Raw genomic sequence first — 144,179 nt, 5'->3', positions numbered from 1 at the left:
GAGCAATCCCTGGTCAGTGGGGGATAAAGAATGTGGCTTGATCAATGACAGCTGTGGGTTGAGAATCATGAAAATGGGAAAGGTCTAACGGGGTGAATGTATGGTAAACATCCAGGAATGAGTTGAAGTAGGTTATCATAATCCCAAGGGATTCAATCTCTGGAGACTTACTCCCAGAGCATCCATCTGTGTAGTTGAAAAGAGGGGGAATAATTTTCCCTCTGAGGCACTGCACTGCAAATTAAATAAGTGGCTCCAACCCCTTGTCAGTTGAACTTGCATATCCACATTGGTTTGACCTCACAACTGTCAATCTTCTCCCTTTCTGGACATATCTTCTGTTTATTCCCAATTGTATCCTAGCATTCAAGTAAGAAGAATTGGTAAAGATTCAAACCACCATCTATTTTAAAGCTTTGTCACAAACATAGATACATTTAAAGCATTGTCAGATACATAGAAATAAAATTTCAATCATACTATTTACAAGGATGGTAGCCTTCTTTAAAGCATTTATTTTTTTTAATCCCCCCATCACCAGAATTTTTCCCAGTATTCCTCTTCCACACCCTCAGAGAGCCATTCCACATAATAATATTTATTGTGGAGGGGCAAAAATGGGAAAAGGAAAAAAAAAACTCAGCAAAACTAATCAATACATCAAAAAAAACCCTGTAAATATGTGCAGTGTCCCACTTCCACTGCCCTCCCACCTCTGCAACCAAGTTAGGTTCAGGTGTCTTCTCAAATCTCTTCTTCAGATCCATTCAAAATGAATCCAAAAAGCCTTGTTTATATGAAATTGGCAGTGGTGCCCTGAAGAATTCCTCCTCTACAAAGAGAACTGAGTGATGAGAGGGGCCAGGCAAGAGATGCTGCTTCAGGTGGCTCCAGACTTGATGGAAAGGAAGATCTGGAGCCAGGTTTTTCACAATCCTCTGCTGGATGTGTGAATATGTCAGAGGCCTGGTTGGCTGCTGAGCTGGTCATGGAGGAAGTTGTTCAGTCTTAGGAGGGCAGCACCTAGGCACCTGTAAAGCAGACAGGAAACCTGGCAGTGGGTGGGCAGTTGATGCTGCTCTAAGTGCTGGTACAAGTCTGTCATTTCTACAGGTATCAAGGATGTACTTTCCTGAGTGAGTTTCATGGTGTTGGTGGTGAAGCAGTAGAGGGTGTTGCTGAGTTGCCCTAAGATCCAGGCAGTGACCAGCAACAGGAGAGCCAAGTGAAGAAACTGGCAGAGGTGGTGGCAACTTCTGGGGAGAGGTTCTGGAAGTGGGGACTTGGTGACCACAAGGTAGAGGAGCTGTTGGCCACTTCCAAAGGAGAAAGTCACAGACCACTCATCTTCCATTTCAGGCCTTGAGTGTATCAATTGAAATGAGCTGGTTTAGGCTTATCTTGTACAAGTCCCCCAAGTAAAGTGCCTGGTCCTGGTGCAATGATCTCTTCCTGTACTGTTTGCTGGTACAGAGAGAAGGGTAGTTTAAAGTGACTTTGACTGGCTGAAATGGCAATTGGCCTAGGAAGTTGCTGTTGGCCTTTCTTTCCTTGCATATCAGGGACTTCCCCTTTATCTGGTGGCTAGATTGCTCACCACTCCTTCAGCCCTTGATTCCAATCACTTAAGGGGGGAGGGGGAATCACTTTGTTCTACAGATTTTCTGTTGGTCAGTTCAAACCTAGCTTCCAGGTTGAAGCTGTGGTGTCTTGAAAAGTTCTAGGAAGAGTACTGAAGGGATGAGAGCACTGAGACTTCAGTCAAGAATAGCTACTGCTGGCTTCTCCACTGGGATGTTTACAAGTTACTGGATAAGTTTTTCAGGGGTCTGGTCAGCCTCTGTGCTGGTCATGCCATGGTTGGTACTGGAAGATGGGTACCCCATGTACCATGAAGAAGGCAGGAAACATGGCATTAGGCTAGGTACCTTGGAGTTGCTCTAACTGCTGGTGTTATCGGTAGTAAGAGTAGGTCCAGGGGCCAGAGATCATTCCTTATTAAGCCACAGTTTGGAAAGGCACCAGGGATATAAATTTCATGATCAAGTTTCCTGATGTTGGTGGGTGAGCATTAGATTAAGTCAAGGTGCCAAGGGATCCAGATGATGACCACTAATAGCAATAACTTGAGAAGTTGATGGAAGGAAGCCCAATGTTGAGAAAGGGGTTCTGAAGGTTGTGTGACCTCAGGGATATAAAGTGGTCACATGCAGGGTGCAAAGTTGGTGCTTGTAAATTATTCATTTCAGGCCTTGAGTATCCACTGAGATGAACTAGGTTTGTGTTCTTCTTGAACCAGTCTGCAAAGTGATTTGCTAGTTCTGGCCCAATGATTTCTATTCCACAAATGCGCCTGGAGAGGGAAAGGTTAGTGTCCAAGTCACTTTGAGTGGCTGAAATGGCAATATGAACCTGGGCAGGGGCTATTGAACTTTCTTTGCCTGAAATATAAAGGGGTCCCAGCTAAGGACTTCTCCATTAACTGGTGGCCAGACTGCTCTCCCCCCTTCTATCCCTTGATCCCTGAGCACTGAGAAGGGGATAATTTCATTATACAGCTCTTCTGCAGGGCAGCTCAAACCTAGCTTCTTGGTTGAGAAAGCGAAGGTGACCACTGTAGGTTCTTTTTTCTAGGATTTGGACTATGAAAAGGAAGAAATTGATAATCATTTGAGGAGAGGGTAGAGCCAAGTGGTTTCAAAATTTAAATAAAATTTTGTGGAAAACATCATAGTAAAAAGGAATTATCATCACGTTTGGTCCAATTAATATACTCTTGGATCCATGCAATTGAAGGAAGGAGACTTATTTTAGACATTTAAAAATGTAATTCTGAAAATAGGTCCATAGCTTTCACCAGATAGACAAAGGGGTCCATGATACAAAAAAAGGAATATTATTACACCATTCAATCTAATCAGCTCCTCATGAGTTCAGTTCAGTTATCATCTCTATAGAAATGATTCTCAGATCACACACATGGCTTAACCTCTCTGCTAAGCTTCCCTTTGGCATCAACAAGTACCCTTTGGACAATTCAAACTGGATGTCCCATAGGCATCTGAAACCCAACATATCTAAACAAAAACCATTATCATTCCTTCCAACCCTTTGCTCTTTAAAATTCCCTATTACTGTCAGGGCACCACCATCCTCATAATTAACCAGATTCATAACCTTAACATCCCTCCTATCTCCCCACTTGTACTCACCCCAGATATCCAAACTGTTACCAAGTCTTCTCATTTCTACCTTCAAAACAACCATCTCTCATGCATGCTTAATTCTCTGCACAAGCAAAACCACCACATTTGGGTAAGCACTTACAACCTCATACTTGGACAATTGCAGGAACTTTCTCTTTCATCTTTCTTTCCATCTTGAGACTTCCCCACTCCAATCCATTTTTTATTCAATTTTCAAAGTCATCTTCCCAATCTACAATTCTGACTCCTCTAATTACATGGGTTCCTTATTACTTCCAAGATTAGATATGAAATCCCCTTTCTTCCCACTCTTCACCTTCTTCCCTCCAAGATTCCCTGTCATTCACACTCTCTCTACATATATTCTATATAAACAGGGCTGCTCACATAGTCTCCTCTTTAGAATATGAACTTTTTGATGGTGGGGATCATGTTTGGTTTTTTTTTTTTGCCTTTCTTTGTATCCCCAGCATTTAGCTCACTGCCTGGTATATAGTAATTGTTTAATAAATGCTTGTTGACTGACTGGCTGCCAGGTGAGTACATAGGTAGGGCCTGCCAAGGAAAGCAATTGGACCTGGATTACTCAAGTGCTTTTGTATGATGGTTAAGCACCTCCCCAAGAATTCATCTACAACAATCTACAATCATGTATCACTGCATCAGAATCAAGATACTGCCCTTCTGGGTGGACCTGATCTACGTAGCATCTAGTTAACCTCAAAACCTGGGGCCAGTCTTCGTGTATTATCCCATTTGCTACTGACAGTCCGCCTGAATTAGGGTATTAAAATCCCTCTTTCACAGATGAGCAAACTGAGGTTTAGGCAGAGTAAGTTGTTTTTCAGTCTTTTCAGTCCTGTCCCACTCTCAGTGACCCTATTTGCTCTCTCTGTTCTCCTCTGAGGGGTATGACTTCTCAGTCTAGTTCACTGGTTCTTTGTCAAAGTACCCTACACTTAGCACTGTGCCTGGCACAAAGTAAATGCAAAATAAATTTTATTGGATGACAGCCTGCCTACAGAGTGCATAGCTAGGTCCTAGTAAGGAAAGCAATCAGTGATGAGTATATCCAGTGTCTTTTGCTTTCTAGTTCAAGGTCACTCCAAGAACTGAGCTACACCCATTCTCCCTAGCCAAGATAGTCCAGACCAATGTAACATGGATCAGAAATAAGATACTGCTTTCCTTCTGAGTGGGCCTGACATAACTGTCATTAAACTAATATCACAACCTGCCCACAGCAGTTCTCTGGATATGTGATATTAAGAGCTTGTGTGAGTAAAGCTATTGCAAAAATTAACATCCCTGTTTTACAGATAATGAAACTGAGATTTAGGTAGCATAAGAAACTTGACCATGGTCTTGGAAATATGACCTTGTCACATGCACTGATGCAAACCCTAAATCTCTACTGATTCCCACTCTTTTCAAAAAGCCAGCTTTCAGTTTTGCCAGATCTATCAGCAAAAGGGCATTTCCCCAGGAAAACACCTACCTGGGACGTCCTGCTAGGCTTCTCAGTCAGGAACACAGCTACAACTGGAATCTAGTTGCTGAACAGAGACTTCTCAAAACTGAGCCAGTATTGCCCTTTTGTATTCCTTTTCCTCCCAAGGTTCTCCTGCCATGGCTTTTCCATTTTCATAAAGTAGGTGTGAATTCCTACCTGTCATGAGTGGTCAAGTAGAAAAATTCCTTTGTTCAATCTCACCAATCACAACCCTTCAGTTTTAGTTACCCTCTCAGCAATCTACTTAGCACCTCATTTAATTAACATTTAACTCTGAAACTCTTTTGAGTGTATCACTCCTCAGAAACAAGGAAGAGTGAGTTTATCCACTTAATTAATGAATTAATCACACCAGTCTCCTAAGTGTGAGGTACTTAGAAAAAGGAAGATTCCAATCTTCTTGCAGTGAACAGAGCTTTTTGGAATGATCATACTGAAGGGCTGAGGAAAAGATACCAGTGTGTGAGTAAGCAAACCAAAGCCTAAGCTCCACTTCTTCTGATCTTTAGACTAGACAACAATTATCTACTATGAGGGAGTCAAAGCCTTCTCTGGAGCCTCAGGCCCTTGGACAGGGAAGTCATGTGTGCCATGCAGAGCAGCTATAGAATCAAGAACCAACTGGCTGTTGAGGGGACCATCAGATGGACTAAACAATAGATAGCAATAAACATTACTTTAGAAAAGACTACTACCCTTGTAAATATTGTTGATTATAGCTTATCATGCTGAGAGGTCCATAGTTGTTATACAACACATGTATTTTCAGTTCATTGATACATTTTCCAATGCATCAATAAACTTAAATGACTTTTTTTCTCTAAAAATATTATTTGTCATAGAAGATGGCTCTCTGGGAGAGAGATGACAGTGTTATATAATATAATTACTATAAACCCTTTTTATTTTAATAAAAACAATGGTACTCAGGGCCTCAGACACTTTGAAGGGATAGACCATTGGTGTGGTATGTTTCAGATTTTTGCAGATTTTTCCAATATATTGATCAGTTGTGTTGGAATTTTTTCCTTTCTGTTTTTTCCCCTGTAATAAATACTATTTGTTAAATGAAATGGCTGTCTTGGAGAGAATGGGGGAGGAGTACTGTCAGAAATTCTGGTAATGAAAAAAACAAAAGGTATCAATACAATTTTATTTTTGAAAAAGAAAACCATCCTTGTATATATTTTAAAATATGGATGATCATGTAAATCTCTGCCAACTCTACTTACTTCAATACAAGGATAAGATTGAGAATACAGGGAAGATATGTCTAGAAGGGGAGAGGATTTTAAGTTGTGAAGTTCATAAGCCCCGTTTGGGTCTGCTAGTGCAACTGCCTGGGGTTGATCAGTTTGGAATTGCAGGGACCCCAAAATACTGAGGTTCAGGGTGCAGTTGTCTAGAAAGAATTTGCAGACTCAAACAGTCTTCTAGTCAAGTGGCCAAAAAAAAAAAGTTTTATTATAAGACTAATAAAGGAGGGCAGAGCTCCTTAAGGAGCTTGTAATCTAACAGGAGGGATGCTAAAGTTTATATAGGAAAGGTACAGAGAATGTGTGTCAAGTGTGCTAATTAGGTGGTAATGTATAGTTTCTGTGCCTTGGGCACAGGCATCATTCACTACTGGCATGGCCTGGGGGTTGGGGCTTCTAAGGGGTCTGTATATCTATATTTATGGGTCTGTAACAAGGAGTTGACATCCATAGCTTGACCTCTAGATTGTATACAGTAACTGTGGGAATCAGTATGTGAGTTTTGCTGGTACAAGACAGCCCTGCTCATATAAGGGAAATTCTACAGAGGTCAGCTTGTTATTGTAACAGGGAAATATAGTTTGCCTCACTGGTCCCACTCACAAGTTTTTACCAGAGATATTGTCTTTGGGCTGGGGAGAGATATGATCCTAGGGCTGGGGTCCCAGCATAACCACCACATCAGGGTAATAGTCATATATTTAATTTAGAGCACAGTACTTCAGAGGGGAGAAAGAGAATACTATTCAGGGCCTCAGACATCTACTAGCTATGTGACCCTGGATAAGTCACCTAACTTTTCTCTGCCTCAGTTCCATCAATTGTAAAATGGGGATAATAGTCACCTCCATCACCTACCTCCTGGAGTGGTTGTGAATATCAAATGATATAATATATGTAAAGGACTTAGCACTGTGCCAAGTACATAGTAGGTCTTTAATAAATACTTCAATCTTTCCTTCCTCTTTCCTGAGATGCCAGTGGATAAGAAGCCCTACCTTATTTTCAAACACTTGGCCGTAGCCATTTTTGCAGGGAAGCAGTTAAAACAAAATGCTTCCCTTGAGGAGAGAATGAATTGAAAGAAAGCCAAGTCTCCACTAACTAGTTTTTTTAACTTGATAATTATATTTAAAAATATTTAATTTCATTTGTAAACCTATGTATTTCAAAGTCTTTTCTGAGAATCCTTTGGTTTCACCAGAATGTCAGAGGGGTCCATACGAAAATGGTTAAGAATCTCTTTATTATTAATAGGGGGTACAATCCTCTCCTTGACTATGCTAAGTCCTTTCAGCTGGAACACAGGGATCTAACCCAATATTCCTAGTGCTAGCCTTGGTCAGAGGTGAAATCTCTCTTACTGAGACAGGGGGTTCAGTCCCATGGTCCTTGGGCTCTTTGGAGAAGGCAGGAGGTCTTGCTGTAGAAGGTGTTCTTGCTGAGGATCCTAGTCCTAGACCTAATCAGCTATTCAGCCATATGACAGGAAAGAATTGCTTACATTTCAGATGGCCATCTTAGAAGGTCTGAGCTCTTTTGTCCTTTCATGGTCATATGTGGAAGAAGAGGATGTCATCAGGAGGGAGCCAGGTCTGAGAGAGTATAAGACGATAAAAGGAGAGAGTAGAAAAAAGCGTTTAAGATGAAAGCTAGTTTGTTATGTATGGAAGAGACATTTCAGAGAGGGAAGGGATGGATAGCTTTAAAATGGAATATTGGAATGGCTTAGGTTGAAGTGGATATTAGTAAGAGAGCTTTCCCTGCTCAGTGGAGGATATAGGATGTGTTTTGATCAGTTATACCCAAGGTTTTGGAATTGTTGGCAGCAAAAGGATATGCCACGCTAAAAGGATGGTTATTGTTGAGTGATGAGTTGAGGTTAGGTTTTCATGTATCTTAGTCCCTAGGGCTTTGGCCTCTAAGGAGTCCTCCAAGAGCACTAAACATCAGAGTCTAGCTGGAAAGAGAATGGGGGATGGGAAGAAGAGAGAGCAGGCAAGAGGTCTAGGACAAGGCAATAAGTGTGGAGTGCTAAAAGTTTGCTGGGAGAGGAGACCAACAAGTTTTGCTGGCCCTAAGAAGCTAGGTCACTCCCTTCCTTCCTCTGCAGGCCCCAGAGAGGCAACAAAAGTTCCGTGGAATGGCTAACTTCCTTCAGAGCAAAGTTTAGGTGATTTTCATCGTTATTAAATAGGAAGGTTCAAACGAAATCACGTGTTAAGGACCTTTAGCAAACTTGAAATTCCTTATAAATGTCTTCTTTCATTATAGTTAGGAAACTCTTCAGGGAAGACATGGAGACAGTGAGCCACTACTGAATTTTTATCCATGAAATGGTTATGGCACTTACTAGAAGGTATACTGTCCAGTCATGCTCATTCTTGCTACTGCCTTAGGTGCCTAGATGTCGGGAGTTTCATTTCCTTAATTTGTAGCCAAGCCCAGAAGCCCAGTGAGCTATATTAGCCACTAGTGAAGGACATTTCCTGAACCTGGGAAGGCTACTCTTTCTGTGGGATCATTTGGTAAAAAGCTCTCTTTGCTGAAGAGAAGACTTAAGCCTCCCTTAGTCAAAGCACTCTATACTTAGTAAATAATTACAAAACTACTTTAATTAACTTATCAAGGGGGTAGACTCCCTCTTCATTGTTTCTGATAAGTGAACACTTAGATAACTCAGAAAGTGTCCCAGAGTTCAATGTAACTAAATGTACTGAGCTGGGAATATAACTAACCACTAAGGGCTAGTCCTGAATGAGGGGAAAACAAAGGAATTTTTCTATTGTGTTACTCATTGTGAGGACAGCAGTTCACACACCTTCTTCATGTGAATGGGAAAGGGCTGGAGATATCTGGGAAGAGCATATAAAAGCCTAGTACTGGCTGCCATTGAGAAATTCCTGGTCTGACACCAGAGTGTACCCCAGCTGCAGCTGTGATCCTGACTAAGAAGCCTCCTAGAAGGATTCCAAAGGTAGGTTTCCTCTTGGGAAAATGCCCCTTTTTCCTGCAGATCTGTGAAAATTTGACAGCTGGCCTGTTGAAGGGACTAGGAGTCACTAAGGAGAGACATGGGGCTTGTATGAGTGTCTGGTTCATGGATCCATGATTACAGTCAAGTTTCTTACTCTGCTTAAACTTTAGTGTCCTCATCTGTAAAATTTGGGAGCTTACTGTCTCCTTAACTCAGGCAGACTGTCAGGATCAAATGGGATAATACATGGAGCCTGGCAGTAGGTCTTAAGGCTAGCCAGATATTATTTAGGTCAGGATCACTTAAAAAGAGAGAAGTGTCACGATTTTAACACAGTGATGATATTATTCTGGACTGTCCTGGTTGGGGAGATTAGGTATAGCTAAATTCTTAGAGAGCTCCCTAGGTAGAATCCAAATGCTCTGGAGTAGTCCAACACCAGTTGTTTTCCTTGGCAGGACCTATCTATGCACTTAGTGCAGTCAGACAACAAGCATTTACTGATCACTTACTATATACCAGGCAGTGAGCTAAGTGCTGGGGACATAAAGAAAGGCAAGAACATGATCCCTGCCATCAAAGAGCTCACATTCTAATGGGGAGACCGTATAGAAACATCTTCATGAATACACAACATATGTATAGTGTAAGTGACAGGGAATCTTTAGAGGGAATAGGGGAAGGGTGAGGGGCCAAGGGATTTGATATTTTATCCTGGGAGTAATAGGCTTGGCAATAGTTTGGATACCTGGCATGAGTGCAAGTGTCATTATCATCTGATGATTATGTTATTATCAGATGATGATAACACTGAAATTATGAGCCTGGGTGATTATGAGGATAGTGGTGCCCTTGACAGTAACAGAGAATTTTAAAGACCAAAGGGTACATAAGGAATGATAATGTCTTTGTTTTAGACATGTTGGGTTTGAGATACCTATGGGGCATCTAGTTTGAGTTGTCCAAAAGGCAATGGGTAAAGCTCAGGAGAAAAGTTCTAGGGGTGGGGAACCTTCAGGCTTAAGGCCACGTGTGGACCCTATTTGAGGATTTCTTGGCAAAGACATTAGAAGGGTCTGCCCATTTCCTTCTCCAGCTCATTTTTCCTGAGAGGAACTGAGGCAAACAGGGTGAAGTGACTTGCCCAGGGTCACACAGCTGGTAAGCATCCAAGACCAGATTTGAACTCAGGAAGATGAGTCTGCCCACTGCTTATCCTAACTGCCCTTAACAGATTTAAAGCAATTCAGAAGTAATGATAATTATATTTTGTTCCTTTTTGCTATGACATTTTCCACATCATTTTGTTAAAATCTTGAGACCACTTGTCTCTACCCTCTCCTCATTTGATCCATCCTTGATTTCTTCCCTCTCATATTGTATCTCCTACAATGAGGAATGTGGTTGCCTTCACTTTCTAAAACTACAAACTATGTTTGAGGTAACCCACAGAAAAGTTATATAATGAAATGATCCTCCTCTCAGTGGTTAGGCATCAAGGGGTGGAAGAGGGGAGAACTCTCTGATTATCAGATAAAGGGGAAGTTATTAGTTAATTCTCTCTGATAGTACAGGCAAAGAAAGCCAAAAGCCACTGCCCAGGCCCATATTGCTATTTCAACCCAGTAACTTTGATACTAACCCTTCCCTCTGTAGGTACCAGTGGTGAAATAGAAATCGTCAAGATTCAGCTTAGAGCTGGAGCTGGCAAGGTAGCATCTTGATACTTCCCTTGCTCCCTGGGCATTGCCTCCTCTTCTTCTTTCTTCTAGTTATCTTCTTTCTCTCCTGTCCTTTTCTCTCTTCCTCCTCTCCTTTCTTCTTCTTCATTTCTCCTTCACCTCCTTCTTCTCCTCCCCTCTCCTCTTGCTAAAGCCCAGCTGGCCCAGCCCCACTTCCATACCATCATGGATAACATCAGCCCCAGCATCGTGATTGAAGATGATGAACCAGGCTACAACCTGGACTTATTTTGCATTCCTAAACATTATGTTGAAGATCTGGAAAAAGTGCTCATTCCTCACGGGCTAATTCTGGACAGGACCGAACGTTTGGCACGAGATGTGACAAAGGAGATGGGAGGCCACCACATGGCTGCCCTATGTGTCCTCAAAGGTGGCTATAAATTCTTTGCTGATCTGCTGGATTATATCAAGGCACTGAACAGGCATAGTGATCAATCAGTTCCTATGACAATAGATTTTATCAGATTGAAGAACTACTGTAACGACCAGTCACAGGGGACATAAAAGTAATAGGGGGAGATGATCTGTCAACCTTAACTGGGAAGAATGTCCTGATTGTTGAAGATATAATTGACACAGGGAAAACAATGCAGACTTTGCTTTCTCTGATCAAGCAGTATAATCCAAAGATGGTGAAAGTAGCCAGCTTGCTGGTGAAAAGGACCCCACGAAGTGTGGGATACAGACCAGATTTTATTGGATTTGAAATTCCAGATAAATTTGTTGTTGGCCATGCCCTGGATTACAACGAATACTTCAGAGACTTAAGCCATGTCTGTGTCATTAGTGAGACTGGCAAAGACAAGTACAAAGCATGAGATCAACTTGGCATGCATAGAAGGTTTGAAACACTTGTGGGAAGCCCATCAACGTCACCTCTGGACCCCCAGCTCAATTTGTCCATTGTTTCAGCCCTGTGACCATCTTACTAGAGCTTTTTGAACAGACTGTATCTTGTCTGTTTTACATTGGAGGAATGTCAAAGGTTGCTCAAGTTCTGATTGCTGTTTCATTTGCCCTACAAAACTTAGAAACTATCACTTCCCTTGGGTGGGTTGTATTGCTTAAATTGCTGTTTGACTTATGAATGGGAAATTACTTAAACTACTGAAATGAAATAGTTCAAGTATTGTGCATGTAAGAGATGTTTAAAGAAGGATAGATGGATTTTTAAATGGGTAATTTAATTATGGATGTTAATGAAAATGCAGAGAACTGATTGAATATTGTTAATTAACACCTTTTCCTTTTCAAAAGGAAACAGTTTCAATATCTGTTCAGTTCTGTTCAGAATAAGAGGTTTGATTATTTTCTGACATCCTTATCTTTCTCTAAGAATTACATTATGATTTCAAGATTTTTGGCTATTGTTGCTAATACCAAATTAAGATGGAAGCGAAGAGTTCATTTTATTGACATGAGTAATAGAAAAGCCAAAAACTAAAGTTCACTGAGCTGTCTGTGCCCCACTCTTATAAATTATTCTCTTTTTTTTTTGTGCTTACCAGTCAAAAGTAATTTTCTGAAACCTATGACATTTGATTTTTGAAATCTGTAATGCAAAATGCTTAAAATAAAAGATGTCTCTTTAAAAAAAAATAATTGCTCTATGATGGGGTCATCACTTTGGAGGCTTGCACAAGAAGAACCCAATCCCAACACATTTCAGTGGATACCCTCAAGCCCTGAAGTGGAAGTCTTGTCTGTGGTAACTTTGCCCTGTGAAGCTGACCCAAACACCTAATTCTCTATCTACCACACCGCCTAGCTGCCTAATGAGGGCCTTATCCCTAGGCAAGAGGTAATCCCTTATGCTGGGAGGTTTAGTGCTTGAAACATCTGTTCATGCTGTATTTAGAGGGAGGAATTCAAATACTGGGGCATAACTGGCATCTGGGGCTGGGAGGAGTTGGAGAGCATGTACACAGGGAGAAGATTTTGAGTCAAGTGGGGAGGAAAAAAAGGAGTAAAATAGAAATTGAAAGTATCCATTTATCATCTCCTGAAAAAGATCCCAAAATAAAAACTTCAAGGAATATTGTAGCCAAATTCCAGAGTTCCCAGGTCAAAGAGAAAATACTGCAAGCAGCCAGAAAGAAACAATTTAAATATCATGGAGTCATAGTTAGGATTACACAGGTCTTAGCAGCTTCTACATTCAAGGATCAGAGGGCTTGGAATACGATATTCTGGAAGGCAAAGGAGCTTTGATTACAACCAAAAATCAACTACCCAGTCAAATTGAGCATAATCTTTCAGGGGAAAAGATTGAAATTCCCCAATTTCATTGAATGTCTATCAATCCCGATGATAAAACCAGAGTTGAACAGGAAATTCAATCTTCAAATATAAGACTTAAGAGAAGTATAAAAAGGTAAACAGGAAAGAAAAAAATTGTTATTTAATAAGGTTAGACTGTTCACATCCTTACATGGGAAAATGATACTTGTGATTCTTGAGAACTGCATCTTTATTAGGGCAGTTAGAAGAGGTATACATAAACAGAGGGTGTGGGTATGTTGACTAATATAAAAAATTAAGGCATAAAAAAAGGATTTTGCTGGGAGAAGAAGAAAGGAGAGGCAGAACAGAGGAAATTACATCATGTGAAGAGGCATAAGAGACCTATTACAGAAGAGGGAAAGGAGAGAAGAGGTTGAACATTTTTTGAGCCTTACTTTCCTCGGATTTAACTCAAAGAGAGAATAACATACATATTCAGTTGGGTATAGAAATCTAGCTTAGTCTATGGGGAAGTAGGAGGGGAAAGGGGGAAAAAAGGGAGGCAGTGGATCGAAGGGAGGGCAAAATGGATTGCAGAAGTAGTAGGGGAAAGGAGAAAGAAAAGAGAAGGGGGCTGATAATAGGGAAGGCAGATTGAGGGAGACAGTGGTCAGAAGCAAAATACTGGTGAGGAGGGAAAGGGTGAAAGGAGAAAGAGAAGTATAAAAAGGTGGAGGGAGGAAATATGATGGAGAGAAAGACACGGTTAGTATTCATAAATGTGAATGTGAATAGAATGAATGCTCCAATAAAATGAAAGCAGAGAGCACATTGGATTAAAAACCAGAATCCTACAATGTTGTTTACAAGAAACACATTTGAAGCAGAGAGATATACACAGAGTAAAGGTAAAAGGCTGGAGTAGAATATATTATGCTTCTGCTGAAGAAAAAAAAAGCAGGGGTGGCAATCCTAATCTGAGGCAAAGCAAAAGCAAAAATAGACATAATTAAAACAGAGAAGGAAAAAAAACTACATCCTGCTAAAAGGTATCATAAAAAATGAAGTGATAACTAAACATATATGTATCAAGTGGTATAGCATCCAAATTCTTAGAGAAGTGAATACAGGAAAAAATAGAGAGAAAAACTATGCTGGTGAGGTATCTCAACCCCACCTCTCTCAGAACTATATAAATCTACCACAAAATAAAAAATAAAGAATTTAAGGAGGTGAACAGAATTTTACAAAAGTTAGATATGATAGACCTCTGGAGAAAACTGAGGGATAGAGAGGAACATATCTTTTTCTCAGTAGTACATGGCATCTGCACAAAAAGTGACCACAAACACCTCAAAATCCAATGCAGAAAGGCAGAAATATTAAATGCATACTTTTCAGGTCATGATGCAATGAAAATTAGATGTAAATAAAGGGTCATGCAAAGATAGAGGGCCATGGAAAGATAGAGGAAACAACCTTAAATAACCTGATTTCAGGGGCAGCGAGGTGGTGCAGTGGAAAGGATCTGAGTTCAAATCTGGCCTCAGATACAGAATACTCACTAGCTACATGACCCTGGGCAAATCACTTAACCTCAATTGCCTCGCAACAACAACAAAAATAAAATAACCTGATTTCAGAAAAAGAAATTGTATAAAACATCAGTGAACTCCATAAGAAAAAATCTTCAGGGCCAGATGAATTTCAATAAATTCTACTAAATATTTAAAGAAAATCAATTCTAAATACTATATACACTATTTGAAAAAATAGGCAAAGAAAAAGTTCTATCAAGTTCTTTTTATGATACAAATGTGGTACTGATACCTAAACCAGCAAGAGCCAAAACAGAGAAAGAAAATTATAGAACAATTTCTCTAACAAATATTGATGCAAAAATTTAAATAAAATATTATCAAAGATATTACACCAATGTATCATGTGGATAATACACTATGATCAGATAGGATTTATACCAGGAATGTAGGGTTGGTTCAATATTAGGAAAACTATCAGCATAATTGACCACATCAATAACAAAATCATCAGAAATCATATGGTTATCTCAATAGATACAGAAAAAGCTTTTGACAAAATACAACACCCATTCTGATTAAAAACACTAGAGAACATAGGAATAAATCAAGTTTTCCTTAAAATGATAAGTAGCATCTAGCTAAAACCCTCAGCAAGCATTATGTGTAATGGGGACAGGCTAGAAGCATTTCCAATAAGATTGGGGATGGAACAAGGATGTCCATTATCACCACTGTTATTGAATATTGTACTGGAAATGCTAGCTTTAGCAAGAGAAGAAAAAGAAGTTGAAGGTATTAGAATAGGCAAAGAAGAAACAAAACTATCACTCTTTGCAGATGACACGATGATATACTTAGAGAATCCTAGAGAATCAAGTAAAAAACTATTTGAAATAATAAACAACTTTAGCAAAGTTGCAGGCTATAAAATAAACCCACATAAATTGTCAGCATTTCTATATATTACCAACAAAGCCCAACAGCAAGAGACAGAGAAAATCCATTTAAACTTAGTGTAGACATTATAAAATATTTAGGAGTCTACCTACCGAAACAAACCCAGGAACTCTATGAACACAATTACAAAACACTTTTCACACAACTAAAATCAGATCTAAATAATTGGAAAAACATCAGTTGCTCATGTGTAGGCTGAGCTAATATAATAAAAATTACAATTCTACTTAAATTAATTTATTTATTCAGTGCCTTACCAATCAAAATATCAAACATTATTTCATAGAGTTAGAAAAAATAATAACAAAATTCATTTGGAAGAACAAAAGGTCAAGAATATCAAGGGAATAGATAACAAAAAAAATGTTAAGGAAAGTAGCCTAGCTGAACCAGATCTAAAATTATATTATAAAGCAGAAATCATCAAAACTGTTTGGTACTGGCTAAGAAACAGAGCAGTGGATCAGTGGAATACATTAGGTACACAAGACACAGTAGTCAATGACTACAGTAATCTACTGTTTGATAAACTGAAAGATCTAGTTTCTGGGATAAGAACTTATTATTTGACAAAAACTGCTGGGAAAATTGAAAATAACAGCAGAAACTAGGCATAGACCAGCTTCTTCTTCTTCCTTTTTTTTTTTTTTGGCTGGGCAACAGGGTTAAGTAACTTGCTTAAGGTCACACAGCTAGTAAGTGTTATGTGTTTGAAGTCAGATTTGAACTCAGGTCCCCCTGAATCCAGGGCTGGCACTCTATCCACTGTGCCACCTAGCTGCCCCCATAGACCAGCTTCTTAAACCGTATACCAAGATAAGGTCATAATGGGTACATAATTTAGACATAAAGGGCAATACCATAAGCAAATTAAGAGAGCAAAGAATAGTTTATCTGTCAGATCCATGGAGAAGAATTTGTGACCAAACAAGAGATAGAGAACACTGTGAAATGCAAAACTGATAATTTTGACTACATTAAATTAAAAAGGTTTTGTATAAAGCCAATATAACCAAGATTAGAAGGTAGAAAGGTGGCAAACAATTTTGTATAGCCAGTGTCTCTGATAGAGACCTAATTTCTAAAATAAATAGAGAACTGAGTCAAATTTATAAGGATACAAGTCATTCCACCATTGATAAATGGTCAAAGGATATGAACAGGCAATTTTCAGATGAAGAAATTAAAGCTATATATAGTCTTATGAAAAAAATGATCTAAATCACTATTGATTAGAGAAATGTAAATCAAAATGACCCTGAGGTACCACATCACATGTATCAGATTGGCTAATGTGACAAAAAAAAAAAGAAAGAAAATGATAAATGTTGGCAAAGATATGGGAAAATTGGAACACTAATGCATTGTTGGAATTGTGAACTGATCCAACCATTCTGGAGAACAATTTGTAACTATGCCCAAAGAGCTATAAAACTGTACATACCCTCTGATCCACCAATACCACTAATGAGTCTGTATGCCAGAGATCATAAAAAAGGGAAAATGACCCATAAGTACAAAAATATTTATAGCAGCTCTTTTTTGTGGTGGCAAAGAATTAGAAATTGAGGGAATGCCCATCAATTGGGGAATGGCTGAACAAGTGGTGATATATGAATGCAATGGAATACTATTGTAGTATAAGAAATGATGAGCAGGCAGATTTCAGAAAAACCTGGAAAGACTTACATGAAGTGATACTGAGTGAAGTGAGCAGAACCAGGAGAACATTGTACACAGTAACAGCAACACTGTGTGATCATCTTTGATAGACTCAGCTCTTCTCAGCAATACAATGATATCCAGTTCCGAAAGCCTCATGATGGAAAATGCTATCAACATCCATAGAAAGTGCTATGGAGTCTGAATGCAGATTGAAGCATACTATTTTTTCTTTCTTTCTTTCTTTCTTTTTTCTTTCTTTCTTTCTTTCTTTCTTTCTTTCTTTCTTTCTTTCTCTTTCTCATTGTTTTCCCCTTTGGTTCTGATTCTTCTTTTACAACATGACTAATGTGGAAATGTTTACTATGATTGTACATGTATAACCTATATCAGATTGCCTTCCATCTTGGGGAGGGGTAAGAAAAGGAAGGGATGGGAAAAATTGGCAGTCAAAATCTTGTAAAAGGGAATGTTGAAAGCAAAACAAAAAAAAGTAGACAGAATCAGGCTGGCTGGCTTCCCTAGTTTATCTGATTTCCCTTCCATCCAGCTCTCCCTTAGATAAAGGGAAAAACAAGAGAGAAATGGATGTGAATCTCAGCTCCTACCACCCACCCTCAAAGCACCAGAGATTAGCCTCCAAAGGGATCACACCATCAACCCTTTTACAGCAAAAGGTAACTTGCAGGCTAGAGGGTATCTGTCCATAGCTCCCTGGGACTTACTTCAGTCTTTAGGAAGTGACGACAGACGTCCTTCAGTTCAACTCACATTGGTAAAGTCTGGGCTTGCCAACTGGAGAGCAATCTGTGGGCCCCCTGGGATGAGAGTGAGACATATATAGCCCCAGGGGAAGGAGGCTCACAGTGGCCAAGTCAGGGGACCTGGTCATTAGTGTTGCTGGTCAAAAGGTGCTAACATCAGTCTGCTCTGGTTGAGGTGGCTTCTGGCCAGGTAGAGGTTAACTAAGTAGACACTATTCATGGCTACAGTCTCTGGGCCGGTGACTAATCATGCCTCCTATTGTTCCTATCAGGTATTGAATGATAAGCTAGCAAAGGCAGTTTGAGTCATGTGGTTGACAAGTGTTTTACAGGTATGGAAAGCTCTCATTTCTGCTATCAGTATTGGTATGACAGGTGACACGAAGAGGTATGGAGTAGTTTAGAGCCATAGGAGCTATGGTGGTGGTACTAGACAGGGATAAGATGCAGGAGTCATTCCTTTTGCTTTTCCCCTGTTCTGTGTATTTGTTTGGGGTGGGATGAGGAGGTGAGGCTACCTACCACCACTGTAGTTCCTGACACTGGCGTATTTCCTATTTATACAAAATTAATCATAATGCCATTAGTTCAAACTTAAAACTTTTATTTAATGATAAGGGAAAAAAACAGAATAATTATAGCACCACAACATACACAAGATAAGGGAAATACAATAATGATCAATACATCACAGTCCACTAACCCAGGTAACGTTCTTCTACAATAGCAGTCGGGGAGATGGATCATACACAGAGAAATCTAGGAAGGAATCAGATAAATGAGAACAGCTCATGCATATGGGACCATTTACAACTCTGGGACTGTAGGTATTGATGTGTTCACTTTCTTCATGAATATTCTGTGCCACAAAAAAAGCTGCTTTTCTGCTCATAAGTGTTTTTATGGTTCCACTCCACTACCCTTCGCGACTGCTTTACTGCCAGGCAAATCAACATTTCTTCTGCTCTCAAATTAATAATACAGTGGCAATTTCTTTTAAACTGACAATCACCCTTAAACCAGTGCTCAGTGTTACATTATTAAGTGACAAGAATATCCCCTAAATCAGACGACTGCCAAGTTCCTCAGGATAGATCTCATGGGCAATACAGACAAGCCCAGCCATCTCCTCTCTCAGTTGGATTCTCCCTCATCCAATCAGACCTCATCATCTTATTATTGAAAAAAATCAATTAAAAAATAGAGAGTTGGCTGGGTTGCTGTATCTAACCCATCACCTTGAATCCACTCCCTCAATTAATTTTTCCCAGTTTTATTTAACAACTTTCACTTGATACAACATACCTAAAAGGAAATTCCAATCTAATGAAAGATTTAAATCAATGCCTCACAATTTAATATAAACACCAAGACCAAAGCCCTAGAACATCCATATTGTTTCTGAATATCGTCCTCATTGGCTTAAAAAGAAACAAATCTTAAATGTGCCTTATAGGATGGTAAAGGAAATAAACTAGAACATATCATATGTTTCCCTTTTGAATCACACAATTCTTTGTTGTTTTTTTAATTCATGTCAAATGTTGGAGGGTATATGGAAAAAAATGGGACTAATGGATTGTTAGTGGAGTTGAGAACTGATCCAAACATTCTAGAGAAAAAACTAAAATTGCACCCAAATGGCTATAAAACTGCATATCCTTTGACCTAGCAACACCACTACTAGGTCTCTATCCCAAAGAGATCAAAGAAAAAGGAAAAGAATCTATTCGTCCACAAATGTTTATACCATAATTTTTTATGGTGGCAAAGAAGTAGGAAATCAGAGGATAACCATTAATTGGGGAATGGCTGAACAAGTTATGGTATATGATTTTGATGGAATACTATTGTGTTGTAAGAAATGATGAGCAGGATGGTTTTATAAAGTCCTGAGAAGACTTATATGAAGTGATACACAGTGAAGTGAGCAGAACTAGGGAAACAGTATACATAGTAACAGCAATATTGTGTGATGACCTGAGACTGATTTAGCTATTCTCAGCAATACAATGATCCAAGACAGTTCTGAAGGACTTGTGATGAAAATTGCTATCCACCTGCAGAGAATGAACTGATGGAGTCTGAATGCAGATCAGAGCATGCTTTTTAAACTTTATTTTTCTTGCGTGTTTTTTGGTCTGTTTTCTTTTGTTGTTGCTGAGTCATTCAGTCATGTCTGACTCTTCATGACCTAAGGTTTTCTTTTACAATGTGACTGTTATGGAAATGTTTTGCATGACTGTAGATGCATAATCGATAGAAAATTAGTGTCCTCAATGGGGGGGGAAGGGAAGGATGGAGAGAATTGAGAACTCAAACTTTTAAAAATCTAATGTTAAAAATTGTTTTTACATTTAATTGAGAAAATAAATATATTTTTAAAAGACCATGTCTATCAAAATGCATTTTTACATTCCTGATAATCTGGCATAAAAGGTACATTTAACAGAACTGAGATTGCTTTAACCTCAATACTTAAGAGCACTCATGCAACATAACTACCTTGAGAAATACTGAAATATTTTTAACAATTATGATCTTTATTCAGCTTGCTTATCATGAAAGATTATTTTCCTGTGTTCTAAAAATATCTAACTTGGAACTTTAAAAAACAATTCTGATTTCAATAACAGTAAGTGTAAGCCATAAACTTGAATTGCAAACCATCATCTTTGTTTGATTTTCTTTAGAAAAGTTGACTAAGGGTCAATTATCAGGATACACTACTGATTCAGTTCCCATACTGGACATGCCTGATATTTCTTCCATTCTATTCATTCCCATAGATGCAAAGCTCTCCAAGTTGTTGTAGCTGCTGTTCACTTCTTCTTGGTTCTCTATGCAACGAGTGGTTGAAAAGTTGCTGAAGTTTTCCTCTAAAACTTGGTCACGTTTGCTCATGCTGATCTGACCATTGTAGGTGCCTCCATAAGCTTCATTCAAATCCTGGCTGGACAGACTGCCATAACTAAACTGGTTTGACAAGCCCATGCCTTCCATCATCTGGGGATCATAAGCCCCACTGTCTGCTCTGCTATAGAACACAAGAAGAGTTCTATGTACCTGTGTTGCATATTTGCTTTGTCTTTTGACATAGCTGCCACAGCATCTTCATGAGTAGCAAATTCAACATCTGCTTCTCCAGTCACTCTGCCATCATATCCAATTTCAATGTGTGCTCCCACAGGTTTGAGTGGTGAGAAAAAATCATAGATATCATTTTCAGTAACTTTGTAAGGCAGTCCTCTCATGTGCACGAAATGGCCTGATAGACTCTGGAAGGTAGACCAGCGGTCTCCATAGCTATGACCAGACATTCCTAAATAGTAATTGAGGTCTCTTCTAAAGTAATATTCAGTACTATATCCATTGTAGTCATCATAACCTGTATACCCACTTTCATAGGCACCACACCTCATTCCTTCCAACCCAGCTCCTCTACTAAGACTGTCATAGCATCTGCCAGCCTGAGGTCTATCATAAGGACCTGGACGTTGCCTAGTCATTAGCTTTTGAGGAGGATCATAATGAGTACTAACTTCTGCCTGGCTACTCTTGAAGATTTCAATGTACCTGTGCCCTATTCTTTCCTTGTGTTTCTTTAGAGCCTTTTCAGCTATTTCCTGGGAGGCAAACTGCACAAAAGCTTCCCCACTATTCCTCCCTCGAAAGTCTACTGGCAACATTATCCCATTTGGCATGATTTCCAACCCTGAAAAAAACTGAATAATGTCTTCCTTGTTGCAGCTAAATGGGAGTCCTCTAAGGCGTACATAGCCATCACTGGTGGTGTCAAGGCAATTTAAAGCAGTATGGTTCAATACCCAATCCATTTCAACCTTGTTTGACTTGAATACTTGAACATATCTGTGTGCCATAGTCTCTCTATCTTTTTTCAGTGCCAGTTTGACGTCATCTTCAGATTCGAGTTCAATGAAAGCTTCACCACTTGGTCTCCCATCTCTGGTATAGATGAAATGGATGCCTGATGCCCCATTTTGAATTTTGCATTCTGAGAAGAAGTGTTGGACATCACTGGCTGAGCATGACCAAGGCAAGCCCCGGACCTTCACCACAAAGCCTTCTTCTCCTTTGGTGCTCAGCATCATTTTGTCTAGTCAGTAGCAGCAGCTTGACATGGGACTGTCTCCAGACTTGACTTCAGCGTGTCTGTAAAGAAAATCTCAATTCATTTTTTTTAGTTGACTCTCTAGAGTTCTCTAAGTAAACCGTAATGTTTATATACATAGATATTGTGAAGAGTTCTCTCAATAAAATTTCATATCATCCTCTTTAACTATTTATTTTCTCAACTTCCTTTTCTTTTGTTATTGATTTATCTAGAATTTCTAGCACCATAATGTAGTAGTGGTGGTAATAGACAAGTTTGCTTTTCCCTTGATCTTATGGTAAAAACCTCTAGTTTGTTCCTTTTACATATAATCTGGCTCTTGATTTTAGTAATTATCACATAAAGGAAAGATCCACTTATTCCTATTTGTGTGTGTGGTATGTGTGTGTGATGCTGCAGGTCTGACATTTCTGAAATTGATGTGAGTCCAAGGAGAAATGGGAATTGATCCTCTTCTATCATCTATTACTAAAAACCTGACCTATTCTTTTTTTCTACCCATCTTCAGCCTCATTGTGATCACTTGTGTGTTACCTTTACCTTCTTAGACTAGGTTCTTTGGCAAAACTGGCAATTGTTTGAACCTGCCTCAGAATACTATAACTTTGCTACCATGGAGGGTTTTTTCTTTTTTTTTTTGTGGAAAGATTTTTTACTTTCAAAGTAATGAACGTTCAGGTAACCTAACGACACTCTATGATTGTTGAAAGGACTCACCATTCCACAAAAACTACAAAGAGAATTTTGGAAAGCATTCTGGCAGACATTAGGTTTAAACCATCATTCACAACATAAACCACAATAAGCTTTATATGGATAGTTGTAGATAAAATCACATCCTAAATAAATTTGAAGTCCAAAAGTGGAGATTCCTCTCAGAGGTGTGGAGAGAGGAAGACATTATGAACAAATGAGATACAATCATAGTAGATAAAATGGACAGTTTTTATTACATGAAATGGAAGTTTTGGCACAATAATAGCTAGAATTTATGTAGCACTTTAAGGTTTGCAAAGCACTTGACAAATATGATCTCATTCTTATACTCACAACAACACTGGGAAGTAGGTCCTATCATTATCCCAATTTTACAGTTAAGAAAACTGAGGCAGACAGAAGTTAAGTGACTTACCTGGGGTGATATCACTAGTAGGTGTCTGAGGCCAGATATGAACTCAGTTTTTCTTGTCTCCAAGTACAGTGTTCTTTCCACTGTACCACCAAGCTGCATAAACAAAAATCAATGCAGTTAAATTTGGAAGGGAATCAATTACCTGGACACCCCCCCTCCATGCCCGCCCCTTGCAGGACTTTTGCAGGAATTTTTTCTGATGAAGGTTTGAAATCTAAGATGCATATAGAATTGATTCAAATATATAAGAAATATCAATTGGAGAACTGATATTCCAATTGATAAATGATTAAGGGATATGTATAGTAATTCTCAAAGGTAGAGATACAAGTAATTAGCAGTGATTTTAAAAAGTTCTACATCGCTAATAGAGAAATTCAAATTAACATTCTAAGGTTCCACCTTAGAGTCATCTGATTAGCAAAGATGACAATAAAAGACATTGTCAATGATGGGAGAGGTTGCAGGAAAATAGGTAAATTAATGCACTACTGGTTGAGTTATGAACTGGTCTAGACATTCTGGAAAGCGATTTGAACCTATAAAATCACCAAAGTCACCAAACTATATACCCTTCCGTTCAGTTGTTATCAGTAATTGGCATATAACCCAAAGAGAAAAAAAGAATGATGGAAAAGATCTAGAGACACAGAGACACAGAGACACAGAGATATAGAGACATAGAGTACGCCTTTTTGCTTTAGCAAACCCTGGAAAGAAAGTCAAAGCTCATGAATTGAGGAATGGCTGAAACAATTATTCCATACTAAGTGGAATGGAATATTATTATAGTGTGAGAAATGATAAAAAGAGTGAATTCAGGAAAACCTGGAAAGACATGTTATATGAACTGATATGGGGCAAAATGAGCAGCACCAGGACAATAATTTAATAACTACAACATCATTACAAAAACCTGGCAGATTTAAGAAGTCTGATCAATGCAATGAGCAGTCATGACTCAAGGCTACCAAGGATGAAGCAGGCAACCCATTACCTGAGAGGTGAAGGACCTGAAGGGCAGATGTAGTTTTGGACACCGCCAATGTGAATTTGTTTTGCTTAACTTTGCTTATTTGGTTCTATGGGGAAAATTACTAGAAAGAAGAAGACTAGAGCCAATGATGGGAAACTGGAAAAGAAGGAAAGAAAAAAAAGAAAAAGGAAAGAAAGAAGAGAAAAGAAAAAAGAAAAATAAAAGAAATTAAAGAAAGCCCTTGTAGTATCTCACACAAAATGGATAGGAGAAAATAAAAGTTTCAAGAGACACAAGCAGTACAGCTTTGAAACTCATCTGCACAATTTATTATATACGTTTGAAAAGAAAAACAAACTGAATTAAATGCAGATTTTTGGTTTCATATATATTCCTCTTTCACTCTTCTCTATATATAGACATGTTTGTGTTTATCAATGTTTGTAAAATTCAGAGTAACAAAGGTCAAAGTTAAAGTCTAGATCTTCCAGGTCAAAGGAAAAATAGTGCAAGTGGCTGGAGAGAAAGTGCAAGTACCAAAGACCCCCAAGCAGGATCATGGAAGACTACACTGCAACTGATTGGTTATGGGGAGTGGACAAGTGGACAATAATCTGCAATCAATGAGAGAAATGCCACAAGCTGCTCAGAAAGAATGTGATACAGGTGGGAAGTCTTCAGGAAAAGCTGAGCAGACAATTTTAGCCTCAGTCTAAGTCCTCCTGGCTCAATTTCCCCTTTATATTTCTTTGAAAGTGAATGTTACCCACCTGGCTATTCCTCAGTCTGGCTAGGAGGTGGATTTGATACTGCATGGTTGGAAAACTGTGATGCTTTTGGGATGGGTAGGGGATGAGATTCATATCCATTTCTCTCTTGCTTTTCCCTTTTCCTAGGACAGAGCTTGATAGAAGGGAAATCAGCTATACTAGGTGATGGGGATGGGATCTGAACCTCTAAAAGGAAAATCCCGGGACTTTCCCAAATTCCTGGCATTTGCCTGAGGCTGTAATCCACTTAACTGACCTTTCATTGTGGCTACACCCAAATCTCCCAATTGGCCCACCCTTAATCCTATCAGACTCCATTCTCCCTCTGTCAGTCCTGGGTGGTCCGGATCCCAGGTGATTCTGTTCATTCAAGTTTTCTGGCCACTCCCATCCAGATTCTCCTTAGGCCCGTCCTACAGTCACCCCAAATTACTTGGCCAATCCTAGATCCTTCCAGTCTTTCCGTATATAAGGTCCATCTTGTCTCCATCAAAGTACTCAGATTTGGGGCAGCCAGATGGCACAGTGAATAGAACACTGGCCCTGGAGTCAGGAAGACCTGAGTTTAAGTCAGGCCTCAGACACATAACACTAACTAGCTGTGTGACTCTGAGCAAGTCACTTAACCCCATTGCCTAGCCAAAAAATAAATAAAGTGCTCGGATTCTTAAAATATGGCCTTCTTGTATTAGCATACAAATGCTTAGATTACTTAAGAGTCTGGCCAGTATGGCAGATCTTTAATAAACCTTGTCTTTGGCTAAAAGAAAAAAAATCAACAAATAAATGTATACATGCTTGTTGACTGACTGCCTACTGTATGCACAGCATGCCTGCAGCATGATGTGCTGAATCCCGTCTCAGATCCTCCCCAAGAATTCAGGTGTAGCCAACCTCACTGGCCAAGAGGTCCAAATCATTATAGCCATGGATCAGAGTCAACACATTGCTCCTCTTGTGAGTGAGCAGCCTAATGTGAATATCAGGCTAACCATATGACAAACAACCAGTCTCTGTATTATCCCATTTGATACTTACAGCTTTGTGAGTTCAGATATTACAAGTATTAAAATCCCTGTTTAACAGATGACAAATCTGAGGGTTAGGTAGAGTAAGTAATTTGACTACGGTCATGAAGATATAACCACGTCACAGGCACTGATTCAAACCCTATATTTCTGACTACAAGTATAAACAGGCCATCTTTCAATTTTCACAGATTTGATAGAAAAAAGATATTTCCCAGGAGGAATCTTACCTTTGCTTTCCTGTTAGGAGGCTTCCTGGTCAGGAACACAGCTTCAGCTGGAGTCTAGACTCTGAGCAGAGATCTCTCAAACTGAGCCAACCAACTAAGCCAGTCTTTTTTATACTTTCCTCAAGTGTCTCCTCCCCTTTCCTATTCAAATTAAGAAGGTGTAAATTGCCCACCTCATAGTGGGACAATAGAAAAATCCCTTTATCTCCCTTAACAAAGGACCACTCCTCAGTGCTTGGCTATCTTACCTTCTTTATGCTCCAACCTCATTTAGTTACATTTAACACATTTGCCACTTTTTGAGTACGACATGGTGTTACACACCTCAGAAACAATGAAGGGGAAATTTATTCCCTTGACCACTTGATCACATCAGTCTCCTAAGCACTTTCTAAGTGTAAAGAGAGAGGGAGATGTCAGTCTTTATTGCAGCGAAAAGATATTTTTCCTGAATGTTCACATATTTCTGGAAGGCCTGACAATAGGTTTTCACATCTAAGTAAACTATCCATTTTTTTCTGATCCCTGCAATAGCGGAATACAATCTACTAGGAAAGAGTCAAATCATCCTCATTAGCTGCAGTTCTGGGAGCAGGGAAGTCACATGAGTCATTCAACGCAGTCATGACCTCTAGAAATAAGGTACTAAAGAGACAAACAGAAAGAGGGTGGCTTCTCCAGCCTCCTGTCCAGCATATAGATACTAAAGCAGAACACTGAATTTCTGGGTTAGTCTGCAGAATTTAATCTAGAGAAAGGAAGCACCCTGAAGTATAAGTATCTAGGGAAATACCAAGAAATAATGTGAATGGGTATGAAGGTGTACTTTCGAATAAGTCAATGACCATTTCGTGCCTGAATACAAGGCTCACAATTACCCCATGTTTTTCCCAGACACACTTAAAAGTATAATAATCACATTTACATGTCACTTTAAAGTTTACTAAAGGCCCATTACATTTATGATTTTATTTGCACCTAAGAAACTTGTGAGGTAGGTACAATTTTACCCATTCTAAGGCAGGGGAAATAAGCTGAAGAGGGTTAATTAACTTAAGTACCTCAGCCTGGTTTTCACAAGTCGTAACTGTCTGAGGCAGAAATGGAAATCAGGTGTTCCTGAGAACATCCCTATACAGCCACCTAGATGCCCCAAATCTTCTATTTCTTTTTTTTTAAATTAAATTGTTTTCATACATTTTTCATTTAAAAAATTCATTGTTGATTTATTTTTAACATTCTTCTCTTTAAATTTTGAGTTCCAAATTATCTCCTTCCTACTTAGTCAGAAAGCAAGCAATATGATGTCAATTATACATGTGCAAAACACATATTAGCCATAATTTTTTTTAAAAAGCAAGAAAAATATAGGAAGTGAGAAAATTATACTTGTTTACACTCATAGTTTATCAGTTCTCTTCCTGAAGGTAGAAAGCATTATTTTATCACTAGTCCTTTGGAATTATATTGGATCATTGTATTGATTAGAGTTGCCAAATCTTCAACAGTTGATCATCATTACAGCATTGCTATTACTGTATACCATGTTCTCTTGTTTCTGCTCACTTCACTTTGCATCAGTTCATATAAGCCTTCCCAGGTTTTTCTGAAATCATCCTGCTTGTCATTTCTTATAACACAATAGTACTCCATCAAATTATATGCCACAATTGGTTCAGTCATGCCATAATTGATGAGTATCCCCTTGATTTCCAATTCTTTGCCACCACAAAAAGAGCTATTATAAATGTTTGTATATATAGGTCTTTTTTCCTTTTTTTTTCTTTATCTCTTTAGCATATAGAACTATAGTGGTCTATTGGTATTGCTGAGTCAAAGGTTATGAACAGTTTTATAGCCCTTTGGGCACACTTCCAAAATGTTTTCCAGAATGGTTAGACCAGTTTACAAATCTACCAACAACTCATTAGTATACTTCTTTTTCCCTTATCCCCTCTAGTATTTGTCATTTCTGATGGTGTGAGGTGGCACCTCAGAGTTGTTTTAATTTGTATTTCTCTAATGGTGATTTAGATCATTTTTTCATATAAATATAGGTAGCTTTGTTTTTTTCTTCTGAAAACTCCCTGTTCACATCCTTTGACCATTTATAAATTGGGGAATGGCTCTTATTTTTTATAAATTTGACTCAATTCTATACTCAGTGTATATTTGAGAAATGAGGGCTTTACCAGAGAAACTTTCCATAAAAAGTTTTAATATTATTTCATTGTTTATGGTACCTTTTGGCAAAATATTGTTTCCATGATTACCTCTTTTAATTAGGTCTATTTTTGCTTTTATGTTTTCTGAGATCATGATTGCTATCCCTGACTTTTTTGTAGTTTTTTTTAAAACTTTAATGTTTTCCCTCTACAAGCAAAAACAATTTTAGCACTCTTTTTTTTTTCAAATTTTGATTTCCAAATCCTTTCCCTTCCCTCCTTCTCCCCTTCCCCCCACCCCAGAAGACAAGCAATTTGACATAGGTTGTACATGTACAGTTATGCAAAATATATTTCCATGTAAGTTATGCTGTGTAAGAAAACACAATGCACCCCCTCAAAAAAAAAAAATAAAGAAAAAGCATCTTTATTCTGCATTCGTATTCCATGAGTTCTTTTTCTATAGATGGACAATACTTTTCATTCTAAGTCCTTCAGAATTGTCTTGGATCACTATATTGCTGAGAATAGTAAGTCATTTAGCAGATCATCATATAACAGTTTTGTGACTGTGTACAGTGTTCTCCTGGTTCTGTTCACTTTATTTTACACCAGTTTGTGCAAATCTTTGCAGGTTTTTCTAAAAGCATCCTTCTGGTCATTTCTTATAGCACAGAAATATGATTCCAACACAATAATATACAACAACTTGTTCAGCCATTTCCCAATTGATGGACATCCCTTCAATTTCCAATTTCTTTTAAGTATTAAACAAGCTGCTACAATTATTTTTGTACCTATTTTTGTTTTATCTCTTTTGGATACAGTCCTAGTAGTGGTATTCTTGGGTCAAAGGGTATGCATGGTTTTATAGCCCTTTGGGCATAGTTCCAAATCGGTCTCCAGAATGACAGAATCGGTGTACAACTTCACCAACAGTGCATTAGTGTTTTAATTTTCTCACATCTCCATCATTTATCTTTTGCCTTTTCTGTCATAGTGGCCAATCTGAAAGGTATGTGGTGGTAACTCAAAGTTGTTTTAATTTGCATTTCTCTAATCAATAATGATTTAGAGCATTTTTTTTCACATAATTATAGATAGCTTTGACTACTTTGAAAACTTCCTTTGCATACCCCCTGACTATTTATCAATTGAGTAATGGTTCTTATTTCTATAAATTTGATTCAGTTTTCTTTATATTTGAGAAATGAAGTCTTTATCAGAGAAATTTACTGCAAATTTTTTTACACTAATGATTACTATTTATTTCCCTACATCCTATTTTCCCCATTCATCATACTTTCTCTCCTCTTTCACCCTGTGCGTTCTCAAAACTGTTTTGCTTCTGACTTTTACCTCCCCCAATCTGCCCTCCCTTTTATCAGTTCCAAAACCCCTCTCTTATCCCCTCCCCCTCCTACTTTCCAGTGTGGTAAGACAGATTTCTACACCCAACTGAGTGTGTATATTTTTCCCTTTTTGAGCCCTTGTAATTTAGTTGAAACATATTAGATTCTGCTCCAGCCCTTTATTTTACATCTCTGTCTGTCTTTCTGTTTCAAATTTATCTCTTGTAAACAACATATTGCTGGATTCTGGTTTCTAATCCATTCTGCTCTCTGCTTCTGTTCTATAGGTCAACTCATCCCATTCACATTCACAGTTATGATTACTAACAGTGTATTTTCCTCCATCCCATTTTCTTCGGTTTCTTCTCTCTCTCTTTTATCCTGTTCCTCCTCAAAAGTCTATTTTGCTTCTAACCTCTGCCTCCTTTAATCCTCTCTCTTCTTTATCACCCTCCCTTTTTCTTATTCCCTTCTCCTCCTATTTACCTATTGGTTAAGTCATATTTTTATGCACAACTGAGTGTGTGTGTGTGTGTGTGTGTGTGTGTGTGTGTGTGTGTGTAACTGTGTATGGGGAATAGAGTTGCCGGTCAGCACCATCTGTGCCAAGTGCCAGCAAAAGGTCCTCTGTAATCTCTTTTTGACCAGTTGTCCAATCTCGTTACCATCTCTGGACTGAGAGCTCCCAAAGCTGCTCCTGATGCTGCTGCTACCCCCAGTGTTGCCACTGCCCTATGTGTGGACTCTGCACAGAACTCCACCAAACCTCCACCCCAGGCTTACAGACTTCTCCTTCCAGCCTTGTAAATCTTCTTAGGTTGGAAAAGCGTCTCACTCTGACTTTTTGTTTGCTCTGCTACTCCAAAATTTGATTTGAGGCATTATTTTAAAGTGATTGGGAGGGGAATACTGGGAGAGTTCACCTGGGTGGTTGCACCTAATTCACCATCTTTGCTCCACATGCACAACTTTCTTGTAAGACTGTCCTAAATCTTCCTCCCATGACCTGAGCCTGCCTCCAATGTTTCTCCATTCTTTTCATTCTGTTCCACTTCTATTGGTGTGCACCAGCAGCTGCTTGGGTCTTCACCAACAATCTTTGACAGTTAATTATTCTTATTCCATTAAGTCAAGTCATAAACTTTTGTAGACTATTATATTTCAAGTATATGCTAAGCACTGGATTAAGTGTGAATTATTCAACAAACACCAGCCTTGGATGTTTCCTCTCACTGCCTTGAAAAAAATGAACTAACAACGGGGAAATCTCTCCAACCATTTAATGGCCTAATGTTAGAAAGTCCCCCAAATGAAAGGATGATTTCATCTGCTGTTGTAACAACTATCAATCAATCAATTAATATTTATTAAGCTGACTTCTCTGTACCAGGCACTATCCCAAACACTGGGGACACAAAAAGAGGCGAAAGATAGTTCTACCCTCAAGGACCTTACAATCTATTGGGCGGGGGACGACAGCATGCAAATAAATGTATACAAGCAAGTGTCAAAATATTAGGAGACACTCTCCTGAGCTAAGGCCCAGTAAGCAAATGGTGCCCTGAGCTTGGCATAACGACGATCCTTTGCGCTTACCCTCTGGATGATCTCAGTGACAGCAAAATCCCAGAATTGTTTCATATCATACTGTATTGCTTTGAACAGCACAAGGTGTTCTCTGAGCTTGGCCAAACAACTGCTGTATCCATGTTCTGCCCATGAAACCCTGCTATGAATCAAACTTGTCATATTGTTGCTGTTACCTCTCATTGTCGGGGCTACAGGTCACTTCACAGACATTGATATAAGTACTGAGATTTGGCCGCACCAAAGCCAGGCCCCTGACCAGGAGCAGTGCTCTGGCATATGTGTCCTCATTTGCAAGTCAGTTTGATTTCTGACTCCCCTGTTTCTAACCTGTTCTGTTTGGCTCTGTCCACCCACAGCTCAGACGCCAGTTCTGTATGGTTGCCACAAGCCATATATAGGATAAATAGGAAATAACTAACAAAGGAAAGGCACTAGACAGGGGTGGGGAATCTGTGGCCTCAAGGCCATATGTGTCCTTCTAGGTCCTTGGGTACGGCCTTTTGACTTAGTCCAAGTTTTACAAAACAAATTTTTTATTAAGGGAATTTGCTCAGTGAAGTTTGGATTCAGTCCAAGGACCACAGTTGAGGAGCTACAGGCCCACATGTGGCCTCAAGGCCGAAGGTTCCCCACCCCTGCACTGGAATAAGGGGGGTTGGGAAAAGCTTGCTGTAAAAGATGGAGTCTCAGTTGGAATTTAAAGGAAGCTAGGGAAATCAGGAGGCAGATTTGAGAAAGGAGAGCATTTCAGGCATGGGAAATAGCCAGAGAAAAGGCCTGGAGCTAAGAGATGGAGCATCTCAGTTGTGGAACAGCCAGGAGGCCAGCGTCACTGGACCAAAGAGTATATGGTGAGGACTAAAGTGTTAGAAGACTGGAAAGGTGGTGGTGGGGTAGGTTATGAAGGACTTTGAATGCCAAACCGAGGATTTTGTATTTGATCCTGGAGATGATAATGTGCTGTTGGAGTTTATTGAGTTGAGGGGTGACATGGTTAGATTTGCACTTTAGGAAAATCACTTTGTTGGCTGAATGGAGAATGGATTGGAGTGGGGAGAGACTTGAGGCAGGTAGACCCACCAGCATACAATTGCAATCTTCCAGGTGTGAGGTGATTAGGACCTGTGCCAGCAGTGTCAGAGGGGAGAAGGAAGTATATTTGGGAGATGTTGTAAATGTAAAATCCACAGGCCTAGGCAACAACTTAGATATGGGAGCGGGGAGATGTGAGAGATAATGATGATGGGGTGGTGGCACTGGGACCCCCAAAAGTCCTAAGATCATGTCTCTGGAAGCCTCCCAATTTCTCAGCAGACCCTTATCCTGTGAGAAAATGTTCTTTTTGTTGCAGAATACAATCTCTTATCAGAACAGACAGAGGGGTGCCTTTGTTTTTAGGCAACTGGGGTTAAGTGACTTGCCTAGGGTCACACAGCTAGTAAGTGCCAAGTGTTTGGTCCGAGACTGGATTTGAACTCAGGTCCTCCTGACTTCAGGGCTAGTGCTCTATCCACTGAGCCACCTAGCTGCCCCCTGGCCAAAGGATTTTGTCCCTGACTTGCCCAAGGACTCTTCCTCCTGGCAGATCCTGAAAGGTACGTGCCTGGGACAATTCCCTCAATGTCTAGTATACTCCCTACACTTTCCCATCCATAGCTCCCAAACACACTTGGAACCTTAAATTACCTAATTAGTATCCTGACATTCCTTTCCTATGCCCCTTTGCTATATAAATTCTAGATTCACCCCTCTTAGGGTTCAAGTTCCCCAAAGGGACTTTGCCTGCTTCTATTGGAGTTATAATAAACTGTCTCTTGACTGAAAGATGGCTTGAGGAATTTGTTCCAGGAGACCCTGCCTTCGCATTCTCGGGGTCCTAGCACCCCAAAATTCTACCCCCAAAACCTCTTCATGTTGGTGGCTCATATGGGGAAGTACTTAACTCTCAAGCCCTCCTCCAGCCAATACCAGAAGGTGTGGAAGTCTCCTCTCTATCCCTTTTTTGACCTGCAGTTGGGGTGTGCTCTCCAAACAAATAGGAAGGCTTGGAAGTGCTTTTTCAAGCCTAATGCTCTCAAGCTCTCTGGCCAATGGTTTGAGGCCCTGGACACGGCACCCTGGACATCCCATTGAATTGGGGATGCCCTATCTGGAAGTGTATGCCTGCTTCTCTCATTCCTCTGGGACACTAGAGAACTTGAGTGGCTGCAGGTGCTTTTTGGTTTCCTGAGGCTTACAGGCAAAAAAGCCTTCTGTTGCTGCTGTGCTGGATCCTTCCCACCCAGCCCAGTAACCAGACTCAGTAGGGCTTCCTGAGTATCGCCCCTAGGTTACAGAACTGAAAAAAACTCGGTCTCCAAGACCTTGAAAAGGAAAGCTTTCTGTCTGGCCTCAGTACTATCTCGAGGTCTGAGAAAAAGTGTCTTATTTGTGCAGGGATTTTTTTTTTAAGTGAGGCAATTGGAGTTAAGTGGCTTGCCCAGAGTCACACAGCTAGAAAGTGTGAAGGGAATTTTTGACAAGTCTCTCTGAGCTTTTGGATTTTCCCTGCCAGGCTGCGTTTGTCATGTTAATTTGTTCTCTGTTCTATATTTGTCTCTGTGTGGTGTGAGTGAGTGTCAGTGTCTGTGTGATCTGACACCCTGTAAGGTTTGACATGCCGCCAAGCCAGCAAGAGGAGCCTCTAAGGGCTTCTGCTGGACTGGGAATGCCTCTCTCTCTTTTTCTCTCCCCCTCTCCCTCCCTCCCTGGTTGCAGCAGCCTCAGAGGAATGGGTAGATAGGAGAAAGAAAGATAAAATACTTTTTTTAGATCATATGATTGATAAAGGCAAGAAAGTTTAGGCAAATAGGAGCAGGAGTAGAAAGAAAGGCTTGAACAGCGTGAACAGGGGATTTGAGAGTAAACCGTTTGAAAACTCCTTAATGATCAATCTCAAAACCTCCAGAATCTGCTAAGATGTTTTTAGTTCTCCTAACTTTTCACTTCTACATTTACCTCTTAAAAACTCAGAGTGGGGCATTGAACTTTGCAGACTGGAGAGTCGGGACCCTGGAAAAAAAGCTCAAGCTGGCCCCTAGTCCCTTCTCTTCAGTAAAAGAGAGTTCACGGTGTCTTGTTAAGATCTTGTGAGCCAAATTTGTTCCCATTTTGTAGGAGACTGCCTAGTGCGAGTCTTGTTACACAAAAACTTTTCTCTTTAGGTGAGGCAGGAAATGGTTAAGTGCTAGGCAACCTGCCCCTCTTTGATCTGAGGTAGAAAAGGTTTCCCTTTTTCTTTTTCCCTTATCTATCTCTACATTCAAATGGTTGGGAATGTGTCACCTCTCCCAACCCCTGCCGTATAATTCACCCTCCCCCATCTGGCAAAGGCGAGGAGAGAGGAGGGGCAGCAGCTATAGCAGGGGACCCCACTGGGAAAAGGCCCTGGGCCAGGCAACCTGTAGCCCACCCGGACAGCCTGGGAGTATCATCCAGGTTTAGCCTGCCCTCCCCAGCAGCTGCCTCAGCCTCAGCAGCGTCTGCAGCCATGGGGACAGAGGGGAGGCGGAAGGGTCAAGGCAGTATGAGGTAAGAAACCAGCCAGCCTCTGCACTTGGTAAGCCCAACCTATTATATATGATCTGGAAATGTAATTGATGTCGAATGAAGTTTATTGTTTGTATTACAGCTAAAACAGTTTGGCTATCGCTTATGAAAATTGTAAGATTGTTGGTTATTGTTTCAATGCTAAAACCTAAAACTGGTAATTAATTATAGGATGTGTATGGAAAGGAGGGGATGAGGTGAAAGCCTCATCTACATTGGTTCTGCCCATTCAGAGCAGGCTAATCAAAAAGCACAGCCCACAACAGCTCTATGGATAGATGGGGTGGATAGGCAGCTCCTTATCTGGGGTCCCTGTCAATTCCACTTATTTTGTAAACTTGCCAAGGTTCCTAGATATCATCTGTGTGGGCAAGGTCATTAACCCTGGGAAAAGGAGCTTCTTTGAGTTATAGAGTTCCTAAACAATGAACTTGGCTTGTTTGGGGTTTGCAAGTATATAGAAATGATCTCTAAAGATTGACTTTTGTACCAGGACAAATTTAAATTTAAGATGTGAGTCCTGGTAAATTTTTCCCCAAGCTGTGATTGATGAAACTTGCAATCTGAGGTAAAAACTGTTGGGACTATAATGGATTGTGTTTTGAGTTGTCTAATGGATCATAATAATCTATCAATCATCAATAGTCAATAATCCACCATCTGAGAGAAATGCCACAAGCTACTTAGAGGGAATGTGATACAGGTGGAGGTCTGCATCTAGGAAAACTGGCAGGACAATGTAGACTGGGATCCTTCTAGCTCAGTTTCCCCATTGTGTTCCTATAAAAAGAAATGTTCCCCACCCGACTATTCCTGAGTCTGGCAATGAAGTGGAATTGATACTGCATGGTTGGAAAACTGTTGACTCTAAATTCAAACATAGCTAAGGATGTTTTATCCTGTCATACATGAAATAATCATTTTCTTGCTTTTTACTCTCGTAGCAAATTTCTACTATCAGAGCAAGTGAGATGAGAGTCAATGAGAGATAGGAACACAATGCAAGTATGTGAGATCTTGCTGTTTTTAGTCTGAATGTGTAGTCATTCAATATTCCAAACAACTGGGTAAATTAGTACTTGGGCTTATCATCTGCCTGGCTTCATAGTCATGTGAATTATTAGCCCACAGTAAAGTCAGCCTCTTATAAAGCAAATTCATTTGTATAACTATTGAACCAAGGGTAGAAAATTACTACCTACAAGAATATTGTTATTTATATTTTCGCGTCTCCCATTCTGACATCACTTTTAATTCTCCTTATACTTGGGCCCTGCATATCGAACTTGCTTGTCAGATTTGTGTCTTCCAGGCTACAGACCATTCAGCCCCTGTCCACCCATCTTCCCCTGGATGTAGCCTATGTTTGGTTCCAGTCAACCTCCTCCCCAGGACCTAGCCCAGTGAGGCAGGAGCAGCTTTATGCCCCTTGTCAGCAGGAAGCAGTTTCAGAAACCAAGAACTTCATCTTTTGCCCCAAAAGATTTTGGGTACTATTTGAGGGGGAATGATGGGGTGGTGGGACCTGGACCCTCTAAAGTCCTAAGATCCTGTCTCTGGAATCCTACCAATTTCTCAGTAGACCCCTGTTCTGTGAGAAAATGTTCTCTAGTTGCAGAACACAATTTCTTATCGGAACAGACAGAAGGGCACCCAGCCCAAGGATTTTTGTCCCTGGCTGGCCCAAGGACCCTTCCTCCTGCTGGATCCCCAACAGACAACCTCCTCAATATCTAGTATACTCCTTACTCTTTCTCATCCATAGTTCCCAAAGAAACCTGGACCCTTATTTTACCTAATTAATATCCTGGCATTCCTTTCCTGTACCCATATAAGTTCTAGCTTCACTTCCATTAGGGTTCAAGTTCCCCAAAGGGACTTTGCCCACTTCTATGGGCATTATAATGCCACTTGACTGAAAGACAGCTTGAATGTGTGAATTCATTCCGAGCAATCCTGCCTTGGCATTCTTGCGGTCCCAGCACCCCAAACTTCTACCCCAAAAAACTCTTCAGTGAGAAGTTAAAAATGACTCCTAGATTGCGAGCCTGGGGGACTGAAAGGATAATGTTGTCCTCTACAGTAATAGGAAAGGCAATAGGACAGTTTAGGTGGCAAGTTAATGAGTTATGTTTTAGACATATTGAGTTTGAGACATCTTAAACGCAGTTGGAAATGCAAAATTGAAGGTCAGCAAAAAGGTTAGGCAGCTTTGTGAATTGTCAGCCTACAGATAATTAAATCTGATGAGATATCCAAGTGAGGCAGCATAGATGCAAAAGAGATGAAGGCCAAAAACAACAATGTCCTGAGGGGCAGCTCTGAGGTGGCACAGAGGGCATGTGTGTTCTGGAGGAGGATAATACATCCAGCAGGCAGCTAGTGCATAGAGTGCTGACTCTGGAGTTAGGACGACTCATCTTCTTGAGTTCAAGTCTGGCCTCAGACACTTACCGGCTGGGGGACCCTGGGCAAGTCACTTAAACCCTTTTTGTTTCACTTTCCCTATCTATAAAGAGGGTCGGAGAAGGAAATGACAAACCTCTCCAGTATCTTTGCCAAGAAAAGCAAAGAGTTGGACACGACTGAACAGTAGCAATATGTCCTGTCACTTGCATTTTTTCTCCTTTGCTGAACCCCTCCCCCCTCCTATGAAATGCTTTTACTTTTCTTTCCTAAATTGCTATAAAATGAGGATTTATTAGCAGAGTTAAGATAACATTCCCTGTTCAAACTTAGGAGACAATGGGAAGAAACCAAACACTTTTATAATTGATTTAGAAAAAACTGCAGGTTCTCTTATTCAAGACAGCCTGGTTTTTCTCCTACCTGTCTGACTGCTTCTCAGTCTCCTTTGCTGGATCCTCATCTAGCTCTGTCTCAGTATCATTGGCTGACAACTCTTAGGAAGACTTCCTTCAATTCCCCACTGTTTCTTTCCCAGACAAGTAAAATTCCTTAGGAAAGCATTTAAAGGTGAAATGTCATAGGATTCATGAGCCTCTTAGCCCTTCCTTAGCATTCTGTTTACTGTCAGAACTGTCTTCATCCCTTTTAAAAGCCAAGTCTAAGAGTTCAGTTCTGCATGTGACTCAAATATTCCTAAATGCCATGATTTCACCAATCATATTTTTTCTTCTTTTGGAGACAATCAGGGTGAAGTGACTTCCCTAGGATTACACAGCCAGTAAATGCCTGAGGTGAGATTTGAATTCAGGTCCTCTTGACTCCAGGGGGTGTTCTATCCACTGCACCACCTAGCCACCCTATCAATCATCCTTAATAGGCCAATAAGTTTTCCAAACACTGATGCCACCTCTAGTCGCCCTGATGTGTATCTGGCTATTGGACCCAGATGGCTCTGGAGGAAAGAGTGAGGCTGGTGACTTTGCACATCCTTCCCTCACTTAAATCCAATTCACTTGCATTGCATGGCATCACCTCCATGATGCCATGATCCTTTTCGAGAACAAAGGCCAAACAATAACACTTAATCAGGACTATAATGTTCTTCATATTCCATCAAGGAGAGATAACTAAAGTCTCAAAGAAGTTGTAAATGGGGAGTGTTTACACCTTTCATTTGAACTATCTTTAAAGTCAGCTTGTTAGTTTGACCAGCCTAAACTCAGAAGTCATTCTTGTTCACACTCCAGAGTTTCCCAATGTTATTTGGTCTACTGCTCCCTTTAAAAAAAATAATTAGTCAGTGACCCCCTGGAAATATACTTTCTTTAACCCTTCAATGTTTTTTTTTAATTTGCAACATTTAAAAATATATAAAATATATCTTTTTTAAAATGACACATCTGAAATTAAATAATTTGTTGTAAATTTGTGGTCTTTTTTCCTTCATTGAAATTTTGATGATGCAATATTGTATCATGTAATCATACAGTATCATATCATAAATAAGTCATTACACACACATTTTCCTGCCTATGCATGCTGGACTTTCTGATAATGTGTGACACACTCACTGCCAACAGCTGCTTGTTAAGATCTGTCAGTGGACTTGACCACTGATTGGTTATAACTTGGATTTTGTGTGTTTATTTGGAAAACAATGCAAACACTACAACTGTAACTCTGTTATACAAGTGAAATGTGTACTAGCAGTTTTTCAAAATTTCCTTCTCTTCTTTCCTTATGCTTCCACCATCCCCTTATTTTTATTCAATGACCCCCAATTGTATCTGAGGCTACTACTGCCCCCCCCCAACATTCCAGTGCCCCCTAGGGTCAGTGTCACTCACTTTGCACACCTATGCTTTTAGACCTAGGCTATTGACTTTGGTTCTTGTTAGGTTCAGAGCTAAATTGCTCACCCTAGTGAATAGTTTCCTCTGTGTTGTGTAGGCTGCAACAGATGTAGCTAAGCTCCTTGCAAAATCAGAAGCAAAGGTTCTACTTCTTTTCTAATGGTCCCTTCCTCTGGTGGATATTACTAATCATATCTTTCAACTCTATCCCTTTTTGCCTATGACTCCTTCCTGAATTTTCCTTTCCTAAGCCCACTGGTAACTTTGGATGATAGAGTTTAAATGTAGTAGTTATATTGTCGTATTGCCTCTAGGAGCCAATATCAATTGCTTTCTTTGGCATTTAAAACTCTTTACAACCTGGCTCCAACCTACCTTTCTAGAACTGTTATGTTTACTTTCTTCACATATCTGTGGTCCAGCTTGCTGTTCCTAACACATGCTATCCCATCTCCCACCTTTGTTTTCACACAGACTGTCCCCTATGCTTTGAATACTCTTCTTTCTCACCTCTACCTATTAGAATTCCTAGCTGCCTTTAAAACTCAGATCAAGGACTACTTTCTCCATGAGACCTTCCCCAAACTCTACAGCTGCTACTGCCTCCACCTATCTACCTCCTCATTGCCTTGTATTTACTTTATAGATATTTTGCATATGTATGTATATATATATAATATACATATACACACATATATATACATATATACACATATATACACACATATGTATGTGTATTATATATGTAGATATATGTACATATATCAATATATAGATATAGATAGATATAGATATAGTTATAGATATAGATATAGATATATAGATATAAGTTGTCTCTTCTAGCAGAAGACATCTATTACATCCCCCATCAATCTTTTGTTCTTTAGGCTAAACATCCCCAGTTCTTTCAACTGATCCTGCATGACATGATCTCAAGGCTCTTCACCATCTTGGTTGTCCCCTTTTGTGTATTTTCAAATTGACCAATGTTGATCCTAAACTGTGGTGGACAAATTTGACCAGGGTAGAATAAAGTAGTTCACTCACCTCTTGTTCACAGAAGCCACGCCTCCTTTAATGCACTCCAAGCTTGAATGAGTTTTTTTGGCTACCATGTCACACTGCTGACTCTTGTTGAGTTTGTAGTCCACCAAAGACTCCAAAATATTTTGTAGAGAACTGATTTCTAACCATACCTTTACCATTTGGTATTTGTGACATTGATTTTTTGAAGCCCAGAATAAAATTTTACCGTTTTCCATTGGATTCAGCCCAGTGCAAGATCCTTTCAAAATTAAAAACAAAACAAGACATTTTTAGTGAAGTTTTCTGTTTCTTACATCAACATCAAATAACATGTGGCCCCCTACTTTCTCCTCTCCGAAAGCCATCCCATATGACAAATAGTATATTTTTAGAGATGGCAGTTCAGAGCCTGCTTTAGAGCCCACTTTTGCTTCCATTGGCAAAGGCTATTTTGTCCAGCTAGGTTTCAGCCCCTGGCAGGCTCTTGTTACTGAAGGGCTATAACCAAGCTGGTTGCGTGGCCCAAGAAAACTTCCATAGCCAAGAGCCAAGGGAGGGGGCTCTGAAAAGAATGAGGGGAAACTGAGGTGCAGGGGTGGATTTTGATGTAAGTTTGTGTCATGTCCTTGGGTCTGCTAGTGCAGCCTCACTGCTGATAGAGTGGAAGGTGGGGGAGGTGAGTGAGTAAGCTCTGAATGAACCTAGGGTTAGTGAGCATCAGTTCCTAGGGCTTTTCAACTTTTTTTTTGGATTCTGAGTGTTCTAGACCATGAAAACAGCAAAAGTTGCATTTCTTTGGTGCCTAATTTCTGTTTTGGAGACATCTGAGAAGTCATGGAGCTTAGAGAAAATGTCTATTCTGACATTTGGTTACTTATATGACCTGAAAGTCTGTCACAAGATCTTTTTGGATCTGGCCCTAGTCATCCAGTGTGGTAGTTTTCCCTTCTAACTTTGTGTCATTTGCCAATTTGATAAGCATGCTAACTACGACTTTATCCAAGTCATTGAGAAAAATGTTAAACAGCACAGGGCAAACACAGATGCTTGGGAGCATGCACTGGACACCTCCTTGCAATGTGAGATACAATTGTTAATGACAATTGTTTGAATCTGGACGTTCAACCAGCTTCAAATGCAACTATTTGAAACTATTGTTCAACATAGTGTGTGAGACTTTATCAAAGTGATAAAACTTATTCTGCTTGACCCCAGAGGACAGAATTAGAAGCACTGGGTACAACTGTGAAGAGGAAGATTTAGTCTTAGTTTTAGAGAAAATTTCCAACAATTATGCTGTGTTCGCTTCCTGTTCAATAGATGTCCTTAAGCATACACTGAATGATAACTTGCCAGGGATGCTGTAGAAGGGATTCTTGTTCGAGTGTGGGTTGGATTAGATAGACTAGGTGGAGCAGTGGGTAGAGTATAAGAAAGACCTGAGTTTGAATCTTACCTCAGACCTTTGCTACCCTTCTGACCCCAGAAAAGTCACTTAACTGCTTTGTGCCTCAGTTTCCTCATCTGTAAAATGTAATAATAGCATCTACCACAAAGGATTATTGAGAAAATCAAATGAGCTAACATATGTAGAGTTCTCTGCAAACCTTAGAGCACGTATATAAATGCTAATTATTATTATGATTTCTGAAGTGGTTTCCAGCTCTGAGATTCAGGGTGTCCTATTAAGCCTCATATCTCTAGTCACTTACTTAGAACCACAGAGGTTAAAATATGACCCTCTTTCCAGTACACTGTTTCAACCCAGAGAGAGAGAGAGAGAGAGAGAGAGAGAAAGAGAGAGAGTCCCTCGTATCTGAAGTCATGAAGAAGTGGTTTTCTTTTTAGAAAATCCCAAGTTTAGCTAGGAGGACTAGACTTTTTCTAGACAAATTCAGGGAACCCCTAGAGCTCATCAATATTCTAAATGTTTCCCCTTCAGCTTTCCCTTCTGGGTCCTTGCTGGATTCCCATATGCCAACAGGGATGGCTGAGCATAGACCTGGGAGTAAAGGAAGCCAAACTGCTCAGGTTATGTCCCTATTGCAGAGGACAGTGTTCTGGCCCCTCCTCCTACTAACTAATCCCCCTCTGGATTAGCCACAATCCTTCAGGGCTTTCCTTGGACCAATTTAGGCTACAACTGCCTCCTACTGGGACATACTGGTTATTTTCTACACCAGGAGGAAGGAGGGATCTGGCTTCCCCCAAGGTTGACACATAAATTCCTGATTTGGGCAGTTTCTGTAAAATCCTGGACCTCAGCTTCTGGCCTGAGTATGTCTTAGTGAGGGTATGGGGGGAAAGTGGCACCATCCAAGGAAGCCTCCTACCTCCAGGCAGGACTTTAGCTGCATTTCTACTCTTTTCCAAGACAGCATCTCAGAGGATTTAGGGAGTGACCCAGGAAGGTGCTTACTGACCACTAGGAGTCCTGGCCAGATTCTCAGGAAAAAAAAGGTCAAGGAAGTCCCCCAGAAAGTCAAGGGATATCTAGATGCGTGTGAAGTCTGGGAGGTGGGCAGAAGCCCATTTAGAGTTTGTGACCCTGAGTACCTTTCCAGCTGAGACACCAACATGAAGAGAAGGTATGAGAGAAAGAGGATTAGATATTTGGGGGGGTGGGGAGTTGGTGGCTTACGGTCTTAGTGAATTGGGTGAAACAGGTGTGGCTATATCTGATTCAGATTTGGGATAATTCTTGGTTTCTCCACAAAGATGTGGTGCCCTGTTAGTGCTGAGTTAGAGGGAGAAGAAAATACAATGGCAGAAGGGGATACTTTAGCAGAAGAGAGGAATAATAATTCCCATTCCTAGAGCCCTTTAAGACTTATAAAATTGCTTTCTTCACAAATAACCTATAAGGAAGGATATGCAAGGATTATGTTTTCCTATTCATAGATGAGGAAACTGAAGAGCAGTGACCTGCCTAAATTGAGATAGCTTAGTAAGGATTAGAGTCAGGAGAGACCTGCCTATACTATATCAAGCTGTCTTTCTGTTGTGATATCTCCTGTGTCCTGATTACTTTCTCCACATCCAGTTACATCTGGTCTAGGTAACCACTTCGGGTGGGGATGGCCCTTCTCTGAATTTAGGGGGATTGTGCCCATCAGATTATGGAATCTTTGTGTCTCAGGATATAGACCTGAAAGCACAATCCAGAACCCTCGGTGCTGGTTTACATGTGCCTGTAAGAACAAGTGATAAAGGGGGATAGTTATTAGTGAGCTGTATGAGTTCCCTTATGGAATCAAATAAGATCATATTTGTACAGTTCTTAGTACAGTGCCTGGCACATAGTAGGTGCTTAATAAATGCTTGTTTCCTTCCCCTTTTATTCCAGATATTTCTAGTTCCAGAGGCACTTTTAGTGTAGTGGAAAGGATATTTAATTTGGAGTTGAAAGACCTAGGTTTGATGTCTGGTTCTAGAACTAGTTGGGTAACACTGGGCAAATGATTTAACATTGTAGAGCCTCACTTTTCTCGCGTGTAAAATGAGGATAATCCCAAACTATCTACCTCATAGAACTGCTTAAACAAACTCAAATGAAATTATAACAGCTTACATTTATATGGTGCTTTGCAGTTTACAAGGTGCTTTGCATGATTAAAATTAATTATAATATTGTTACTATTAGTATTATCCATAGGCTTCTGTGTGCTTAGCATCACTTTTTGCCTTAAAATAGCAGGAGGGTGGGCATGAGTGCAGTCCATAAATAAAAAGCGTTTCTATTACCTTAAGCAAACCCCCAAATCATTACCTCTAGGTCTTCTCCAAGTAAGATTAGAGAGTCCTAGAAGTTCAGGACCTTGCATCACAGTGTTAGGTATGGTCATAACTCTCTTCTCCTCCTGCACCCTCCTAACAGACATAGCAGATATAGGAGGAGGCTGACCCTGCATAGTATCTGGAGGAGAGGGAGACATGGATGGGTGGAATGGACTCGGAGGATCCAGGCAAGGAAACTCCTTCTTGGCAGACATTACCAAGGTTTAGATTGGTTTGCCCAAGGGGATTGTTGTCTTGAGCCTTATAAGCCTTCAAGGCTCAAAAAAAGGGCAATTCTTACCGGTAGTTCTGATTTCTTATTTGTAGTTTTCCCAAACATGTTGATTGTAGTAGACCACAGCCTATCTATGCAACATTGTCTCAGTTCCTTGAGGTCAAGAACTCTCTGTTAAGGTGACTAAAAATACTGTGGTGGGAACATCTGGACATAGTATACAGACTTACAGAATGTCAGAGTTAGAAGGGACCTATAAGATTATATATAAAATGGAAGAGGGGAATGAGAAACATAGAGACAATGAACAAATTGAGGGAACAGGCCTAGAGAGGAGAATAGGTAATGAGTTGCATAACTAAGATTTGAACCTAGGACCTTATCTCCCAAGGCTAGTGCTTGAACTGTCCATCCCACAGATTTTATATGAAAGGCCCTGCTCAAAGGCCACCATCCCCTACATGAAGTTTTCACCAGTTTTTTAACCCTTTATTCCTCCACTTCCACATGCCTCCAGTGTTTGTTGGGGTTGGAGTTTGGGAGCAATTCTAAATATAGGGAAAAGTGAGTAAGAGCATACAGGGTAGTAAGGCATGTTTAGACTACTCAGTGATTCCTTACTGCCTATAGATTAGGCTATATTCCCTGTACCCTCATCTTTCAAGCCTTTTCAGCCTGGCATTTGCCTATCTATAGGGGCGGAGCAGGCGATGAGTGTGGCTGCTATGTAAAGGCCTCCTACAATAAGGCCCCACCCTAAAGCTTATGGACAGGGCAGTGGTGTTACCCTGTTAATATGGCCAGAATGGATTGGATAGGGAGATATCAGAAGTATGAGAGCTGTTAGGAGAGTATGGCAGTAGTCCAAAGAAGAAGTGAACATGGAGAGAAGGAGATGGTTGGGAGACCCAATCCTTCAAGAGGATAAGGGAGAAGGAATACCCTGGCAGTTATCAAGCCCTACTGACTCTGCCTCTTTACTGTTCTTTCAACTCTTAACATCTCTTTCAAAGCTTTTTCTGCTCCATCTGCCTGCCAAGACACATTTAGTTTTGAATATAAGGGAAACATCTGAATATGGCCTTCCTTTGCCTCAAGATATAAAAATGTAAAATGACTTGCCCACAATCACCCAGCCAGTTCTCTAACTCCTAATTCTGGGCCTTATCCCCCAAGTAGCTATTTGAACTACCTGTTTTATATAAAAGTGAGCTATTATAAGAATAAAAACATATGCATTGTGACATGACCACGAGCTGATTTCTGGCTTGGTATTGCCTACAACCCTTCAGGTAGACTTTTTTGATATCGAGGAATTCCACAGAAGTAATATTAAACTACAAACCCAGCATGATGAATGCAAGCACGTGTCATATTGGAATTAGCAATCTTATATCTAACTCATTTTGATGTCAACCCACATGTATAAAGGCAGATAGGAATTCTAATCTCAGGACCCAAGCAACACAGTAGTCAATCCACTGTATCTGTCCCTACCAGTAAAACATAAGAAACACTAGAGATCTTGCATGTGTTCTCATGAAACCTCAAACCCTGTGGAACAAAGTTCTTTGAGAGATAAATTGGGAATAATAGGAGCTTTGCTAAAAGACATTAGTTCCAAGATAAACCTTCAAGGGTTTCCCGGCTGTTCTAATCCAGAGTGTATCCCTACAATAGACAACAATTAAATAACTCTTTTTTATGTCTTCTCATGGCCCTAGATCAACTTTAAGCATTCCATCCTGCCATGTTTTAAAAGTAGATAGAGGCTTTAGTTACGATCACCTGGTGTGCTTCCCCTAAGCTTATAAAATATCTTAAAGGGTGGGTAGGTTTAAATGGACAGAGTAAGGAGAGAACATAGCTCATACCCTACTAACAAGTAGTGGTGGGGTAAACAAGGAAAGCATAAAGGTGCATGGAATGTTGTTCTTGAGGCCAGCTGTTAACCACAACCAAGCAGGTCTCAAAAGCTTGTCCTGTGCTTCTTTCTATTCTAAACCATCATTATGACCCCATCCTGTGAAGCCTGCCTTGCCTTACTGCATCATGCCTCTGCCCAAGAATCTATGTCCAGAGTCATAGGAAGCCCAATGGAGGTGTAACAAGGTGAATGAGGGCAAAAGAAATTGGTCTGCCCTATTCCCAACTGACCTGCAGAGCATCATTCTGTTAACAGAGGCACAATTTGGAAGCTGTGACATCTGTCTCTATGGCCACCACCCTAGCTGAAGTTTTCATCTCAAGACCAGATTATTACAGGAGATTGAGCCCCTGAGATTTATCAAGATTAAAAAAAAAAGACATCCATTGTCAATGATTCAGAACAATCAAGTGGTCTAGTGGAAAAGGCATTGACTTTAATGCAAGCTTCTTGAGGGCAGGGATTGTTTTCATGATTCCACTGCCTAGTACGTCATCTTACACACAGTAGGTACTTCACACACACCTGCTGAATTGGATTCACCTTCTGAGTTCCGAGTTCTTTCTCATACACTTACAAGCTAGTTACCTTGGATAAGCCACTTCTTATCTTGCAGTGAGGCCCAGAGAGGTGAATGAGATTTGTACTAACTACCTCATGAAGCTGTTAGGAGGAAAGTGCTAAAAATACAAGTAGTAGTAGTAGTTGTTGTTGTTACTATTGCTGTCATTGTCTCCTACAAATATTGTTCCCAGTGGTAACTGATGATTAACTTGGGTGATTATAGGTGAGCTACTAAGTCACTGCTTCCTCCTCACTACTATCCTTTTGTGATAAAGAAGGAAAAAGGCTAAGCAGGGGAAAAAATCAGTAAAGTAATAAGAATTGCTAGCACTTATACAGCACTTTAAGGTTTGCAGAGTACTTTGCAAATATCTCATTTTATCCTCATAACAGCCCTGGGAGGTAGGTGCTATTATTACTCTCATTTTACAAATAACAAAACTGAGGCAGACAGAAGTTAAGTGACTTGCTCGAGTCACATAACTGGTAAGAGTCTGACATCACATTTGAGCTCAGATCTTTCTCACTCCAAGTCCAGTTCTCTATTCACTTTATCACCCAGCTGCCTCTTATTTATATCTTCATAAATAAACCATCCCTACAACATAAAGCTAAAGCTGTAAACCTAAAATCGTATCTCTTTGAAAGGAAAAAATATATACAGTCACACAATGAAAAATAACTGTCTCCCCAGTGCCTTGTGTAGTGCCTTCCTTATATTAGGAGCCTGATACATGCTTATTGAATGGAACAGACAAGACAACAGTGAAATAGTACCTACCCACATTGTATTTGGGGAAAATACTATGCGTACAAATAAGTAAATGAAAAATAAAATAAAATACGTATAGAGTAACTTGGGGGGAAGGGGGAGGAAGCACTAAAAACTTTAAGAACTCTCAAACATCTCCTGTAAGAGGCAGCAGCTCAGCTGAGCCTTGAAGTACCTAAGTATTCAAAGAGGCAAGTGTGAGGAAGAAGAGCATCAAGTTTTATAGAAACCAGATCGACAAAAGAGGTGGGTCTTTTAGTTGGAAAAGGAAGAACCAGTTGATGTAATTACCATATGCATCCAAATTGAAGAAATATGTTTTTTGAATGAACATTTAATCATCCTCCTCTTGATCATAGATTCTGCCAGCCTCCTCTATATGGAAGGGAGACAACAATCTTTAGTTTCCAGAAGGGAAAACTCCACTGGGGTGGGGTACACATGTGAGTGGGTCCCATCACACCCGCCATGTTCCCCTCTCAAAATGCCTGCTCCACCCCCACCTCTTTCCTGCTGACTGGCATCCCTGGGCTGGAGCCCTTGCACATCTGGCTATCCATCCCCTTTGGCTCCATGTATCTGGTAGCTGTGGTGGGGAACATGACCATCCTGGCAGTGGTGAAAGTGGAACGCAGCCTGCACCAACCCATGTACCTCTTCCTGTGCATGTTGGCTGTCATTGACCTGATCCTGTCCACCTCCACCATGCCCAAGCTGCTGGGTATCTTCTGGTTTGACGCCCGTGACATTGGACTGGATGCTTGCCTGACCCAGATGTTTGTCATTCATTGCTTTGCCACTGTTGAGTCAGGCATCTTCCTGGCCATGGCTTTTGACCGCTATGTGGCCATCTGTGATCCACTGCGCCACACCACTGTGCTCACCCACGGCATGGTGGGCCGCATGGGACTGGCTGCCCTTTTGCGGGGGGTGCTCTACATTAGCCCCTTGCCTCTAATGATCCGTCTGAGACTCCCTCATTACCGAGCCCAGATTATTGCCCATTCCTATTGTGAGCATATGGCAGTGGTGACCCTGGCATGTGGTGACACAAAAGTCAACAATCTCTATGGCATGGGCATTGGCTTCCTTGTTCTGATCCTGGACTCACTGGCCATTGCAGCTTCCTATGTGATGATCTTCCGGGCTGTGCTAGGACTGTCCACCCCAGAGGCCAGGCTCAAGACCCTGGGGACATGTGGGTCCCATATCTGTGCCATTTTGATCTTCTATATCCCTATTGCTGTCTCCTCCCTCACCCACCGCTTTGGACACCAGGTGCCTCCTCACATCCACATCCTGTTGGCTAATTTTTATATGCTTATCCCACCCATCCTCAATCCTGTTGTCTATGCTGTCCGAACCAAGCAGATCAGAGAGAGGCTTCTCCGAATGCTGAAGGCAGGAGTTCAGCTCAGGTGACCACCCTAATGGTGGTGTCCAAGGAAATCAGGCTGTTTATAAACAGCAAGGACCTTCCGCTCTCCATAGTTCCCTTAGGACAAAAAACACCTTTACAGTTATGGACGTTTAGGACTTTCTGATTTTGAAAATCAGCTAAGCCAAGTGTTACATTCCTTTCACCGTAGCGTTGATGGAAAAAATCACTATTAACTCTTCTACATCTGTTTCTTCATCTGAAAAATGACTCTTTGTGTGAGCTTGGGCATGCCAACTTAAACTCAGAGGCCCAGTCTGGACACAGATCCAGAAGACCTGAGTCCAGGACCCTTACCCCAGACTCTCTAAATGTTCTCACATTTTTCTTTTCTCAACACTCAATATAATATGAACTTGACTAATCTGGAGGGGAATTGTCCTTCAAAGTGGAAATTCCAAATTTTGTATTGTTAGAAAGAATGATTGATTTCCTCTGCAGTCATAAGGCAGGGGAAGTTATATTTTGGAGGCTTCAGAGTAGTAAACTAGAGTATCTATGAGTCTGGGTGTGTTCTGTGCTGGAAGGATTGTCACCTATCCACCCACCCTTACAACCTTTGGACAACTATTAACAATTATATCTGTATCTTCCCCCTCTTAAGAAGGCGTTGGGGAGAGGAGCCAAAGTCTTAAAAATCTTTGGCTAAAACCACTTTCCACCTTGCACAGACAAACAGGAGTGAGGCAGAGGAGAGGGCTGGAGGCAGACAGGCCACACATTAGCCAGATGGGAAGTCCATCAGATAATACACATTTATTAATCACTGTGTTCTAAGTGTGCTAAGCCCTAGAGATACAAAGAAGAGCAAAAACAATTCTTACCCTCAAAGATCTCACATTTTAATGAAGGAAACAACATGCAAACAACTATGTGCATTCAAGATATCAACAGTGAATATGGAAGGTAATCCCAGAAGGAAGCCATTAGCATTAAAGGGGACCAGAAAAGCCTTCTTGTAAAAGGTAGGATTTGAGCTGAGACTTGAAGGAAGAGGGAAAACACTTTCTCTCACACCAATCCCTTATGGATTTGAAGGCACTCATAGTGCGACTTTATTCCTTTTTTGATAATATAATAATTTCCTTTGATCACCAGCACTCCATAGCTTTCTTTTAGATGTTAAGTCATTAGACAGGGGCCACTATATGACCAAAGAATAAAATGAACATAGGGAAGGGAAATCCCCCATATTGATTCTGAAACTCAAATCCCAAAGGAGTCTTTAAACTCTGCTTTCCACACCCCCTCCACATTTTCCTTCTCTACAGAAGGATTTAGAATCATCCTGGTTATAACATTTTCTTTCTTCCTAGAATTATGCCCCTTGTTTACTTAGTTGTGGAGTTGGGACTATGAACTGTGTCAACTTGGGTGGTCCTAGAACCTGGGGCAGGGTGGGGGAAGGCTAGCTAGGTCAATGGTATCAAATTCAAATAGAAACAGAGCCCGTTAAACCCTACATAAGGATCTCTGATGGTCACATATTGACTTTAAAAAAACTTATATTAATGTTGTCTATGTTCTATTTTATTTTTATTTTGCTGAATAGTTCCCAATTACATTTTAATCTGGTTCAGCACTGGACCTGTGGTGGCCATGTGTTTGATACCTATGATCTGTTTCATCCTGTACCTGAACTGGACTCCTCTCTACATTATTCCTGATAATTGATCATTTAGCTGTCACTTGAAGCTCTCTAATAATGGTGACTGCTTTTCAAGGAGTGCTAGTTCTTCTGAGTCCAAGCCCAGTGCTTAACCCACCACACCCCCACTATCTCCTTTGTGGTGTTTATTAAGAGCTCTAGACTCTCACAAGGTTGACAAAAGTTGCTTGTTAGTATAACAGACAAGTAATAATAAAAGTGCTTATTATATACCAAGCTAAGTACTGGAGATACAAATACAAACAAAAAGAAAGGTAGACCCTACCCTGAACCATAAGGTTCCATGCCATCCCTCTAGTCTATCACTTCCCTTCTTCAACCTGGTCCCTTTTCTCTTCATCACTGGCATTTATTAGGGTATTGAAAGGCTCCTGTGTCTTTCCTTGGAATTATGGGAGTAAGGCTTCGACGTTCATGCCTCAACCATAGGCTCTGGAGTCAAGTGCCAAAGCACCCTCATCATATATGGGTGGGTGGGTATGATTTATGCTAGTGCCAAACAGAGGTGGTGCCCATAGGCTCCCTGTATCCTGGTTGGATGGAGGGGCTAGACTAAATACAATGCATGGGAAGACCACTAACCTTATGCTGTTGCTGTTCAGTCATTTCAGTTGTGTCCAACTCTTCATGACCCCATTTGGGGTTTTCTTGACAAAGAGATTGGCATAGTTTGCCATTTCTTTTTCCAGCCATAACTTTATAGTAAGCCCTTAATTCTCATGGGTTACAACTTTTCCTCATCACCTTCTCTTCGTAGAGCTACATCTCAAGCATAAAAGAAGTCTTAATCTTTAAAAATAAGGTATCCAGGAGATACCTTATTAGAAGTTTCCCCCCTCAGTCTTAGATGATCCCACGTGTGGGGGTTCACATTGTTCATAGTCTTTTTATTCCATTGCTGCCAGCCTCATTACCTTGGAAACTAATCTTTAGAGAGGGCTTTGCTTTAGTAGCTCCTACCCCCAAAATGACCTCTGAAACATCTACTTAATCCTCCCCATGCCCTTGTCACTATTAAGCGTGTAGTGTTCGCCACTGAGGAGCTTGAGAAGCCAATTGCGTAAAAGTTTCTTTATGGGTACAGATATGACTCTGCTCCAGATGATATATGGTACCAACCATGTATGCATAAAGACAGTACTGGGTTGTGTCCACAGTGGATGTAACCTGGTTTCTGGGAGTTTCTGGTCCATGGAACTTTGGGCAAGGAGCTATGTGTGTTCAATATGGCTCCTGTCCTTGGGGCTAGAGTTGGGCCTCCAGTACTGATGGCACCTAAATAGACTAAACTCAGTCTTGGGCAGGGTCACACCCCACTGCCCCTTCTCCTCTTATCCCACCTGTGGGAATGGACTTTGCATTAAATCTAAATGTACTCATTGTGACTACTCTGACTCAGCTGTTTGGTTTTGTGTCCCCAGTGCCTTGTTGAGTTATTTAAGCTCATATTAAGGTGAAATAGACCCTATCCTCAGGGAGCTTGCAGTCTATAGGGTGGATATAAAAGATACAGAAATATCAAATTATCACTTGTATCACACTTAAAGGCCAAGAATAGATCTAGACAAGAAATTTACAGGGGGTAGAAATCACTTTCAACTGTATTTCAAGGATGGGAAAACAAAGAAGACTTCATGGATGAGGTGGTTCCTGATTTGAACTTGAATAATAATACAATAATGATGATAACAAGAACAACAAAGGTTTATAAAGTGCTATGGAGATTTGCAAAGCACTTCACATATATTTTCATTTGATCCTCAAAACAATCCTGGAAGATTATTGCTGTTATTACCCCCATTTTATAGATAAGGCACAGAAGTAATTTGGGCAGCACCACATTGCTAGTAAGTGTCTAAGGCAGGATTTGAACCCAAGTCTAACTAACTCCAAGTCCACTCTAACTCCTTTTACTGCACCACAGAAAAGTTTCTAACAAGAGGAGATGGAGAGGAGCCATAGTTCATGTTTCAGATATAGTATGGGTGGACTGGCAACGGGGACCATTGTAACTCAGGGATGTGTACTGTGTGGTAACACAGTTCTCTAATTGGCTGCTGAAACCAGAACTGCTGACTCAAGGGTTTTGGAAAGAAGCTAGAAGGAGATTTGCTGCAAGCTTCCATGTAATCACCTGGACTGAAACCAGGAAGTGAATAACTGCTCATGTCCGACATAGGCAAGAGGATAGCCTATGCAAATACATAGAAGTAGGAAGAGCTAGTGTGATACCAACTAGTAATCTAGCATGGCTAGACAGATAGATTAAAGTGATTTTTGGTGGGCCTTGATGTCAGTCTAAAGAGTTTTAATTTCCTCAGCAATAGAGAACCTCAAAGATTTTGAGCAGGGGAGTGAGATGTTCAGAACTGTAGCTTTTGAGGATTGGTATTCACAGCTGTTTGGAGAACAAATTGGACAAGGGAGAGATTGGAGGCAGGTAGAGTATTTAGGAAGCTATATTTCATTAGTCTGGGCAAGAGGAGATGAGGACCTGAATTAGGGTGATTAGAATGGAGAGATAGAGATGTGAGAGAAACTTTGGAAGTAGAATTGACAAAACTCACCAACTGATTGATACAACCAAAACTAAGCCTGTAGTGCCCTCAGCCTTCCAGCCTGGGTGACTTTCTGGAGGTCAGGCTAAAGTCAGTTTCTCACTTGGCTGTCTTCTCAAACAGAAGCCTTGACCACAGAGGCTGGTTCACTTGGTAAAATTTGAAGGAGGGAACTTATGTTCCTGATTCCCCCTCCTCCAGAGATCACTGAATGCAGAAAGCATGAATTCATTCCGCACACATTTATGACATTCTTACTTTGTGCAGTGCCCTGTTCTGGTGGGGTGAAGGGTCAGGGCATACAAAGTTTAGATAAGACAGGGTTCCTGTTCCCATAAAGCTCATAGCGTAATATGGGGATAAACCCAAACAAAAACTGTTTTGCACACCTCTATTTCTTTGCCAAGCTGTCTCCACTTGCACCATCATTTTGTTTCCTCTTCCTCCACCTTGAACCCTGTACCTAAGTTGTCTGGCTCTGATAGCCAGCCACCTCCTCAACATGGAGATGGTGGCTGCCTATACTTGAGCATTATCCTTTTCCTCTCTCACCTTTTCCCTGACCCCAACATATACACACACTCCCTGTAACCTTTTAATTCTGTTCCCCAGTTCAGATATGTTGCTGATTTAATTTTTTTTTCCTTTAAAAATTCTTTGTCATATGGGAGACCTCTCTGGGAGGCTGAAGGGGAAGAGAAATGGAGAAATTTAGACACTGTGAAAACAAAAGATATTAATAAAAACTTGATTTATCAAAGAAGTGAGTGAGAAAATAAGTGGAGGCACTAAATATAGATGGCTTCTTAAAAAGTTTGTCTTAGAGAGGAAGTATAGGATTGTGAGAGACAGGGCAGAGCTAACAGTTAAGTTTTAAGTGTGAGCAATTGTACTTGGAAAATTAGTAAATGCTGTAAATCAGGGCTTGACATTTCATTTTGTTTATTGTCTAAACTTAAGAAAATGATGAAGAAAATATTAATAATTCAAATTAAACTTTAAAATGTCTTAGCTATATTATTTCCTTTGAGAGAATCATTTATCAGCACATATCCCTACTAGGAAATAGTTAACAGGGTTATCAGAATTCTAAGGTTTGTTAAGGTTGGAAGGGGCTTGGGTGTGTTTGTAGGTGGCAGGGAAGAACTAGAAAATTGGGAGAAATTTAAAGAGAGAAAGAGAGACAGACAATCAGACAGACAGAGACAGACAGAGACAGAGACAGAGAGACAGACAGAAGCAGAGATGGTTACATTGGGGACAATCTGAGAGGATATGAGATCAAAAGTAAAAGTGTTGGCCTTGGCCTTGAGAAGTTCCACCTTTTCATCAGAGACTGGAGCAAGGGAAATAGTGAGGGATAATGTCAAGGTTTGTAAGATGGGAAGACGGTGAGAAGAGACAACTTGCAGTGAATTGCCTTATTTACTTTAATGATATGAGGCAAGTTCCTTAGTGGAGATAGTGGATTGTGGTAGGCTTCACACAAAGAAATTCAGAAAAAAAGAGAATCAAGTAGGGAGGATTAGTTGGACTGCCTTGCTGCAATGAGGTTGAGATTAGAAATCATCTGGGAATTTTCACAAGGAGGAGGTATTCAGCCTGAGAAAAAGAAAAAAGCTGTTGCGTAAGAAAATTATCTGGATAGATTTTAAACTACTTAAGGGCTTTTCTATCTGGCTGACTGGGTACCCCTGGCTGGGATCTGCATAACAATGGCCTTTGTGCTATAACAAGCCAGTAGGAATGGCCTCCTGTGGGGAAAATACCTCATAGCTTCTGAAATGTAAAAGAGAGAAGCCAAAACTTGGCAGAGGATTCCAGCTAAGTGGATGAGATGTCTCTTCACACGACCTCACCACTAGATTCTGCAGGACAGGAGGGAAGATTTGACCCAGACACATGTGCGACCCAGTCATGCACATTTACTACATTCTTTGGTTGCACTTGTTCCTTGCATGTATTCTACCACAATAATGGTGACACGATCTGTAAGTGTCTACACCCTGTGCGTATGAAGAAGGATCTTTCTCAGTACTTATTTTAGTATGCCATGAAATTAAATGATATTTTTTTTTTACTTTTAAATGATATGGTTACTTGTTGGCCTAATAAAAATAAACACATTGGCAGGAGCTCATAAGCATTTTAAAAGCTTATGAAATCATCATTTCAAATAAATACTGACCCAAAAGGAACCTCCAAATTAGATTGCTTTCTGGGGAGCCCATGCATTGGGGGGACCTCAGAGGCTGCATATATACTTGCCAGTTGTTGTTGTTTGTGTCACTATCCTAGAAGAATGTCTAGTGCAGAATCCAAATGGAGAAACAATTACATATGCATGGTGAACCTCCAAAATGCTTCTATTTACATATGACATTGTGCTGATTACATCAACTCTGAAATGATGCATAGTCTCCTAAATGAGACTGTGCTGTTCTGTCCTAAATATCCACTCAGAAGATAAAAACAAACAAAAAACAGATAGATTAAAAATGCCTGTTGTCCATAATGACATGCAGATGGATGAACAACTCTACAATGAGATAGAGAAATCAAGCGAAGAGGAGTAAGATTGCCTTACTGCAATTAGTGTCATTTGGAGGGCAGATAATATAAATTTGTAGTGTACTAGTCTACCAAGACTTAAGACTGAGGGAATTATGCCAATGAATTCTCTTATATTTCCTAGTACTGAAGATTTTCAGAGTTAGAAGGGCTATTAGAAGCTAATACAGCTTTAGATTTCAGCTGTGCACAAATGAATTTATTCTGCTTGACCTTCAAGGGCAGGGTTAGGACCAATGAGTAGAAGTTACAGTGATATAGCACATCTAATCCCTATTCTCCATAATCATTCTCTTCTGAAATTTGGAGATCTGTTATATTCCATGCTCTCATTCCCACCTCAGCCCCGCACCAATTTTCTCTCTTCATAGGCTCTTCATTTTATCCATGATGTGGTTTTGAGTCTCTTTCCTATCCTGATTATTCTTTTCTGGCCATGCTTTGGTTTGTAATTGTTTCCCCAGAAGTATACCCTCCAGAATTGAAAATAGAATTCCAGCTGTGATCTGACAAGGGCAAAGGAGAGCAGAATACTCAGCTCTCCTTGACGTAGACACTAGGCTTCTACTAATACAGTCTTAGAGTATGTTAGTTTTCTTGGCTGCCACTGGAATCAACAGTGTGAAAAGGTTTATTCTTTTGGTTTATTTTCTGACAGCTGATATTCCAACTTTTCTTTGACTTAAGAGAAAATTAAAAAGTGTGAACATTTTCTAAAAACACCAAAAGCCAAGCCTTAGTTATGGGAGGCAAGATGCTTTATGAAATAAGCAATGGATTGGAAATCAGAAGTAGAAAAAGACTTGAACCCTGAATCAGGGTCATATGGTAAAAGGTGAAAGTAGTTTGGAACTCAGTTTCCTTATCTGTCAAATGAGGGGAAGTGGACTAGATAATCTCTAAGGTCCTTTAAGATGCTAACATTTTATATTCTAAGGTCATTTCCAGATCAGCTATTCTACAATTTGCAATTAGTTAAGCTCATGAGATTGCTCTGTATATTCTTGGAAACAACCAGTGTTCTAAATATATTTTACCTTTAGTAAAATATTGTGTCTTGGCTCTCTCCCAAGCTTTCTTGGTGCCAAAAGGATATAGACAGAGATCTGGGTCCTGAAGGAGCCTTAGTTAAGAGAGATGGGTGGGGGAGAGATAAGGCCTTTGGGACTGAAAAAAGAATATTGGTGCTCACACCAGAATGACTGTTTAGTCATATTTTCCAGGGACAATTGTGTATCAATTTAGATGAGCCAGCTCCCTGGGGACCAAACATTCTATTTTCTACAGGGGAGGAGGAAGGACTTGGCTTTGCCCTGGCCCTTCCCCACCTTGGTCCCCTGATCCAAATGCCTATAAGCTGCTGGCCTAGGAAGCATCTACAGAGCACTACAGATTCATTTTTTCAGAGGCTGCCACCACTTCCCATGCCTCCATGTAGGTAAGTGTGCCCTGGCCTGGAGCGGGATGGGAGGAGCAGGAGCCATCCAGAGGGAGGTTCGGGGCATCTGTGTCAGCATTGGAAGGGACTTCACAGATCATCTGCCCCAGGCCCTTCTACAACCCTGAGGAGGGTTCACTCAACCTCTCGTTGGATCTCTAGTGATGGGGAACCTATTATTATCACAAGGCAGCCCAATCTCCTTGGGGAAGTTCTATTTAAAAACTGCCAGTGATGTAGATTTTAGGCTCACTGGAAAGAAAATCTTGCTTTTGTTTGCTCCTCATTCGGCACTTAGGAACAAGCAAAACTCACTGAACTCCTCTATTCTATGACAACTTTTCAGATAATCAAAGACAATCATGATGCTTCCTGCTGAATCCTATCATCTCTGAGCATTTATTCAATAAGCATTTATTAAATGATTACTCTATGCCAGGCACTGTGCTAAGTCCTGAGTATACAAAGAAAGGCAAAAGATAATCTATTTCTCAAGGAGCTAATGGTCTAATGGGTGAGACATGTAAACAACTGCATACAAAGAAGATATATACAGTATAAATCAGGGATGATAACTGAGGAAAAGTGCTAGCATTAAGGAGGATTGGGAAAGGCTTCTAAGAAAACCAGGTAGGCAGAGCCAGCTGTGGCACAACCCAACTAGAGCAAAGATTGTTAATATGGGGTCCAAAGAGCCCTTTGGGGCCCATGGATAGATTTTAGGGGTTCTGTGAGTAGGAATAGAAAAAAATTACATCTTTACTTTCACAAACTTTTGAGTTCCTTGGTAATCCCATATATTTTATTTTGTGCAATTTAAAACTCCATTCCAAAAAAGGTTAATAGACTTTTCCAGAGGAGACTAAAAGGGTCCATGACATAGAAAAGGGCAAGAACCTTATTCTAGAGGCTCTTCACCTGGGGAGTTTTCCAGTCAAGAGGCTGAAGGAACAGAAGTGGCAAGTAGGTATGGCAGGAAAAGAAACGAGGGCAGGTCTGAGCTGGCTCAGGGCCTGAGTGCACTGTGGAAGACAGGTAGCTGTGGCTGGACCAGGCCTGACTCCCCTGGAGTCAGGCAGTAATCAGTAGAGACTCAAAACAGCCTCACCACTCTATGGACTATGTAATCAGAAGATGGTACCCAACAGAGTGATATCGTAGAGAGAGAACAAGAGGAGGCATAAAGGCACTGCCTTTGGGGGAGAGAGACAAAAGAGAGACAGAGAGAGAGAGACAGAGACAGAGACAAAGAGAGAGACAGAGAGAAAGAGAGACACAGAGAGATTTCTTTTCTGTCTAGACTTGGGGATGTTATTGGAGCAGTTTTGGTCTGTTAGAATGATAGTACACTCTATGCCTGAAAACTAGAGACTTTGCTTCTGGTGAAAAAACTCTCTGAACTTCTCAGCTAGATTGGTCCTTGGACAGAAGGCAGACAGTCTACTCCAGGTCCAGCGCTTACAGCTTTTGCAGTTTTCTAGGGCTAGTCCGAGGTGACTTTCTATTGGCATAGAACTAAAGAACCTAAGGCCACTTCCACAGTACAATGGGCATTGAAAGAGTACTTCGGGGAGGCTCCATCAGTAATACGTAGTCAAGGATTTATGACTTCTCAGTATAGAAACTAAGGAGATAAGTCTATCTCAGGGAGTTTCCTGAGCCTCAGAGAAGTTAAATGATTTGGCCATGCTCTCATAGCTAGTACCCATCAGAAGCAGAAAAGGAGTGTAGATCTCTTTGAATCCATTATGCTCACATTGTCTCCTGCATTTCAATAATAATTTATTTCTATAGCTATTAGAAGAGGCAGCAGGTCATAATGGAACTGCTGGAATCTGAAGATCTAGATTTGAGTCCTGGTTCTGCCCCAGTCAACGAGTCAATAGGCATTTATTAAGCAGATAGTCTGTCTGGCATCATACAAAGCAATGGAGATCCAAAGGAAGTCAAAAGACAGTGCCTACTGTTCAGAGGCTCCCAATATATACTAGCCAAGTGAACCTGGGCAAGTCACTTAATCTTAGTGTATCTGACAACTATCTAAGAGAAAGGGCAAGGAGCTGATCTGCATTGGTAGATCAGTATTTGATTGGAAGATTATCAGAAGAAATTTGTCATCAGAAGCTCTCTGAGCTGATGAAATCACAGATCAGATCATCTCTGCCCCTTCCCGCCCCCCCACTCCCATCTATTTCACCCCTTTAGATTAAGGTCCAATATTCTATCCTGACAATATCCTGACTCTGTTATTATCTGTGCTAATATTTTCATCAAACCTGGAAGGGACAGCTCATACAATCTGCAGATGATACAGTAAGTTAAATAAAGGCACAGAGAGCATGTTTGGTAGCGCAGCACAAAACACATGCATACACACACACACACAACTTTTCAAAATATGCAATCATTTCCTCTTAGCTTACTTTTATTTTCATGGGATAAAAGATTTGTAGCTGGAAGGGACTTTACAGGTCATCTAGTTGCCCCTCATTTTTATGGATGTGGAAAATGGGACTTCAAGAAGTTGTGACTTAGCCAAGGTCACCCTGTTAGTAGCAGCAGAACTGGGATTCAAACATAGATTGTCTGATTGTAGAGCCAGTACACTTTCCAGTTTACCTAGCTACCTGTTTAGCTGTCCCTTTTCACAGGGAAAGAAAGTGAGAGTAGCTACTCTTCTGTAGCATAAGACCGACACATTCATGGTGACTTCATCCTCTAAACAACTCTAGCCAGACCCAACTTCGGGCTTTTAGACTTTCTCCCAGTGCAGTCAGAGAACATTACAACACTATTTCTTTCTAGAGAGAATAATGCCCAATGCCCAGGTTGGGCCTGGGCTAGAAAGCATTTTCTTTTTCTGGTATATCTGCATGGGTTCCTGTGGCAAACTTACATTCCTACTGATACAATCAACTATTTTCTTATGGACAAATTTAAATAGAAATGACTTTGCTGACAGAATGGACGCTAATAATAATGGTTCATGTTTACATGACATTTTAAATTTGCAAAGTGCTTTTTACAGTTAGGAACATACACAGCTAAATATGTATTACCAACAAAGTGTTTGACACAGGAATTATTATATGCATTTTCACTCATTCATTCCTTCATAAGTGCCTACTATGTGCTCTGCATTAGAGGCTTTACTCTAACATTCTGTGATCTTATGGTCCTAAAATGGCAATCAAGTTGAGTCAGTAAACATTTATTAAGCACCTACCATGTGTCGGGCACTATGGTAGGCCCCAGGACTACAAAAAAGGGCACAAAATAGTCCATACTCTCAAGAAGCTCACAAGCTAATGAGGGATACAATATGAAAACAACTATGTAAGAATAAGGTAGATAAAGGATAAATTGTGTATAGTCTCAGAAGGAAGACACTAAGGTTGATTAAGGAGAACAGGGAAAGGCTTTTGTAGATAGTACAACTGTAACTGAGACTTGAAGGAAGCCAGGGAAGTTAGAAAGTGGATATGAGGAGAAAGTTCCATGCAAGGGAGACTGCCATTGCAAATGCCAGAGTCAGGAGATGGAATTTCACATGTGATAGCAAGGCTATCAGTGTAATGACCCATTGCTTAATATATGCAACCAGAGAAGGGAGTGATTAGTACAAATCACCTAAAAACATGAAATTTCACTTTGTAATTAGTGAATACATGATAAACTACAAAATAAATAAGAGGCTTCACCAGGGCTAGTGTACAGCTACACGTAGTTGAATATTCATTCTTTCATGAATCAGATGCCTTCTAGCCTAGGCTTAGCCCTGGCATTTGCTATGATTGCTTCTAGACAGAAAGATTCCAATAATATTTGTACACACCTAATATATAATTATCAGATGAGAGGTCCCTTAGAGGGTTAGCAGGCCCTAATATCAAAGAGAAGAGGACAATTTTCAGAGTACTTCGCAGATTCTGTTGTGTTTACAATGGACCCTTCCTCCTTCTACTTCTTGCCAGTTCCACAAAAAGACTCAATTCTTTGAATTTATTCAGATAACACGTCTCATTGGTCATTGTTCAAGTCTGAAATATTTCCTCTTATCTCCCTTCTCCCTGGCCTTGTTTGAAATTTCTATGGTTTCTGTGAAATGTCTATGATATGTTGACTTTGAGTTGAGGGTATGTCTTATGAGGAGTGTCTTAGACTTTAGTGTAAACTTCCCCACCCTTTAATAAAATCATACTTGATTATTTGGGGCGTGGAGAGTAGCCTGGATTCTAGAAAGCTATACCAGTAAAGCCAAACTCTGTGTTGAGCATGGTATCTATATATGCCTATAATCCTTGCTGCTAGGGGAGACTGAGGTTGTTGGATTGTTTCAGCTCTGCAGTTCTGAGCTGCTGTTGGGCTTAAGCCAATTGGAAGTGCACACTAAGTCTTGCACTAATATGGTGAGCTCTTAGGAGTAGAGAGCCACTAGGCATCCTGAGTGGGGTTGAATGGTCTCAAGTGGGAAATAGAACAAGTAATGCTTCCAGCTGATTAGCAGTGGAATTGGCTAGTCTGTGGCTGATGAACTTTCAGCCTAGGCAAGATAGGGAGACTCAGTCTTAAAAACAAACTCTGGCTGATCATAGACTATATGTTTGTCATTCTACCTTCTATCTCCTATATTGAACCCTGAACTCCTGTCCTGAGACCTTGGGCTTGCGACTAGAGAGAATTCATCACATCTAGCCCAGATCTAGATCTGCTGCATTTCATCTTGGCTATGCTCCTGTGCTCTGACTTCGATCTCTGACCCAGTACTTCAAGCTCCCACCCTGTGACCCTGGGCCACCTTAAGGCTGTAACAGTACAAGCATTCTTTCCAACTTCCAACTAACCCTTTTCTAACTCTGACCCTGAAAACAGTAATTGAATAAACAGTACCAAAATGCTCCTTTCTGACCACCACTCACCATATGTGTTCTTTCTCTATTAGAATGCAAGCTTCTTGAGGGCAGATATTAACATATTTGCTTGTATTTTGTCTTTAGAACATAGTACAGTGCCTGACACGTTGCAAGTACTTAATATGTGAATTTTCATTAATTCACTAATTAATCCATTCATCTTCATTCATCCATTAATTCTTTTATTTAGGGCACTAGGCAATGTTTTGGGGTTTTTGTGGTCACAATAACTTGTAAGCATGATCTGTTAAGATATGTAGGAATTGGGTTCTGCTTCTATGACACAAAGATCCACATGAATGAAATATTGAATTCTTGAAGTACTTAAAAAATACAAAATATAGACTCTTTTCCTTGTCTAGGTTTAACCCGGGAATCAAACTTTGACTTGCTCCACTAATATAAGAGTTGCTTCAAATGGAAACACCACTATAAGAAGTCATCTATGGAAAACTCTGCTCTTGCCATTTGGCTTGCTCCATTAATATAACTAGCCGCTTCATTTATATAAAGCAGCTGTAGTACTCCATTCTTGGGTTATTAGTATAGCTTGAAGTCTAATTAAAAACTTAAATGCAAAGATGGACATAGCGGGAGGTTTATGAAAATATGTTGGAAAAAATAGCTCAAGATCAAGAAAGGAAAGAGGCCAAAAGTTTATAGACTTCAACTCCTCTCTGTCTCTCTCCATCTCTCTTTTTGTCTCTCTCCCCCCCAAAAAAAAATGAGTTATAAGCCTTTAGAGACAGACAGCATGAAACAACTTTACAAAAAAATATAATTGAGTTAGCTTAACAGAAAAGGAAGTCCTTGGTTACGGATGTCATTTACAAGTTATTTGCAAGTCAGTTGTTTTAAAAGTTGATGGTCTCATTGTTCACAATGATAAAAGAAAAAGATACAAGACTAGAAGGATGAAGATGAGAAGAAGATAAACAATGATATAGTCTGTGTCTGTGTCTATTCCTTTATCTATTTTCCATTTTCATCATCAACAGCTTGTTTAAATATGGAATACAATCAAAACAGTTCTAAAGTGACCTGATTAAGTTTCAGTAATACAAAGCATTTACTAAAATAAGGAGTCAGAAGTACCTAGAAACTATATCAGTCAGAGGACACTGATTTCCTTGCCAAGTGGACATTTATGGCAACCAAGGGAAAGACAGGCATAAAATATAAATTAATTTGTAATGTCTTGTAGTGAGTTTGTGGTGGAAGATTAAAAGTCAATTTAACTGTTATCATAAAACAGTGAAAAATAACAGAGGGGAAAGAAAAGTTTACAGAAAGTTTGGCAGGAGACCCAATTAAGTTAGATCATCCCAAGAGAATTTAAATATTAAATATGAAAGAGGAAAATTCAAAAGTAAGGGTCTGTCAAGACTTCTCTAGCATATGGCTTCCTTGGCTGCCATTTCCACACTTTCACAGAGCATATAAGTAAAAAGGCTGTCAGGAACAGTAATATTAGAGTCCAAATGTGGTGGCTCTACATTGATTTAGAAAATAAGGACAGATCAGGCAGATGAGCCAAAGTACACACAAAGAGGGTCTCTGTACCATTATGACCCAATTCATATAGGTTCTTAAGATATCTGAAAGAAAGGAAGACATTAAATTACTGAAAAAAATTTTGTTGACATTGAATATGTGCATAAATGATTTTCATAGCAAAACAGTTGACTGGAAGATACAGAGAATACAAAATTCCACTTTGTATTTGACTACAAAAGAAGTATTTGATTTAGTAGACTGAAATACTACTACTACCGTCATACATTTTTTTTTTGGCTAGGCAATGGGGTTAAGCAACTTGCCCATGGTCACACAGCTAGTAAGTGTTATGTGTCTGAGGCCAGATTTGAACCCCGATCCTTCTGAACCAGGGCTGGTGCTCTATCCACTGCGCCACCTAGCTGCTCCCTTCAGACACTCTTTTCCAACAAATTATCTCCTAAACTTATTTTAAGATCATAGAAGATTCTTTGATATAAGCACCAAGAGAGAACTTTGACAATTTCAGATTATTAATAGCAAATGAGCATAAAACTAGATGATGCATATTTACTTAGGAAATTAGTATTGATAGAATCCAAATGGAAGAGGGCTCTCTATGGATGACGAAGTCCTCTGCAGGCTTCTTTTTCTGAGTCATATTGTGTTGGTTGCATCATATTCCAGAACATTACAATGCCTCCTCTGAGATTTATAACCATTCAAGAGTTTGCTGTAACAAACTACATGGGAAAAAACAAGTGGATAAAGAAGGTCTTTTATCTAGACTGTAAAATGCAGTTGAATGGACAGTCTATTGAACCGATCTAACACAGGAGAGACTTACTTTCCAAATGGGCAATGAGCTGGGACCAGAAACAAACAGGAACAATAAAATGGACTGGACTGTATTTGAAAACCTGCAGCAGTACTTTCAGTGAATTCAAGGGTCCTTCCCAAAGCAAAACCTCTTTATAATATCAACATTCTTTCAGTGATGCTATAGGACTGCAACTCATAGAACCATAATCTCAAAAGAATTAAAACTGTGGCTTCCCTAAAGAGAAATGGAAAAAATACATAAAGAGCTGCTTCCAATCAATAAACAAACATTTATCAAATTGATTAAATGCCTATAATGTGCCCACTACTGCACTTGGTCCTGAGGAATATAAATACATCAAGGAAAATTATTCCTGCCCACAGGGAGTTTACATTACCCAAGAGGTCTCATCCGCAAGAGGCAGCATAAAAGGTCATCCTAGAGAAATAAGCCTGGAAAAGAAAGTGGGCCAGCTGTGTAATAAGAATGAATAAAAGCAGATAGACAGTCCACATAATGCACTGTTGAAAGACTTAAAGGAAACTCTCTGGTAAACTAGATGGACTTTCAGGGAGGATTCATGGGAGGATATGGACAATGGTGGGATAGGGTGAGAAGGCATGGATGAATGTTAATTACCCTGTTTGGGGGACTTTCCATATCAATGAAATCATACATACACTGAAGGTATTAAGGGTAAATTATAATTATGAATGCATCAATGAAAAAGTCACTGTGACCCTGGAACTCTGAGATTCCACTTCACATCCATCAGATTGGCAAAGATAGAAAAAAAAAGAAAATGACAGTTATTTAGAAGGCTGTAGGAAAGCAGACACCATTTTCCTAATGCACTGTTGGTGGATAGTCACGATGGTCTAGTTATTCTGGAAAGCAGCTTGGAATTTTGCTCCAAAAATCATTAAATTATACATACTCTTTGATTCAGCAATACCATTCTTAGGTCCTTACCCCAAACCTATCAAAAAAAAAAAAGAGAAAAAGGATAGTACATGCAAAAATACCTGTAGCACTTTTTTTTTTCTTACAGCAAATAATTGGACCCTTAAAGACATGTCCAATTAATTGAGAAACGGCTAAATAAATCATGGTATATGATTGTAATAGAATATTATTGTGCTATAAGAAATAATAAAAAGGATGGTTTCAAAGAAAGCTTAAAGACGTACATGAACTGATGGAAAGTGTAGTGAGCAGAGCCAGAAGAATAATTTATGGACTCACAATTATATTACCAAGAAAAATATCTTTGAAAGATATAAAAAACTCTGATCAATAAAATGATCAACCATAGGTTGGTCTGGTGGTAAAGGACTGGTGATGAAACATACTGTTCCTTTCCTGACTGAACCTTTAGGACTAAAAACCACAATGAGATATACATTTTTTGGTATAATGTGGGAATTTTATATTTGTTACTAAGGTTTTATTTTTGTTTTGTTTTTGTTTTTCCAATGCGAGGAGAGAATTTAGGGAGGCAGAGAGGCTGGTAATAGGGTTGTCTCCCCCCCCCAAAAAAAAGAGAAGGAAAAGAGAATCATTGAAACATTTTAAAAATATGTATGGGGGGCAGCTAGGTGGCACAATGGATAGAACTCTGGCCTTGGAGTCAGGAAGATCTGAGTTTGAATCCAGCCTCAGTTGCTTGACACTTACTAGCTATGTGACCCTGGGCAAGTCATTTAACCCTGCTTCCTAGCACCCCCCCCAAAAATACATACACACATACATACGTGCATACATATACACATACATGCATACATATATACATACATGCATACATATATACATATGTGTGTATATACACACATGTATACATATACACATACACACACATATATATATGTGTAGATAGATAGATACAGACATACAGACAAAAACAGAAAGAAAGCGAGAAGGAAATGACAAGCAGGAAAAGCTTTGGACAATACATGGTGAGTTTATTATATCCTTAAAGGTAAAAGCAAGGTGTGTACATAATAGATATCTGCAATTTCACGTATAATCATCTTTTTCTGTTCTATTTGATGTCTGAAAATGTTCATTTTTGTGGTATTTCTTAAACTCTAGAAAGAAAAAAAAAGACTGGCACATCTTCTATCTCACTCCAGCAGACTTATCTCTGTTAGAAATGGTAAGATGAATATAATCTAAGGCTTTGTCTCTCATTCTACCTTTTACACATTCCCTGTGAAATTCTTTGTGCCATCATCTAGAATAATGGATAAATTCAGGGTATTGTAGTTGAAAGATCGCTGCTTTTGGAGTTAGAAGACTTGAGTTCAAATCCTCCCTTTGACACTTCCTGTGTGTCACCTAGCCCTCAGTTTTTGTAAAGTAAGAGGGTTGGATTAGATGGCCTCTGAGGTCCTTTCCAGTTATAAATCTATTATACTATGATCATATAATTCATGGAGGACACGGCATTTTAGCTGGTTCTTGGAATCTTGTCCATTCTTTTGCAGGTGAAGATGGAGAGAAGGCATCCCAGGTAGAAAGAATAGCTAGACAGCTAGACAAACAGAAGGAAGGAAGAAAAAAAGGAAAAGACTAGGAAAGATCATCTTCACTCAATTATTGTGTTCCACATTCTGTACTAAGTAGAGTAATACACAATGCAATATGAACAAGGTGAGAAAGCACAGGGAATGTTTATAATATTCAATAGCTTGCCATTGGCCACAAGTTTGGCTGCTGCATGAAATACACAGGGTAATGGCTGGAAAGGTGGGGAGAAGTAAGTAAGTCCCAACTCTTCTGAATGAGACCATATTGTGGAGTGCACCTGGAACTGAAGACAAGTGTTTGATCAGACCCAGGCACAGTACAGGATAATTTTTCACTTTTTGTTTTCTCCACACTATATCTTTCATAACGCATCTTAAGCTAGCATTAGTCTTATGTCAGGCCATGGCTGATTTATACTGAGCTTGCAATCCACTAAAATTCTTTGGATCTTTCTCATATAAAGGATTTTTAAAAACATTATAGCAATGGTGCAGGATGTAGGAGGCATGGTTAGGCAATAATGTATAAACTTTTCTATTTATTCTTGTTGAATTTTATTTTTTAAATATTTGACCCATTGTTCTAGCCTATTAATATCTTTTGGGATCCTGACTATGCCATCAAACATGTTAACTATTACTTGTAGTTTTGTATGATTTGACAATTTGATAGACATGACATCTATACTCTTATCAAAGGTATTGACATTTCAGTCAAAGATTATAGGTAGAGCTAAGGAGAAAGTCCTTGAGCACTTTGCTAGAGAATGCCTTCCAAGTAGACATTAAACCACTGGTAACCACTTTTTGGATCCAGTCATTCAAGAAGTTCCAAAACCATATAACTGTACTATCACCCAGCCCACTTTTCTTCACCTTCTACAAAGTACTAGAGGGTCATAAATTTAGACGTAGAAGAGACCTGGGAGGCCATCTAGCACAACTAGATGAGGCAATTGAGGCAAGAAACAATCAATGTTACCTAAGGTCATACAAGTAAAAGACAGAGGTATAATTTGAACTCAGATCCTCTTCAAATCTTGTGCTTTTTCCATTGAACCATACCATAAGAGACCATGTCAAATACTTTGCTAAAATCTGGTAAGCAATATTTAAAACATTCCACAATTCACCAGTCTGGCAAAGAAGGAAATGAGGTTAGTCTGCCATGATCTGTTCTTGATAAAGCCATATTTGCTTTTTCACTATTTTTCTCAAGGTCCACTAACCAAACCTTTAATTATATGTCCTAGATTTTTACCAAAAATCAGTCTAGCCTAGTATCTGATAGTTTGAAGACTCCATACACTTCCATTATAAAAAAAAAAGTAGGACATTTATATCTTTCCTTTTTCCCATCATTTTTTTCAAAGATCAGTAAAAGTGGCATAGAAATTATAATTGCCAGATTGCTCAGTATGCCTGGGATCTTCATTGAAACCTGGTGACCAATTAATTGAAGGTAGCTCTCTTGATACCTTATGTATTTTGGTTTTCAACTCCTTATTAACCATTTTTATTCTATACCTTCAAATTCAGAAACTATCCTTAGTAGAAAACAAAAACAGAAGGAAAGTATGAGTTGAATGGTTCTACCTTATCTCCATTGTCTTGTAACAATCATCTTATCCGCTCTGAGCAGTGCTTCTCTACCTTCTTTGATCTTCCTTTCAAAACAGTCGTCTTATTGTTCTCTGTATTCATTACTAGCCTTAGCTCATCCTGAATTTTAACATTCCTGATCATTGTTTTTGCATATCTAGTTCTTTTAAAATGTATGAATATCTCCCACTTTATATCACCTTCATTTCTAAAACCATCTTTGCCTTTCTCTATCCAGAGAGCTCTCCTCTTATAACTAATAATAGTAGTAGTAGTAGTAGTAGTAGTAGTAGTAGTAGTAGTAGTAGTAGTAGTTTAATAAAGCTAAGCAACCTATTAAGCAAGGTTGACAGCATATAAAATGTTCCCTACCCATAGTCCCCCACTTCTGAAAAAACAAAAAGGAGGCAGGTGCATTTTTTTCAACTATCATAAGGGGTCAAGTTTGATCAATATAATTATATAACATTCAGGTTTGTTTTTTGTTATTGTTCTTTCCATTTATATTATTATAGTCTTTTTGTATATTATTTTCTGGTTCTGCTGACTTCACTTTGCATCACTTTCTATAAATCTAAGTTTTGCTATGTTCTTTGTATTATTTGAGCTTTTAAATTAAATTTTAATGAACAGAAATCTATTTTCTCTCCTTACCACTCCTACCCCTTTGGAGGAAAAAAAAGTAAAGTTATTGAAAGAAATTTATGTAACAAATTTCCTCCTTCACTGTGTCCAAAAATATGTCGTATTCCGCATCCTGAGCCTATTACCTGTTTCACAAGGTGGAGAGAAAGTTCAGTTTAATTCAATAAACATTTATTAAGCACTTACTACGTGTCAATCATTGTGTTAAACACTGGGGATGCAAATAAGAAAAAGACATACAGTCCCTGCCCTCACAGAGCTTCAAGTCTAATGGTTCATAACAGCATGCTTCATCATCAGTCTTCTGGAGTCATGCATGGTCATTATGTTGATCAGAATTCTTATAGCTTTCAAAACTTATTTTTTTAAATAGTGTTGATATTATAGTATTGTGTTTCTAGTTCTGCTCATTTCACTCAGCAGCAGTTATACCAATCTTCTTATATCTCTCTGATATAATCTATTTCCTCATTTCTTATATCACAATAGTATTCTATTACCTTCATATTTTTTATCCAGCTTTATCCAGTTCATTCAGCCATTCCCCATCTGATGAGCAACCTTTAGTTTCCAGTTTTTTGCCAACACAAATAGAGCTGCTAAAAATATTGTTGTATATGTAGTATCTTTTCCTTTGATTTCTTTGGGGCTATAGTCCTGAGTTTAAGGGTATGGGCAAGAAGTGAAAAGTTTAGTAACTTTTTGTGTATAATTCCAAATTGCTTTCTAGAATGGTTGGAGCCATTCACAATTCCACCAATAGTGCATTAATGTGCCAATTCTGAGCAGCCCTTCCAACGTTTGTTATTTTCTGTTTTTGTTGTCTTTGCCAATGTGATGGCTGTCGGTTGTAAACTCAGGATGGCTTTAATTTGTATTTTTCTAATTATTAGTGATTTGGAGAATTTTTTCACATATCCATCTGTCTGTCTGTCTTTATATCACCTGGGTATCATCCCTTGAGCACAGCCTATCTATATCTTTGACCACTTATCAATCGGAGATTGGCTTTTATTCTTATGAATAAATGAAATGAAACCTCTACCAGAGAAACTTGCTGCAAAGATTTCCCCCCCACCAAGTGATTGTTTCCTTTATAGTCTTAGTTTTAGTGGATTTGTTTATAAAACCTTTTTAAATATAATTTATGCATGCAACCACAACTAACTTTATATAGTGCTTACTATGTTCCAGGCATTATACTAAGCACTTTATAATTATTATCTTATTTGATCCTCACAGCAACCCTGGAAGGTAAATGCTATTATTATCTTCATTTTACAGGTACAAAAACTGAGGCAAAAAGAGGTTAAGTAACTTGTCCAGTCACACAGCTAGTGATTATTGGAGGCCAGATTTGAACTCAGGTCTTCTCACTTCAGACCTGGCACTCTACCACCTAGCTACCCCCAAAATTATCCATTTTATCCTCCATGATCCTTTCTATGCCTTGTCTACTAATGAACTTTTTCTCCAACCATGAATAGATTTCATATGGTGTAGTGATGTTCCACTACTTTCATGTACAGTAACATGTTTAGCTGTTACTGAATGGACATCTACTTTGTTTCCAGTCCTTTGCTACAACAACAAAAAAAAAGGACTGCTACAAATATTTTTGTGTATTTAGGATCTCTCTCTAGCTGGTCTATAATCCTATGAAAGGTGGGATTTGGGGTCAGCATTTCCCATAATATTATTAGGTTGCATATTATGTTTGTGATGTTTTGTAAATCCCTTATCTATTTCCTCCTTCTGTTATTAATTCTAATATCATTCTCATGACCACATCACTTCTGTTGTTTCCCTTATTGGATCCTTATTCACATTTTCTTAGAGGTGATAAAGGAAAAGTCATTTTCACGGGGGAGAGTATACTCAGGATGAAGATCAATTAGAAGACTGGTGCAATAATTCAAATATGAAGCAATGAGAGTAGTGGAATTGGCCATGGAGAAGGGAACATCTAAGAAGAATGCTATCAGGAATCAATGGACAGGAAGAGATTGACTTCAAATCAGATTAAGAGGTTCTGTTTGTTTGTTTGTTTGTTTTTGTTTGTTTTTCAAAGAACCATCTTCATGCGAACACGAATAGTTTTCAGCTTCAATAACCAGGCTCAAAACTTGGAAAGAACTTAACTGCTCAGAAAAGTTTTCACAGCAAGAGTCATGTAAACAAGACAGTTGATACATTTCATTGGAATCTGTCTAAGTTTTTTATCCCTTGGTTCTTCCTTTGCCACATACTTACTTGGGAAAAGTCCTTCATTAAAACCATCTTTTGGATGCCTCCTCTTGGCATGAAGATAAACTGGTCTCTTGGAGGCTATGCCAGCGAAGAATGAACTAGGTGCCTGGTGACTGTATGGCATTTGTCTATACAAACATGTAGGTGAATTAGAAGAAACCTATCATCAGAGGGTGGGTCATCAAGTGTTTAATACTTCCAGACACAGATGGTCAGCCAATAGGCAACAAGCATTTGTTAAGCACTTATGGTGCCAAGACTGGGAATAAAAATAGAAATAAGAAGAAAGACAGTTGCTGCCCTCAAGGAACTTACATTAATGGAGGAAGAAGATAACACATAAAAGGAAGCTGAAAAGGGGAGAGAGACACAAAGGCTGTCCCTAATGCATAAATGTTTTGTGTGACATTTGATCCTGGAAGTATTGATATAGGAAAGCAATTAGGCCTGCTACAGAAAAGAAAAACATCATGCCTGCCTTATATTTGTCTCTGTGTAGAGAAGATATGTTTATTCTCTGTATTAAATGATCCCTCCCCCATTTTTTATTATAGCATCTGCCAGCCTACTCTGTATGAAATCAAGACTCAACAATCTGTAGTTTTGGAGGGGAAAACTCCACTGGGGTGGGGTACACATGTGAGTGGGTCCCATCACACCCGCCATGTTCCCCTCTCAAAATGCCTGCTCCACCCCCACCTCTTTCCTGCTGACTGGCATCCCTGGGCTGGAGCCCTTGCACATCTGGCTATCCATCCCCTTTGGCTCCATGTATCTGGTAGCTGTGGTGGGGAACATGACCATCCTGGCAGTGGTGAAAGTAGAACGCAGCCTGCACCAACCCATGTACCTCTTCCTGTGCATGTTGGCTGTCATTGACCTGATCCTGTCCACCTCTACCATGCCCAAGCTGCTGGGTATCTTCTGGTTTGACGCCCGTGACATTGGACTGGATGCTTGCCTGACCCAGATGTTTGTCATTCATTGCTTTGCCACTGTTGAGTCAGGCATCTTCCTGGCCATGGCTTTTGACCGCTATGTGGCCATCTGTGATCCACTGCGCCATACCACTGTGCTCACCCATGGCATGGTGGGCCGCATGGGACTGGCTGCCCTTTTGCGGGGGGTGCTCTACATTAGCCCCTTGCCTCTAATGATCCGTCTGAGACTCCCTCATTACCGAGCCCGGATTATTGCCCATTCCTATTGTGAGCATATGGCAGTGGTGACCCTGGCATGTGGTGAGACAAAAGTCAACAATCTTTATGGCTTGAGCATCGGCTTCTTTGTTCTCACCTTGGACTCACTGGCTATTGCAGCCTCCTATGTGATGATCTTCCAAGCCGTGCTAGGACTGTCCACCCAGAGGCCAGGCTCAAGACCCTGGGGACATGTGGGTCCCATATCTGTGCCATTTTGATCTTCTATATCCCTATTGTAGTCTCTTCCCTTATCCATCGCTTTGGTCATCATGTGCCCCCCATATTCACATCCTGCTGGCCAGTTTCTACCTCCTCATCCCACCTATCCTCAACCCCATTGTCTATGCTGTCTGTACCAAGCAAATTCGTGAGAGGCTTCTACAAATCTTTAAGGCAAGAGTTCATTCCAGGTGATTACGCTAATAATAGAATGCATAGGAATAAGACCACATTTTGAGTGTATTCTCTAACCAGGAGTTTGGAGGTATAATGCCCTTCCTTTTGACAAAATGCTTAATTACCCTAATCCTTTTGTTGTTGTTCAGTCCTGTCTCATTCTTCATGATCCCATTTGGGGTTTTCTTGGCAAAGATAGTGGAGAGGTTTGGCATTTCATTCTCCAGCTCATTTTACAGATGAGGAACTGAGGCAAACAGGGAGAAGAGACTTGCTCAGGGTTACAAAGCTAGTAAGTGTCTGAGGCTGGGTTTGTATTCAGGAAGATGAGTCTCCCTAACTTCAGGCCTAGCACTCTATTCAGTAAGCCACCTAGCTGCTTTTACCCTAAGCTGTTTTTGGGAGTTCTAAACACTTTGAAGTTGATTTACAAAGGAACTTGCAACAACTCTGTCATGTAGATAGTGCATTAACCCCCTTGAGTTCCTTTGGGACTCAATTTCCTCATTATCATCTCTGTTAATGCTATTTGCCTCATTGTACAGTTACATGATTTGCCCAAGACCACATGAGCTCTGGAGTTAGTGATCAGTAGTGCCATATTGCAAATCCACATCTTCAGGCTTCGTCTCCTGTGTTCTTTCCACTAACCACCTGACCTTACCATTAAAGAGCTGACCAGAAGTAAGATGAGCTATGAGTACAAGGCAGTGGGACATCACTGAAGGTCTTCAAATGAAGGCTGGACATTGATTTGTTGGGGATGCTTTGGAGGGAATTTGAATTCTGGGACAGGTTGGACTAGATGATCTCTGAGGTCCCTTCTTGCTCCGAGATTCTGTGATTTTGAAATATTGGGAACTTATTTGGAGCTTAGAGTAGATAACATGGACTCATCTTGACAGCCCAAGTATCACTTTCCCCATCTACAACTTTCAGGCAAAATCTTTGCATTTTAGATATCTTAAAACTTGGAATGCTTTATCTCTCTATAATTAATGTATCACAACCCTATTTTTAAAAGGCAATTCCTTAGTTTGCAGATTTAATGCTAAATACTTTGTATGTTCAGTACATTACTTCATCATTTCTGTCAAGTTCATTAGATAGCTGAACTCAGAGTCAGGAAGACCTGACTCCATAGCTTACCTCAAACTCTTAGTAGTTGTGAGGCCTTGGACAAATCACTTAAACACTATGTAGCGCAAGCAGCTCTCTAGATGTTACTTAGTAAGTCATAAAGAAATTTTGAAAGGGATACAAACATAAAAAAAGAGACAATTCTTGCCCTCAAGGAGTTTACAATCTAATAGGGGAAGATAAGGCACAAAAGGAAGCTGAAAACTAGATGGTGGGAAGGGGGATGGAGAAAGTACCCTACGAAAGTCAGAGATGTCATCAAGTAGTGAAGCTGGGTAAGAAATGAGAAGCTGTTCTGAGCTGAGCTCCTTCCTTAAATGTAGGTTTTGGAGTTCATGGTTTTACCTTCCATTCGCAGGGGCAAGGGGAGAGTGATGAAGAGTTCCCACACTAGGAATTTCCTGCAGTGATAAAAGCATGGTTCCTTCAATTATTATACAATACACAAAAAAGAAACAATACACAAACCAAACAAGAAATGAAATTATAAATAAAGCCATAACATTAAGACTATTTACATTTTTATATTCCAGCATATCTAGGATTCAATCAATGTGAGTACACCCTTCCCCAATGCAAATTGCAAGCTTTCCTCATAGGATCACATATCTAGAAATAGACAAATCAGTTAACAAACATGTATTAAGCACCTAGGCCATATGTGTCAAAAGCTGAGCCCAGACACAAAAATGAAACAGTCACTGCCTTTGAGAAGCTTGTATTCTAAAGAGGAGAGAAAACACATACGTGCATAGGTATATACAAGATAGGTTGAAAAAAATAAACCTAGTAATTTGAGGGTACAGGGCATTAGCAGCCTGAGGGATCAGGAAGGATAATGGTCTTAGAGGTTATCTTGTCCCACCCTAGAGAGGCTAAGTGACTTAACCAATGTCACAAAGATAGTAAGTGGTGGAGCTGGGATTTGAACTCAGGTCCTCTGACTCCAAAGTCATGTGATACCACACAAATTATCTTCGTGAATGTCTATGGCTGAAAAAAAAGAAAAGTTCTTGCTCTGGCAGCCAATCTAGTGGCAAGCAGATTCTTCACAGTGAGGCTTGTCATCTGATCAAGACATACCCTGGGTCACTGGACCCACACCAAATCTTTTCCAGTTTCACTAAGACCTCATGTTCCACTTTCATAGACTTGGAAAACTCGATCACCCATAGACCAGAATGAGGCATCTCATTATGCAGAAGACTTATTGCTATACATATGGACAGAGAGCTGGTCTCGAAGTCAAGAAGACCTGGGTTCAAATGTCATCTTAGACACACAGTGGCTGTGTGACCCTTGGCAAGTCATTGAATTATTCAGTGTTCTAGGCAGCTTTCTAAGACTTGTTGCAGCAAAGGTGCTGACTTGCATTGGTATAGGGTTTCTTTCATCTGGGCATTCCCTGTATCAGTGAAACCTGTGATTTCACTGATATAATCACTTCTAGTTCCTATCCCTGTTTCTGTATAAACTTCAAACAAAGTGTAACAATACCTGAAATTTTGTTGCTTTCATCTGTATACTTGGAGGAAGTTCAAATTCTATGATCCTGGACTATATCACAGTCCACATATGCACTGAATATAACCGCATATAGATATTTTAAAAACCCAGCAATATACTTTGTCTTCCACCTCTATTCCTCTTTACATCCCACACTCCACTTGTTATAGCCATTTATTAGGTATTTATTTACTCTTGGGCCTCTCCCTAGTTTTAGTGGAATTGGTTTTCAGCATTGACCCTGGAGCCATGGAGGTGGGGGGAGAAGGAGAGAATAATCTGCTCCTCTCCAAATGCCAAAACAATCCCAACACAGTGTGTGTGTGTGTGTGTGTGTGTGTGTGTGTGTGTGTGTGTGTGTGTGTGTGTACAAACCCTTGTACATGTTGGGAATCTTTCCTACACAGAGTTGAGGCCCATGGGAGCCCTGGACCCTAGCTGAGGGTAGCAGCTAGAGGAAGAAGAGTAGCTACCAGGTTTGGGGCTGACCCTGAGCATCCTGTCTGATTTCTAAGGTGTATCCAGAGGACTAAGACCCATAGAATGATGGAGTTGAACTTTAGTTGGAGTGTCTCACCCAGGGCCATTACTCAGGAAGCCTTGATGGAAATGGTGTGGTGCCCAGCCTAGCAGCCACTGCAGAACAAAGGACTCTTACTGAGACCAAACAATTCATAGGTACACCAGTCTCACTTCGCATCTGAATATTTCTGCAACAGACATCTACGTGATTGCCTACATCTTTCACCTGACTGCACTACTCTGAGATGTCTCTGACTTTGCCACTATGTCTCAGGAAGCTCATTATTGGGAAAACCCCATCCTCCTGCAAGATTTCATTAACCCTAGTCCTCCACTTCATCACTCTCCCCTTGCTCCTGTGAATGGAAGGTGAAACCATGAACTCCAAAACCTACAGTTAAGGAAGGAGCTCAGCTCAGAACAGCTCCTCATTTCTTACCTGGCTTCACTACTTGGTGACATCCTGACTTTCATAGGGTACTTTCCCTATTCCTCCCTCCCACCATCTAGTTTTCAGATTCTTTTTGTGCTTTATCTTCCCCTATTAGATTGTAAATTCCTTGAGGGCAAGAACTGTCTCTTCATATTTGTATCCCTAGCACTTAGCGCAGTGCCAGGCACTTAACAAATGTTTATTGACTCTTGACTACAGGATAACTTTCAAAATAAAACATTTTTTGGACCTATAGTAAATCAAATTTGGAATACACAAATAAAATATGTGGTCCTTGCACATCCCTGGATATTAATGGTCTAATGTGTGAACACAGTGGCAGAAGCATCTCTGTATATTGGGATTGTGAATTGATGAATTCTGCTGCTTTGATAGATTTTATTTTTTTCCAATTTTATAATTTATTGATTTATCAACAATCACTTCCATATGCTTTTGAGTTGAAAATTTTTCTCCCCCTTCCTCCCCCCCCACCCTCCCCAAGATGGTGCACAATCTGATATAGGCTTCACATTTACATTCCTATTAAACATATTTTCACATTAGTGAAGTTGTAAGTAAAAATTAAAACCAATAGGAGGAACCATCAGAAAGATGAAACAAAACTCAACAGAAGGTAAAAATAAGTGATAGCAATTTGACTTCCATAGTTCTTTCTTTGGATGTGGACAGCATTTTCCATCCTGAGGCCTCTGGAGATGTCTTAGATCCTTGTAATGCTGAGAAGGGTTCAGTTTAACAACACCAGTCATCGCATAACATGGCTGTTATTGTGTACAAAGTCCTCTTGGTTCTGCTCACTTCACTCAGCATCAGACCATATAAGTCTTTCCAGGTTTTTCTGAAGTCAGCCTGTTCATCATTTCTTATAGCACAATAGTATTCCATTACATTCATATACCACAACTTGCTCAGCCATTCCCCAATTGATGGGCATCCTCTCAATTTCCAATTCTTTGCCACCACAAAAAGAGCTGCTATGAATATTTTTGTACATGTGGGTCCTTTTCCATTTGTTTGATCTCTTTGGGATATAGCCCTAGAAGTGCTATTGCTGGATCAAAGGGTATGCACATTTTTGTAGCCCTTTGGGCATAGTTCCAAATTGTTCTCCAAAATGGTTGGATCATTTCACAACTCCACCAACAATGTATTAGTGTTCCAATTTTCCCACATCTTCTCCAACATTTATCATTTTCCTGTTTTGTCATGTTGGCCAATCTGATAGTGTGATGTGGTACCTCAGAGTTGTTTTGATTTGCATTTCTCTAATCAATAACGATTTAGAGCATTTTTTCATATGACTATAGATGGCTTTAATTTCTTCATCTGAGAACTGTTTCATATCCTTTGACCATTTATCAATTGGGGAATGGCTTGTGTTCTTATTTTGTCTTAATTCTCTATATATTTTAGAAATGAGGCCTTTATCAGAGAGACTGGTTGTAAAAATTCTTTCCCAATTTTCTACCTTCCTTCTAATCTTAGCTGCATTGTTTTTGTGCAAAAATTTTTCAATTTAATATAATCAAAATTATCCATTTTGCTTTTCATAATGTTCTCTATCTCCTGTTTGGTCATGAATTCTTCTGTTCTCCATAGATCTGATACGTAAACTATTCCTTGTTCTCCCAGTTTACTTATGGTATCAGCCTTTATATCTAAGTCCTGAACCCATTTTGACTTTATTTTGGTATATGGTGTGAGATTTGGGTCTATGCCTAGTTTCTGCCATACTCTTTTCCAGTTTTCCCAGCAGTTTTTTTCAAAGAGTGGGTTCTTATCCCAGAAGCTGGGGTCTTTGGGTTTATCAAATAATAGATTACTATAGTCATTGACTACTGTGTCTTGCATGTTTAACCTATTCCACTAAGTTTAAATGGGATTTCTCTTTCTATCTCTTGCTGTTGGGCTTTGTTGGTAATATATAGAAATGCTGATGATTTATGTGGGTTTATTTTATAGCCTGCAACTTTGCTAAAGTTGTTTACTATTTCAGGTAGTTTTTTACTAGATTCTCTAGGATTCTCTAAGTATATCATCATGTCATCTGCAAAGAGTGATAGCTTTGTTACTTCTTTGCCTATTCTAATGCCTTCAATTTCTTTTTCTTCTCTTATTGCTAAAGCTAAGGTTTCCAGCATAATATTGACTAACAGTAGTGATAATGGACATCCTTGTTTCACCCCCGATCTTATTGGAAATGCTTCTAGCCTGTCCCCATTATATATATAATGCTTGCTGAAGGTTTTAGATGTATGCTATTTATTATTTTAAGGAAGACTCCATTTATACCTATGCTTTCTAGTGTTTTTAATAGGAATGGGTGTTGTATTTTATCAAGCTTTGATAGATTTTCAACTCCTCATCCAGAATCAGATAACAAGAGAAATTCTGGGTCTAAAATGTCACTTTTCATCAATGGTCCCTCATGCCTGAAATGTTCTTCCTTCTTACTCTTGCCTTCTGGCTTCCCTGATTTCCTTCAAGCCTTAGCTCAGATCACAACTTCTGAAGAATGCTTTCCCTGGCTTGCCTCCCTCTCTCTACCTTCAGGGCTTTCCTGCTGAGGTTACCTTCTATTTACACTGTGTATATCTTCTGTGTGTATGTATGTATCTATATATGTGTGTGTATAAATATATAGAGTTATACATATGTGTGTATATTCATATATATGTAACATCTATATATAATATATACATAACAACTATATATAACTATATATAGGTATATGTATGTCTGTGTATAAAGAGAGGCACAGACGCACACACACAAATGATAATACTTGAATATGTTTGTGATTTGGTTTGCAAGACACTGAAGGAAAAGTTCTCACCTTAGTTTCTAAGTGAACAAAACTCCTAACCTTGGACCCAATTCTAAATCCAATAAAGAGGCACAACATCTATCTAGTTATATAGTTATTTGCATACTGTTCCCCTGCATTAGAATATGAGCTCCTTGAGGTTTCAGAAAGTGTTGTTAACTTACTTGTATCCCAAGTGCTTAGCACAGTGCCTGCCATATAATAAGGATTTAATAAATGCTTGACTGACTCAGCATGAGTGAAGACACTAAACTTGGAATATAAGCATAATTGTCTACTAGCTTCCTGAAGGAGGTGGGAATTGTGGAAGGAATTCTATCCTACCATTTTTTTAGTTCCCTGTTGTTTCTCCTGTTCTGTCCTCTTTCATTCCTCTGGATCTCCCTCTGAGAACAGAGTGAAAGGTGGATTGATGCATTAGCAACATGAGCAAACCCATTGCTGTGGTTGGCCTGGCCTGAAGCTCCACATCCTTGCTTCTACAAAACTGAGGAAAAGACTTCAAAGGTAAACCATGACCTTAATAGTTACCCATTGATCTAATTAACATCTGAACTAAAGGAAAATAAATCACTCTGTTCTTTCCCAGGTGATCAATCAAGGACTCAGGATAGGCAAAGTCTGATGAAAAGCAATTCTGTGACCTCTTCCCTTTCTCTCAGGAATCCCCTGGTTTGAGAGAGAGAAACAGCCCCTGTACTAAGTGAGCCCATAATCTGAGGAGAGGAAAGACTCTCTCTTGAGCAGATGTTTTACCAATTGTACAGCAGCATGCTTGAAGCTCTTACTCCTTTGGTGAGTTGGGAGCCTCCTGAGAGAAAGGTCCTTGAACTGTGAAATGAGATGTACCTTTGTTTGGTCTAGCTGCCCCTTTGGGCCAGTGGCAGGCCTACATTTGGACTTCATTGTGGTGCCAGTCTAGTACCCTTGCAAACCCTGCATTGGAACCATGAACTGATGAGAATGGTAGCATTGGCCATGGAGAAGGGGGGACCCATTTAAGAAAAAGGCAGGGGGCGGAGCCAAGATGGCAGAGTGAAAGCAGCAACTTGCTTGAGCTCTCCCCCAAACCCCTCCAAATACCTATAAAAAATGTCTCCACACAAATTCTAAAGCAGTAGAATCCACAAAAAGACAGAGTGAAACAAATTTCCAGCCCAAGACAACCTGGATGATTGATCAGAAAGGTATATCCCGCCAGGCTGGGAACAGAGAGCAGCGCAGTGTGCAGGCTGCAGCGAACCTGGAGCGGGCTTCAGAGAACTGAATCGTGAGCAGCTGTGGGGGTTTCTAGACTCCTCAATCCATGAATGTCAAAGACAACTTAGAAGGTCACTGGGAAAAGTCTGTTTCTGCGGTGCTCAGAGAGGAAGGCAGGGTCTCAGATCCAGGTCCCCAAGAACATGGCCCTGGGATGGGCAGCTGCTTCCCAAGCTTCTGACCCACAGACTGAGGGGGAATCGAGTGGCTGATCAGAGGGGGATTGCAGGGACCTCTCTGCTGGTGCTGAGGCAGGAATCTCTTGCTTTGCCTGTGCTTGGATCTAGGTCACAGTTCTAGACAGGGGTCCTGGGGTGAGGAGGAGCACTGGCATGGTGCAGCTTATAGTGGCTGTGGAGAGAAAACCTTCCTCACAGTTCCAGGAGAGAAAGGAGTGCTTGTGGTCACTAACAGACCACAGCACAGGCCAGGAAAGGAGTAAACACCTTGCCCCTTATCACACCACCTTGCAAGAACTGAAAATTTATGGGTCCCTACAAGTACCTCTGAAAATAGCTATATAAACCCCTGAAGCTTGGGACAGTACATTCTCCACATTGGAAGCACACTCTTACCTTAACAAAGAGTTTAAAACTCAAGTAATTGGCTGGGATCATGAGCAAGCAGCAAAAAGAGTCAGACTATATTATCTTACTTTGGTGACAAAGAAGATCAAAATATACAACCAGAAGAAGACAACAAAGTCAGAGCTCTGACATCCAAAGCCTCCAAGAAAAATATGAATCAGTCCCAGGCCTTGGAAGAGCTCAAAAGGGATTTTGAGAAGCAAGTAAGAGAAGTAGAGGAAAAACTGGGAAGAGAAATGAGAGTGATGCAAGAAAATCATGAAAAACAAGTCAACAGCTTGCTAAAGGAGACCCAAAAAAATACTGAAGAAAATAACACCTTAAAAAATAGCCTAACCCAAATGGCAAAAGAGGTCCAAAAAGCCAATGAGGAGAAAATGCCCTAAAAAAAAAATTGGCCAAATGGAAAAGGAAGTCCAAAAGATTACTGAAGAAAATACTTCCTTAAAAATTAGAATAGAGCAATTGGAAGCTAGTGACTTTATGAGAAATCAAGACACTGTAAAACAAATCCAAAAGAATGAAAAAATAGAACAATGTGAAATATCTCATTGGAAAAACAACTGACCTGGAAAATAGATCCAGGAGAGAGAATTTTAAAATTATTGGACTATCTGAAAGCCATGATCAAAAAAAGAGCCTAGACATCATCTTTCAAGAAATTATCAAGGAAAACTGCCCTGATATAGTAGAACCAGAGGGCAAAATAGAAACTGAAAGAATCCAAAGATCTCCTCCTGAAAGAGATCCCCAAAGGAAAACTCCTAGGAATATTGTAGCCAAATTCCAGAGTTCCCAGGTCAAGGAGAAAATATTACAAGCTGCCAGAAGAAACAATTCAAGTACTGTGGAAACACAATCAGGATAACACAAGATTTGGCAGCTTCTACATTAAAGGACCGCAGGGCATGGAATATAATATTCCGGAGGGCAAAGGAGATAGGATTACAACCAAGAATCACCTACCCAGCAAAACTGAGTATAATCCTTCAGGGAAAAAATGGTCATTCAGTGAAATAGAGGACTTTCAAGCATTCTTGATGAAAAGACCAGAGCTGAATAGAAAATTTGACTTTCAAATACAAGACTCAATGGAACACGAAGAGGTAAACAGGAAAGAGAAATCATAAGAGACTTATTAAGGTTGAACTGTTTATATTCCTGCATGGAAAGATGATATTTATAACTCATGAGACCTTTATCAGTATTAGGGTAGGTGGAGGAAAAAAATTATATGTATGTATAGATAGTAGATAGATAGTAGATAGATAGATAGATAGATAGATAGATAGATAGATAGATAGATAGATAGATAGATAGATAGAGGGCACAGGGTGAGTTGAAGATTAAGGGGTCATATCTGGAGAATAAAATTAAGGGATGAGAGAGGATCATATTTGGAGAAGAAGAAAGGGAGAGGTAGAATGGGGTAAATTACTCATAAAAAAAAGAAAGAAAATGCTCTTACAGTGGAGGGGAAATGGGGAAGGTGAGAGGAAATGAGTGAATCTTATTCTCATAGGATTTCACTTAAGGAGGGAATAACATACACATTCAATTGGGTAAGGAAATCTGTCTTACCCTAGGAAAATAGGGGGAGAAGGGGACAAGAGAGCAGGGGGATGATAGAAGGAGGGCAGATTGGGAAAGGGGGTAATCAGAAGCAAATACTTCTGAGGAGGGAGAGGGTCAAAAGAAAGAATAGAATAAATGGGATGGCAGGATAGGATTAAGGGAAATAGAGTTAGTTTTTCACAACATGTCTACTATGGAAGTGTTTTGCATAACTGCACATGTATAACCTATATTGAGTTGCTTGCCTTTTCAATGAGGGTGGTTGGGGAGGGAGGAAGGGAGAAGAATTGAAACCTAAAGTTTTAAAAGCATATGTTCAAAAAAATGTTTTCACATGCTACTGGGAAATAAGAAATACAGGAAATGGGGTACAGAAGTCTGTCCTGACCTATAGGAACATAGAAGGGGAAGGGGATAAGAGAAGGGGGAAAGAGATAGAAGAGAGGACAGACTAGAGGAAGGGATATTCAGAACGAATGCCATCTTGGGGTGGGAGGAGGGGTGAGATGGGGTGAAAATTTGGAACTCAAAATCTTGTGGAAGTAAATATTGAAAACTGAAAATAAATAAATTTGTATTAAAAAAATAAAAAGAAAAAGGTAGTAGGGGCTTATTGGAGGGGAACAGACTGGTCTCTGAAGAAAAAATGACTCTCCAGTTGAGTTGGCATCAATCTCTAAGGTAACTCAGTTTTTTGATTCCATATCCAATCTCAAAACCTACATAGAGAAGCTTATTATAATATCATTCTCATACATGAATGCCTCCCCCTCCCCCGCTTTGGATTTTTCTGTGTTCATCGTGACTAACTACATGCACAGTTCCACCGAGGTTGAGACCTCTCCTCCATTACCTAACCACTGAACAAACCCCTCCCTGCCATTTTAATTTTCATAATTTCTGTTTTATAATCAGCATCATTTTACTATAAAATTGCCTGTCTTGTCATACTAAGTTGCTGGTTCCTCTTGGAACTCAACCCATTAGAGATGTCATTCCCAATAAACACTGTCACTTGGACTGGAGGTAGTGTTTGAATTCTTTGAGATGGTCCCACCACAGCAATCCAAGAAACCACATCATTTTTGGTATTCCTGTGTAAGAGACAACGCATCTTATCAAGAACTCAAACGACATACTGCTGAAGCTAGTTTATTTGGGGTCTCTCAAGATCGGGTGTACAACAAGTAGCCACACCCTAAGCATAGCCTTTTATTCCCTGTCCCAAAACACAAGTCCGTTTCCCCATTGGCCGGGTACTACAGAGGTTACAGCCTATCCAAACTGCCTAATTCCCTAAAAGGAAGATATTGAAGACAAAGAGAAATTTGGCAACAATAAGTTTCAGAGGGTGATGTATAAAGTGGAGGACAGAGGTAGACTTGAGTGGGGGCAGGGCTAGGATGGGAAGGAGGGCTGAGAATAAAGTCTCCACTGGGGAGGGGCATTCCAAATCAGCAAAAGGAATCTGAACAATAGGGATAAAGGGAGTGGGAGGTAGGAATGTGCTGCCACAGGACAAGAGGGGCACCTATTGATCAGAATATTATATAGATCAGAGTAAAGGCAGGAAGGTTCTTAGGGATAGTGCTCCAGAGCCCCTGCAGTGGAGGCCTCTAATCTCAGGCAACCTGTGGCTTGGAATGGTGGTTTTTATTAAGTCTTCAGTAGCAGAAGTAGTCCTTTGTGTTTCTTCCTTATCCAACTAGGGAAAGGTGAGTGGAAGAGACTTTCTCAATATTAATGGCAATAGGGAGGGCTCTGCAGTGCAGGAGATTTCTAATTCCAGGCAGCCCATGCCTAGACAGTCGGACTTCCTGAGAGAGCACCAAGTTCAATGATCTTATATTATGGATAAAAAAATGGAAGCTTGCAAAGCTAAAGTGACTTATTCAAAGTCACTTAGTCAGAGAAAAGAGCCAGGGCTAGACCGTGTCTTCAGCATCCCAGTCAAAGAATTCTGCTTTATGATATTCTTCCCAAGTGATGTGAAAAGATGTTCTTGCTTGTAGGCTAGTCAATGCTCTCTCTGATTCTTCACTTAAGTAGTCTTGCCAGAAGCTGTGAAAATACAAATATTTTGTACAATCTTTTGCTGAGTTTCTTTTGTAACTCTGATGCCTGTGCCCTCCATCAAGTACATTCTTCTAGTCACTTCTGCCTCCCACCCTTTCTTCCCTTTTTTGGCATCTGTGACTGTAAATGTGTACGACAGTGTGTGTGTGTATGTGTGTGTGTGTGTGTGTGTGTGTGTGTGTGTGTGTGTGTAGAAGCTACTCTAGGATGGTTTTTAAAAACACATTAGTTATATCTGAAATAGGTTTAAGATTTGCCCTTCCAATGTCCTCCTCATGACTGGCTCAGTGACAGTCAGGAGAAGACCTTGTCTGCACGGACTTCATCAGGGGCAGTTCCAGCACAGGCTGGGCAGAATCTCCCTTCACAATCAGAGTCAAGACAGATGGTTGGTACTATGCCTGGGTTTAAAAAAAAGCTAAGTGCGCAAATACCGGAGGGGGAAAACATGGCTATACACAACAGTTCATATGAAAAACATCTTGGTTTACAAGTCATTATGAATCAGTAGTGTGATAAATCAGACAAAGCAGCCAGGGTGAATTTTGGCTTCATTAAGAGAAGCATAGGATACAAAAGGAGGAATGGTTAGTCCTTCTACACTTTGGCCTGGTCAAGCCAGGGCTGGATCATTGTATACTATCGGCAGAGGGGGCACGGGCTCATTTTAGAACAGACACTGAGAAGTGAAGGATGATCATAGGAGGGTAATCAGGAGAGAGAGGTGGGGGGGAGCAGGGCAGGAATAAGGACGGAAAGAAACGAGCAATTTTTAAGAGCCACTATGTGCCAGGCACTGTGTTAGGCATTTTACAAATATTAATCTCATTTAATCCTCAAAACAACTCTGGGAAGTAGGTGCTATTGGTCTCCCCACTTCACAGCTAAGGAAACTGAGACACACAGAGCTTAATTGACTTGCGCCTGGATCACACAGCTAAAAAGTATCTGAGGCCATATTCAAATTCAGGTCTGTTCTTGACTCCTATCCATATGCCACCTAGTGGCCTCCTTGACAGTACTGTGTTGGGGAAGCGGGAGGAAGGCAGGGATATGCTAGCTGAATGAATTTCAGTATTTGAAGGCTGTGCATGGGAGGGTTTCACATTTTTGGTTTCGTTTTTATTGTTCTGTGGGTGGGGAGGCAGTGGGAGAAATAATAAATGATGGTAAAAATAAATTTAATCTATCTTATCTATTTATCTATCTATCAAGCGATCCTTCATTTGAGCTTATAAGTAATAGAGAAATCAAGCTCAAATAGAAATGAATTCCTGAAGGCCATATACTGAACTAGAAAATGACAAATTAACATTGTCTATGTTGTATTATATTTTTTATTTATTTCATTAAATATTGCCATCTCACTCTGCTTGGGCCACCCTGGGAAGTATTTTGGCCACAAGTTTGGCCCCTCTGGACTAGATGAAATGGAGAAGGTTTGGGCTTCACATGGGAGTGCTATTACGGCAGTTGTCCTCTACAATTCCCTCTATGCTCCTCTTCCAGGGTTGCTCAGCCTCCTCACACTAGACATACAGACACTTCTTTTATGAAAAGAAACAGGAGGGAACTGAGGAATAGGTCTCAGATGAAGGGGATGGACTAAAAGAAGGCAAGATTTGTCATTGGGCTTGACAAAAGGAAGTGGACTCTCTTTGGAGCAAACCACCACTGGCAGAACCAAGTGACCAGGGGAAGGCTCCCCTCGCCAAAACATCCTGAGGGAATGAAAATGTCTTAGAATCAGACTGGTGACACTGTATCAGACTGGCTGACTCTGAGGTCCCTTGCTATTTTCCATGTTAGTAGCTCTTTTGTGGTTCCGCTAAAGAACTGGAAACTAAAAGGACATCCATGAAATAAGGAATAGCCCAACAAGTTATGGTATAGTAATGTGATGAAATATTGTTGTATTTGAAGAAATAATGAAGGGGATGGTTTCAGAGAAATCTGGGAAGACTTGTATGAACCAATTTGAGTGAAATAAGCAGAACCAGGAAAACAGTTTAGACAATGACAACATGTACAATGAGAATTGTAAAAACAAACAACTCTAATCAGCATAATGATTCACCACAATTCCAAAAGACTCATGATGAAGCATACTACCTACCTCCTAACAGAGAAGGTGATGGACTCAGGATGCTGATTGAGATGCATTTTTTGGACTAGGCTAACATGGGGATTTGTTTTGTTTGCCTATGTATATTTGCTACAAAAGTTTTATTTTTCTCCCTTTTTTTTTCAAATTTACAGGGGAAGGGGAGTGACAAAGAGGTGTTATTTTTAATTGAAAAAAAGGTTTTTTTTCCTCCTATTTGTTCTTCTTACTTCCTTTTTGCCCTAATGCCTAGGAAACATTCTAGAAAGGAAAATTGGGAGACTCACTTTAGTGTTTGTAGTTTAACAGTCTGCTTTTCCAAGGCCTCACACAGCAGCTTCATTCCTTCATCACGAAAAAAATTAGAACTCAGGTCCAACATCTTTAGGTTCTCATTGCTACACATAACAGGGAGGAGATCCTGAACACCAGTAGCAGTGAGATTACATTGGATCAACCTAAAAAGAGAAAGACAACCAAAGCAGAAATGACAATTAAATGTCTCTGGGAGCCATTCATTTCCTGACTTTTTGTGTGAAGGGGATCAAATCTACAGCCCCTTTAGAACCAAACACTCAGAAAACACACACACACACACACACACACACACACACACACACACACAGAGCTTTGTTTTTCTTTTCCCCAAAAGGGGAGGGGAGGAAGGTGGTCACTGGAGAATAAGGATTAGATAATGAATGGAAAAAGGAAAAAAAACAGAGAAAAGAACAGAAGGAAGGCTGGAAAGAAACATAAACAGGACACTTGTGAAAGCTACAGACTGATCTCATATATTTAAAAATAAAACCAAGCTCTACATAACAGAGATCTATAATTTCATGCATAATTCTCTTTTGTCTGTTCTACTATATACAATAAAAGTCCATTCTCCTTAGTGTTTGTTAAGTTCAGAATTTAAAAAAAAAATTTAGGCTAGAATGGAAATGACAGGTTTTTGGTTTTTTCTTTTTAATGGGCCTTTCCAGAAAAGTTAATGAGCAAACAAGGGATAGAGAGGATCAAAAAAAGTTTTAATGGTAAATTTTGATTAAATAAAATTAAAGATTTTTCATAAACAAAACCAATGCAGCTAAAATTAGAAGAAAAACAAGTTAATGGGGGAAAGAATCTTTGGATCAAGTTTCTCTGATAAAGGTCACATGTCCAAGTTTATAAGAAACTAATTTAAATTTATGAGACTAAGAGCCATTATTCAATAGATAAATGATCAAAGGATATGAACAGGCAATTAAAAAATAACAAAATCTTTGTTTTCTCCCAATCACACATAAAAATAATTTTAAAATTTTCTTAAAATTTTGAGTTCAAAATTCTATCCTTCCTTCCCTTCCTTCCTGCCTCCCTGAGCCAGTAGGATATCTGATATAGGTTATATGTATGTAATCATGTAAAACAGTTCCACATTAGTCATTTTGTCCAAGAAGACAAGAAAGAAAAGAAGGAAGGAAGGAAGGAAGGAAGGGAGGAAGGGAGGGAGGGAGGAAGGGAGGGAGGAGGGAGGGAGAATGTGAAAAAATAGCATGCTTCAGTCTGTATTCAGATATCAGTTCTTTCTCTGGAGGCAGCATTTTTCATTGAGTCCTGTGGGATTGTCTGGATCATTGTATTGCTTAGAATAGCCAAGTCATTTACAATTCTTCATCACACAATATTGCTGTTACTGTATTCAATGTTCTCTTGGGTCTACTCACTTCACTTTGTATCAGTTTATGTACGTCTTTCCAAGTTTTTCTGAAATTATCCTGCTTGTTATTTCTTATAGCACAATAACATTCCATTATAATCATATAACATAACTTGTTCACCCATTCCCCAATTGATGGGCATCCCCTCAATTTCCAATTCTTAGCTACCACAAAAAGAGCTGCCATACATATTTTTGTACAAGTAGGTGCTTTCCCATTTTTTAAATCTCTTTGGGATACAGACCTAGCAGTGCTATTGTTGGAACAAAGGGCACGCACATTTTTATAGTCCTTTGGGCACATGAACAGGCAATTTTTAAAAAGAGAAATGCAAGCCATCAACAATCATAAGAAAAAATATCATAAATTAATAATAATTAGGGAAATGTAAATTAAAGCAACTCAAAGTCCCATTTCATAATCTTCAGACAAACAGAGACGACAAAAGAGAAGAACAAGGAATAATGAAGAAGCTATGGCAAAAAAGGCACAGTAATTCATTGTTAGTGGGGTTGTGAATTGGTCTAGATATTCTGGAAAGGAATTTAATTTCCTGGAATGCCAAGAACATTACCAAATTGTGTATACCCTTTGACCCAGCTATACCATTGAAAGAAATGAGTCATCGAGGATCCCTATTCAAACTCTAGTCTATATTAGTTCATTATGATTTTATAAGGAGTAGTGATTGTTAGAAATTATTTTAATATATTCATCTAGCAATATGTATCTAGTCAATCACCTAGTAACAGGTATAAGAATAAGCAATGTATTAATCCATACTTTGTACAAGTCACATGAGAATATAGATTCTATATTGGGCCTCAAACTTTAATGTAACATTCATTATTTGGTTTACCAGCTGTGGAACTCACTTGTACAACCACAAGAATGCTGACACAGATATCTCCATCCTGTTTTGCTCAAATTCAGTGACTAAACCAAGCATGGGTAGTGGCATGGTACAGAAATTCCCTCTTCCCCCTTCCCCTGATATGTTCTTGGAGTGTATGTATAGCTTGTACCATCTCCTCTTGCCTAACCTAAGAAGGAACCCACTCATTTTGTGACCACCTAGTCAATGGAGATATCCCTTGATTCACCCAACTCATGACCCTGCTGACATATCATATTTGCTTGTTTTGGCTTATGTGTCATATGTCAACCAATGAGATTCTGTATTTTACCATGCCTCTTTTGTATATTTGGGTATCAAACTCTATAAATACAAGGTCCTAGAAGAAGTGGGCATCTGAGATTGTGAGGAAGATCTGAGGTCCCCTAGATTAGAGGGTATCACGGACCCTTTAAGAAACTGCTATTGGCTCAGAGCTTTGCCTTTATAGGTTGGACAATTTTAATTCCCCTCACCACTATTAGTCTTATACACCAAAGAAATGAAAGAAAGAAGAAAATGAGTTTTATGTACAATATTTATAGCAACTTTTCCTGTTATAGCCCAAAATTGGAAACCAAAGGGGTATTCTATTGGGGAGCAGTGAAACAAGTTGTGGTGTATGAATGTAATGGAATATTGTGCCATAAGATATGATGAAATGGATAGTTTCAGAGGACACTGGGAAGATCTCTATACAGGGTGGGAAATGAGCAGAACAAGATCAATCTATACAATAACAACATTTTAGAGAAAAATAACTGTGAAAGACATTAGAACTCTTAATGACACAATGATACATGAGTCCAAAATAATGATGATGAAACTGACCACCCATCTTCTGACAAAGAGATGATGAACTTGAACTTCTGGGGGATAACCTCCTCTTTCCATATAACCCAGAAAATTTCAATTAGCTTTTGTATAAGTAATGGACCCCCACTTTGTAAATTTCAGCTGGAATAGGATCATCACCACGTTCTTTGTCACAGGAGAGGAGCCTAATGGCATTCAAAACCTCTTCTTTGGTTAGAAAGTTGGCTAGAGAGGGGTTGATTTCACCTGTGGTAAATGGTCAGTAATTTCAGCATTGATTGGTTATGGTCTGTTGAGAATACTATGGAAGTGTTCAACCCATCTCTCTAGGATCATGTCCTTATCACTAATAATGTGGCTCCGTTAGCACTGAGTAGTTGAGACGCACCATACATCTTTGGCCCATAAATAGCCTTCAGAGCATCATAAAAGTCCTTTTGATTTTATTATCAGTGTAAAACTGAATTTCATGTATCTTCTTACTGAGCCAAGAATCCTGCATTTCTCTAAGCTTCTCTTGTACTTTACTTTTGATGGAGTTAATGCTGCCTTCTTAGAGAAAGATGAATTTTCCCACTTGTAAACCCTGTAGAGTTCTCATACATATTTTTGTACAAGTAGGTGCTTTCCCATTTTTTTTAATCTCTTTGGGATACAGACCTCTGTATGAGAACATTGAATACAGTAACAACAATATTGTGTGATGAAGAATTGTAAATGACTTGGCTATTCTAAGCAATACAATGATCCAAGACAATCCCACAGGACTCACAATGAAAAATGCTGCCTCCAGAGAAAGAACTGATATCTGAATACAGACTGAAGCATGCTATTTTTTCACATTCTTCCTCCCTCCCTCCCTCCCTCCCTCCCTCCCTTCCTTCCTTCCTTCCTTCCTTCCTTCCTTCCTTCCTTCCTTCCTTCCTTCCTTCCTTCCTTCCTTCTTTCCTTCCTTCCTTCTTTTCCTTCTTGTCTTCTTGGACAAAATAACTAATATGGAACTGCTTTACGTGATCACATACATATAACCTATATCAGATATCTTACTGGCTTAGGGAGGCAGGAAGGAAGGGAAGGAAGGATAGAATTTTGAACTCAGCTTCTGAGTTTACAGCTTCTGAATTTCCCCATCATTTTCGTCAAACCAATTTTGATGTTTATCAGTGTTCTGAACCAGATGAATAAATGTAGTGCTGTACACCAAATCTCTGAAAGCTGTCCATTCCTTTTCTGCTCCACTGTTGCTAACTGTGTATTGACTCAACTTTCCCTCCAAGTTAGCAACTGACTGCTCCCACTCAGAGAAGCACTCTAATCTGTTGACATAGTATCTTATGGTGCTTATCTTACCTTGGGGCTGCTGCTTTTGTTGAATGAAAATATTTAGCTTGGAAAGGATAAGTCTATAGTCAGTCCAGCACTCTGCGGCAACACATTGCTTTTGTCACTCTTACATCTTGTCAGAATCTTTTCCTTATAGTGACACAGTCTATTAAATACCAATGTTTGCTGTGAGGGTATGTCCACAAAGTTTTATTATTGCATTTAGGTAAATGGAAGACAGTATTGGTGATGAGAAGGTCATGAGATGCACAAATCTTCAGTAGTAAGTGACCATTGCTATCGCTATTTCTAACTCCATTCCTCCCAAGGACTCTCTGCCATATCTAGTAGTTTGTGCCTACTTTAGCATTTTTTCTTAACTCATCAGATTTCTTCATGGTGCTAGCATAGGAATTGATGATGGTGGTGTGGCACTTTCTTGCAAGTGGCAATCGAATTGTCATGAGTCTGTGGTTCCTTCTTTTGGGACACATACAAGCTTGTTTACTAGATTAGTTTGACTGTAAACCAATGCCAACTTCCTGGTGTTCCGCATCACCAGAGCTACTCCAGAAAAATATGTATCCAGCACCGACTTTGGTAAGCTGGCCTTCATTTGCCAACTTCATTTCACTCAGGGCCACTATTTGGATATGATACCTGCTGAGTTCTCTGGCAACAAGAGCTGTTTGTCTCTTAGGTCAACTGGATTTTGTGTTCTCCGTAAGTGCACACATATTCCATGTACTAATGGCAAGTGAAATCATATTTGCAGAGCTTTTTGTGCATTTTTTTTTGTTTCAACCACAGGGTGAGTTCCCTACCTGCTGCAGTAACAGGACAGGGCTGGATAAGCAGACAATTTTTGGAGCACTTTTCTAGTCCTTCCTCACACTAGTGAGGCTGCTCAGATACCCTGGGGACTGCTGCATCCCACTGCTGCTTCCAGTGAGAAGACCACCCTATGGCCTGGGCTGCCTGTGCGCAGGGTTGTGACTACAGCTCCCAGTACATCTGCACCTGCTGCTTCATCACTTGTCTGTCACCACAGGACTTTGGGATAGGGTAAAAATGGTAAAATGGTATAGTTGACATCTTTTGATTCATGCATAAATTGGATTTGAGGCAGAGTTGTGCAGTCATCAGCCTCACTCTCTCTTCCATAGTTGTCACAGTCCAGTAGCAGGACAGAGTCAAGACAACTGGTGATGATTTGAGATGCAGTGAATGAGCTTGGTGTCTTTGATGTCTAACCAAGCTCTAAGTGCTCCATAATGCCTACTTCACCTACCTTCATGGCCACAGGAACAAACTGTTCTCATCTGCTCATTCTACCAGTGCTTGGGATAGACATCCCCCACCAAATGGTTTGAAACCCCTTGGTTACCCACAACCCAGTTTTGCTGTCTGCTGAAACAGTTTATCAGGGTGTGGTCACTCAGTATGCTACTGCTTTTTGGAGCCACAGGTGAGATTTAAATGAATCTTGTATCGTTTTCTTATTAATCTTATTTACAAGTACTTGATTTTGCTCTGTAACTGTTTTTGTCCTATAACTGCTTAAGTCATGGTTCTTTGTCTCTGAACATTGTTCAGAGTTCAGCTGGCCTGTTATGGGTTAAATTTTAAAATCTATCTATTCTTGCCTTGAGAAATTTTGCTAACCTTGGGATATGTGTGCGAACAGAAAGGGAATTGGGCCTGATATCTTTACTCCACTAAACTATACTTCGAGAATATCTGGTTTGCTGCCCAAGGGCCACTATCTCACACCTGGACTTAAATAATGATCAGTTCTTAGTTTCATGAGAGAAAAAGCGGGGGGGGGGGGGTCATTGCTGTCTCTCATTACCAAGCCCAACCAATCACATTGTTTCCTGCACCTCAGCTCTGTAATCAATCATGTTGCCCTCAATCCCATGATGTCATCTACTAATGTTCTGTTCTTTGTGCTGTACTCCACAAAACTTATAGAAGGGGAAATGTACTCTGGCTCAGAGTCTTTGGCATTAATGAAATCAATCCATTGACCCATTTATTGACAAGTAGCAGGTCCCAGCTAATAAATGTTACCTTGCTTGGAGATCTACCTCACTTTATCCTTCTGTTAAAATTCAAATGCAACAAAATGAAGGTTATAACAGAGGATGAAAACCAAAGAATAACCCTGTAATTACATGGCAGGAGTATTAAACTTCAAAATGAGTTTAGGTCAATGAAAAAGAGTATGTGTGTATGCGTGTCTGTGTGTTTAAAGCTATAATGGAGATGAGGAAGAATAAGGCCAAGAGAGAAGCATGAGGTTCTATGGAAGTATTCAACCCATCTCTCCAGCATTATGTCCTTATCACTAATTAATGTGGCTCCATTAGCACTGAGTAGTTGAGATGCACCATATACCTTTGGCCCATAAACAGTCTTCAGTGCTTTTGATTTTATAATCAGTGTAATAATGATACACTTGTTCTGCCTCAGAAGATATAAGTAGGTACAGTTATAAAGGGCAATTTAAGTCAAATATAAGGAAAAACTTCCTAGCAATTAGTGCTCCTCAAAAGAGAAATAGGCCAGGGCAGCTAGGCGGCACAGTGGATAGAGCACCAGCCCTGAATTCAAATCCAGCCTCAGACCAAACACTTGACACTTACTAGCTAGTCACTTAACCTCTATTGCTTAAAAAGAAATTTAAGAAAAAAAAGAGAAATGGGCTCCTTTGAAAGGAAGTTGGCTTCCCCTTGTTGGAAATATTTAAGCAAATGCTGTATAATCACTTGTCTATTTCATAATGGGTATAATTCTGGAGAATGGGTTGGACTACATGGTCACTGAAGTCCCATCCAACTCTCAAATTATGAGAAAATCTCAGGTCTTTGTACTGCATATTATAAAATACAGATTTCTAAGGTCATAGTGAGTAAAGGCAAGCTGTGGAGTCACGAATGGGAATAAATGCAAGTGATATCCAGGGAGATGAGCTGGAATGGAAGAAGAGAGATAAGCTTAGGTTATGACAAGGGCTCACTGGGGGTGAGAGAAGAATTAGAAAAACAGGAAGTTGGATATCAAATTGCAGATCTTCAATGATGTCTTAGTGACTAGAGACCTCAACCCCCTAGATATTTTCTGGGGATCTCTCTGGGCCAGAAGCACAAGATTCGATAAATTCCAGGTTAGCATTAATGACAATTTCATTTTCCAAAAGAGAAGAGGGATAAATAACAATGAGTGTTAAAATTTTGAGTGCCGGGAACCTCAGAATAAATATTCAGCCTTCCAGTTGTCTCCAATTTCAGAATGAATCAAAACTGTGGTCTGGACAGCCAGCCAAAACCTACACAGGTTAGTGAAGAAAAAGCTAATGTGAAATTAGGCTGCATTAAGAGAAATCTAGTGCTTGGAAAGAATGTGGAGAGTTTTTCAAAATTTGGTCTTGGTCAGATTACAATAGCATTGTTATATTCAGTTCTGAATGCTTCATCTTAGGAAGGATATTGACACACTACAGCAAGTCCAACAGGGTAACAAATAACTGGCATAGTAAACAAACTGGACTTCTTGCTATGGGAGGATAAACTGAAGGAGCAGGGGATGTTTTGATGTTTTGACTGGAGAAAAGACTTGGGGGAGACATGACAGCTGTCTTCAAGAATCTAAGGTGTGTCATTTAGAATTGGGATTACAGTATATATATTCTGTTTGAAACCTATACGAAATATTCCCGATTTTACCCACTATGGCTAGAAAGGCAGGTCTGAACCTTGTTAAGAAGTAAAAATTCCTTAACAATGAGAGATATCTAAAAGGAAAATGAATTGCTTCTTCAATAGAGGTTTGCAAGTGGATATTGAATAACCGTTTGGCAGAGCTGTTGAATAGGAGATTCCTGTTCAGGCACAGATTGATCCAGAAGATCTCTGAGGCTACTTCTAACTCTGGAATCATCTGATTCTGTCACAAAGGAAGAGTTAATGATTCCTTAGAAACTAGCATGAGAATTATTGGCAGAGGGAATCCAATCTTCCTAACATTTAGTCATTAACATGGTACACTCTTTCCCAAATCCCCCTGACTCTGTCTCTTACAGAAACTTCAGTGGGCCTGTCAGAGGGAAGTACATGCTTCCTTCAGCAAACCATTCTATTAGGAAGGCCCAGATCTCCCACTGCATCCTGGGTCATCTTCAGTCATCCAGATAAATATCTGGCTACTGGGCCTAGATGGCTCTGGAGGAGAAAGTGAGGCTGGTCACTTTCTCACTCAAATCAAAGTCAATTGCAAGTTATGTCATCATCTCCCTGATATCATGGTCCTCTTTGAGAATGAAGGACAAACCATAATATTCTATGAACTCAGCCCCAAGACACAAGAGGAAGGAAGAAGGATCTATTACACATCATTTATTAAAGAGATCAAAGTGTTCTGATCAGGGGTCACCCTAATCCAGCCTCATACAAAAAGATTCCACTCTTTTCCCTCCAAATTTGTGCTCTTTCTATTTACCTCTTGACCCAGGAAACCATTCACAAAATACCTATCGGTCTCACCTCACTGTGTGTAGTTTACAATTGTGATTTCCCAAGGCTTCACACAAGTGTTTCATTGCATACTTTCCAAAGTAATTATGACTCAGGTACAATTCTTTCAGGCTCTCATTCTTCGTGAGAGTGGTGAAGAGATCCTGACAACAAGCAGAAGAGAGTTTGCAATGTGTCAACCTATAAGATAAAACATAATGAGAAGAGGAATGAATATTTAAATTTTTCATGATGACTTCTTTCCTGGTTTCTTCCTGGGAGGGCTCATACACACACACACACACACACACACACACACACACACACGTGTGTGTGTGTGTGTGTGTGCGTGTGCATGTATGTGTGTTCTTTTCATAATCCATTTCTAATTTTAGCTGTATTGGTTTTGTTTGTATAAAATCTTTTTAATTTTTGTAATAAAAATTGTATATCTTCTTCAATATTCTCTATTCTTTAGTCATGAATTCTTTCCTTATACATAGATCTCACAGGTAATTTCTTTGCTCTTCTAATTTTTTTTATTGTACATCTATTTAGTGTTTATCTTGGTAAATGGTTTGAGAAGTAGGGTTGAACTCAATTTCTGACAACTTCTCTCCTATTTTCCCAGAAGATTTTGTTGAAGATTGGATCCTTAACTGCAGCATTAGGGATTTTTTTTCCTCCTTTGTTTTGTCTTTCACCAGTTTGGTTAACAAGAGCATGTCAGCATGGCTGATAGTTTAGGAGTCCAGATTTTTAGTGCAGAAATTATTTAAAAAGTTCAGAGGGCTCTCATTGCCCATACTTTTGTGAACAGTTTGGATAATTTTGGAATTAATGTTTCTCTGTAATTCTTGATAGAATTCCATCTAATCCTGGAGTTTTTCTTTTTGAAGTTTATGGCTCACTCATTTATTTTTTTGATACCAAATACTTTAAACAATCTATTTCTTCAGTTAATCTGGGAATTTTATGTTTTTAGGTATATATTTCATTTAAATTGCCAGTTTTGTCCCCATACAGTTGAGCAACACAGTTTTTAATAATTTCCTTTATTTCACCTTCACTTACTGGGAATACTTTTTCACACAATTTGATTTTTCTCTGTCATTTAAGAAAAATCAAATAAGCCCCTTATCTATTTCATTAGGTTTTTTTTAAAGTGGCCCCAATTTTGTTTGCCAATTTAATGTTTTATTTTCTTTTAATTTTAATATCTTCAATTTTCATGATTTCTACATTGATATTAAACTGGGACAGGGTTGATTTGTTTCTTTTCCAGTTTTTCTTTTCAGTTTAACTCTAAGGTAGCTATATCCCATAAATTTTGGCATGTCTCACTGTTGTCATTTTCTTTGCTAACATTTTCTTTTGTTTCTGTCACTTGTTCTTTGGCTCATTTTATTTATTTATTTATTATTTATTTATTTATTTATTTATTTATTTGAATTTAAGTTATTCAGTCTCTAATTTTTAATTCTTTCTTCAAAGATCCTCTACTAAATATAATTTTATTGCATTGTGCTCAGTAAAGGATGTGCTCAGTATTTCTACTTTTCTGCATTTGCCTGTGAGGTCTTTATGTCTCTATATATGGTCAGTTTTTATAAAGGTGCCATACATAGCTACCTCATCCAGTAATCATCAGAGATATATCATCTCTAATTTTCCTAAAGTTCTATTCAAGTCCTTAACTTCTATCTTGCTTATTGTTTTGTCCCTGCCCTCAACAAGCTTACATTCTATGGGGGGAATGCAGACAAACACACAATATTTAAACAGATAAATATATACATTATTATTTAAGGAAGGAAAAAGTACTAAAAACTAGAGGAATCATCAAAGGCTATATCAGTAGATAATATATGACCTGAGCTTTCAAGGAAGCTAGCGATCTGAAGAAGAAGAGGTGAGGAGGGAACTCATTCCAAGGATAAGGAATTCCCATAAAAAAGAAAAGAGATGGGAGATGGAATTCTGAGTTTGGGGAAGAGAATTAGGGCAATCTGGCTGGAATGCAAAGGGTGTGAAGAAGAGAGGTACTAGACCTATGAGTTCATTGAAATAGAAATCTAGGTGAAGAAAATCTTTTTTTTTTCTGATGTGGTCAGTATCTTCTGTGCAAATTAAAGTTCTAGAGAATTGCCTAGAGAGGTTAAGTGACTTACTCAGGGTTATACAGCCAGTGTGGATCAGAGACAGAATTTGAAGCCAGGTGTGGTCAAGGCCAGCTTTCAGTCCACTAGCCATGGCTGTCTTTCACAAGTTGAAGGGAGTAATGTGAACAATACTGGAATGGTAGGGTAAAGCCAGACTATAAAGGGATTTAAATGCAAAGTTAAAGAATTTGTATATCATCAAAGGAACCTCTATGTGGATAGGAATCCACAGAAGGTTCTTGAGCTGAGAAGTAGCACAATCATATGTATGCTTGAAAGAATTTATTTTGCCTGCTGAGTAGGGGATGATGATGATGACTTTTAAAGTTTGATCACATCAATGTGAATCTAAAGTGGGCTTGAAGAGGTCACTGTAGTAGAAAAGGCAGAATAACTATGTGGTCCACTTAGAGGAACTGTTTGTCCAACATGAATACCAGAATCTTCGAAAAGAATGCCAGAGGATTTTGAATCAAGGATGACAGTAGTATAGGGACCATAATTGAAGAAGTCAAAAGAATTACCTAGATCCTTGTACATTAAGTCAACATGGGTTGTGATCTACATCAAGACCCACCCAAAATACAATTTTCTGAAAAAGGCTTTTCCTCATTCCTAGTGCCTTCCTTACAAGACTATCTATGGTAGACATTCTTTATTCACTTGATTTTTCCAAAGTGGATTGTTAGGCCAAACACTTTAGAGTGGTTATAGATCCTACTTAAGAGGCTCTGCAGAGTTCTAATGATTGTGCTGATTAATACAATGTCATCTGAAAAAGAAGTATCTGGTGGATAATAGTCCCTATAAGGAGTCCCTCTTCCTTTTGGGCTTCTTTGAACATCCTCCATGACAGCAGCAAACAACTCCAATGAGCATAGCTCCCTATTTTTTGCCTCATTCTCCCTCTTGTTGAGTTTACCTCTACAACAGCTTTCACCTCTATCCTCCTCTCTCTACTCATACGGCTCCATTTCAGGCATTCATAATGTTTACTTGGATTACTGCAGTAGCCTCCTAATTGGTCTCTCTGCTTCTGGTCTTTTATGTCTTAAAACCATGTCAACCCTACCAGAAAAATTTTCAATGGTTCTTACTTCTATGTTGAAACACAATCTCTTTGGCCTGGGAAAATCAGCTCTCTAATGGACAAATGAATTTGTGATCTTATGGATTTTGGAGGTGCCTCTTATGATGTAGATCATAACCCATTCATACTTATCCATCCCATGGCCTCTTGTCCACGTTCTCCCATACACTGGCCACAGGGCATCCACCCAAAATGCTGGAGGCCTTGGCACTGTGAGAGTACCACTAGGGCACTCAAACTGTCATTTCCTCAAACTGACCGTATAGCCAGTCATCTTTTGCTCCTATCATAAAGCTCTTTGATGACATATCCTTTACTTCTTTTCTTTTAAGTTTCTCATTGGTTAAATGTTGCAAAGGGCTTATAACCATAATGTGCTTCTCCACTGCCATTTGTATGATATTCATTGTCAATTATTTGGAGGCTGTTGTATTTCATTTCTCACTACTCTGCAGTAATACCTATACAATATCAGTATGGAAGAGATGGATCTCTGTGTCCAAGGGACTCTTTGAGTCAGAAAAGCACTGAAATTTCTTGAAGGCAATCCAGCCCATTCACTTCCTCCTTTTCAATTAGGAGCCCAATTCAACATCCATTTGTACTGTTTATCCCAAATATACACAATAATGGATGAGTTCTATAAGTTTTCCATTCAAATGTAAATCATAACCTTGTCAACAGATATTTTTCATCTATTTTGTTTGTCTTATATGGATGGTGAGCTCAAACTCCTTTGAGTGATTATAGATTCTCTGCAATGTGCTATTGCTTAATACAACCTAGAAAATTTCTCTTGACAAAGAGGAACATCTAGAGCACTTTACCATTCATAGAAAAGCCTTCCCTTCTTTAAACAAGTGGGGAATTATGGGTGTGGAACAATACATATGATATTAGACTTGGTTGATGTGTTTATTGGTTCTGCTAAACTTTTTTTCTCTTTTAATATTCTGTGTTATAATGGATAGTTCTCTGGGAAGGAGAAGAAGAAGAGAATACACTGGGAAATGTAGGAGATACAAAAACAAAAATAATGTAAACAAAATAAAATAAACTTTTCCAAAATCATTTCCCATTCCACTCATGGTGATTTCCTTGGCATGTATTTTCTCAAACACATGAGAAAGAAAGATTAACAATGGAGTCAATCCTGATTAAGCATTTTTAAGAACACAATTGCAGGATAAGATCAAGAATTAATGTCAGTTCTTGTTTCTAGGTAATAATACCCAAGATATATTCCTAATTATCTCTTCTCTCTAAGCTCTCTCAATATTGCTTAGCTTCCTCCTATTATAATTTATTGATATAATACAATAAACAGAGTTATTAAATACCTACTATGTAGCAGGCAGAGCACTAGATACTGGGGATAAATAGCTACTAGTGCAACAGTCTCTGCTTCAAGGAATTTGCATTCTACCAAGGGAGATAATGTGTAAATAGACAGGTAGACAGAAAATATATACAAGAGAATTTTTGTTAGGAGGGCACTAATAGCTGAGCAGATCAGGAAAGGCTGAGGGTGGTACTTAAAATGAGTCTCAAAGGACACTAGGATCTCTATGAGGCAAGAGTAAAAACAGAAACCATTCCAAGCATAGTGGCTAGCCAATGTAAAGGCACAGAGACAGGAGGTGGACTGCAGTTATGTGAGCAAAAGTAAGGCCACTTGGCTGGCCCACGGAATATGTGAAGAAAATAAGGTATAATAAGGTTGGAGAAGTATGCTGAGGACAGGTTGTAAAGAGTTTTAAATGTCAAAAGAGGATTTGATATTTGTTCCTGGAGGTAACAGGGAGCAACTAGAATTTACTGAATAATGGAATGGCATGGTCTGACTAGTACTTAAAGAAATCACTTGGGCAGTTGTGGGGAAGATGGATTACAGAGGAGAAAGACCTGAGGTATAGAAATCAGTTAGTAGGCTATTGCAATAATGAAGGTGAAAGGTGATGAGGGTATGAGCTAGAAGAACAGTTGTATGCAGAGATAAGAAAAGACAAAGGAGATTTTGTTGGAAGAAGAAATTACAAAATTTGACAAATGACTATATGTATGGGGTGAGAAAGTAAAGAATCAAGGATAATAATGATGTTGCAAACCTGAGTGACTAGAAGGATGGTTTCCTCAACAGAAATAGGGAGGTTAGGAAGAGACATGGTTTTTGTTGAAAAGATAACCAGCTCAGTTCAGACACGTTGAGTTTGACATGCTTATGGAATATCCAGAGACTAGGACTGATAATACAGATTTGGGAGCCACGCATATAGATGTGATAATTGGCTGTTAGAGAGAAATGCAGTATTCCCTGAGCAAATCAATCTTTCCATGTCATGTTCCTCCTCTTTAGGGATTAGTGAGAGGAGAATGGTGTAAAACTATGAACTCTGAACCTGGATTAGGCAGACAGTTTCCACTCTCCTGGTTTGAGTTGCTCTCTCTTCCTAATGCACTCCTGTCTCTGATGCCAAGCAGAACATCTAAAAAGGGAACATGTGGGAACTCACCTCAGTGTCTCTAACTTGCAGTTTTGATTTTCCAAGACCTTGCACAGAAGTTTTATTCCTCCCTCCTCAAAGGAATTTCCACTCAGATCTAGGTTTTTCAGGCTCTTATTGCTACTGAGAGCAGAGAAGACATTCTGGTAACATCTATGGGTAAGCCTACAAAACATAAAACTGTAGAAGAAAACATAATTGGAGGGAAAATGGTCAATTCAATTTTCCGTGATTAATTCACTTCCTGTCTTTCTCTGGGCAACACATCCACTTTATGATCTCTATCCTTTGTCATCTCCTTTTCAGTGGAATGAATTTAGTTTCTTTAAAAATGGTCAGTCTCTTCCAGAGAACAGCATTTTTATACTTTAGACTATAAGGCAAGAATCATCAAAACTATTTACTACTAGCTAAAAAAACAGAAAAGTATACCAATAGACCAGATTGAATAAGAAAGAATCAGAAACAATTAAACTCAATAATTAGTCTTCAATAGACATGAGAACATAAATTACTCACAGAAAAACTTCCTATATGAAAAAAAAATGCCAGAAAAAACTGGAAAGCATTTTGGCAGAAATTAGGTTTAGACCAACATTTAAAGATATGTCATAATTAGCTCAAAATGTACATGTGGCCGGAATACTGAAAATCCTAATGGAAGAAGGAGAGGGAGAAGGAGGAGGAGAGAATCAGATTAGGAACCTTAGACAACTTTGAACAGGGGAGAATTCTCAGAGAGTGGTAATAACAAAAGACAAAATTGCTCATATCCACTACATGAAATTGAAAAAGTTTTTGCATGAACAAAATTAATGGTATGATAAGAAGGGAAGACATTTGGGAACTGTTTTGTTTTGGCAGCAAATATGCAATGTGGGACTAATATCCAAGATGTGTGTGTGTGTGTGTGTGTGTGTGTGTGTGTGTGTAACTGACAGAATTATATGATTTAAGTCATTACTAAATGAATAAGTGGTCAAAGGAGATGAACAAACAGCTCTCAAAAAAGAAATTGCAAACCTCTAATAACCACATAAAAGACTGCTAGAAATTAGTACTATTAAGAAAAACAATTCTGAGGCAAATTAGCAAAAATGACAAAAGATATGAAAAGTCAATGATGGAGAATTGTGGAAAGATAGGCTCACTAATTCTTTATTGAGGGAATTGGTATGACTGTTATGGAAAGACAATTTTAAATTATGCTAACAAATGACTAATATATCTATGCTTTTAGGCCAAAGACACACTTCTAATTATATATAATGAGGACATCAAAGACAGAAATGAAGATCATTGAAGCATATTTTTAAATGCAGAGAAGGGAAGAGAGGGAAGTTGAGAGGGAAACATATATAAGCAAGGCAATTTGAAAGTAACATGTCGAATTTATTGCAGTCTTTTAAGAAAAAAAAAGAAAATTGTACATTACAAAGATTTGAAATTTTATATAATATCTTCTATCTATTTTATTTTGTATGTGGAACTATTGTCTATTTTTGGTGTTCATTAAAGTTAAAATAAAAAAACCTAAAATTGATAAAATGTGACATGACTGTGAGAGGGAAAAGGAGAATTATTGGAGTATATTGGAAAATGTATGTGATGTAAGGGGAAAAATGAAAAATAAAATAAATCATACATGACAAATACAATACATTTTTGAAAAGCTATTGCTCATTATCCTCCACTCTGATTTAATTTACTAGGTTACAGTTTGTCAAACACATGATATGTAGGGGGAAAATAAACAATTAAGTCAATAGTGATTAGGTATTTTTATGAACAATATTAAAGAAAAAGATGAGGGATTAATTCCAGTTTTGCTTTTTAGCTAATAATACCCAAGATTCTTTGTATTTGGCTAAGATACCAGGGCAAGAAGTGAGAAGTGAAATTATACATAAGACTTTCTCACAAAAAAACAACTGAGGGTGGCTCTCACTTGCATTACAGCTTTGGAAGAAACCTGCAAGTGACAGATTCCCATCTAAGACAACAATACAAATAAATCATAACACTGCAATGAATGCTGAGAAAAGCAAGTAAAACCCAGAAAAAGGCAAGTACAACTCCTGAAAGCTAAACCATTACCAAGAGTTTAAGGAATTGAGCACTCTATATTCAACTACTAGGTGGTTTGCCCTGGCAGTAACCATATGAATGATCTATGTAAGTTAACCACAAAGTTGCAGAGAACTGAGGATCTCAATTCAAGGAAACATGGAGAGCAGGGGTGAAATTTCCAGTGATTTGGAGAGTATGTATAGAAAAGTCAAGTGATAGTTACAAAGCAACAAGATGTAGGCTGGCTACATTACTAGCAGAAGAGGTGAAGTGTTTGGAGAATACCTTGCTACTTCCCAATTAAAAGAAAAATATGAACTATTCCTTGGAGCAAGGGAGAAAGTGCATCAAATGGAAAACAAAGAAGATAAAGGATCTAAAGAGGAAGTCACAAATCCTCACCTCCAACATGAGTTTCAAGGATGGAAAACGAAAAAAAAAAACAGATACAAAGAATAAAAAGGAGGGAGGGCTCATAACCCTTTGCAGCCATGAAGCAGGTATGAGGTTTCCCATGATCTACCAATGTGGTAGGGCTCTCCCTTTGACAAATGTATGGCAGATAGAAAGAGCAGAGAGACCAATTAAAAGTGTCTTGCAGGTGAGAGGTGAAGAGCTATACTAGAAGGGTGGCCAAGACAGCAAGAAAGATAGAATCAACAAGGGCCAAAGAAAAGGACCTTTGCATTGGGAAGCATCAAACAGTAGGGAATCAGACTGAAAACCAAGATAATTCTACAGCTGGCAGGAGCACCTGGCCTCAACAAATTTATTATATTTCACTTGGATAAATCATATTCCAACATACTAAAGTGTTTGTAGATAATATGATGAAACAGATAGTTAAAATTAGATAAAACTAAACGAAGCTTTTTTTACATAAAAAAGATGACTGCAACTAGGATGAGAAAAGAAGCTGTCAGCTGGGGAAAAGCTATTTGTGCCCTCTCTTTGACAAATGTCTGATAATCAACTTTGGTATGCCTATGAATTAATTAGTCTAACCCATTCTGGAAAAAAAATTGAAATTATATCTCCCCAAATCAATAACCTGTTAACATTTGACCAAGTGATCTCCCACTACTGAGCACATATAGCAAGGATGTCAATGACAGGTCATATAAAACAACTAAATGTTAATGTAGAATTCTTTGATAGCAAAATCTAGAAGAATAATAGGTACCATTGAATATGGAATGGCTGAACAAATTGTACTAAATGCATGTGATGGAGTATTATACCACTGTAAGAAATAAAGAATATGGAGAGGATTTTGGGAAGATGGTGGAGTGGGTCAGAAAACTTTAGGATCTCCAAATTTCTTCCACAAAAAAGGACAGAATATTGCTTCAAAGTGAATGTAGAGGAGCAGAAATAAACAAAAGTCAGGGTAAAGTCCTACTAATACAATGTGAGAAGACCCCAGGAAAGACTTGACCTCTAGGGTGTAGGTTTGGTCTGAATGAAGTGAAAACACCTACCAGCCTACTCCACTGAATGAATAAACAACAAGCCCTAGGGGCAGCTAGGCAGGGAGGTGTCCTGAGCCTCAGGAACTTTCACCTCACAGACAGAAAGGGGGTTGGAGGCTGAGTAGGAGATTAAAGGCCCTTCCATTATTGAGGGATGCCAAGCATAGTTGTGCTGACCTGGTGCTGCAGCTGGGGTTCCATGCTGTGCCTATAGTCCCGTGCTTTATCTGCAAGGGAGAAGAAGCTAAGAATATACCTGGTGAGTGCAATAGCATATGGGCAGGGACCCTGCTGGCTGTGGGCATTTGCAGGACAGCAGAGACCCTGGTTTCAGTTCCAGGGCAAAAAGGACAGCTGCAGTTTGCAGCCACCAGAGGGACAAAACAGAACAAGGGCATTTGTGGAACAGAATGAATGGGGGCTATAAATGTGGCTTCTGGGTATAGAGGAGTTCCCAAAGTTGGTCCCCGGGGACAGAGGTCAGAAAATAACAATAAGAAGGATCTGAGGACTGGGCATCATTCCCCACACCTGGGAACTAAAATTTAATATCAATAATAAGCTGATAAAAATAAAATAAAATGAAACTCAAAATGAATAAGCAAAGGAGAAAGAACCCAATCATAGATAGCTATTTTTGGGGACATAGAAGATCTGGGTAAATATTTAGAGGAACATAGTGGAGCTAAAAAAAGCTACTCTTTTTTCAGTGAGAAAAGTCAAATGGTCACAAGCCAAAAAGAATTCTTGGAAGAACTTTAAAAAGACTTTAAAAATCAAATAGGAGAGATCAAGGAAAAATTAGAAAAATAAATAAGAGCAATCCAAGAAAATCAAGAAAATTATGAAAAGAAAATCCACCAACTGGAAATAGAGAATCAAAAACTTAATGAAGAAAATAATGCCTTGAAAACTAGAATTAAGCAAGGGGAAGCTAATGATATTATAAGATGAAGAAATAATAAAAACAAAATCTAAAGAATGAAAAAAGAGAAGAGAATGTGAAACATCTCATCAGAAAAACAAATGATCTGGAGAACAGATTGAGGAGAGACAACATAAGAATAGTTAAACAACCTGAAAGATACATTCAAAAAAAGAATCTTGATACGGCATTACAAGAAATTATTAAGGAAAATTGCCCTGGATTTCTAGAAAAGGAAGGCAAAGCAGAAATAGAAAAAAACATCTACTTATCACTACCTGAAAGAGGTCCCAGGAGGAATACTTACAGGAATATCATAGCCAAGTTTCAAAGCTCCTAGATTAAGGAGAAATTATTACAAGCAATAAGAAAAAAAACAATTTAAATACCTACAAGGGCTACAATCAGGACTACACAAGAACCAATAGCTACTACACTGAAGGATCCTAGGTCTTAGAACACTGTATTCCATAGACCAAAAGAACTGGGGTTACAACCAAGGATAATTTACCCAGCAAAGTTAAGTATAAACCTAAACGGAAAAAAATGGAGATTTAATGAATTGAAAGACTTTCAGGTATTTGTGACAAAAAGAGCAGAACTTAATCAAAAATTGAACATGTAAGATCCAAGACAAAAATAAGGTAAATGTTAAAGACCAATTATAAGGCACTTAATAAGGTCAAACTGTTTATTTCTTATATGTGAAAATGTTATCCATACTCTTATGACTGTCATCATTATTTGAGTAATTTGAAAGAAAGGCTTGATCTGAGCTATGTATGATGAGGTGATTAAAAAAACAGAACTGCATGGAGAGAGATAAAAAAGAAGGAATTCTCTCCTACAAATGAGGCATCAAAGGAAGAGCTGATAAAGAAGACACAAATGGGGGTAGAGGGCTGGTAGCACTTACTCTCATTAGAAATGGGTTAAAGAGGGAACAACATATATATATGTTTAGGGGTGTATAGAGTCTTCTAAATTTAGAAAGAAATAAGAGGGTAGGGGGCAAAGCCAAGATTGTGCAGTAAAAGCAGTGACTTGCTTGAACTCTCCCCCCAGACCCCTCCAAATACCTGTAAAAAAAAATGGCTCTAAACAAATTCTAGAGCAGCAGAACCTACAAAAAGACAGGGTGAAACAAATTTCCAACCCAACACAACCTGGATAGTTGATGGAAAGGTCTGTTGTGCCAGGCTGGGAGAGGAGCACAATTTAGCAAGGGCCGCATAGGCAAAGACCAGGCCTCAGTGAACCTGAAGCAGGCCTCATGGAACTGAATCAAAGGGAGCTCTGGCAGTTTCCAGACTTCTCAACTTAAAAATGCCAAAGACAGCTTAGAAGGTCAGTAGGAAAGGTATGTGAGACCTTGGTGGGAGAGAAGAGTGGTCCAACCCCAGTTCTGACACAGCCCTGGGACAGTGGCTGCTTCCAGAGCTCTTGGCTCACAGACAGAGAGGGAATTGAGCAGCTGATCAGAGGGGGATTGCAGGGATCGCTCTGCTGGTGCAGGATTCTCTTGCTTTGCCGTCACAGTCCTGGGTGGTGGTCCTGGGGAAAGGAGGAGCACTGGCATGGCAGAGCTTGTGGCAGTGGTGAAGAGAAAATCCTCACAGTTCAAAGGTAGAAAAGAGTGCTTGTGGTCACTCATAGACCAGAGCACAGTCAAGGAAAGGAGTAAACACCTCGCCTTTGATCACACCACCTTGGAAGAATTGAAAATTTATAGTTCCCTAAAAATATTCATGAAAATAGCTGCACAAAATCCCTGAAGCTTGGGACAGCACATTCTCCACCCTGGAAGCAGACCCCTACCTTAACAAAGAGTTTAAAATTCAAGTAATTGGCTGCGAACATGAGCAAACTGCACAAAAAAAGTCATACCATAGAATCTTTCTTTGAAGACAAAGAAGATCAAAACATACAACCAGAAGAAGACAACAAAGTCAAAGCTTCTACCTCCAAAGCATCCAAGAAAAATATGAATCAGTCCCAGGCCATAAGAGAGCTTTAAAAGGATTTTGAGAAGAAAGTAAGAGAAGTAGAAGGAAAACTGGGAAGAGAAATGAGAGTGATGCAAGATAATCATGAGAAACAAGTCAACAACTTGCTAAAGGAGACTCAAAAAAATACTGAAGAAAATAACACCTTAAAACTAGAGTAATTCAAATGGGCAAAGAGATGCAAAAGCCAATGAGGAGAAGAATGCCTTAAAAAGCAAAATTGGCCAAATGGAAAAGGAGGTCGAAAAGCTCACTGAAGAAAGTAATTCTTTAAAAATTAGAATGAGGGCAGCTAGGTGGTGCAGGAGATAGAGCACTGGCCCTGAAGTCAGAAGTACCTGAGTTCAAATCCAGTCTCAGACCAAATACTTGACACTTACTAGCTGTGTGACCCTGGGCAAGTCATTTAACCCTAATTGCCTAAAAAAAAAAATTAGAACGGAGCAAATGGAAGCTAGTGACTTTATGAGAAATTAAGAAACCATAAAACAAAACCAAAAGAATAAAAAAAAAAGAAGACAATGTGAAATATCTCATTGGAAAAACAACTGACCTGGAAAATAGATCCAGGAGAGATCATTTTGAAATTATTGGACTACCTGAAAGCCATGATCAAAAAAAGAGCCTAGACATCATCTTTCAAGAAATTATCAAGGAAAATTGCCCTGATATTCTAGAACCAGAGGGTAAAATAGAAATGGAAAGAACCTACCAATCACCTACTGAAAGAAATCCCCAAAGGAAAACTCCTAGGGATATTATGGTTAAATTCCAGCATTCCCAGGTCAAGGGCAAGAAGCCAGAAAGAAATAATTCAAGTATTGTGGAAACACAATAAGAATAATACAAGATTTAGCAGCTTTTACATTGAGGGACTGAGGGCTTGGAATATGATATTCCTGGGGTTAAAGAAGATAGGATTACAACCAAGAATCACCTACCCAGCAAAACTTAGTATAATTCTTCAGGGGGAAGAATGGATATTCAGTGAAATGGAAGACTTTCAAGCATTCTTGATGAAAAGATCAGAGCTGAATAGAAAATTTGATTTTTAAATACAAGACTCAAGAGAAGCATGAAAAGGTAAACAGGAAGGAAAAATCATAACAAGCTTATTAAAGTTGAACTGTTTACATCCCTACATGGAAAGATAATATCTGTAACTCACAAGACCTTTCTCAGTATTAGGATAGTTGGACATAATAATATATATATATATATATATATATATATATATATATATATATATATATATGGACAGAGGGCACAAAGTGAGTTGAACATGAAGGGATGATATGCAAACAATAAAATTGATGGGTGACAGAGGATTGTACTGGGAGAAGGAGAAAAGGAATGGTAGAATGGGGTAAATTATCTCACATAAAGAGGGAAGAAAAAGCTTTTAGCATGGAGGGGAAGAGGTGAGAGATGAGAGGGAGTGAATGAATCTTACTCTCATCAGATTTGGCTTAAGGAAGTAATAGCATACACACTCAATTGGGTACGGAAAGCTCTCTTACCCTACAGGAAAATAGGGGGGAAGGGAATAAGGGGGGGGGAAGATGACAGAAGGGAGAGCAGATTGGGGGAGGGGTAATCAGTAGTGAACATTTTTGAGGAGGGACAGGGTCAAAGGAGAGAATAGAATAAATGGGGGGTAGGATAGGATGAAGAGAAATATAGTTAGGTTTTCACGACATGACTACTATGGAAGTGTTTTGCATGATTACACATGTGTAACTTGTATCGAGTTGCTTGCCTTCTCAATGAGACTGGGTGGGCAAGGGAGGAAGGGAGAGAATTTGGAGCCCAAATTTTTAAAAACAAATGTCAAAAATTATTTTTACATGCAACTGGGAAATGATATACAGGCAATGGGGTATAGAAATCTATCCTGCCCTACAGGAAAATAGAAGTGGAAGGGGATAAGAACAGGGAGGGGGGTAATAGAAAGGAGAGCAGATCAGAGGAAAGGGCATTCAGAATGTGTGCCATCTCGGGGTGGGGGGAGGGATGAGATGGGGAGAAAATTTGGAACTCAAAATCATGTGGAAGTGAATGTTGAAAACCAAAAATAAACAAATTAATTTTAAAAATAAGGTAGAGCAAAAAATAAAAAAATAAAAACAAGCAAAAAAAACATTAAAAGACATAAGCATTGTCATTAAAACAACAACCAACCTAATTCCAGAGGACTCATGTTGAAACATGCTACCTACCCCACATGACAGAGATTTCATAGACTACTAAGGGTAAAAATTGGTGTATAAATATACACACACATACATACATACATACATACATGTATATGTACATTGTGTATATATACACATACAAAATATTTCAATATATTGATATATAAAAATCAATTTCTTTGGCTTTCTTGACTGCACATATTTGTTACCTGAATTTTATTTTTCTTTCTTTTGAAATGAAGCAATGAAAAGTGGGAGGGAGAGAAGATTAATTTTTGTTCATTGAAAAAAATGGGGGGGTGGAGCCAAGATGGCAGAGTGAAAGCAGTGACTTGCTTGAGCTCTCCCCCAAACCCCTCCAAACACTTATAAAAAATGGCTCTAAACAAATTCTGAAGCAGCAGAACCCACAAAAAGACAGAGTGAAACAAATTTCCAGCCCAAGACAACCTGGATAATTGATCAGAAAGGTATATCGCGCTGGGCTGGGAGCACAGCACAGCGCGGCGTGGGCAGGCAGGCCACAGCAAACCTGGAGCAGGCCTCAGAGGACTGAATCAAGGGCAGCTGTGGACGTTTCCAGACTCCTCAATCCACTGATGCCAAAGACAACTTAGAAGGTCAGTGGGAAAAGTCTTTTTCTGTCGGTGGTCGGAGAGGAAGGCTGGGTTTCAGCTCCATTCCCCAACAGCCTGGCCGGGGGGGGGGGCAGCTGCTTCCCGAGCTTCTGGCCCACAGACTGAGGGGGAATCCAGTGGCTGATCAGAGAGGGACTGCAGGGATCTCTTTGACGGTGCTGAGGCACGAATCTCTTGCTTTGCCTGTGTGGATCTGGGTCACAGTTCTGCAGGGGTCTGGGGTGAGGAGGAGCTCTGGGTTTGCATGGTGGAGCTTGTAGTGGCTGTGAGAGGAACCTCCTCACAGTTATGGACAGAAAGGAATACTTGTGGTCACAGGCAGGAGGAAAGGAGTAAACACCTCGCCCCTTATCATACCACCTTGGAAGAACTGAAAATTTACAGGTCCCTACAAGTATCTCTGAAAACAGCTACACAAACCCCTGAAGCTTGGGACAGTACATTCTCCACATTGGAAGCAGACTCTTACCTTAACAAAGAGTTCAAAACTCAAGTAATTGGCTGGGATCATGAGCAAGCAGCGCAAAAAGAGTCAGACTATATTATCTTACTTTGGTGAAAAAGAAGATCAAAATATACAACCAGAAGAAGACAACAAAGTCAAAGCTCCTACATCCAAAGCCTCCAAGAAAAATATGAATCAGTCCCAGGCCTTGGAAGAGCTCAAAAGGGATTTTGAGAAGCAAGTAAGGGAAGTAGAGGAAAAACTGGGAAGAGAAATGAGAGTGATGCAAGAAAATCATGAAAAACAAGTCAACAGCTTGCTAAAGGAGACCCAAAAAAATACTGAAGAAAATAACACCTTAAAAAACAGCCTAACCCAAATGGCAAAAGAGGTCCAAAAAGCCAATGAGGAGAAAAATGCCCTAAAAAGAAAAATTGGCCAAATGGAAAAGGAAGTCCAAAAGATTACTGAAGAAAATACTTCCTTAAAAATTAGAATAGAGCAATTGGAAGCTAGTGACTTTATGAGAAATCAAGACACTGTAAAACAAATCCAAAAGAATGAAAAATTAGAAAACAATGTGAAATATCTCATTGGAAAAACAACTGACCTGGAAAATAGATCCAGGAGAGAGAATTTAAAAATTATTGGACTATCTGAAAGCCATGATCAAAAAAAGAGCCTAGACATCATCTTTCAAGAAATTATCAAGGAAAACTGCCCTGATATAGTAGAACCAGAGGGCAAAATAGAAATTGAAAGAATCCACAGATCTCCTCCTGAAAGAGATCCCCAAAGGAAAACTCCTAGGAATATTGTAGCCAAATTCCAGAGTTCCCAGGTCAAGGAGAAAATATTACAAGCTGCCAGAAGGAAACAATTCAAGTACTGTGGAAACACAATCAGGATAACACAAGATTTAGCAGCTTCTACATTAAAGGACCGCAGGGCATGGAATATAATATTCCGGAGGGCAAAGGAGATAGGATTACAACCAAGAATCACCTACCCAGCAAAACTGAGTATAATCCTTCAGGGGAAAAATGGTCATTCAGTGAAATAGAGGACTTTCAAGCATTCCTGATGAAAAGACCAGAGCTAAACAGAAAATCTGACTTTCAAATACAGGACTCAGTGGAACATGAAGAGGTAAACAGGAAAGAGAAATCATAAGAGACTTATTAAGATTGAACTGTTTACATTCCTGCATGGAAAGATGATATTTGTAACTCATGAGAACTTTGTCAGTATTAGGGTAGTTGGAGGAAAAAAATTGTATGTATGTATATGTAGATAGATAGATAGAGGGCACAGGGTGAGTTGAAGATTAAGGGGTCATATCTGGAGAATAAAATTAAGGGATGAGAGAGGATGATACTTGGAGAAGAAAGGGAGAGGTAGAATGGGGTAAATTATCTCACAAAAAAAAAACAGAAAAGAAAAGTCTCTCACAGTGGAGGGGAAACAGGGGAAGGTGAGAGGGAATGAGGAATCTTATTCTCATAGGATTTGGCTTAAGGAGGGAATAACATACACATTCAATTGGGTATGGAAATCTGTCTTACCCTACAGGAAAATAGGGGGAGAAGGGGACAAGAGAGCAGGGGGATGATAGAGAGGAGGGCAGATTGGGAAAGGGGTAATCAGAAGCAAATACTTCTGAGGAGGGACAGGGTCAAAAGAAAGAATAGAATAAATGGGAGGGCAGGATAGGATTAAGGGAAATAGAGTTAGTTTTTCACAACATGTCTACTATGGAAGTGTTTTGCATAACTGCATATGTACAACCTATATTGAGTTGCTTGCCTTTTCAATGAGGGTGGGTGGGGAGGAAGGAAGGGGGAAAATTTGGAACTCAAAGTTTTAAAAACACATGTTTTAAAAAAAATGTTTTCACATGCAACTGGGAAATAAGAAATACAGGAAATGGGGGTACAGAAGTCTATCCTGCTCTACAGGAAAATAGAAGGGGAAGGGGATAAGAGAAGGAGGGGGAGAGATAGAAGAGAGACAGACCAGGGGAAGAGGTATTCAGAATGCATGCCATCTTGGGGTGGGGGAAGGGGTGAGAAATTTGGAACTCAAAAACTTGTGGAAGTGAATATTGAAAACTAAAAATAAATAAATTTATATTAAAAAAGAAAACATAGACAAAAATAAAACCCTGAGAACAATAAAAAAATTAGGTAAAGAAGGAGTCCTACCAAATTCTTTTTATGATACAAATATGGTGCTGATACTTAAACCAGAAAGAGCCAAAACAGAGGAAGATTATAGACCAATTTCCCTAATCAATATAGATGCAAAAATTTTAAATAAAATATTAGCAAAGAGATCACAGCAACTTATCTTGAGAATAATACACTGTGACTAGGTATTATTTACACCAGGGATACAAGGCTGGTTCAATATTAGGAAAACTACCAGCATAATTGACCATATCAACAGCAAAACTAGCAGAAATCATATGATTGTCTCAATAGATGTAGAAAAAGCTTTTGACAAAGTACAACACCCATTCCTATTAAACACACTAGAGAGCATAGGAATAAATGGAGTCTTCCTTAAAATGATATCCTCTATCTAAAACCATCAGCAAGCATTACATATAATGGGGACAAGCTAGAAGCATTTCCAATTAGATCAGAGGTGAAACAAGGATGTCTGTTATTACCACTGTTATTCAATATTGTACTAGAAATGTTAGCTTTAGCAACAGGAGAAGAAAGAGAAATTTAAGGAACAAATTAATGGGTGGATCAGCTGTTAGTAAATTTAGAAATGACATGGAAGAACAGAAGAATTGCCACAGAACTAAAGAGAGACAAATGTCTCAGTATTCAGAAGGGGGAGAAGGTGTATTCTTCAAGTAAGAGGCCAGGAAGCTTCAACTGGATTCCAAACAAAATTCTAGAAGATATTATTAAACAGGGTTAAAAAAAATCAACTGTGTAAGTACAGAATGATGATGTGTGTGTGTGTGTGTGTGTGTGTGTGTGTGTGAACAATAAACTCAATATAAGTCAATTTTGTGACATAGAAGCCAAAAAGGTATTGAGAGAGAAATAGTATCTACAATGGTGGCGGGGATGGTCCTTCTCTATTTTACCCTGGTCCATTCACTCTCTGAGCTCTAGCCAAAGGAGATGACTAACTTCTCCCTGACCTTGCTATCTATCTCTGCCTCTTCACAGGTTGGAGCCAGTATCATGATGCCTCAACACCTCCCCCACCTCCAGTAACTCTTCAACTGAGACAAGAGCTACTGTATCAATGGTGATGACAAACCTGCTTTTGCTCTCCTTGGTGGCACTGACCCAGATCTACCAGAGGGCTATGAAAATAGTAGGCTAAGCAGGCACTGATTTTGCATATTGTAAAGATGGAAAGATGAGGTGAAGGAGTATGAAAGAAACTCGTCCTCCATAAAAAAAGGACCCTTTAAATAATATTTATTCACTGAAATATTGGTTATTTTCCCTCATTATTGCCTATCAGTGCAATTCTTCCATCTCACACTAGAACAAACTTCCTCAAGCATAAACATAGGAGGAAGACAACATAAGGGGGAACTTTAATCAATTCATGAAGTTATATCAAGGGAAGGTCAGAGAAATTTCAATAGTATATCAGAGTGAAGGGGGCACTTCCCTGAATAAACCGTCCTCAAAAGCCAGATGAAGAGAAGGATCTATCGTGCAAATTTCCCTAGAATAAAAGTGGGTAAAGCCCTGATCTCAGACAGGCAACTTGCAGTCACCTTCCCCAAATCAGTGTTGTTCTTCCTGCTTACTTTAACCTTATGGCTCTATTGCTTAGGAGGCTCTGAAGAGAAGACATCTATGGAAACTCACCTTAGTGTCTGTAGTTGACAGTTCCCTTGCCCCAAGGTCTTAGATGACAGCTTCCTGCCATCATCCACAAAGGAAATATTACTGAAGTGCAGGCTTTTCAGACAGGAAGCAGAGAAAAGGTACCGACAAAACGAATAAGTTACCTTGCAGCCTTCCAACCTGCAGGAGACATACAGCCAGAGGTTAAATGAATCATTTGTTCAGGATTAACTTCTTTCTTCTCTTTCTGGAAAGGAGCTCAGAGCCACCATTTCTTTATAGCCACTATCCTCTGACATTCCCATTCCAGGCTAAATAGTTCAATTTCCTTTAAAACTGCCCCTTCCTAATCTAATCTACCAGCCCATTCCTCTTATTCTGATCCTCAAGCCTGTGTTATATTGGGTCAACAATGTGTCACATGAAGGTGAAGAAAATGAGAAAGATAATGATGCTGATTAGGAATTATAAGGAATAATAAGAGAGAAAAGAATCATTTTAACTCCTCTTTCTTGACAAGAACATTTAATATCTTTGGCATTTCACCACTGTGGCATTGTGCCAGACTGGACATACCTAATTCTTTTATATATATAGATATAGATATATAGATATATATAGGTATATAGATATAGATATAGATATAGATATAGATATAGATATAGATATAGATATAGATATAGATATAGATATAGATATAGATGATATAGATATAGATATAGATTCCCATCTACTGCTCCTAAAGCTATTCCTTATAACTAAAAATAAAAAAGAGGGGGGAAAAATCATTTCAGCAAAACCAGCCAACATATGAAGTAAATCTGGTTTACATGCAGCATTACACATCTGCAATCCTCCTTCCTTCAAAATGAAGAGAGGGAAGTATATTCTTATATCCCTTATTTCAAGCAATATTTGATCATTATAATATCACAGCATTCAGTTTTTATTTTTCTTATTTCCTTCCACTTAGGTTGTTGAAGTCAATGTATATGTCGTTTTCCTGCTTTGTCTACTTTCTTCTGTATTACTTTAGTTAATTCTTCACATGTTTCTATGTAGTCTTTAGTCATCATTTGATATATGAAGTCATATTCTTTTATGTATATATGTGAAAATTTCTTTACCTACTTCTTAATTTCCGGCTATCTCCTTTATTTAGCTGCTGCTTCCACTATGCCCCTTGGCCCCAACCAAGTGAGCAAAGGAAAAAGTAATTCCCATCCCACTGATGCCCTTAATACATAGCTGCACATCCTGACAAAATGTGGAATATTAATGTTATTCAAATGATTGCATTGGCTATATCCAAAAATGTATGTTTCTTTCTGCATTTTATGCTAATCACTTCTCCATCAGGAGGTAAGGGGCATATTTCTCTTGGACTCATGGTTCAGTTGTTTTTCTCTATAATGTCACCATTGTATAAACTCTTCTCCTAGTTCTACTCACTTTGCTTTTCATTAGTTCATAAAGGACTTCCCAGTTACCTCTGAAACTATCCATTTCATCATTTGTTATGTCACAGTAGAATTCTGTCAGATTCATATAGTACAATTTGTTTAGCCATTTCCCAATTGGAGGACACCTTAATTTCCAATTTTTAGCTGGCACAAAAAGAGCTGCTATAAATATTTTTGGATACGTAGATCCCTTTTCTTTTTCTATGAATTTTTTTGGAGTATAGTCCCAGTAGTAGTACAGGTGAGTCAAAGACTGTGCACATTTAAGGGTCTTTCTGCGCATGGTTCCAGAATGTTTTCCAGAATGACAGGACTAATCACAGGTCCTCCAAAGGCACTCTGGTGTACCTGTTTTCCCACAGCCCCTACAACATTTGTCATTTTCTTCTTCTGTCATCTTTGCCAGTCTGATAGGTGTAAGGTAGAGCCTCAAAGTTGCTTTAACTTTCATTTTTCTAATTATTTGTGATTTATAGTATTCTTGCACTCATTTTTCATTTTTCACTTTCACTCATTTTAACCATTTTTTCATTAATGTTGTTAAGTTTCTTCTTTTGAAAAACTCCTTGTTCATGTCCTTTACCATTTATTCATTGGGGAATAGCTTTTAGTGATATAAATTTGAAGCAATTCCTTATATGTTATGAGCATAGGAACTTTATCAGAGAAACTTAATGCAAAAAAAATTTTTTCCAGTTACCTCTTTGCCTTTGAAATTTTTACTATATTACATATATGCTTTTGAATTTTAGATAATTAAAACTGTCAAATTTTCCTTGTGTGATCCCCTCTTACTTTTTTGGTCATGAACTTTTAATCTCCCCATAGATCTGAAAGGTAATTTTTTCTTTACTCCTCTAATTTAGGATGTGAACATTTATATCGAGGTTATATATCCACATGTAGCTTATCCTGGCATATGGTGTGTTGTTTTGGTCTAAACCTAATTTCTACCACTGGATTGCTATGCAGTTTCCTGGCAGTTTGTTTTTTTTTTCAAACAGTGAGCCCTTCTCCCAAGCAACTAAAGTTTTTTGAGTTACTTATCAAACAGTACTGTCTTGTGTTAGTTTGCTTCTTTATGTTGTATACGTGTCATGGTCCTCTTAGAGAACAAAGGACAAACAACCTCAGTGAGTAGAAAAAGTCCACTGGGGACCAAACTGTAACTAGCCAATTGGGCAACACATCCATCCATACATCCATACATTCATCCTTCCTTCCTTCCTTCCTTCCCTCTGTCTACATAGGGTATTACACCCTCATCTGCAGGTGTTCTGCCCAAAGGGAATGTCAATTTTAATCTTCGAAACCTTTTTTCATTTTGTTTTGTTTTGTTTTATTCTTTCTTAAAAACCAGCCATAACCGCAAACCAGTCCTACTCTCATTTACTGGCCAACAATAGGGCCCAGGCCAAGCCCGACTTGCTCATTGTTTGGGCCCAGATTGGCTCAGAGTATAGTCAGATTGGCTTTACTGCTATATAAATAGCAGTTGTTTCTGGTTTGGTCAGAAACCCTGAGGGTCTTCCCCTCCCAAGTGGATTTTTTTTTACTAGGTAAAGAGGTCATTCTCTGCCTCATTTCTTAGTAAGTCTTAATAACTAAATGGGCATTGCCTCAGTCAAGCTGAGACCTATTAAAGACCTTACCTTGAAAAGGCCATGGTCCCCTACTGCATCCAGGGCCTTCTCTAGTTGTCCTGATCTATATCTGGACATGGGATCCAGATAACTTTGGAGGAGAAAGTGAGGCTGGTGATTTTGCACAGCCCTCTCTCACTTAAATCCAATTCACATGCAAGCCATGGCATCACCTCCCTGATGGCATGGTCCTCTTTGAGAATAAAGGACAAACAAAAAAAGAAGGTGCCCATCAGGCACCAAACTGGAACTGGTCATTTGGGCAACATGGCCTTTCTTTCTTTTTTCTTTCTTTCCTTCCTTCCTTCATTTCTTTTTTTCTTTCTCTCCCTTCCATCGCTCCACATAGGGTATCATACCCTTACCTGTGGGTGCTCTGCCCAAACGAATGTAAATGTTGATCCCTGAAACCTTGCAAGGTATCTTGGGTTTTACAGGCTACATTTCTTTCTTAAGGACCATGACTTAAACTCAAATCACTCTGGCTCTCACTAATTTGCCAGCAATACATCCTAGAAAGAATGGGCATTGCCTCAGTCAAACAAACTTGTTAAAGACCTTAGTTTGAAAAGGCCAAGGTCCCCTACTACATCCTGAGCCATCTCCAGTTGTTATGATGTATATCTGGCCACTGGACCCAGATGGTTCTAGAGGAGAAATGAGGCTGGTGACTTTGCACTGTCCTCCCTCACTTAAATCTAATTCACATAAAGTCAAATAATCACTTTCCTGAAAATGAAGGACAAACCACAACAACCATGTTGCATACCTGATCTGTTACACTGATTGATAATTATAGAAGGTTAAGTCCACATTAAGCCAACAATGTCTTTCTTGTGATTGGCCAATCCAGGTTTTAGGCCTTTCTCAGGTAAGAGGGGACTCAAGCTGGTTTAGGGGTGGGGCAAACTGGTTTACACTGCTTTGTGATACCATTCAAGATATGACCCTAATATACACCTTCCTTCCCACTTTTTTTCACTGTTACCTACAATATTCTCAATCTTTTGATCTTCCTTATGAATTTTATTATTTTTTCTACATCTCTAAAAATATTCTTTTCAGAATTTAAATTGCATAGCACTGAATAATAAGATTAATTTAGGTAGTATTGTCATTTTTTATATATTGGTCTGACCCACCAATGAGAAATATCAGTATTTCTCCAATTATTTAGGTCTGCCATTATTTCAACAAAGAGTATTTTATAGTGAGATTAATAGGGTCTCTTGGTGGATCATGGTAGATATACTCTCAAATATTTTATAGCTTCTATAGTTATCTGAACACACTTTCTTTTTAGCTCTTCCTGCGTATTTTGTTGGTTATACAGAGGAATGATAATTTTTGTAATTTTATCATATCCTGCAACTTTGCTGAAGTTATTATTTCAATTAATTTTTGACTCTCCAGAGTTCTACAAGTACATCATCATATCATCTGTAAAAGGTGTAATTTTGCTTTCTCACTGCCTATGCTCATTCTCTCTAGTTTTTTTTTTCTTATTGCTCTAGCTAGCATTTCCAACACTATGTGAAATAGCAGTAGTGGTAATGGACAATCTTGTTTTGCCCCTGATCTTACTGGAAAGGAATCTCTATTGTATAAAGGGTTTGTTCTTTGATTCAAAGGCAGTTTGCTATATTAAGAAAAAGTCCATTGATGCCTATTATTTCTAGAATTTTGGATTAAAAAAGGATTACTTGATTTACTTAAAAGGTTTTCAGCATCTATTGATATTATCATATGATTTTTACTATTTCTATTATTAACATGGCCTATTATATTTATAGTCTTCCACATGTTGAACCAACCCTGGTCATTATGTATGATCATATAACATATTGTTATAGGCTTCTGAATAATATTTTATTTATTATTTTTCTTTCTGTGTTCATTAGGGTTAGTGGTCTTTAGATTACTTTCTCTGGTTTGTTTCTCTCTGGTTTAGTTATCAAGACTTTATTTCTATTAAGAAAGAGATTGGAAGGTTGCCTTTTCTTATTATTGAAAACTTGTGTATTATTAGAATTTATTGTTCTCTGAATGATTGCTGAAATTCACTTGCTTATCCATCTGGTCATACAGTTTAGTTTTACTTTGGAAGCTCATTTATGGCTTGTGGAATTTCTTTTTAACTAATAATGGGTTATTGAAATAGCTTACTTCTTTTTTTGTTAATGTGGACATTTTATATTTTTGAAAATATTCCTGTGTTACCTCTAAATGATCAGTTTATCAGCATATAATTGAGCAAAATGATTTCTACTAGACGTGGATGATTTTTAATTTTTTAGCTCAACCACGGATAGCTGGACAAATTGACCATCCTGCTAACAGAGTACTAATGTTCCTATATTCACAAAGAATCTCCAAGATTGACTGTTGTCATTTTTTGTCATCTTTGCCAAGTAGTATAGTAAAAATAAGACCTGAGTAATTTTAATTTATATTTATCTTACTATTAGATTTGGATTACATTTTCATGTGGCCATTTATTCTCTGCCATTCTTTTGTTCCTATCTATTGACTCATATTATCTCTTGTGTTAATTACAGATACATTTAGGGTATCAGATATTTATCATTGATGTTTATGAAATATATTCTATAACTTTTTTCTTCCTTTCATTTTGATACATAGGTAGAGAGATAGAGTAAAATATTTAAGGACTTACTAGGTGGCCAGAACTCTGCAAAGTGCTAAGGATACAAATAAAAAAAACACTACTCACTTTCTTCAAAGGATCCTACATTTTAATAGGGAAAAACAACACATAAAGGAGGGATAGAAAGAGGGAAAGAGTTGGAAGACAATTAGCTGGGGAGGGGTGTGCAACATAGGTGGAGATGTGTGAGAAGTGTTGTGTAGGCCTTGTGTGGTACAAAACAAAATAAGGCCAGAGCTGGCCTATCCATGTCAAGGAGAGTTCCAGGAGTAGAACACAATTTTCCAGAGGGTTGGGGAGGGAGTAGAAGTGAACTATATGGTCAGTGTTGTCTGTTTCATATTTTATGATCTTTTTTCTCTCTTATTTAAGAAATTTCCCTTACTTATAGTTATAAAAGGTACCTGATCTTGTTCTCATCTAATTATTTTTATGGTGTGAATTTTTATATTTAGTTCACCTAATCTATTTTGAGCTTACTATGGTACATGGTATGAGAATCAAAACTGAATTTCTACCAAACTGCTTTCTAGTTTTCATGGCTGGACTTGTTGAAAAGGGAATCCCTCCCCCAGTAAATTACATTCTTGGGTTTATCCAACAGTGGGATAATGTTTTCAAAGGTTTCTGTTTCTTCTTTATCTTGGCTCTTTTTTTATCTACTCTTCTGATTTAACCACTACCAAATAGATTTGATGTCTACTGCCTTATAATAGAGTTTGAGATCTGGTAGTGCCCTGTATTTATACATTTCTCATTATTTCCCTTGAGACTGGACGTTTTGATTATCCAAATGAATTTTGTTATTATTTTATCTGATTCTACAAAATACTTCATTGGTAACTTGATTGGCATAACAAACTCATAAATCAAAAGAGCATTGCCATTTTAATCTCTCTCCAATTCTTTATGTCTCACTTTATTTTTGTAAAAAAAAATTCTATTTATATAAACCTTGTGTGTATCTCATTGATTAACTCCCAGATCTTTTTTGCTTTTGTCATTTTGAATGGATTTTGACCAGTCAACAAGCCTTCATTAAGAACCAGGCATTGTGCTAAATGCTAGGGATACAAAAACAAAAATGAAACAGTCCCTGCCCTTAAAGGCCTTATAGTCTATCTATACCTATGTAAATTTTAGATAGATAGTAAATAAGGTCTTTAAGGGCACAGACTCTTTCATTCTTGTCATGTTATCTCCAGCACCTTGTATAATGCCTGGTACAAAGCAGATGTTTCATATATGCTTGTTGATTGATCAAAATTTCATTCAAATTACAAAAAGCAAAAAACATCTAAAGTATGCATGTGTGTGTGTGTATATATATATGTATATATATATATATATATACACACACACACACACACACATACACATGCATGTATATATGGAGATTGATATGTATATATAGGAATATACACACATTTATGTATATATATGGATATATACATACATTTTAGGTAGAATATTTTATGATACTATTATGTACATACACACATACATATATATATATATCTTCTATACATAGATAGACTTATATAGACATATGCATATACACCTATGCATGCACACAAACATACACAAGGCAGAGAGACCAACTTGGAGGCAATTTCAATAATTGAAGTGAGAGGTGATAAAAGAGCTTGAATAAGGATTGTAGACATGTGGGTGGAAAAGAGTGGAGGGATGTAAGAGATGTCATGGAAGTAGAATCAATAAGACCTAGTAATTGATTATATAAAAGGGTTGAGGAAGAATGAAAAACTGAGGATAACCTTAAGTTTGCAAATCTGCATACCTGGAAGAATGGTGGTTTCCTTAACAGAAAAGGGGACTCCGGGAAGAGGAGTGAGTACCAGGAGAGGAGATTAATGAATTCGGCAAATTTAGAACAGGAAGAAACATTGGCATCCCCTTCATTATATAGATGAGGAAACTGAGGCACATGAAAGTTGACTGACTTGTCCAGGGTTCTCTTTCAGGCAAAAACTGAACCCAGATTCTCTTGACTCCAAGTCCAGTGGCCTATCTATACATGTTGAATCTGAGATGCCCAACAATTAATTGGTGATGTAGGGCAAAAGCTCAAGAGAGAGAATGAAGTTGGATACATAGATCTTTTATCATTGTTTCTTCGTTGTTTTTGTTCATACTTTACAGATATGCATGACTTGTTCATTATGTGTAGGGGTATAAATTTTGTTCTCTGCAATCTTATTGATGCTGCAGTAGAAAGTATACTGGATTTGGAGTCAGATGACCTTGGTTTAAATTTTACCTGTATGAACTTGGGTAAGTCACTTAATATCAATGAGCCTGATTTTTTCATCCGTAAAATCAGAGGGTCGAACTAGATGGCCTCCAAAGTCCTTTCCAGCTCTAAATCTATGATCTTATTATCAATTAGTTTCTTCACAGATTCTCTGGGGTTTTCTTGGTATACCATCATGTCATCTGTAAATAGAGATAATATGTCTTCTCTTTGCTAAGATGTGTATCTTTAATTTCATTTTCTATTCTTAATGTTGTAACTAGTACTTCTAGTATAATATTAAATAATTGTGGTGAAAAGGACCATATGTCCCTTTTCCTCTTTCATCGTCCTCATTTTTCTTTTCACTGTGCTACCTTTCGACTCATTTAGATTCTGGATTATCCTCTCTTTTTCTCCTAAGACCTTATTTTTCACATCTTCCTCAGTTCTTTACCTCACTTTCCCCACTCCCATATAGGCCACCATCCCAGCTATGGGACCAGCTTAGACTTACGTCAGTTTTTCCAGTTTACAGGTTGGATCTTTTAGTAGCACACAAAGCTTTGCCATACATGAATCAGAAAATTTAAATGAGGACATCTTGAGCTCTTTCAGGTTCTGATTCTTGCTGACCACAGAGAAGAGATCTTCCCATACAGAAGCAGGTAAATCAGATCTATAAGAACTAGAGAAGGAAATTAGAGGAGAATTTTATTGTGGGTATCAATGGCATTAAACTTGCCTATAAATATTGTTTGTGCCTATTTGTCTGTATGAAAAAATGAAAAGGTCCTATAGCAACTTATAGCAATTGTCGGGGAGAGACTATGATATCTTTGATAGCAACAGGGGAGTTTAAAAGGGAAGAGTCCTTTAGGGAAGAGATAATTCTGTTTTGAATATGCTGACTTTGAGACAATAAGATATGCAATGTAAGATACAATAAACAGTAGATGATGGGGTACTAGATCTCAGGAAAAAGATGAAGGTTAAAGAGATTGATCTAGACATTAGCTCTATAGAGGTGGAAACTGAATCCATGATTATTGATGAGGTTATCAAGAGACAGATTCCATCTCACCTATTTAGTTATCATAGTTGAAAGAGCAAGAATTTGGAGTCCTAAGACCTGAGTTCAAATTTAAACTCCGCTACTTACTGTGTGAGCTTGGAAAAAAATTACTTAATTTCTCTGAACCTCAGTTTCCCCTTCTGCAAAGACTGGACTGAAAAATCTGTAATTTTATCAGCTAAGGAGAAATGCCCCCATCAATATATATATATATATATATATATATATATATATATATATATATATATATATATATATACACACACACACACATATACACATCACTATTGTTTATTACTTAGCATATAAATCCTAGGGAATTTCTTAAGGTATATGAAGGATATGACATCTGCCCAAGGTCATACAGCTACTGTCAGAAGCCATCTCCAGTTGTACTGATCTATATCTTGCCACTGGATGCAGATGGCTCTGGAGGAGAAAATGAGGCTGGTGATTTTGCACAGCCCTCCCTCACTTAAATCCAATTCATTTGCATGTCATAGTATCAACTCCTTAATATCATGGTCCTCTCTGAGAACAAAGGACAAACAACCTCTGTGAGTACTAATAGGAGCTGTCCCATTGGGCACCCAACTGGAACTGGCCAATTGGGGAACACAATTCCTTCCTTTCTTTCTTTTCTTCTTTTTTTCTTTCTCTTTTTCCTTTTCTTTCTTCTTTCCCTTCCCTTCCCTCTGTCCACATAGGGTATCATACCCTGACTTCTGGGTGCTCTGCCCAAACGAATATAAATTTTCCTCACTGATGAAATATAGCCCCGAACAACATAGGGGCCATATTCCTTTCTTAAAGACCATGCCTTAAACACAAATCACTCTTTCTTCATTGACTGGCCAACAATAGATCTCAGGCCAAGCCCCACTTGGTCACTATTTGGGTCCTAATTTGCTCAGAATCTATGTAAATAACAACTATTTCTGTTTTGGCCAGAAACCCCAAGGGTTTTCATCTCCCAGATAGATTTTTTTTGACTAGGTAAAAGAGGCCATTCTCTACCTGTTTCTAGCCTTAATCACTGATTGGGCATTGCCTCAGTCAAATTGAGACCTGTTAAAGATCTTAGCTTAAAAAGGCCAATGTCTCCCACTGCATCCAGGATTATCTCTAGTCATCCTGATCTAAATCTTATCACTGGACCCAGATGGCTCTGGACAAAAAAGTGAGGCTGTTGACTTTGCACAGCCTTCCCTCACTTAAATCCAATTCACTTGCATGTCATGGCATCACCTCCCTATCTCATGGTCCTCTTTGAGAATGAAGGACAAACAACAAGAGTAGACAGCTAATAAATGAAATGGGTGATGTGATGGGTGAATATAAGAACAGAAGAATGAAACTAAAGATCTTAAGAGAAAGAAAACTCAGAAACCTTAAGCATGAGCAGTTAAAACAACAAAGAAGGAGGCAGAGCCAAGATGACAGAGTAAAAGCAGTGATTTGCTTGAGCTCTTCCCCAAACCCCTCCAAATACCTGTAAAAAAATTGGCTCTAAACAAATTCTGAAGCAGCAGGACCCACAAAAAAGACAGAATGAAACAAATTTACAGCCCAAGACAGCCTGGATGATTGATCAGAAAGGTATATCGTGCAAGGCAGGTAGAGGAGTACAGGTTGGCTTGTGTGTGAAGGCAAAACAGGCTTCAGTGAAGCTGGAGCAGGCCTCAGAGGACTGAATCATGGGCAGCTGTGGCAGTTTCCAGCTTCTCAACCCACAAACGCCAAAGACGATTTAGAAGGTCAGTGGGAAAAGTCTGTGACTGCAGTAAGAGAGAAGCTTGGTCCCAGCCCCAGTCTCCAAGCTCAGCCCTGGGGCAGTAGCTGCTTCTGGAGCTTCTGGCCCACAGATTGAGGGGGAATTCAGTGGCTGATCAGAGGGGGATTGCAGGGAACTCTTAGCTGGTGCAGTATTCTCTTGCTTTGCTCGTGCTTGGATCTGGGTCACAGTTCTGGGTGGTGGTCCTGGGGTGAGGAAGAGTGCTGGTATGGTGGAACTTGTATTGGTGATGAGAGGAAATCCTCCTCATAGTTCCAAGGTAGAAAAGAATGCTTGTGGTCACTCACAGACCAGAGCACAGGCCAGGAAAGGAGTAAACACCTCACCCTTTATCATACCACCTAGGAAGAACTGAAAATTTACAGGTCCCTAGAAGTATCTCTTAAAACAGCTACACAAAACCCCTGAAGCTTGGGACAGTACATTCTCCACACTGGAAGCAGACCCCTACCTTAACAAAGAATTTAAAACTCAAGTAATTGGTTGGGATCATGAACAAATAAAGGTGTAAAAAAGTCAGACCACAGAATCTTTCTTTGGTAACAAAGAAGATCAAAACATACAACCAGAAGAAGACAACAAAATCAAAGCTCCTACATCCAAAGCCTCCAAGAAAAATATGAATCAGTCCCAGGCCTTGGAAGAGCTCAAAAGGGATTTTGAGAAGCAAGTAAGAGAAGTAGAAGAAAAATTGGGAAGAGAAATGAGCATGATACAAGAAATTCCTGAAAAACAAGTCAACAGCTTGCTAAAGGAGACCCCAAAAAATACTGAAGAAAATAACAACTTAAAAAATAGACTAACTCAAATGGCAAAAGAGGTCCAAAAAGCCAACAAGGAGAAGAATGCCCTAAAAAGCAAAATTGGCCAAATGGAAAAGGAAGTCCAAAATCTTACTGAAGAAAATGCTTCCTTAAAAATTAGAATGGAGCAATTGGAAGCTAGTGACTTTATGAGAAATCAAGACACTGTAAAACAAATCCTAAAGAATTAAAAAAAAAAAAGAAAACAATGTGAAATATCTCATTGGAAAAACAACTGACCTGGAAAATAGATACAGGAGAGATAATTTAAAAATTATTGGACTATCTGAAAGCCATGATCAAAAAAATAGCCTGGACATCATCTTTCAGGAAATTATCAAGGAAAACTACTCTGATATTTTAGAACCAGAGGGCTAAATAGAAATTCAAAGAATCCACGGATCTCCTCCTAAAAGAAATCCTCAAAGGAAAACTCCTAGGAATATTGTAGCCAAATTCCAAAGTTCTCAGGTCAAGGAGAAAATATTGCAAGCAGCCAGAAAGAAACAATTCAAGTATTGTGGAAATACAATCAGGATAGCACAAGATTTAGCAGCTTCTACATTAAGGGACTGGAGGTCATGGAATATAATATTCTAGAAGGTAAAGGAGATAGGATTACAACCAAGAATCACCTGCCCAGCAAAACTGAGTATAATCCTTCAGGGGAAAAAATGGTCATTCAGTGAAATAGGGGAGTTTCAAGCATTCTTGATGAAAAGAACAGAGCTGAACAGAAAATTTGACTTTCAAATACAAGACTCAAGTGAAAAATGAAGAGGTAAAGAGGAAAGAGAAATCATGAGAGACTTATTAAGGTTGAAATGTTTACATTCCTTCATGGAAAGATTATACTTGTAACTCATGAGACTTTTGGTAGTTGGAGGGGAAAATTTATATGTATGTAGATAGATAGATAGATAGACAGACAGACAGACAGACAGACAGACAGACAGATAGATAGATAGATAGATAGATAGATAGATAGATAGATAGATAGATAGATAGATAGAGGGCACAGGGTGAGTTGAAGATGAAGAGGTTATATCTGGAGAATAAAATTAAGGGGTGAGAGAGGATTATACTGGGAGAAGGAGAAAGAGAAAGGTAGAATGGGGTAAATTATCTCACATAAAACAGACAAGAAAAGGCTTTTACAGTGGAGGGAAAATGAGGGAAAGTGAGAAGGAATGAGTAAATCTTATTCTCATAGGATATGGCTTAAGGAGGGATTAACATACACACTCAATTGTGTACAGAAATCTATCTCACCCTGCAGGAAAATTGGGGGAGGGGAAGGGGATAAGAGAGCAGGGGGATGGTAGAAGGGAGGGCAGATTAGGGGAGGGGGTAATCAGAAGCAAACAGTTCTGAGGAGAAACAGGGTCAAAAGAGAGAATAGAATAAATGGGGGGCAGGATAGGATGAAGGGAAATATAGCTAGTTTTTCACAACATAATTACTATGGAAGTGTTTTGCATGATTACACATGTATGACCTATATCGAGTTGCTTGCCTTTTCAATGAGGGTGGGTGGGGAGGAAGGAAGGGAGAAAATTTGGAACCTAAAGTTTTAAAAACACATGTTAAAAAATTGTTTTCACATGCAACTGGGAAATAAGAAATATAGGAAATAGGGTATAGAAATCTATCCTGCCCTACAGGAAAATTGAAAGGGAAGGGGATAAGAGAAGGGGTGGGGAGAGACAGAAGGAGGGCAGACTAGGGGAAGGGGTATTCAGAATGCATGCCATCTTGGAGTGGGGGGAGGGATGTGATGGGGAAAAAATTTGAAACTCCAAATCTTGTGGAAGTGAATGTTGAAAACTCAAAATAAATAAATAATGAAAAAATAACAATAATAAAAGACTAAGAAAGCGAGAGCTCTGTTTTCCACACAGCAGACCTTTAATAAATGTTTGTTGAATAGAACAAAAAAACAATAAAGAAGATATTAAGACAGAAATGAAGATGAGCACCAGGACACTTAAATGCCTGAACAGATATTGCAATAAAGGAAATTGAACTAATACTTACTAGGGCAAAAGACCCTGTAGATTCCTAAGAGAGCATGGGAACAGCAGGATGTTAATGTTTCAAGAGAGACATAAGAATTATGAAAGAAGAATTTATGGTTTATACATCAGAAATAATTGGCAGAAAGGAAAAAGTTGAATCCAATCACGAGTCTCTCCAAAGAAGTAAAAGAGAAAACAACTGAATAGTAATACAAATATATAAAAAAATGAAGAACAATCTGGAAGAAAAGAATAAAAAAAAACATCAAAAGAAGGAAAGGATTCTGGGAAGATAGTGAAGTAGGTCAGAAAATGTTTGGCTCTCCAAATTTCCTCCACAGAAAAAGACAGAACATTGCCTCAGAAGGACTGTAGAGCAACCATAAACAAAAGTCAGGGTAAAACAGTTGTTCTCCTAAGACAACCTTAGAAGACCGTAGGAAAGACCCAATCTCCAGGAGCAGAGGTATGTCCTGAGTGAAGTGCAAACACCTCCAGGCCAACTCTGCAGAATCAAAAACCAAGCCCTGGGGTCAGCTGGGGTTAGGAGGCAGCTTCAGCCTTAGAAACTTTTTGTTATAGGAACAGTGTGGGGATCCGATGGCTAAGTAGGAGATGACTGAAGGACCTTCCACTGTCAAGGGATGAAAGAGACCAGACACTCTGGGCTGGCTGTTGCTGTGGAGGAAAAAGAGCTAGCAGAGAGGGGGGACCCTGCTCACTGTGGGCATTTGTAGGAGAGCAGAGTTCCTGGTTTCAGTTCTAGGGAAGAGAGGACAGCTGTAGTTTGCAGCAACCAGAGGGATCAAAGGGGAGCAAGATGATTTGCTGGACAATACAGCTGGGGCCCTAGCTGTGGCTTAGGAGTGGAGAGAATAGCCCTAGGTTGGGCCCAAGACAGACCTCAGAAAATAAAAGTAAGAAGGATCTGAAGCTTGGGGCATCATTCCCCCATACCTCAGAACTAAAATTTGATTACACTAATAGCTGCTAAAAACAAAATAAAACAAAAAAAAATTAAAATTAGCAAGCAAAAGAGAAAGAACCCAACCATAGATAGCTGCTATGGGGATAGAGAAGATCTGGGTTCAGAGGAAGATAATAGAGCTAAAAAAAAGCTACTCCTTTTTCAATGAGAAACATCACATAGTCTCAAGCACAAAAGAATGAAAAAAAAAAGAAGAGAATGTGTAATCCTTATTGTAGCTCCACAATATTTAATTTTTTCCTTGTTGCTTCCAAAATTTTCTCCTTAACCTGGGAGCTTTGAACTTGGCTATGATATTCCTTTAAGTTTTCCTCCTGGGATCTCTTTCAGGTGGTGACAGGTGGGTTTTTTCTATTCTGCTTTGTCTTCTTTTTCTATAACTCGGAGCAATTTTCCTTGAAAATTTCTTCTAATATTGTATCAAGTTTCTTTTTTATCACAATTTTCAGGCAATCCAACTATTCTAATGTTATTTCTCTTCAATCTGTTCTCCAGATCAGTTGTTCTTCTGATGAGATGTTTCACATTCTCTTCTTTTTTTTCATTCTTTTGATTTTGTTTTATTATTTCTTGGTGTTTTAGAATGTCATTAGCTTCCCTTTACCCAATTCTAGTTTTCAAGGAATTATTTTCTTTCTTAAGTTCCTGATTCTCTATTTCAAGTTTTGTTAATTTTCTTTTCATAATTTTCTTGATTTTCTTGGATTGCTCTCATTTTTTCCTAATTTTTCCTTGATCTCTCTTATTTGATTTTTAAAGTCCTTTTTTAAGTTTTTCCAAGAACTCTTTTTGGATTAGGTAGAAAAGTTAGGGGTGCTGAGTGAGTCAGAGCTAAATGGCTCCCCCATTCCTGTCTTTGAGTTGCAATTACTTAATGCCAGATACAGTACTTTGTCCCTCAAGTTGGAGGTATGAGAAGCCTGGAAGGAACTGAGGTTAAAATCTTAGTCATTTACAGTTGGCAGCTGAGGTCAGGTTCCACAGACCAAAGACCAAGTTATGGGAAGTAATTGAGGCAGGACTGGAGCAAGAATATTCAGAAAAACAACTGATCTGGAGAACAGATTGAGGAGAAATGATACAAGAATAGTTGGATTGCTTGAAAATTGTGATTAAAAAAAAGAATCTTGATATAATATTACAAGAAATTGTCAAGGAAAATTGCCCCAAGGTTCTAGAAAAAGAAGACAGAGCAGAAATAGGGAAAAAAAAACATATCTATCACCACCTGAAAGAGATCCCAGGAGGAAAACTTATAGGAATGTCATAGCCAAGTTACAAAGCACCCAGGTTAAGGAGAAAATATTGGAATTAACAAGAAAAAAAAATTGCCTCCACCTCTAGGGTAGGCTTTAGAATCAGGAGCCTGGCTGAGGAGGCTGAAGGTGAATCTGAAATTCTACCATAAACAAGCACCACCACCTTTGTCCTTTATGAGCCCAGGAACATGAATGCAAAGGGGAGTATCTTAAAATCCAGCCAAGAACATGAAGAGTGGGCTCCTACCACTAAGAGATGTGGAATGAGGCCTACTCTTCCTCCCTTCCCTTCTCCCTACTTTGCCCCCTCAACCACAGACATTCTTAAGGATTCCAAAATAGAGAACTGGTGCTACAATACTATTTACTCCCCAACAAATCACTGCCTGAGAGCTCTTAAAAGAGAGGAAGCATCTGTAACACACACCAGAAATGAGATTTTTTTTCCTGTACAAAAAAGGAAAGCTGCTGAATACAGACCTGGAAATTCTTATGATGCCACCCTCACCACCTCCTCTCCAGTCCCCTGTCCTTCTCCCCACTCTGCAGGACTTCAATTACTTGAACAGAATATCCTTTAATGAATCTCACTTGGATACAGCAAGGTTTTATCATTTTCTTCTCCTGTCATAGATGAATATATAGCATCACCTATGCAGAGATTTCTTTCCTTCTAAACACAACTTAAAGATCACTAATTCAATCTGGTCTGCTGATAGTGGGGTTGCAAACAAATGGTGGAAAATAACACCACCTTAGTTTTTCACAAAGGCACAAGGAAAGGGAAAGCACAGCAGTGCCTGGTGCTTGGCTCTTTGTCCCAAAACTCTGTGTCCCCAAAGAAAAACCAGGGTAACAATCTGGGCTGGCCACATTTCCAAAGCTGAAAGAAGAACACTGGGCTCCCTCAGAAGAAAGACCCATAGTTCAATCTGTCTGCAAAGAATCTAGTAAAAGGTTCGGGATATAAGAAATGAAGATACTCACATGGAAAGTCTCTGTGCCCCAGGACAACGCTTCATGCAGTAAATTGCACTCAGGGCTTCATAGGGGTAGTGAATATTTACTGTGATTTCTTGGATGTTAACTAGCATCTGTGTTACAAACTCGGCATTTTGAATCTCATATAAAAGAGAATGCCATTTTGGTACATTAGAAGTGGAAAACCAGGGTTGTTCAATATCTCTTTTGGTTTCTCTTTCAATCCACTGCAGTAATCGTGACTTGATTTCCTGTGACATTCTACATCTGAACTTTCTCTCCAGCTTCTTTGCTGTCTCTGCATTTAGGAAGCCAAACAGGAAGCGTAGTGCCAGAATCACATGTCTGGCTTCATAGCGGCTACACTTCTCCAGAAGTTTTTTGACATCTGGAATGGAGGAGTCGGGGTTCTTTTCCCCTTCTTTTTCTGTGTTCATCACATAGAACATGGCAGCAAAAAACTCATGGAAACTTAAGTGAATGAAGCTGTAGTAGTTTTCACGGTCAATGTCTTTCTGAAAAATGTTCATGTCTAAGAAGGCAGAGACATCAGCTGCCTCTAAGTTATGCCTCCTCAGGTCCTCCTCCTCAAACAGCATTTTCCTCCCCCAGAACCCCTCAGCAGCCAATCGACAAAGGCCCCTCAAATGCTGAGATATGAAGTTCTTGTCATTAGGTGTGATTAAACTGATATAACACACATATAGGGCAGTAGTAGTTTTCAAAGCCTGAATGAGACCTCGTCCTTTCTCCATCTGTTGTTTCAGGCAAGTGCAGACAATCCAGTCCATCAGAGGAACAGAGCACATGGTGAACAGTGCACCATTGCCTTTTAGTAAACTAAAGGCTCTTTTACCCAAATTCTTATTCCTGAAAAATTTGCAGAAATACTCCTTCCTATGCTCTGCAGAGAAGCCCAGGATCTCCACATGACGTGGGTTCTCTAACAAAGGAATAAATTTCCCCAGAGCAGTGAGTCTTGCAGTGAGCAGCAAGGAGGCTTCAGGGAGCATGGTTTTCCTTAGTAAACTGCTCAGCAGGATGGGTACTGGCCTCTGCTGCTTCCAATCTTTACACAGATCATATCTGTGCTCATCACAAGGGAATTTCAGTTCATCTAAACCATCAATGATGAACAGAAGTCTCTCTGGTTGGGACAAGATCTCCGTCATGGGAGCATATGGGCCAGGCCAGTCATTGGCAATTAAATAAGCAAAACTGAATTCTCTCTCTCCTAAATGGTTCAATTCTCTGCAAGTGAGATAGAAAACATAGTCGAACCTGTCCTGGTAGAGTTTTCCCTCTGCCCACTCCAATATCACTTTGATGGCCAGCGTGGTCTTCCCAATACCAGCACCTCCCTGCAGCACAACAGTGTGTGGTATGGTCCCTGTTTTTTTATCAGGATCAAATAAAGCTGACACCTCTATAATCTGTCCTCGCTCCTCCATGATCTTAGCATGTTCGTATCTTTGGACCAGGAGTTCACGTTGTTTTTGCTCCTTGCAACGATACTCTGGAACAAGCAGCAGCTGCGTGAATCGGTGGTGAAAGAGTTCATGCTCCCCAGGACGAGAGTTCCTGTCCCTCATGAGTTGGAATTTCTTTCTCATTCGTTCTTGGTACTTATTTCTTTCATCTAAAGTCATAACAAACACAGTACAGAGATGTTCAAGAGTAAATCTGCTACAGTATCTTTGGGAAAGGTCCCTGAGAGAATGGTTTGGGCATCATCATTCCCAGAGCCCATATGGAGGTGAAGTGCTACCCCTGGCTCTGCCCTCACCTCATTTCTGCTAGTGTCCAAGGTAAGCCCCCAAACCCTGCCTGAACCTCAGCTTAACTGATCTTTCTGAAACACAACCTTGACAACATCACAGCACTGATCAGAAGCCTTCAATGTCTCTGTCTTGTCCATAGGATAAAGTCTAAGCTCATCCCACAGTTCAAGGCCTTCCTATTTGTCTATCGTAACTTTCTCCCAGTTTTCCCAAATACACCATGAGCTTCCTACCCTCCACTGCTTAGTTAATGTTAAGCCACTCAAGTCAGAATTCAACTCCACAAAAGTTTGTTAAGTGTCAACTACATGCCAATTACAATGTCAACTACCTACAGGTAGTCTGCTAAGAGCTGGTGATATGAAGAAAGACAAAAGAGGCCCTGTCCTCAAGAAGCTCACGATCTAACAAGGGAAATAACATGCAAACAATGTTGTACAAACAAGACAAAGACAGCAATGGAGGGGCAGCTACGTGGCATAGTGGCTAGAGCACCGACCCTGGAGTCAGGAGGACCTGAGTTCAAATCCGGCCTCAGACCAAACACTTGACACTTAACTAGCTGTGTGACTCTGGGCAAGTCACTTAACCCCAACTGCCTAAAAAAAAAAAAAGACAGCAATGGAGATAACCTCAGCAGGAAAGCACTAACACAGAGGACACTGGGGAAGGCTTCCTGAAGAAGGTGGGATTTTAACCAAGGCTTTAAGGAAGCCAGGGAAGCCTAAAGATGGCAATGAAGAGGGAGAGAATTCCAGGCATAAGACACCGTCAGTGACAATGCAGTCAGCAATTGGAATGTCCTGTGCTCACCACAAACTATCTCTTCTGCTCTGTTGAAATCTTGACAGTTCCCACCACCTTGTGAGGCTTTTTTCTGATCATCCCAATGGCATGTGATTTCTCAACTCCTATGTATTTCCTGTCTGTTATACCCATTTTGATCTCCTCACTAACTACCTTTTATAGTTTCTTATTCTTTAGTGACAAGGACCTTGTGCTCTATTCACAGAACGACGGCATTTGCCAAGTTCCCTGAGAGGTTATCAAATCAAGTCTTCATTTGGAGCAGATACTTATTTTCATTTCAATTCACACTGATTTAATGCCTATAGTGTGCAAAGCACTGTAGGAAATTTCTATAATATCCCCAACAAGAGTTTGTCCAAGTTCTTCCTAACAACCACCAGTGATAGGAATTCACTACATCACGTGGCTGCTTCTCACTTTTTGGACAGCATCATAAGCCTATGGCTTTGACAGTGGTTACTGACCTGGGGGGGCTGAAAGAACTGAGGCAGGACTGATCCAAGATCCCCTATGGGAAAGAAAAACAGAACACAATGAGAGAGTCATCTGTTACATAAGTAGGTATTTGGGTGCTAAGAGTAGGAATGAAGCTGCAAGACAGCATTAAGGAGTTGATTTCAGTTGGTGCCTGGAGGAGTTGGAATGAAAGGTGCTGGGCCTAAGCCCCACAAAATCTGTAAATAAATGCTTGTTGACTGCCTCAAACACTATAATATAATTTGCAGCTTTGGACTTTCTTCTGTGTCTTGGGGTTGCTGAGGCTGGGAAGAGGGTATTTCTCTAGTTGTTGCTGTTCCCCTCTGCCCAACATACCCAAAACCCTCTCCAACTTGTAGTCTGGGTCTAGTGGCATAGAAACATGGTTCTACAGACTGGTCTGGTCAGAATTCAGGAAAACATTTGATGACTGTGAATACATCCAGGTATATGTATATGCAAACATATTTATATATATATGTATATTATATGCATGTATGAGTGTGTGAGGAAAAGTGTGTGAAAGTAGGAGTGCATTTAAATCATGTAATGTGAGATTGTATGAGAGACAGACACAGATGGGGGAGAGGATATGCTGTGTACATGTATGGATCTCTGTGTACACGTGAATATATTTTCACATTGTATTAAATATGAACAAGAAGGGGTTAGAAACATACAAGTCACTGCTGGCAACTAGGAAACAGCCTCCCGACCTGGGTGACAAGGAGCAGATGATAATGTTGGCATCAGAAGCAGGGTTGGTGCAAATGTCAAAACATAATCTAAGTGGTAAGTGAAAAGGCTTGGCCTGGAAGACAGGGATTGTTTTCCTTTTGTCTTTGTATCTTAGTGCCTAACACAGAGGAGGTTTGTAATATCTATTTGTAGAATTGAGATGGGCAAAGAACAGGGCTTCAGGTTTTACAGTTTCTTCAATTTAGTGCAGTCAGATCTTTTGGGTGTGTGTTTATTTTTATGCTGGGCTATGTGAGGCCAGTCCCTTTCTCCAGGTCCCTCTAAATCTATACTGGATGTTTCTATAACTATTGCTTTGCCAACGTCTATTAGTGATGGCAGGCATCATTCCTTCCCCAAGGAGCTCTCCCCCATCCCAGACCCATGGCATTTAGAGCTGTCATGGACCTGGTATCAATCTAGCAACAAGCATTTATTAAACAACTACTACCTGCCAGGCTCTGTACTAGGTGCTGAGTATATAAATACAGAGCTCAAAACAATCCTTACTCTCAGGATTACATTCTAAACCATATATGGACGGAGGGTCACAGCAAGGAAATCATGTATTTCCAGTATGAACAATGAGGATTTTTTTTTTATTAATTGGAGTAACAATTGTCCAACTATTCAAGCAATGTTCTTTGAGGCTGGCCAAAAATTCAGCTAGTCTTAACTCCTTCATTTTACATATAAGGAAACTGAGGCCTCAAGAAAATAAGTAAGAGTCAGGCAGCATTAATGAGTCTTATGACTATAAACCTAATGTTTTTTCCACCATACTACACCACTCTCTAGCTCAGTGAAGTGATGTTGACAGCAAATCTCCACTACCTGATTCAAAGGCATGAAGGTCATATGAGGAAGAGCATAAGGTGTGAAAATATGAGGGCATATATATGGATGTAATGCATGATTGCATATGCAAATATGTACACACATATACGAACATAATATACATACACTATGTATGCATGCATGTATATGCTCACCACCTGCCAAATTCCAAGATACTGGTTCCTAACATTTCCACTATTATCACTAAACTATTCATAACAGCAATTGATGTTTATAGTATTTGAAAGTTTACAAAGTACATTACATCTTGAAGGTCACCTTCATGTCTTCTGCAACCCAGTATGTCTTCATTCAGAGCTAGATGGAGAACTAGCATCTATAGACCTGCATTGCTCTGTGGAGTGAATGACTATCTAGGCTAAAAGTGCATTATATTACTGCCATTATCATATGATCAATAAGAAGGGCCTGTATGGCTTAGACCACTGGTTTCTATGAAGGCCTCTCTACATAGAGATTCCAGGTGGTCAGCTACCATTGGGCCCCTGCTTACCAGGGCCTCATGGGACTCCATTTATTTATCCACTATGTACAGGGTTGTCTGTCTACAATGTCTCTTATTGTTCACACTATGCCATATCTACTACTGAAATAGTATTTTAGGGGACAAGTACAGAATACATGTTAAAGTGAAAACAATATTTTGAATGGAAATGTTTAAAGGGGAGGAATGAATGACTATTACATAGAAGTCTATGGTACATAGGAGAGCAGAACCAATTATCCTGGTGGCAGTAGATGGCATTACTCAAACATCCAATTATTTCTGTCTGGAGGGGCCATGGAGTACCAGTGATAGAAAGGAGCATGGTAAATCTTAACATGGACATCAGTGAACAAAGTAGAACAAAACTCTGATGACAAACAACAACAAAAAGAATGTTCCATGGGAGCCATCATTACCTAGGGGAGAATAGGCTTGGTGTAGCAGGAATAATGGGAGAGCCAGGAGAGAAACCAAAGGGAGCTGTATTTGTGGGAGTGTCTAGGATAGACCAATAGCCTTGTCCTAGGGATGAAATTCCACTGCCAACCAGGATCACAGATGGACTTCTAAGAGTAACAAAAGTCTTGGGACAGGTCCAGCACATAGGCACAGATCTCATGACTGACATTCCACAGAATCCCTGAGTGACAAGTGACAGCTTCAACTCTCTGCCAATGGCACAACCTTAGCACCCATTAGGCCACCCTAGGGAGCAATCAGACATAGGACAGGTTTTCCTACATTGGCCCTCCTGGTATGTGTGTATGTATGTATGTATGTATGTATGTATGTATGTGTATGTGTATGCCCCTGTTATTTGGATAGTATGAAGCTAGGTATGGGTAGGTACAAGTTATGCCTCTAGCTGTAATAACTTTTCTCTCAGCCCTAATTATATTTGACTTCCCTGAAGTTTCTGACACTTCCAACCACCATTTCCATTCTAGAAAATCTCTCTTCCCCTTGCTTCTGAAACACTGCTTTCTCTTGGTTTTTCTTCCTGCTCCTCAGACTGCTCCTCAGTTTTTAATGGATAAGTATCCTTCTGCCTCCTATTAAATGTCAGTGTGCCCTCAGGTTATCTCTCTTAGCTTCTCTCTATACACTCACTCTCTCAAAGCTCTCAACAACTCCTATGCATTTAATAATTTTTATGCTGATTTCTCATATGTGTATCTATCACCTAAATGTATCTATATTTATATCTAGATTGCAGAAAAAAAGTTGTAAGTTGTCAGGGCTTGTGGAAGATGGAAATTAGTGCAGGTGTTCCAAGTGGTAATGACTGAATCTGTCTCCAATGTATCTTAGGCTTTTTGCATGGAAGAATTCTTCTTTCAGCTGATGAAGTAGGATGTACTCTGCATTCTCCTAGAAGATTCCTGGTGGCATCTTCCCTCCAAGGTGTTAAGGTAGTGGTCTATTGATTACAGTCTCTATCATCCACAAGGCCTTGAATGAGATAGCTGATCTTGAAGCCTAACTACTGTGTTGTTACTCCTCCTCTTCTCCTGTCCCCTTACCGACCCTGGATTTTTTTTTGGGGGGGGGAGACACAATTAAAGGTGAAAGAGTAAAACAGTAACAGAAGAGAAAAAGAGCTCTAGAAAGATAGCACTGGGCATGGAGTCAAGAGAGATCCACATTCAATCCTGTCTTTGACACTCTCAGGGGTGGTACAGGGAAAAGACCACTAGGAACCACATGATCTCTTCCATCCAGTGACTCTCTTCTCTCCTGGCACCCTCTCCACTGCACCCCCTAGAGGCTATATTAGGTGACCAAACTGTCTTAGGTAGCCAGAAAGAGATCTGGAGGGTTGAAAACTAGCTAAAGTGTAACCGTGCCACTCACTAAGGTGCCTTGGAGACATGTCACCCAACAGGGAGAAGATTTGGCAGAGAGTAGAACTAGATCTATCAATGACATGTCCAGAAGACACTTTCAGGTCTCAGCACTGGCAATATTAACTACCCCTCAAAACATATGCTGGGATCAAATGTATTTGTATCCCATATACAATTCTTAGGCATTTCTACTCTTCTGACTGATCATATGGATTTGTAGGAGAATAAATTCCCTCTACATTAATGGTGTTAAACACAAATAGAAATGGGGGCTACTAATCCATACATAAGGATTACTATACTTAATTTTAAAATACATTATCTATATTTTATTATTTTAAATTTATTTAAATATTTCCCAGTACCATTTTAATTCATTTCAAGCTATACTCATGAGTGTTGTGGGCACCATGTAGCCTGAGGGCCACATTTTTGTCTCATCTACTTACTCTACATTACTTTGAGCAACTTTGATTTAAACTAAGTGTATAATTTTGATGATTAGTAAAAGTAAACACTAATGATATAGGAGTCAAGAGCAAAAATTTGTAAAATAGTATGACCCAAAAAGTGTCTAGCAGGTGGAATGGCTTTCTGGGAAGCCATGAATGAACTTCTATATATGGATGTAAGTGTATATTTTCATGCATGTCAGGGTTTATGTATATATGGGTGTTTACTTCATGTCCATGCTTAAGTATACATATATGGATGAGAACATTTATTAATTAGCCAACAAACATTTATTAAGTGTCTAGTATATGTAAGACACTATGCTAAGCACTGAAGACACAAAAAGAGGCAAAGAACAATCCTCACAGAACTCACACTCCAGTCGGGGAAATTACCCAACCAATATGGACAAATGATGTACATACAAACTAATAGAAAATAATTAAGAGAGGGAAGGCACTAGCATTAAGGGGTGTCAGGAAAACTTTAGTGTAAAAGATGGTATTTTAGTTGGTACTCAAAACAGCCAGGGAAACCAGTAGGAGGAGATGATGAGGGAAGAGTATTCCAGATATGGGGGACAGCCAGAGAAGATGTCAATAGGTTGGAGATGGAATATCTTATTCACGGAAAAAGCTAGGTCAGGGTCACTGTTTTTGTTGTTGTGTGTTTGTTTTTTGCTAGGCAATAGGGTTAAGTGACTTGTCCAGGGTCACACAGCTAGTTAGTGTTATGTGTCTGAGGCTGGATTTGAACTCAGGTCCCCCTGACTTCAGGGCCAGTGCTCTATCCACTGTGCCACATAGTTGCCCCAGGTCAGGGTGACTGGATCTAGGAGTCCACTCTCTCTCTCCTGTACTGCTACATTAGCTTCCTAATTAGTCAGCATCTCATATCATATCTCCCTTCTCTCCATCTATCATACCACTACAAAAGTGACATTGCTAAAGCACAGATCGGACCATGTCATTTCCCTTATCAATAAACTCCAGCACTTCTCTTTTACTTCTACCATGAATATAGTGTGGGTCTGACAATTCCACCCTGTTACTAAACAAGGGCATTGCCAGTATTTGTCCATCTTGCCCTTCTAGGATATATTGTCTGCTAGAACCCACAAGACTTTAATTTACTCAATGATTGGGGAAGCGGCCCAAGCTCCTGCAGCATATCCCCTTAAGTTTTACTGATGAGACCCCATTAATAGATAATCTGAGCTTCAGGATGACAGGTAGAAAAAAAATGTACTGAGCCAACATTTATTACTGACCTGAGGAGGCTGGAAGAATTGGATCAGGAACTAATCCGAGATCCTCTGTAGGAAAGAAAAACAGAAGATAATGAGAAACCCATCTGGTGCATAGGTAGATAGTTGGGAGCTGAAAGTAGGAAAGGAGCTGGAGGAGGACAGCATTAGGGAGTAGATTTCAGTTTGGGCCCTGAGGAGGTGGAATGAAATGTGCTGGGTCTCAGCACCACAAACTCCCCAAATAAAAAGGCTTCTGGACTGACACAAATACTGCAATATGACTTGTAAGCTTTGAAAGGTTAACTAGATGAAATAGTGAATCAATCAACAAGCATTTATTAAGCACAAACTATGTGCCAGGCACTCCTATACTAAAGTGTAGTATACTATATGCAGATAACTAGGAGTTCAGGAGGAGAGAGAGATCTCTGAAGGCTGATGAGCTCCAGAAGATTTCTCGAAGGAAGTGGGAGGATCTTCTGTATTGCCCAGGTGGAGGAAAGGCAAGAATCTGGGGCCCTCTTGTTTCCAGCTGAGTAGAAGCTTGGCCTAATCTTGTTATCCTGTTGATTCTTGTCTTTGAATTCTAAGTGAATAAATATGAAATGTTAGCTTTTTTAATGATTGATTTCAGATGTTCAAACTAGAGACTGACATTAAGTGGGGAAAACCACTCAACACACACCAGAGCTCTTGCAGGAGTTTTAAATGCACAGAGAGCTTGTGGTTTAGACCTAAATGCTTCCTGCTAAGGCTGAACTAGTCTTAGAAACCCAGGGAGAGATGGGGTCACAAATATCACACCACTGTTTCAAAGGTCCTACATAGTTGTCTCCACTTTAGAACTTTAAATGACAATTCTTGCTCCTCTTTCTTCTCTCCTCCCTGATCCAGGGTACCTGAATATCAGGCTTTAGTTAGGGTAGGGGCCATCCCTGAACTCTCTGCATGTCTATGGGGTGACCTTTTGATAATGACCCATTAAGGTTTGGGGTATCTAGGTGGCACAATGACAGACCACTGTTCCTGAAGTCAAGAAGACTAATCTTCTTGAGTTCAAAACTGGCCTCAGACACTTAGAAGCTATGTGACCCTGGGCAAGTCACTGAATGCTGTCTGACTCAGTTCCTCATGTGTAACATGTAGTGGAAAACAAAATGGCAAACCATTCCAGTATCTTTGCCAAGAAAACCCCATATGGGATCAGGAAGAGTCATGGCTCAACAGCAAAAGTTTACTGTACAAAATTCTTTCTCATCCTTGCAATTATGCATGCCATCTGACTGACTCCTTGTTATTTAGCACTAATAAAAAAAATTTCTACCCTTGTTCCTGACTTAGCATGGACTCCAGGGAATTGTCTTAAATTCAGCAGTCTAATCATGCTCTTTCGGAAACATTTTCCTTCTACTGACATACAATACTTAATCAAGGCCTGACCCATTTCACTTTATCTACTCCTTTCTCCTCTGGTCCCCACCCCCTTTTTCTCCCTTCCTCAGCTGAGGCCACAGCTTAAATTTCCATGAGCTCCATTCTCCTAGATCAACCATCTCCCTTTCTCTTCAATTTCTTTCCCCACCTACTGGCATCTCCTGAACATTCTCTTGCCACCAGCAAACTCTTCTCATGGCCCAGACATTCTTCCTCTCCAGTATCAGGGAACAGTGCCTGAACTCCACTCCTCCCATCTTGATTGTTGGGAAGAAGCACAGAGGTGACCCTCCCTCCCTATCTCAGCCCTATGTCATGTATCCCCATGGGATCCTCTTATTCTGAAGTCAAAAGTCAAAAATTATTAGGTAAGCATTTATTAAGTACCTATGATGTGTCAAACACTGAGCTAGGTGCTGAGGGGAAAAAACATAAAAATGAAATAGTGCCTGCCCTGAAGAAACTAACATTCTTTATCGGAAAATTACTTGTGAACACAAAATCTATACAGATTAAATATGAGGTAATTTTGGTCTGGGAGAAGCCCTAGAAGAAGATTCCAAGGAAGGAAAGAAAATAGGAAGAGAGGGAGGGAGGGAGGGAGGGAGGGAGGGAGGACAAAGGGAAGGAGGAAGAAAAGAAAGGAACCTGATGGGCCATACAAGTGGGAGGGGGAAGACCCAGCTCTGAGGAGGCCTCTTACCCTTCCTGGCTCGCTCCCACAACTCCCTCTGGCCCATCTTCTCCCAGGTGCTTAGAGCAGTCTCCCAGGCCTCCTGCTGCCCAAGAGAACTGACCAGGAGATCGGCCACTTTTGTGAGATCGGCCCCCTCCAGGCAGCCCCGGGGGAGATGGTCCACTAGGTACAGCTTGAATTTCTTCAGCTCCTCTGATGTCAGGTGCTCCAAGTGCCTAACCAGTTGGCAGCGGACACCCTCGGCCATAACAGCCCCCTTTGCTGCCCGACCTCCAACTAAGTGGGACTAGGGGGGAAGAGAAAGTGAAAATGAAGTGGTCCAGGGTAAGCATCAGTAGGTCTAGGCCATGCCCCTGAAGCTCAGAGTGCAAAAGCCAGGACTGGAACTGCACTGGGACCTTCAGATTTTCGGCTAGACCACTGGCCAAAGGAGGTAGAGGGGAGGAAGAATCTTACTGGGCTCAGGGGCCAGGTTTCTTTTTCTGTCAATTCTTAACTGCCTGGCCTATTCCCTGCACCAGATCAGAGAAGCCAGGCCCCCCTGGGGATGAGACTTGTTGTACTAAGGCCCCTACTCCAGTCCAGATATTCGCATTTTCCTTCCTCCAGCTGAGCCTCCAGCCTACATAGACCTAGAAACTTAGAATCTGAGGTCCTCAATTGAAATCCCACCCATAGATTTTACCAGTATCGACTCAGGCAAGTCACTTAACCTCTACAATCTTCAATTTCTTCATCTGTGAAATGCAGGACAGAAATTAGACTATATGGCCTCTGAGATGCCTGTCTTTTCACAGATAATATTTGTAAAGAATTAACATAATGCCTACCACAGGACAGGTGCTTAATA

The 144,179-nt window shown here is 39.4% G+C and overlaps 4 protein-coding genes and 1 pseudogene across 6 annotated transcripts; 3 read left to right on the top strand and 2 right to left on the bottom strand.

Moving 5' to 3' along the window:
* Positions 1–10,859: 10,859 nt before the first annotated feature.
* LOC110195153 (hypoxanthine-guanine phosphoribosyltransferase pseudogene) lies at positions 10,860–11,515 on the top strand (annotated as a pseudogene).
* A 9,018-nt stretch (positions 11,516–20,533) lies between these two features.
* On the bottom strand, positions 20,534–22,006 carry LOC110195154 (heterogeneous nuclear ribonucleoprotein H2-like). Its single transcript, XM_020967781.2, is given in 2 exon segments — positions 20,534–20,885; positions 20,888–22,006. Coding segments are annotated over 2 exon segments (1,401 nt in total). The 5' UTR covers positions 21,957–22,006; the 3' UTR covers positions 20,534–20,553.
* A 25,835-nt stretch (positions 22,007–47,841) lies between these two features.
* On the top strand, positions 47,842–48,795 carry LOC110195037 (olfactory receptor 52M1-like). The gene has a single exon (XM_020967691.2). The coding sequence runs from the start codon at positions 47,842–47,844 to the stop codon at positions 48,793–48,795; it is 954 nt and encodes a 317-aa protein (XP_020823350.1).
* A 23,174-nt stretch (positions 48,796–71,969) lies between these two features.
* On the top strand, positions 71,970–72,921 carry LOC110195038 (olfactory receptor 52M1-like). Its single transcript, XM_020967692.2, is given in 3 exon segments — positions 71,970–72,663; positions 72,666–72,779; positions 72,782–72,921. Coding segments are annotated over 3 exon segments (948 nt in total).
* A 10,992-nt stretch (positions 72,922–83,913) lies between these two features.
* LOC110195030 (NACHT, LRR and PYD domains-containing protein 3-like) lies at positions 83,914–143,759 on the bottom strand. Of its 3 annotated transcripts, XM_020967687.2 has the most exons (10): positions 143,336–143,380; positions 141,220–141,264; positions 135,554–135,597; positions 132,505–134,137; positions 124,097–124,267; positions 115,573–115,731; positions 101,977–102,147; positions 96,242–96,412; positions 87,245–87,415; positions 83,914–84,838 (listed from the first exon to the last, which is right to left on the bottom strand). In XM_020967687.2, exons 4-10 carry the CDS (start codon positions 134,109–134,111, stop codon positions 84,703–84,705), a joined length of 2,586 nt encoding a protein of 861 aa, XP_020823346.1. In that variant the 5' UTR covers positions 134,112–134,137; positions 135,554–135,597; positions 141,220–141,264; positions 143,336–143,380; the 3' UTR covers positions 83,914–84,702. The 3 variants fall into 3 exon arrangements, with proteins under 3 accessions (XP_020823346.1, XP_020823343.1, XP_020823344.1); XM_020967684.2 differs by lacking the exon at positions 135,554–135,597 and having other exon boundaries at positions 143,336–143,755; XM_020967685.2 differs by lacking the exons at positions 124,097–124,267; positions 135,554–135,597 and having other exon boundaries at positions 143,336–143,759.
* Positions 143,760–144,179: the final 420 nt, after the last annotated feature.

This window comes from Phascolarctos cinereus, unplaced genomic scaffold (genome assembly GCF_003287225.1).
Source record: "Phascolarctos cinereus isolate Bilbo 61053 unplaced genomic scaffold, phaCin_HiC Scaffold_726;HRSCAF=1367, whole genome shotgun sequence".
NCBI lineage: Eukaryota > Metazoa > Chordata > Mammalia > Diprotodontia > Phascolarctidae > Phascolarctos > Phascolarctos cinereus.
The sequence above is the reverse complement of the archived record's forward strand: the minus strand, read 5'-3'. Positions and strand labels throughout refer to the sequence as shown.

Bases quoted from the DNA above. Each gene is read 5' to 3' on its own strand.
- LOC110195037 (XM_020967691.2), top strand. From the start codon at position 47,842: ATGTTCCCCTCTCAAAATGCCTGCTCCACCCCCACCTCTTTCCTGCTG.
- LOC110195030 (XM_020967684.2), bottom strand. From the start codon at position 143,576: ATGGCCGAGGGTGTCCGCTGCCAACTGGTTAGGCACTTGGAGCACCTG. The intron at 115,732-124,096 runs GTAAGTCTAAGC...TGTCTCCTGCAG, and splicing joins TGTAAACTGGAAAAACTGAC to GTTGGAAGGCTGCAAGGTAA. The intron at 102,148-115,572 runs GTGAGTTTCCAT...TTTCTTCTACAG, and splicing joins TGTCAACTACAGACACTAAG to TTTTATGTTTTGTAGGCTTA.